The 144,179-nt window shown below is 43.2% G+C and overlaps 1 long non-coding RNA gene and 1 pseudogene across 1 annotated transcript; both read left to right on the top strand.

The window, feature by feature from the left end:
* Window positions 1-63,612: 63,612 nt before the first annotated feature.
* Window positions 63,613-143,786, top strand: LOC147456812 (uncharacterized). Its single transcript, XR_015188266.1, has 3 exons — window positions 63,613-63,888; window positions 63,998-64,092; window positions 143,297-143,786. It is a non-coding gene; the product is annotated as an uncharacterized LOC147456812 (long non-coding RNA).
* On the top strand, window positions 96,283-97,372 carry LOC147456813 (DEAD-box ATP-dependent RNA helicase 20-like; annotated as a pseudogene).
* Window positions 143,787-144,179: the final 393 nt, after the last annotated feature.

Below are 144,179 nucleotides of genomic sequence, written 5' to 3'. Positions count from 1 at the left end.
TGATACCAACATGCAGAGTTCAAACATGAGTTTGCACTCCTCACTACTAAAATCCTCAATAGTTCAAAAATCAATTTTGGTAGCAAGGAGTGCGAACTCATGTTTGAGCTATGCATGCTTGTGGGTAGACGATTTCCCAACAAGAAAAGAGAAGATGTGCCACTTCAATTTGTTGCTTTCCACGTATCTTAAGGTGAAAATACTTCTAATGTAACATTTAATGGTCTAGTAACTTGTGTGTAGCGGAAAATAGCATGAACATAGTGAGCATTTCATTAGAATAGCTTCCTAATGAGAATAACAAGAGTGCTTGGGTAAAGAGAGCAACAAAAAGAATAACACCTAGTTAGATAGCATGAACAATACTTCAAAAGAGAGAGAAATTAAGCAATTGACAACATTTGAGGACCGGGTTTGCATGCAGCCGGTCCCCCCTCCACGGTCCCCCCTCCAAAAGGCTTTGTATTATGGTTTCCCCCATCAAGAGAGACATTTTACAATACAATTCTTTGTGTTCCTTCAATACTAGCTAGTGCAATGAAGATGGAAACTTCATGCACTAAGAAAAACACTTATCAAACACAACATCAATTCCCTCACGGTCTCAGACGCAAGACCTCACACACCTTCGAAGATGGTGAGAGCTAGCGGGGTATGAGAGTAGATTGAGAGGAAGAAGGAGTATTCTTATGAGAAAGATGTACATCTCGTATGTACATAATCACTCATATTAGCATAGATTAGCTTAGTAATTAGCATGGTAGAGGAAATGAGCATGCATTAAAGCTTGGCTCTTGGTTGGATTTGCATCACAAAGCCAAGAGTTCTCGGTGTAGGCATCCCTTCGCACAAGCTTGGAGTAGGTGGTAAGCTTTCCATTAAAGCTTGAGAAGAAGAGAGAGTCTTCTTTGCTTCACACATGAGATTGTGTGAGTGTGTGTGTGATAATGCCTTGCAAAAATTAGCCCGCTCTCTCTCTTGGTCGACCCCCCTTGCTAAATGCTCATGCTACAGCTCTATTGGACCTCCTCAGGCCTAGCCAATGGAAATTAAGCAGCATAAGTGATAGCCTTCTGACATGTGTCCCCTTTTTCCATTTTGTGAGAGCTTTAGGTGATTAATAAATGCAACTAGGCTCTCATTGGACCCCTTTGCCTCCTGGCCAATAGGAATCAGGCAAGCCATTGGGCTGCTGAATGCTCATTGGTCCCCTTGGGAGACTGTCCCCAATAGTCTTCTAGAGAGCTTAATTCTTATTGGTTCTTTTATTAAGTGTTTTAAATTGATTAAACTAGATTTACTCTAGCCTAATTCTCATTGGTCCACCTCCATGGCCATCCAATAGGATTTGAGTACACCTTGTGGACATCTGGCCTAGGGAGCTGACATGTGTCCCTCTTTCCTCTTACAAATGAAGCTTGTGAGTGTGTTTGGCTCTTTCTCTCTCATCCCCTACTTCTTGGGCTCGCCCCCTCCTATGTAGGGCTTGACAAATACTTTTTGGGACACACACAAAGCATCCAATTCCCCTAATGTTTGACCTTTGGACACAACCTTTGAATTTTGGAACCTTAGCATTTTGGAATTCTTAATGGGTTGAACCTTAGGGTATTTTGAGCCCATTGTTACACATAGCTCTTTTGCAGATGGATCCCCCTTTGGATCCCTATTTTCCCTCCTTTGGATCCCTACTGTGGCCGGTCTGCTAGCTTAACTAATATTCTAGCCTTTTCTCCCCTGGCACTTCCCCATATTAAATGATCAGTTTAACATGAGAAAATCATTTAGGAGAATTAGATATTGATTATTATGACATTACCTCTCTCTTGAAATCATAGTCGTCCTCGACTATGGGATAGAGAAGATAAAGCATATTCGTTAGTCCTTTTTCTAGCAGGTAGAGGATCCCTATGTTACCCTACAACATCGTTCCAGAATGAATGGCTAGTCCATTTGGCGCTTGAGAGCCTAAGCTACCGCAAGCATGTATGCACATTAGTCCTATCAATCTTCCATAGTAGAGTGACAGGCTCTACTTGGTGTTTGGGAGACGTCGTCCCCGCAAACTGGATCTAAGCATGCATACTACTTCGTTTTGTGCACAATAAAGAAAAAGAGAGTCTTGTAAGACAAAAACTTTATTCATTTTAAACATTTGTACATTTGCTTACTCTAGGGAAGCATTGTAAGCATTGACAAGTTTTAGGTTATCCTTAATTGTATGCCTTGCATCCATCTAGCATCTTCAAAAGGATAATTCTTAAAGTTAATAAGATATCGTCGGATAGTCTTACCGCCTCTTAGTACCTTGTCTTCATGTCAAAGAATGGACTCGGGTTGCAGTACCTCTTCTTGGTCCTTGATCTCCGGTGGGTCTTCAATAGAAGGTTTTTGGGGTGGCTCTCCTTTGTAAGGCTTCAATAGGCTCACATGGAAATCATTATGTATGAACCAATGGTTGGGCAACTTGAGTTGATAGGCCATCTCATTGATTGGCCTAAGAATTTGGAAGGGACCATAGTACCTTTTTGCTAACTTAGCATAGTACTTTTTGATGTCCTGTAGGATTCTTGCTTGTCGTGTGCCTTAATCGAGCCTTGGGAAATTTGAGTAAGACCCAATCATTTTCTTTTAAGGCTTGGCTCTTCTGTGCTTGTCAGCAGTAGCCTTTTGCCTTTGGTGTGAGATAGAGATAGCATCCTTAATCTTTTGGAAAGATTTGTAGGTCTCGGCTATACTCATCTGCAGCAAAGATCTTCCCGTGTACCTTAAGTAGTAAGGGACTTTTTGATCTTCCTTCAATTACCTCAAAACGTGCTTTTCCCGTGGAAGTATGTACAGTGTTATTGTAGGCATACTCCACTAAGGGTAAGTACTTCTCCCATTGGGATCTTTGATCTACTTCCGTTACATAGGTTTTTAGTAGATCAAGAATTGTTGGGTTAGCTATTTCACTTTGGCCATCCGTTTGCGGATGATAGGCCGAAAAAAAGTTTAGCCTTGTTCCTAAATTCTCAAATAGACCCTTCCAGAAATCACAGGTCATTCTAGGATCTCTATCCGACACTATGGACATTGGCAAGCCATGCTACTTAAAGATTTGTGAATTGAAGAGGGTTGCCATTTGATGGGCTTTGATAGTCTTTTTGACAGGTATAAAATGAGCTTGTTTACTGAACTTGTCTACTATCATCCATATTACCGTATTCCCATGGATAGACTTAGGAAATCCAAAGATAAAATCCATGGATATGCTCTCCCATGGTGAATTAGGGATTGAGAGGGAAGCAATCCAAGTTGCTTCCCTCTACTTCGTCTTTTGGCATACCACACATTTAGAAACATATGCTTGTATGTTTTCTTTCATGGTAGGCCAATAGAAATATGTTTTAATCCCCTTTAGGGTAGACTGAATCCCTCTATGCCCTGCATAAGGAGGAACATGAGATTCATACATTACTTTCTCACGTAGTGAGCTACTAACGCATAGTCTATTGCCGTAGAGAAGATAATCATCTTGTAAAGTAAATGGTTCCTCTTTCTTTCCTAGTGCAAGGGCTTAAATCACATCTCTAAAATTGGGATCAATAGCATACTCATCTATCATAGAAGATAGATCATTGTGAGTTGCTATGGAAACCGCATTCACTCTCGGTCGTCTTGAGAGTGCATCGGCTACTTGATTATGCTTGCCAGCAATGTGAGCAATATGAAAATGAAATTGCGAAAGGAAATTTTCCCAGCTCATTTGTTTGTCGAAGAGCTTGGTCTGCGTCATGAAATACTTAAGACTTTGGTGATCCATTCGCAGAATGAAAGGAGTCCCCAATAAATAGTGCTTCCATGAGTCTAAGGCATGTAGAACTGCAAGGAGTTCCTTTTCATATATGCCTAGAGCTTGCTCAGCAGGGTCGAGCCTTTGACTTTCATAGCCTATAGTGTGGCCTTTTTGAAGCAAAACATCTCGAAGGCAATCACCACAAGCATCACATTGGACCTCAAATGGCTTTGAGAGATCCAATAGTGTAAGCACAGGTTGAGAGATAAGCTTTTCGTTAAGCTTTATGAAAGCATTGTTCTCCTTGGTAGACCATGTGGACCTAACTTTTTTCTTTGTTAGATCATGTAATGATCCTGCAATTAGTGAGAACTTTTCTATGAAGCGTCTATAGTATGCGTACATACCTATAAAGCTTCTTAACTCATGAAAATTCCTGGTTTAAACCATCCTTTTATTACCTCTAACTTAGATGGATCCATTTGGATGCCATCTTGAAAGATAATGTGACTTGAATATTGAATCTCTTGTAAGAAAAAATCACTTTTCTTTTGATTAACATAAAGTTTATTCTCTCTTAGAACTTCAAATATTACCTGGAGGTGTTGCTTGTGTTTGTCTAATGAATTAGAGTAGATGATGATATCATCAAACAACACTCTAGTAAAGGTTTGGTGAGGCCTGAATAGCTTCTCCATCAAGTGGTTGAATGTGGCTGGTGCATTGGTCAAGCCAAAAGGCATGACGATGTATTTGTAAAGACCAAACGTAGTGCGATATGTGGTCTTTACAATGTCTTGATCAACTATCCTTATTTGATGATAGCCACTTTTTAGGTCAATCCTACTGAAGTAGGTGGACCCTTGTAGCTTATCAAATAGGTCTTCTACCCATGGAACGGGAAACCTATTTTTGATAGTGATCCTATTTAGTGCTCTATAGTTGACACACATACGATATGTGCCATCTTTCTTTTGCACTAGTAGCACAGGAGAACAAAATGGAGATGAGCTAGGCCTAACTATGCCCTTCTCAACTAACTCATGTACTTGCCACATAATCTCCTCTTGTTGAGCTTGAGAAACTCTATAAGGAGGTTTGTTAGGCGGTGAACTTCCTGGAAGAAGTTCAATTGCATGGTCATCATCCTCGTTTAGGAGGTAGCTCACAAGGGATGTCGTCATTAAAGACATCTTGAAACCCCTTGAGAAAATTGAATAACTCTAATTCCTTTTGGTTGTGTATATTTTCTTTTGCTAAAACATTAGGTTCATTTTGAGAATCTTTAACAAAAATCATGTACACGGAAATAGAGCTCTTTATTGACTTGTTCAAAGCTTGTCTATGTACAATGGGTATAGTGTTACCCATTTCCTTAGCATCTATATACATATCTTTTTCCGTGAACTTAAAGGAGATTCTCCTTTTAGGGAATTTAACATTGGCAGCCATGCGATCAAACCATGGTGCCCCTAGGATTACATCCTCATGCTTGAGAGGAGAGATAAAGAAGTCCTCTTTGTCCACATAGTTTTGGACATGGAGCCTCAATTTCCCGATTACGGGAGTGACTGAAGCTTCTTGCCCCTTGAAAGCACTATCAGCGGGTAGGACATCTCCCATCTCGTAGGCTTGTATGCCTAGCTTGGTGGCCAAGTCTATAGATATAAAATTGTGAGTAGAACCAGGGTCAAAGAGAATAAAAGCATCATGTTCTCTTCCCTTTCTCCAAGCATGGCATAGAGGAGATCATTTGTGGTGAATTTCCTCCTCTTGGATTTCGACCAAGGTAGCTCTAGGAGGCTCACGGCGGGTGTTCTTTTGGGGACAAGCGCGGTACGCATGCCCTTGCTCGCCGCACTTGAAACAACAGTTATCCTTGCGATATGCTCAAGCTCTTTAGGAGAGAGTTTATTTTTGCCTTTATAAACTCCCTTCTCTTTAGCTTTGTTGGGGTTGCCCTTAGGAGACTTTTGGACATTGTCCTTCCCCTTAGGCTCATTGGAACCCTTGTTTTTCATGGGCTTAGAATTCTTTTAGCCCCCGTTTGGAAATTAATTTGAGAGACCACCATAGTATGGTGTATAACCGCCAATATGGTGCGTGGGCTTTGGGAGTTGACATACTCCGCCATTTCTTCAATTAAGGTCGCACAAAATTGTTGCTTTTGCTCTCCAAAATCCAACTTTTTGAAGACAGTGGCATTGAGTTGTAGGTCCCAAAACTTTTCTACATATTTGTGAATGGATTCGTAAGGAGACAGCTTTAAGCTTCGCCATTCGGTGAGTACTTTGTCTTTTGGCATCGATGGCCAAAAGCTGCTTCATAATGGAAGCTCTTAAAGCTTTCCATGTTGGTGGAGCTTCATCTTTGGCCCGTAGGCTAGACCACCATTGCTTGGCGGACTTTTGAATGTGCATAGCTACATGGTGTAGCTTAGAGGACTACGTGAAGCCCTCATCTCCAAACGCCGCATCGAATTGTTGGATAAAGGCCAAGACTTTGTCCGTAGCACCAAAAGTGCCATCGTAGGTAAGGAAAGAGATGCTCTTCCTTCCCTCTTTGAACTTCTTGAGCTTGGATGACCTCTTCCACGCGGCATAGGATTTCCTATGGCCTCCTCTTTGTTGGTTCAAAGGTTGCACCATCACTTTCTTCAGAAGATGAAGAATTTGAGGAAGATGGAGAAGAGGGTGACCTCTTTCTCACCTTTTTCTTGCCTTGATCTTCATTATCTTCACCATCACTTTCATAAGAGGAAGAGGATGAAGAAGATGGAGAAGAGGGTGTGGAGAAGTATGCACTGGTCTTCTCCGTTTTGAAGGCGATAAAGAGCGTTTAGCCCGCCGTCTTTGTGGAGCCATCTCCGTCGAGGTGGTGGGAGACTCGGTTCTTTCTCATTCCTTTGGTGGAGGCTCTTGAATTCTCCTATTAGAAGGAGATGCGTCATCAAGGAGAAAATTTTTGAGCCCTTCATATGGATCCTCTTCTTCTTCCCGAATTGGAGAGAGACCTATTTTGGAAGTCTCGCAAGGAGGCTTCTTAGGTGCTCTCTCGTCATGGTGGGGAGCTTGGAGAATCCCATGAGCACGAAGCTGCCATTGCACTTCACTTTGGAGGGATGGATTGCCCATGGCTTGTTGAAGCCTAGAAACAAGATAGTTAACAAGCATTGGAGCATCATTAGTAGCTTGCTCATTAGCAAAATCAAAGTTATCAACATTAATTTCACTCTCTTTACTATTGTCAGCTATTCTAACAACTTTTAGGTGTAAACTTTTTAGGTGTACTTTGGCACTTCAAGCCCTAGTTGCTACTCCTCTTTACCCCTTTAGAAAAATCACTCAAGCTACTGTACCCGTTTCTCGAATACCACTAATTGCAAGTAATAGAAGAGAGGGTCGTTCAACACCAAAACAGCACCGTCTCCTGTCAAGCTTCTAATAGCTCAATAGTGGTTAAGCCATAGGCAAGCCCCGTAGGACTCCACTATTAAGACCATAGCTCTCGACGGTGATGCCCCATTAACTGCACAAAGGCAGGCGCACTACAAGGCTGAAAAATCCCCTATTCTACTTACTCACATCCAATTAATAGTACCAACCATTTATAGCTAGCTTGAGGACCTCCCTTCTTGAGCAAGAGAAGAGAAACCTTGTGCTCTGATACCAATGTAACATTTAATGGTCTAGTAACTTGTGTGTAGCGGAAAATAGCATGAACATAGTGAGCATTTCATTAGAATAGCTTCCTAATGAGAATAACAAGAGTGCTTGGGTGAAGAGAGCAACAAAAAGCATAACACCTAGTTAGATAGCATGAACATTACTTCAAAAGAGAGAGAAATTAAGCATTTGACAACATTTGAGGACCGGATTTGCATGCAGCCGGTCCCCCCTCCAAAAGGCTTTGTATTATGGTTTCCCCCATCAAGAGAGACATTTTACAATACAATTCTTTGTGTTCCTTCAATACTAGCTAGTGCAATGAAGATGGAAACTTCATGCACTAAGCAAAACACTTATCAAACACAACATCAATTCCCTCACGGTCTCAGACCCGAGACCTCACACACCTTCGAAGATGGTGAGAGCTAGCGGGGTATGAGAGTAGATTGAGAGGAAGAAGGAGACCTACTTCTTGGGCTCGCCCCCTCCTATGTAGGGCTTGACAAAGAATTTTTGGGACACACAAAGAGCATCCAATTCCCCTAATGATTGACCTTTGGACACAACCTTTGAATTTTGGAACCTTAGCATTTTGGAAGTCTTAATGGGTTGAACCTTAGGGTCTTTTGAGCCCGTTGTTGCACATATATCTTTTGCAGATGGCCCCCCCTTTGGATCCCTATTTTCCCTCCTTTGGATCCCTACTGTGGTCGGTCTGCTAGCTTAACCAACATTCTAGCTTTTTCTCCCCTAGCACTTCCCCATATTAAATGATCAGTTTAACATGAGAAAATCATTTAGGAGATATTGATTATTATGACATCTAGTAATTATTGCAGGGTATACCTTATTGATGGGTCTACTACTATGATGAGCAGGCACATGATTAACCAATCATTAGGAGAAAAAGACAAGGGAAATTCATTATTTCTAGCTATTCATTATTACGACTTGTTTCTTACTGCAATGAATAATCATGATGACAGTATGATACCTTCTGGCCTTGTTTTCTTGTTGAGTTGGTCGGGTTCCACCTCATAATAAATAGACTCGCTTACTACGCTAAAGGTGGCTTGTCAGCCATTTACCCCCTTTATGCAATACTACCTTGATTCACATATGATAAGGTAGATATGGATAGCCTTTGCAGAGCATTGTTTGCTTTGAAACAGAGGATTTCTCAATTGAAAGATTATTATTATACATCACCTTCGAAAGTTGATAAGAGGCTTCCATCCTTTGCAAGAAAAGAATGCTACAACATCTTAGAAAAGAACGTTGCAGGCAAGAAGCTTCTCTTTGTCGTAGAGAAGAAGTAGTCTCAAGAATGCCGGTTGTTTAAGTTTTGCAAGAGATATGGGAAGGAAGTCCATACGTTATGGGCACAAGTTGACCTGGCTCCCAAGATATTTAGCTGTGAAGAATTTGCGGGGGACTAGTTTGCTATTGAGATTGAGTACCACCGATCTACAACACCTTGCTCTGCAGATCCGTCCATCAATGGTGCTACATGTCTGGATTGGAGCCAGCTACTGAAAGTGCTTTTTGAAGGGCATTAGAGCAGAATAAATTATTTTCACATGGGGACATGCGGGCTCCAAACATCATGGTGGATATTTAAAGCATGGCCAACATACAAGCCCCTGGTGGCCAAATTGCTCAAAATCCCTTTTTCCCTTCTTTGAGTGCAACATCATGAACTACTACTTGAGAGGGACCTACTTGCATAGCCGACACATCTTTGCCCCCAATTGCACCTAGCTAGGCATACAAATTACTCCCTCATGGTAGCTTGTAGTAATCATTAATGTGGGAATTTTAGTGGGAATGTGCCAAGATTTTATTATGTATATATACTACTATCAAGATTTGCATCACTCAAACATTTGATACTTTCATGATCATGCATGATGGTTGCTACAATCTAGAACTTGAAACCTTCATGGACACAAAATGATGAATGGTATTCTCTCTTTACATCTTTTCTATAGTACTACAATTATTGAGAAAACACTTAATGGTATGTCATTGCCCATAAAGAGAATGATAATCCCTCAATTGACAACAGCCTGAGGTAAGCAAGGGAAAACCATGTGTCATTATTAGCATTGGGAGGACATGCAAGCTGAGCCTCAAGCTATTTTGATCATTGAAAAGGTTTGTTTTGGTTTGTAACAAATGAAGTGATGTAGTTTCTCTGCTTCGTACTTTGTGTTGTCTTTTGGCACAAAACAAGAAAGAAAGGGCCAAATGATACTAACTTTGTATAGCATGCATCATTAATATCAGCTTCCTTGCAACCTTCCTCTTCCTCTCAGTCATTACATAGGTTTTCAAAATTGAGCCTTTAATGATCTTTGTGTGGAGCTACACATACAGGGAAATGCATGCTAGTAGTTGATAGAATGTTTTGGGGCAATCTATCATTGCCTACAACTCAAGCAACAAGACAGCTTGTCTATCACTCATTTCTACACATGAAGAAAAGGCCTTGTTTAATATCGACATACATTTCCACTCATGCTAGAAGAGAAATCCCAATGAAGGATCAACTTTCAGTACCAAGCAATGACTAGATTGAGAGACTGACATAAATACATGGACTGGAATAATCCAAATTTGAAATGCTTTATCCAGAGATGGTCTTCAAAATAAGCTACTTCATTGTTAGCTAGATGAGAAAGTGGTGCATGCATATGAGAAAGGTATCTCATGCCTTTCAACTTGCCCAATACCTCTAATCAATGCTTTAAGATTCTCTAGAGCAAGAACTTTGTGAATAACCTCCACTTGATAGGGATCAATTTCCAAGACTTTTGTATAAATAATGGCGTCTAAGAATGCTCTACTTTCTACTATTATGGGCAATTTGGCCTCATTGACATTATGTATTTTCTAATTTGGCATTAATCGAGGAATTAGATAACAAAAATTTCCTAATTTTTCAAAATATTCATTGGTTGTAATCTTCTTTGATCAACAATCTTTACTTGAAATGAAACTGATGATAACTTAAGTGAGAGAGTCCCCCACCTTACCACACCTTCCTCAATTTTATGCCTACGTACTGCATATAGTGGGCACCTTGAAATCCACATCTTTTGATGGTATCTCATCCATCAATATGGTTCCCATGTGCTTGTTGGATTGTTGATGATGTTGCCCTTACATGTACTTCTCAAATATCATTTCTCAAAAATTGGCCCGAGCGGTCCACCCTTAAATTTTTAAGTGTAGCACTTGAGTTCAAAAGGATGGTGATTTTAATCCAAAAAAGTTAAGAGATTTAAGATGTATAGAAGGGGTTTCAAAAATGCATTTTGAAAAATCATCTACAAGTTTGAGGGGTCATTCAATTCATGAAAACATGGAAGTGGTGAGGGTTTATTATAATACCTCTTGAACACATGTCATATAACAACTTTCCTATAGTAGATCTCTCAAGGAAATTGATGACAAATTTTAGTAACTCATTGAGCTTAATGTGAACATTATCTTGCAACAACGCGTCTATCACATTGTCCTCTTGTTTCTTATTCTCAATTTTGTTGTTGCTTCTCTGATTTAAACTCCTCCTGTACAAATTTGAGTTCCTCTTCATGTGTTTTCATTAGTTTAGTGTGTTTTTGGCTCACATTATCACATGCCCTTGGCTAATCCACCCATTGAATTGGTCATTTATTTTTAGATCTTGTTATTGTCATGACTAATACTATCTCATGCCCCTCATTTATTTCCTCTATCATCATACATAGAGAGAAATCACATTTTCTTTCCAAGGTGCATTCAATGTTGAATGCCCATCCCTCTGTTGGAAACTTCTCATTTGACTAGCAATGAAACTTGTTCCAAAATCCTACAATTCAACCAAGACCACATTGCTCTATGTGGCATGGTTTCCCCATGTCTAAAGAAAACCTAGGACTCTTATTCTGAGACCTATACCTAACCAAAGGCATGTCCCCTCTTCTCTATGCTTACATCAAGGCTCACAATCTGGGCTTAATTATGCCTAAGTGTACTTCAAAGATTTCCCTCTCTTTCCATTTTCTTGACTCTCACACATTTCCATCTGTGTTGCCTCCATGCCCTAGCCAGATTGTTACCACCTTGGATTGATATTTTTGTTGGTTCAAGAGCTATGCTATGATGTCCCCAACAACGGCACCACTATTGGGGATGGTAAGACTAAGCTAAAGGAGATTCTTTACTTGGAATGAGTGATTTAGGTCTAGATTTATCTCTTGTTTTCACTAGCGTTTCACTAAATTTCTACTAATCCAACAAAAATGAGTGATCTACACATTGATATCTACCTAGTTAGAGGCTTGCCAAACACTTTCTTGCATCTCAAAATTTGATTGGAATGAGTGATTTCTCATGGTCGCATCATGGTGATTTTTGCCTAAAAAATCAATACACACTTTTGTCTCGGAAAAAAGGAGGTGTTTAAAAACACCATTGATGTGACTAATAAGCTGCAACCTATGAATTGATTACACCAAATTTGTATGGGTTGTACACAAAAATTACTAGCAACTCATTTTATAAAAATATGGTCTTTATCTCATGTACAACAAAGTACTAAGTATAAGGAGTATTGTATCTTCAAGATAGAGGGTGTTCAACAAACACCATTTTTGTAGCCCTATCAATTGTCAACAATATTTTGCTAGTTTTCATCACCTTAAAAGACAAGTACTAAGCATCAAGAAATTAGATTAGTATTGTTACTTAAATGAGAGATGTCTCCTCACAACAGGATGCACTAAATCCAAAAATTAATGATTTTTGAAGCTATTTCTTGAATGAGATTTTTTCTTTTCTTTGAAAGATGTTAGTAGCTAATCAAACCATTGTTCCTCTTTGAAAGAGATATTTGATTTAATATGAGAAGAAACTCTTCTAATTTATGACATTATAATAACAAATATTTATTTAAACACACTTTGGAATGATAACAAAAAAATCAATTGAATAATTTCACTCCAACTCATTTGATAGGATTTAGAATAAAGAGTTTCCTAATATGAACTTGTCAAAAACAAGTGAGTTCTCCAAATGTGTTTTGAGTACTTGGATAAAGTCTCAACTAGAGTCAACAAAGGATGATGAAATGATTGTGCGTTTGAAGGATGAACATAGAATTCCCATGATGCAACAACGAACTTGTAGAAATGCGTACTACACATGGTGCAAGGTTTTACAATTAGAAAAAGATAATTATCTACAAATTATACATTATAAAATGGACCAAGAAAACATTGTGTGTAAACTCAAAAGACCATATGAATGCATAGCAATTTCAAGTATCATTAACTAGTATGATAATGCATGGACATGGTCATGGGATGTATGGTCAACTTTCAGATCCCAAAAAAAGATTGTGTGTGAACTCAAAAGACCATATGAATGCATAGCAATTTCAAGTATCATTAACAAGTACGATAATGCATGGACATGGTCATGGGATGTATGGTCAACTTTCAGATCCCAATGCTACAATTGGTTCCCTGAATTATGATTATGGAATTTGGAAAGAACTAGAAAACCATGGACTAGGAGATTTATGCCATGACAGTACGTCACATAGTGACGTAACATTATTCACACATTGAATTCAAGGACGGCTCTAGACCACCAAAATAGAATGAAGCATGAGCGTGAGAGAAATGCATCAACAATAACACCATCATTGGCTATTTGAAGGATATAATGAAGAGATTGAAAACTTATAATCAGCCTCCTCTCAATGTTTTATGGATACCATACCCACGCTTGCATTTTGGAAACTGCATGACAATATTTTGCTACAACTAGATAATTGTGCAAGAGAGAATAAGTATCAATATTTAATTGTGTACTTATCCTTGCTAATATGCCTAGAAAATTATAGAAAAGTCCTTAAAAATGAGAATGTGTAGGGGATGCTTTTGAAAAATCCAGAGGGGATTAAGGGTGGTTGTAGCAGCTAGCAAGTGGTAGCAAAGAAAAGAGGTAGATATTTTCAGCACATCTCTCTCTCTCTCTCTCTCTCTCTCTCTCTCTCAAGTTGTGCAAAGGCAATGGGTAGTTGCTTGCAAAAGGTGTTTTCAAAGCCATGCATTTGGGATTCTTAATGGTGGGTCATATACATGAGGACATAGATGCAATGTTTAGCAGGTTCTTAGAGAGATTGCAAACATGAATTACATTCACTTTTATTTGATGCAAAATTTCCAAAAATGTGAAAGCTCAGTTTCGACACCATTTTTAAGGACACGGGTTCTTGAGTCCAAATCCTGAAATGGTATATCTGTGATGGGAAAGATGCTCTAGTTGGACATTCTAAACCACTTCAATTTGGTTCCTATACAAACACAAGGTAAAATCCCAATAATGTAATACAAAATTCACCCCAAATCACTTGATTTGATGCTAAGAGAGTCAAGAATTGCGTTGTGGAAAAAGGACGATCAAGGGAAACCAAAATTGCCAACATGCTACCAAGATGTGGTACCTATAACAGACTATGTGAGGGATAGTCCACTAGCTAATCACGGGATGAAGACATACCTTGATTTCTGGAAAAGATGCTCTCTATCAAAGGGAAAAGTCCATGATTCTACAAAATACATGGATCCAGTTATTATATATGGGCAAAATATATTTAGTGAGCTTGAACAAATGTTTGAGGATAAATCAAATGGGCATCCAACTGGTTGGACACGTAGCCGGACACCACATTTGTACTCTATTAGTTTTTCGAGCTAGTGTAGTAATACTCTGCGTAAATCCTAATTCCAGAGTAGCAGTCAATTCCCTGAGTCGTAATGCTGTCATGACATTTGTAAAAGTCCATGTAAACTGGCCACTGGCCATTCAGAATGCCCTAGGTATAAATGTGAATAACCTTAATGTGAAAGGAGGCTTATCTTTAGAAGAAGAAAGGAGCTCTGTTGTAGGTACGCTCAAGCTACGAGCCGCTCCATCTTGTAATCGACACAACTAATGAATGGGTAATCAAATTTCAGTTTTGAAACTTGCTTTGTGTTCCTCTTTCTTTGCTCTTTAATTCAAGTGTAAGCATTGTCAATTTTGTTGAGGTTCATGACTACATGTCTATGAGCTGTAAATGCAGATTTGAGTGCTTAAATCATTGTTAATAGTCGTTTTGACTATAGGAGAGTGTTCTTAGACCATAGGACGACAGTTCTCGATAGTTCTGTTGCAATTTTTAGGACCTTTTTCATGATGGATCGTGATTTTTATACCTTGTTGGATTGTGACCAGATTTGCTAGGATAGTGCCCCTAGGTGTCCTAGACCTTCTCCTAAAGTTTCGTTGCATTTTGAGTCCGTTCAAGTGCCGAAATGGCGTGATGACCTAGAGCTGTGAGAAAGGACATAGGCAAATTTCCCTGATCATTGAGTGTTGGTTTGATTGTAGAGTTGTTGCGTTTGCTTGTTTAGGTTCACTTCTTGAGATTGACGATCTCAAAGAGTCTCCCTGCCCCATCCGAGACACTTTCCTTAAGTATTGACATTATGTTAGTGCCAAAAAGCTATGCTGCAAACGTCCGTCGTGGCAACCCGCTAACATTGGCGCCGCTGCCGTGGATATGATCCTTAGATGGTGAGTGACCTAGTGCATATTTAGAGCGTTCTTTTTCTAAGATTTGTCTCTCCATTCCATTAACACCTTAGCAGTGAAGAAGCTAGACACGGGGTTTAGTGCTTGGTAGAGTCTAGAAGTCAGGGTTTAGTGCTTGGTAGAGTCTAGAAGTCGAGGACTTGCTGGATCTATTCTTGAGAAGTAAAGAGGATTGTGAGTGAGATAGCCAAAAGCATTTCATTCTCCGATTTTCTCTTTGCTTTCAGAGGGTTGTTCCATTTTCTGTTTCGACTTTATTTTGTACCGTCTTGTTTGTTTTTATTTCATGATTTATTTTAGTACTTAGGAGTAGGGTAAGTAGAAACTACCACCATCAAATTTGGGCTAAAAGATTGAGAGAAAAAAGGGCGAAAACCATATTTTGGCCAAAATGACCATAACTCTGAAATTCTGAAAATTTGATGGTAGAGACCTCAAAAGTGATCCAAATTCAAAATTTTGTGGATCAAGGGCATCAACATACTCTCTAGAATCAATCTGGAAAGTTTGGCAAGAATCTGTGGAGGAACATAGATCGCGATCCATGTACCTCAAAAAACCATTTTTGGTAAAAAGTAACCAGTTACAGTGAGCATCAGTGGGAAACTGCTCTGATCAAGTTTGCTTAAAAGAAAAACTCAAAAATCACATCAGAATTGGTTGTTAGGGCAAAAACAGGACTTCAGACACAAAAATGGCCAAATCTTGAGATTTTGGGATCCAAATTCAAAAAGGGATGAGATTTGGCTTCTACAGGGCATAGAGAACCTGTAGAACAAAATTCATAAAAAAATGTTGCCAAACATGGATCGCGATCCATGTACCTTTTTAACATTTGGGGCTAATATTTGACAAGTACATCCTTGATAACTAGTGAAACAACTTTGCCAAAAGGGACCATGTCAAAAAATTGAAAAAAGTTGGTCAAAATAGCCAAATACAGAAACTAGTCAAAAACCACAGGACAGACAGAAAAACTCACTTTTGATTAGAAAAAAGTTGGCCAAATTCAAAAATATTTGGGGAAGAGTATCACGATAACATGGACTACAAGCTGACCAAGTCTCATGTCAAATTGATGTCAAACATGGATCGCGATCCATGTACTTCATGAAAAATTTTGAAATTTTTGGCTGAGATTTGAGCAGTATGTAGCTAAGACATAGACAAACACTTTTCCCAAAGGAACCATATGCAAAAAACTTGTAAAAAGTGGTCAAAAGAGCCAAAAACAGTTCATTGTCAAAACTACCACAACAGACAGTAGAAGTCAGTTTTGGTTGGGCAAAATTGATCCAAATTCAAAAAGATTTGTGGAGCAAGCTACAAACATCATAAGCTATTAGCACACCAAAAATTCAGATCCAAAAGTGGTGGAACATGGATCACGATCCATGTACCTATGAATTTTTTTTGGAAAAAACCTTTTCCAGCCTGTAGTAGAGACCATTGTGAACAAAAGTCCCCAAAGAATTTTTGTCAAAAAAGTTCAAAAAGTGGGTGAAAGAGCTAAAAACAATGCAAAAAAGAAAACCCTAAAATAGACCTAGGGATTGACTTTTGCTTGACCTAAAGTGGTCCAAATTATACAAAAACCATATAGCAGGGATCACGAGACCAAGGACAAGCTGTGTGCCAAGTTTCAGTACCTTCTGACACATAGGTACATGGATCGCGATCCATGTTCCTTTGTCACAGACTGATACCAAACTTGCACCATAGCTAGAGGACATCACCAGGAGTCTAGTGGTCTTTTCAAAAGTGAATTTGGATACCAAAAACCAAACCAAAAGTCCAAAACTGCCAAGTACTCTGTGCCAGTGCCAGATCTGACCTAAATTTCAATCCAGAGGTCCATTTTCAAAAAAATTGATACCATAGGACCTACTAGTCATGCTGATTCTGATGATACCAAAAAAAGTCAATTTGGGCTCCAAACATGGATCGCGATCCATGTACCCATAGTGACAGCTTGAGTTGAAACTTTCCAGATCAGCAGTGCATACACAAGGAAACATATCCCCAAGTCCAGTTTTGGAAAAAAAATTAGCAAATTTGGGTAAAAAGGGAACAAAATAGGTGATATACTGAAAACCACAATGCAGACCTTGTATTGACCATTTGGCCTGTCAAAACAAGTCCAAATCCAAAAAGATTTGAGATTTAGCTTGTGGACATAGAGTGCAATAAGCTGCCAAGAGATCAAGTCCAGATGTGGTTGAACATGGATCGCGATCCATGTACCTCAACCTCAGAATTTGATGAAAATTGGTATATAGCTTGCATATGACCTTGTCTACACATAGTCAAAATTTGGAGAAAAAAATTTTGACACAGGAACATGGATCGCGATCCATGTACCTCTCAACATAATGGGGGTATCTGAATTGATGATCTTGTAGACATACTTGAGTACATTCCAAATCTCAAGTTTGAGCTAAAAATACCTTCGGGAGGCCAAGATACAAGCCAAAGTTCTTGTGTTCTGGTCCTAGAACTCTTTTGAGTGCTGTTTTAAGTGCAGTTCACTAAAAGTGCTCTAACTTTTGATAGACAACTCCAAATTGAGTCAGGTATAGCTAGGAAGAAAGCTTTCGGGCAACATCATTTTTCTAGGTTTCCTAAATCCAAACTTTTAGGGTACCCCAAGACCAGTTTCCAGAAACCAAAAAAGTCACAAATTTTTGACTTTTCAAAGACCTCATCAAGGGCAAAAGGGGATAGGTTGCACTAAACCAAAGTGGGATTGTCAAGGACTATCTTGAGACTTTTGAGTGAGCCTTAACCATGACAAATCATTCACCACCAGGGTTTTCTACTCCACTCAAAGACATGAAAACGTCGCAATGCCTTCACAAGGGGATTGGGAGAATACCTAAAGGAGAGGCATCCTCTAATCAACAAACTGAACGTGAGATTCATCAAAGCCAATAAATCCATGAGAGTGCATACAGATTACACACATGATGGCTTATATAGATTCACAAATGGAATCCATACATCTTCTACAGATGTGTAGAGCCCTATGCTAGAGATCTGACCACCCATAAGAACCTCTATGCATTCACGTATACAGATGCCAACGAAGTGCAAGTTTTGATGGTAGATAAGTATGGACATGAGTACAAACTTGCTGATCCAATTGACTTAAAATGATACACATACAAGGGTACTCCGATCTCTACTTAATTCCAGCTAAAAAAAATGCTAGAGTACACATTAGAGAGGACTCCACCAGGATTTTCTCCAAGACGAGAGGAGCAAACGAGAGATATTTTTCCAAGAGACCACGAATTGGTTAGACTGGTGACTGAACCACAATGATTAATACCATATCAAGTGGCTCAATGTGTCAAAACAAAATACGATGGGACAGGGGATCCATATGCCCATGTCTCGCTCTTCAAACAAGTTTTGAGAGCTGAACAGATTGCGGATTTCCATACTCAGTATGAGGGATTTGGGTTGACATTGGAAGGAATAGCCTTGAGTTGGTTCCAGCCACTAAATAGAGATGATTTTCTAAACATAGCACAACTCTCACAAGAGTTTGTAGAGGAGTTCTCAAAAAGGGGAATCAAACATAACACAATGTCCCAAATCTACGCTTTCAAATAAAAAGCGAATGAAAGAGTGAAGGAAGCTTTGCTTCGCTTCAAACAATACATTGATAGATGTCCCGTGAGAGAGTTACCGTACGATGATAGATTATCAGTTCTCTTCATAGAGGGCTTGAGGAATGAAACTCTCAAAAAGGACCTACATTTGAAAGGATGCACGACTTTTGTGCGAGTCACTAGAGAAGCTCTTTATCTAGTTGACAATTGCAAGGCCTACGGAGAGGTGAGTGAAGATACAGACAACACGATTAGTAGTATCTCATCTACGAAGAGAAAATCAACAACAAAGATAGATGTTCAAACTCCTTGGGAACCAATCATTGACCAAGTGGTCGAGGGGGTGATTAGAAGAATAAACGAAGGCTACCAACAAAACCTAGATGTACGATTGCCTCAATTGACGATATGTAGTACTTGTGGAGGGGATCATCCCACTCCATTGTGTAACACTCAACCAAAGCCACAACGTGTGCTAGGGCAACAACCACCTGTTTTGAAAGATGGTAGCTTAGTACTCAACTACACGCAACCAACGTATATGCCGCAACCCATGAGAAACCAGTACTCCGGTGTGAATACGCTCATGTTCATAGCCAATCATCAGAAGTATGGTTCAAAGAACATCCTCACAAGGCAAGAACAACCATTAGCTGGATCACCAGCTGTGAAACAAGAAGGTCCATGCTATGAGTGTGGAGGTGATCATTGGGCATGAAGTTGTCCAAACAAGGGTCCACAAATGGAATTATTTGTATTTTGTGAATGTTGTGGTATAGACCATGTACGCCAACACTGTGCTAAAAATCCAGACTACAAAGGGAAAGCAACAATGAATGTTGTAGGCGTGATGCCTTCTTCCATCGGATCCGAGGTAGAACCCGCCATTACTTTAAACATGATGACTGGAGCTCAAGCTTAAGAAGCTGCCAAAAACAAACCAATTGAAAAAGCCACATTACCTGTTCAAACAGAATTTGAGAACAAACCGGTGAGAAGCTTTGAAAGAAGATCATGGAAAGGCAGACGAGAAAAAATGAAATTGAAGAGGCTGAAGGAGAAAGCGGCTTTGGAAACTAAACTGAATCAAACAAGAGAGCAACTTGAACAAGAGCAAGAAAGGAACAAAAACACAAAGGGACCTAAAGAGTCAAAGACTAACTCGGGAGGTTCAGTCTTGGTCGACAAAGTGGTTGAACCTTTGGATGCGATCTTGAAAGCTTATGAAGCTATGTTCAAGTTGGTGCTTCATCAAAAGATAGAGGTTCCTCAACATCACATAAGCTAGACACAACCAAAGCATAACAATCTTATGCATAAGATGCATGGAAAAAACTTGAATGAGTACGACTAGACAAAGGTGCATCCGATTTACTGTCATGCAAATTATGCACCATCCATGTTGGCATAACTCTACCCTTCTCATTCTCATCCCTTTCCTCATCAAGTACATCATGTACATATGCATCATTAATAGAAAGATCTACAACATTTTGAGATACCCCCATAAGCTGTACATTTGCCTCATTGGATATCACATTCGAAATTCCACCACTGAAAAGAGGCAACAGTGTCATAAATGTCCTATGATCTTACATTACTATTTTTAGTACATGACAGCAAGGGTTGAACAGAATCTTCCACAAACAAAGCATCCCATGAGACCAAGATACACTTTGTTTGAGGATGATACAACCTATAACCTTTGCTTTCAGCACTATAACAAAAAAAATACATTTGACAGCCTTACCATCCAATTTTTTGCTTTGCATTTGTGGCATCAAAGCATATGCCAAACAACCAAAAACATGCATGTGCTCAATAGAAGGCTTTCTATCATGCCATGCTTCATATGGATTCATAGGATGTAAGCTTCTGTAGGACACTTGTTAAGTAAATAAGTGTCACACATGCTAGCCTCATGCCAAAATGAATGCTGCAAAGCTTGACATTTGACCATACATCATGCCATTTCCGTAAGAGACCTGTTTTTTCTCTCAACAACACCATTTTGATGAGGTATATACGGCACTTTATATTGGTGTTTTATCCCATGACTAGCCAAAAATTAAATACATGAGACATATATTCCCTCCCTTGATTGGAATGGAGGGGTGCCTATAGTACATTTTGAGACATTTTCAGCCATAGCCAGAAATTTCTTGAAGCATATAAACACTTCGGACTTAGCTTTAAGCGGATACACCCATTCATGCCTGGAGTAATCATCAATGAAAGTCACAAAGTAAAGGTAATTGCCCAAGGATGGAGTTTGCATGGGCCCACAAACTTCACTATGCATAAGCTTCAACCTGTATGTGTCCCTAGCTGAACCATCCTTCTTCATGAAGATTCTTCTTCATCCCAAGTACATACAATGCATCAACAAGTGTGAAAGAACTGCCATTTGCAGTAATAAGCACAATCTTTCCAACTCCCTCAACTGAATAAGACACATTGTTGGCACAAGTGACAGTATTCCCATGAGGGACAGACTCAAGAGAGGTAAACAAATCATGATGTGAGGTAATGTGCTTTGTTGCACCACCATCAAAATACCACACATGTGAATCTGCAACAACTAACATGCATGCATCATGGACATCAGGGTCATAAGTACACTCTACACTAAAAGCCAATTTTGTATCAACATCAGCATCACAATCTCCTTTTGCAGAAGACTCTACAATAGTTGCACTTGTATTGGACCCTATAGTTGATCCAGCCTCTTTCTTCTTAGTGTCTTTTGCCTTCAATTTTGGACACTGCTTGATCAACTGATCGTTAGCTTTACAATAATTGCAATAATGCATCTTCTTTTTGCCCTTATCACCAGTATTCCCAGATGAAGTGCTGCCAGCAGAAGCATTAGGAACAGAGGATTTTCTACTCGGAGAAGCATTAGGAACAGAGGATTTTCCACCCGCAGAAACATCATGAGAAATGGTTACATTGTTGTTACCACCTTTTCTTTTAGCAACAATAAAATCATGTTTAACTACACGTTGTTTAGCCCTCTTTTTTTTGGAAAGTGACTCTTGCAACAATAATGTGCATAATGCATCAAACTTAACAACTTTAGGATTTCCTTGGGTCGTAAGTCTCCAAGTACTATCAAAAGTCTAGTGAGAATTTGGCAAAGCATCAAGAACATTCTGCACAAGGGAACTGTCATAAATGACTTTGCTTGAAGAAATAATTTACTAATTTATATCCTTGACACTAGCAAGGAAAGTGTCCATTTCATCTTCCTCATGCATAATCTTTGACACCAACTCTTTATGCAGCAATACAATTTTTGTCTCATTGCAACTTGCATAAAGACCAGCCAAAATATCCCAAGCTTGTTTTGCAAATTTTGCTGAATGAGTGTGAGTAATAGTGCGCTTCACAGACAATGCGATCAATTCACTAGCCTACGCATCTCTTACATCCCAACCAGCTTTCTCGGCCGTAGGCAAAACAACTATGGCATCAACAATCCTACCACCAAAACCTGGAACATCCTCAACATCGCCTACATCCTCAGAACCAGGACGTACATCAATGTCCTACACAATATTCTAGACACCCTTTGACACACAAGGACATGTTGCATCATGTAAGCCCACATAGGGTAATTGTCCCCATCTAATCTATCCTCAGCAACAAACATTTTGAACACATCTGTGTTGTTGTCAGCCATGGAAAATGTTGCATTGATGTGAAAAATACCCAAAAAGAGGAGAAACAAAGCGGGAACAACACATGCTATATAGTAAAACCCGTAGAAGACTATAAGGGACATATTATGCAAAAAACGGCACTAACAAAAAATTTGCACAAAATGACAAAATAGCCTGCGGAGTATTTCTTGTAGTGGAGACGATGACTAAAATGAGCCCGAATCAAAAATCTGTGTAGACGAAGCTCTACAAGCAATCCCAAAGTATTTGTCGACCTGTTTGCCAAAGCTCACAGAAATCAGAGAAAGTGAGCAAGTGTGTGCTCGAGATACTAGCGATTGTGCCCGAGAGGATGCAACCTGCTTTGATACCAATTGTTGGAATTAGGGTTGCAAGAAACACACATAGGTTGGAGAAGAAGAAGGAAGCTCAAGGCACACAATAGAGAGTGCATTACTTAGTTTGCAATGGAAAGATAAGATAGCCCTAGAGTGATGGGAATATGTATATATACTGCACGAGGAAAAAAACCTCCTAGTGAGGGAAAAAATGCCCCAACAGTCCTAAGTGTGTTCACACACATCACTACCACATGTATATGGTAACAGCTGTTAGCATACAGGCTCAAAGACATCTTGTATCTACTATGATAACCATAGTAGCATGTAGTTGACATGAAACCCACTATTCCACATGAGGAGAAAGCACATTTAGGTGCTAGAACTTAATCAAAGACATGGTCTTGGCTGGTGACATTGACCTTAGGTACATGAAGACAAATGAGCATTTTGCAGACATCTTCAGAAATGCCCTTGGAGCGAAGAAGCTAAGGCTGTTTTAAGCTATGCTTGAGTGTGTGATATGGCATTAAGCTTGAGGGGGATTTTTTTGAGATATCAAGCTTATCACATGGTATGCATGGATGATTATCACTTACATTTATCACTTGGATGAGGTAGCATACATAAGGATCATTGTCAATGGTATTAGAAATGATCTTCACTGATATGGTTTACCAATTGAGGATGATGGACACTTTTCCTCCCACCTTGCTTACTAATGGTTTCACACTGAAAGTTGTACATAGTCTCTTGTTATAAATTTATCACTTATGTTAGAATATGTGCATGTGTGTGTACATACACGTGCTCAGTAAAGTGCAAAACTAGAGTATAGCTATACAAAAAGGATATTATCTTACAAAGGATTTTCAAGCTGCATGTATTGCCTCTCTAACCAATAAATCTTAAACTTTTCATAAAAAGTAATATGTGCTTTAACAAGTGAGAATTAACATATTGTCTTTGCTATTATTGCAAAGTTCAAAAGTAGCTATGTTTGTATTGGAAGATGGACACTCATGATGGGCACCTAGATTATTTGGACTCACAATCTTGAGTGTGGAGTGATCTTCCACTAGTTATCCTTAAAGATCCCACTAGACTCACAAAATATGTCTTGCTTTGTGCGTAATAGAAGCCCAAATTTAAACTAAATCACGTGTTTAAGAATTCTCAAGTGTAATTAGCCCAATATGAGTTAAGCTTTGTAGTGTCAATTGCTATATGCTAATTTTTATATTTATTTGTAAGCTTGAAAATAAATTTAACCATCAAGTGGGCCATCCAAATGCATATCCTTAACTTTGATACAATTGTATAGTTGTTAAAATTGTCGCTATACCACCACAATATGTGCAATTAGTTGCATGGTTTATACCTGCATTTCTACGTGCTCATAGTCATCGGACCATAGCCACTGGACCATAGCCACAAATGTGACGAATAATAACCGGTCAATATTTTCAAAGGTGCAACCTGTCCTATTTGTAGAGTCTCTTGTTAGTTTTGGCTCCATCATACTACTAAGGACTCATTCTCATAGTGCAACATTGAGAGATCGGGTGATTTGATATAATAAAGTGGCTCATATATGAAGATTGAGGCCTTAAAAGGTATTAAATACATTGGAGTTCATGGAATTGTATGTGAGACTCACAAACGACATTTGTGTTGCATGGGGTGGTATCTTCACAACCTCGTTTTATTTGTGACTTGCATATGAGATGCTATGTACATCAAATTTATGTGTTATTTGTTGCAATCTAAACTTTGATGCTATTTTTAGATTGTGTTTTTCAAAGTTCTCAAGTGTAATTAGCTCATTGTGCGTTAAGCTTTGTAGTGCCAATTTCTATATGCTAGTTTTTATATTTATTTGTAAGCTTGAAAATACGAATAAGCATCCAGTGGTACATCCAAATGCATATCCTTGACTTTTATACAGTTGTATAGTTGTTAAAATTTAATTGTACCACCACAATATGTGCAATTAGTTGTTGTTTAGGCTAGAACTTGGGGGTTTATTATTTTGAAATATGTATGAGCCATAGTCTATTTTGGTGACTTTTCACATCTTGAGAAGTAGAAGGTCGTTTTTGGTTTTCATGTGAATAAAAATATACAGTTATGTAGTGTAGAGATGATTAGCGGATTTACTATGCATCCATGGTGGAATTAGGAATGCAAGATGCAGTTTGTCAAATCATCTATCTTATTCTCTGCATTCTTCTCTATCTCATTCTTTGTGTATTCCTTGCTCTGAGTGCAAATCAAGTGCAACAATGTTCACTTTGAAGTGTGTCTGTCTCTGAAACAATGTATGTGCACTAAGTGAAATTTGCATGTTTGTCAGGGTAGAAGTCAGGCTGGTCTGCCAGGATTTGTGTGTAGAAACTGCTAGGAAGAAGTCACCATTATACATACGGGTGTTCATGGTCGAATTCACTTTCTTTTGTGAGAGGGATGAGTGCTAAGATGATGTCGAGTAGCAATTATGATGATAGTTACAATGGCAGTTATGTTTTTTGGTAGTCAGATACAAAATGCTAGCAATTTGTGGAGAATTCACAATAGTTTTCACATCCATATCTCACAAGGTTGGTTGTAAGGCAAAGAGGTTTGCAACAGCAAGAGGATGAACAACATGTAGAAGGAAATGAAGGTAGTGAAGACAGTGGAATGCAAACTGAAGGATTGGAAGAAGAGTCACAGCCAAGCGCCAAAAATTTAGAGGGTGTGGAGCAATATGGAGGAATTTTAATGAACCTGAGGATCATGGCCAATTAGATCCGGGTTTTGTAGGAGGAGTTGTATTGCAGCAATTGTTTTTGGCAAGAAGAAGATTGTAGTATGTCCCTTTGGGCATTGGAGGAGCTCTACGAACACAACCGACATCAATGGTATCATCATTGACATCATTCTCAGCAGAGTATTTATCCCCAAATGCGCTAAGGAATATGGAAATGGTGGCTAGAGCGGATTTGAGTATCAAGTTTGGGACTTTCTTTGGGAAGTCTAAACAGGACCCGATTTCCATGTAGCTCAATTTGAGACAAGGTGGCGGGCAAAAGGATTTGACGGAGTATATGACACACAAGCCAAGATGCGGCAGTTCAAAGTGACACTTGAGGGAAGAGCCATGCAATGGTTGAGTAATTTTGATGTAGCTCATTTTGCAAATTATATAGCATTAAGAAGTGCATTTTTTAATAGATTTTGGGAAGATAAAACTCCAAATGATTTGCTCACTAACGTCAAAGGGATTAAGATGTTTGTGGAGAATTACACTCAGAAGTTTAATCAATATTTGAATAGGCTTACAAATGCAGAGAGGACTACTGATGAAATGTTAGATGGATATTATATGAATGGGTTGTGGAAAGAGCTGCGGAATGTAATCACAGATGTAGATGTTGAAGTTGGTATGGATGCTTTAGTACATACTGCAACAAGAGTAGAAAAGAGGTTTAGGGTGATAAACCCAGGTTCCTCTAAAAGGAGTTCAAAGGAAACGATGATGAAGAAAAGGAAGGGGACAAGAATAAAAGATCTATGCATGACAACAGTGATGACGATTCTAATTTTGATACCAATTCCAATTTTAATTCAAATTTAGGTTCTGATTCAGAAGACAGCAGTGATTTTGGTTCTGATTCAAATTTAGATTCAAGGAAAGAGAATAAGAAGAGGAAACATAAGAATAAGTTTAAGAAGAAGACTAAAGGAAAGTCTAAAGGAAGTACAATAGAAAAGATGGTGGAAAACAAGTTGGAGCTGGGTGTTAAGCAGGAGTCACCTAGCAAGTAAATTCATCATGACATTTGTGATAAGGGTGGCCACCTAACAACCAATTTTTGGTATAATCCAAATTTTTGGGGACCAATCCCAGAGAGATTCAACAAAAGATTCAGCAAAATTTAGCACAAGCAAGTGGAGTGTTTCTGGATGCTGCAAGACAGCAGAAGATGCTCAATAATCAAGATGGCAGAGGCAGCAACCGTTTCCAGGGTGGAGACAACCTTTAATCAAAATAAACCATTTAGGGGGAATTTTAATCAAGGATGTCAACCAAGCTTTGGTGGATTTCAAAATTTTAGACCCTGTGGAGGAAATTGGAATCCACAACAAGGTTGGCAACAATAGTAAGGATGGCAAACAACCACCAAGTTGGAATTAGTAAGGATGGCATCCACAAGGATGGAATCAACAATCACCAAATGAGAAATTGCCACAATTGCCTGCACCATCAGTGCAGCAAGCTGAAGCAAAGGACGTACCTCAAAGTAATTAGCCTGATGTTGAAGGTGTTCAGGATCATGGGGTGAATCAAGTGTCAGTGGCCGACATGTGATTGTTCAAGATGTAGGTTGGATGAGCTGGATGTATTAGCAGTGACACGCTCTAAAGCAAAGCTTTAACCACCTTTGAACTAGGAGAAACAAAAAGATGTCAGAGATGAAGGAGCTGAAGAAGTTGAGAAGTCAAAACAAGATGAGATGACTTCCAAGAGGAAGCCAAAGTAGTTGACAAAAATGGAGAGTTTTGAACTAGCATCAAGAGCATTGTCCAAAGAATTGTTGAATACTCCTATGTAGTTTACATCAAATCAATTGCGTTCATTGGTTCCAATTTTTAGGGATAAGTTTTATTCTATCATTAGGATGAGCAAAGTTTCAGAGATTCCAAATGCATTGAAAGAGCACGTTGGAAGTTATGAGATTAGTCTTGATGATGTTGATTTTACTATACCAATTGTGAAGCTTGAGTTAGATGGCCATATTGTTTTGGATGTCATGTTGGATAGAGGATCTGGAGTAAATATTTTGTCAGAAACTGAATTCCTAAAGATGACAAATGTGAAGTTACAGCCTGTACCTTTCCAAGTAAGGATGGCGGATCAGCGGAGAGTGCAACCAATTGCGATGCTGAGAATTCAAAATCTCAAAGTGCATGGATTACGTTTCCAAGTAAACTTTGTGGTTTTGAAGATGCAAGATTCAATGTTGTTAGGAAGACCTCATTCTTTTCTCAGTCTTACTTAACCTTTGCTGATTTGAACCACGGTCTTCCTCCAAGTAAACTTTGTGGTTTTGAAGATGCAGAGGACCAGTTTGTTGATTGAGGTTCAGGATAAATAAGTTGAGGATTTTATAGTGCAGAAAGGAATGTGAAGGGAAGGCAATAGAGCTGATTGTAGATGCGGATGCAAAGCAGGAGTCCGTGGAATGTCGAACTCTTATGTGGGAAGCTACAAAAGTTTTCGAGGATTGAAACTCTATTTTTGAAATATTTAGATCTTTGATGTGGATCAGAAATGTTCAGTCTAACTCTCAAGATGTTTTTGATGTGAAGAAAGTTGGTGATCAAATTGACTACTTGGCAGATTTGGGTTCAAATTTATTTGACAAAAGGCGTTTTGATAGCATTCAACTTGGAGGATGTCAAGTGAAAATATTTGAAGGATATGGAGCAGGTTTTACAAGTCCAATTACGTCAAAACACGCGTGAAGGACCAAATCAAATTCAAGGAGGAAGTATGAGGCGGAATTTTCTAGTGTTCCAAAAGTCTTGTTTGATTTGTGATAGATATTTTTCTATGGCCGGGCCATGGAGTAGACCAAGACCAAGAAAAACCTAGCAAACAAACGAGCTCAAGCAATATGCTACTCTCAATCCCAAAACAAGGAGCCTAGACAATGTAAGTGCGACTAAATCATCTGCCAAAACATGTATCAAATTCTCTCTCTCTCTAACCCACTCAATGCTCGGGCTGCATATATTCACTCAGACTCGAGAACAGAATCATGAAGACACTTATGTGTTTATTATGAATATGGAGAGAGAGAGAGAGAGAGAGAGAGAGAGAGAGAGAGAGAGAGAGAGACTGCAAGTGTTCATGTTTATGTGTTTTTATCAATCAACATAAATTTACATCCAACGTTATGAGAAAAAGAAGAAACTTATCCATGGCTCGGCTTTGTTGTCACATCTCCCCAAGGGCTTCTTCACGCCAGCTTCAAGATGGTATCTTTTCGTTATCTAAATTTTGTAGATTTGCTCATTGCGGCCCCTTCAAATGTCCAGCTTCTTCTCCTCTCTCTCTCTCTCTCTCTCTCTCTCTCTCTCTCTCACACACACACACACACACACACACACACCAAAATTTCTCCCTCACAACTCTCCCTTTGATTCCAACAAGGAGCACGACAATAGATCGCTCTCTTGATCCCTCTCTGGATCCAACCTAAAAACAAGAGCTTTGCTCTCTGTATTCTCTCAATCACAACCCCTTTGTAGCAAGAGCTTCTCTCGCTCACTTTCGGTAGCCTACAAGGAGCCTCTCTCTTTTTTTTCACTCACGGCCTCCTCCTCCCTATGGGAGAGCCCCCTTAAATCAATTCTATGAATAGAAAGTTGTTCTTTTTATTCATTTCCACCTTTTCGATTCCATGCAGCAAAACCAGGGTGCCATCATTTCCTCCTGGCTTGGCACCTAAATGGCGAGAGAGAATCTCTCTCCCGCTCTCTCTCTTTGTCAACAAAGGGAGAGCCCTCTCAGGCACTCTCTCTCCCTCTTCAATTCTATGCAAAGAGTCTCTCTTTTGTCATTCTCGACACAGCCCACAGACACTTTACCTCTCTCTCTCTCTCTCTCTCTCTCTCTCTCTCTCTCTCTCTCTCTCTCTCTCTCTCTCTCTCTCTCTCTCTCTCTCTCTCTCTCTCTCTCTCTCTCAACTTGCAACAAGAGAAAATCACTCTCTCTCTTTCCATTGCTCTTGCAAAGAGGCTCTGTCTCAATCCTCCTCACTCGCCGCAGCAAACCCACAGGGACTTGTCCCCCTTCTCACTTGAGATTGGCCCGCAACCCACAAGGGCTCCTCTCCCTTTCTTCCTCGCTATGCAGGTCCCGATGCAACCCCGATTCTCTCTCCTTGATTTCACACACAGAGACAATCTCGCACTCTCTCTCTCTCTCTCTCTCTCTCTCTCTCTCTCTCTCTCTCTCTCTCTCTCTCTCTCTCTCTCTCTCTCTCTCTCTCTCTCTCTCTTCGAGTTCTTATGGAAGCGTCTCAATTGATAGGAAAAAAGTTGTATTGTTGCTTTGTGGATTTCAAGAAAGCTTTTGACATGGTACCGCGAGCAAATCTTTGGAGATATACGCAAAGCCTTCAAGTGCCGAGAGAATTTATGCATGCAATCTTTCGCATCTACCAAAAAGTGATATGTCGACTACGTATGGGAGATGGAATTTCAGAATTTTTTGCAAGCACCATTGGTGTCAAACAAGGATGCCCACTTTCCCCAACCCTCTTTGGGCTACTCATTGATGAATTGGAAAGCATGGTTCTTGATTTTATGCAACAAGCAGGCATAGAAGAGGTTAAGATCGGAAATGCGGTGATCATGCTTTTGCTTTATGCCGATGATGTAGTGCTCTTGGCACATACCTTAGAAGATGCACAAAAGCGTATCGGTGTCTTGGAATGCTTTTGCCTACATAGCGGGTTGATCGTGAATGGATCCAAAACCAAGGTTATGCTTGTAAAGACCCTCAATGATGAAAATCCATGCATTGTATACAACAATGAGCAACTTGAAGTGGTAGATAGCTTCAAGTACCTTGGCCTTGAGGTTCCATCCAATCATAGATGGAAGGATTGCACAATGCGTCGCTTGGAAGCCGGAAAGAGGGCTTATTATGCATTTGAGAACATGTGCAATGCTGGAGAGATCAAGTGTTGGGCTCTCAAAAAGTACCTCTTTGACACATTGGTGACACCGGTGCTTCTTTATGGAGTGGAGGTGTGGGGTGGTAGCATCGGGAAGTCTACTTGGAAAGAGTTTGAGAATGTCCAAAAGCGTTTTCTCACCAACTTTCTCCAAGTCAAAACACAAACACCCTACATGCTCTTACTTCTTGAGTCCGGATCGCTTCCCATTGAGGTCTTGGGCATGCAAAGGGTTATGAAGTACGTGCTTAAGACACAACGTAGCCCTTTGTATCGACTTCCTAGAATCGCATGTGAAGCAATTCAAAAGGTCCAACAGACATGCAAGAGCAAAATACTAAGTTCGGGGTGGATGCTTGACATCAAGAAATGGTTTGGAAGATGGGATGCATGTCACTTGGTCAAGGATGCGTCGATTGACTCCCAAGTTAATGAGTCCTTCTTACAATGCCAATGTATCACGGCTTGGGAGAAATCCAGAGGTTCTCGCTTCAGCCATTACACCACACACATTGCCCCAAACTACAAATCTCTCTTCTTCTTTGAACCCGGTAACCGAACCCATCCCTACATCCTTGAGCCCATCCCATTGAGTGCGATCCGCACCATTGCCTCTGTTCGTCTTAGCTCCCATTCTCTATGCTGTGAGACAGGACGTTGGGGCACTGGCGAGGAGTCTCATCGACTTTGCACCTTATGCCCTCGTCAAGTGCGAGGGAGTGAGTACCACACACTACTTGAGTGCTCAGCTTTTGACCACATGAGGTCCTCTTTTCCCCATATATTTAGCCATGCGCTCTCCCTACATACCTTCCTCTCCCAACCACGATGTGGACTCACTATTGTCACGCTCATTTCAGCCATTTTTTAGCATCGAGAGTCACTTATGACCTCCACTCACACCACGTGACATGTTCATTTGGTCCCATAGGTCATATTTAACATCCGAAGACGATAATAGAACTCTCTCTCTCTCTCTCTCTCTCTCTCTCTCTCTCTCTCTCTCTCTCTCTCTCTCTCTCTCTCTCTCTCTCTCTCTCTCTCCCCCCCCCCCCCCCCCCCCCCTAATTACTCTCGGCAGCAAGCCCACAAGGGCTCCCTCCTGATTTGCAGCAAAGCTGAGTCTTCTCTCTCTCTGGTTCAATTTACAGCAGGGCCTCGTATGCTATCTCTTTCCTTGTTCACAGCAGGGCAAAGCCCTCGTATGAACTCCATATCTTTTTTTCTGAATTGAAATAGATAACTAAGGTCTCTCTCTCGGCTCAATGAAGAACACACACACACACACACGCAAACACAGTGTATGCTCTAAATTGGAAATGCTCACAGCTTGCTTCACTAGCAGCCGACAAGGCACAAATGGAACCCCATCTCCCTCTTCTCTCTCACGAGCAAACACGAGCCCCCAAAGGCATCCCTTCATTTTATTTTATTTTGTTATCATGCCTGCTCTAAAAACTCCAACCTTATAACTTTGTAAATGGAATGAGCACTTGAAATCAAAATGTAAACTACAAGAATCATTTTGGTATTTCATGTTGATCCTTGTCGCGACCATCATTTGCGATCCTTGTGTAAACTTTGAGTTTCTCGAGCACTGTAAAAATAACCAGCCTTCCTCGACAAGGATTGAGAACGGCATCTCAAACAATCACAATATTGACAGTGATAATGCTAATGCAAACAAATGCAACACAGTGGCGGTGACAAAAATGCGTATGCATGCCGTGGTGCAATGATGCGGGGATATAAAGATAGCCCTCGCTCTCGGAAAAAAAGTACAACAGTGGTGTCCTGCGCCGCCAGCTAGTGTGAACCCAGAATTTTTGGTTAGACTGGCGCCTTATCCATTGGGCATAGCTAAAAGATATCAAGGAAAAATAGACAAAAACCATTCAATTACAAGATGATATAGGCAAATAGAACAACCTCCCCCTTGGCATGATAATGATGACCTGACTTGGCACTCCTAATGATCCATGATGACTCCTCAATGACCTCAAGTGGGGCCCTCTCAATGACCTAAAACACTCAGGTTTATAGAGTTTACAGAGGGATTTATAGGCGCTTGGGTCCAAGTTTACATGCACGTACTACGGTGGTGGCAATGAGTGGTGGTCAACCAATATAAGTTTCTCATATAAAAGCATATCCCAAAAAATTTTGGCAAGATGCGATATAATGCAAATCTTCTTCTGAAGTGGAAAAGAAAAAAAAAACTCCATTGATGCAGGCTCTTCACTAGAACACCTAAATGCTGCAAGCTGGTCCCACCGGGCGTGCCACTGATAGATATTTTTCTATGGCCACGCCATGGAGCAGACCAAGACCAAGAAAAACCTAGCAAACAAAGAGCTCAAGCAATATGCTACGCTCACTCCCAACACAAGGAGCCTAGACAATGTCCGTGCGGCTAAATCATCTGCCAAAACATGTATCAAATTCTCTCTCTCTCTAACCCACTCAATGCTCGGGCTGCATATACTCGCTCAGACTCGAGAACAGAATCATGAAGACACTTATGTGTTTATTATGAATATGGAGAGAGACACACAGAGAGAGAGAGAGAGAGAGAGAGAGAGAGAGAGAGACTGCAAGTGTTCATGTTTATGTGTTTTTATCAATCAACATAAATTTACATCCAATGTTATGAGAAAAAGAAGAAACTTATCCATGGCTCGGCTTCGTTGTCACATCTCCCCAAGGGCTTCTTCACGCCAGCTTCAAGATGGTATCTTTTCGTTATCTAAATTTTGTAGATTTGCTCATTGCGGCCCCTTCAAATGGTCAGCTTCTTCTCCTCTCTCTCTCTCTCTCTCTCTCTCTCTCTCTCTCTCTCTCTCTCTCTCTCTCTCACCAAAATTTCTCCCTCACAACTCTCCCTTTGATTCCAACAAGGAGCATGACAATAGATTTCTCTCTTGATCCCTCTCTAGATCCAACCTAAAAACAAGAGCTTTGATCTCTCTATTCTCTCGATCACAACCCCTTTGTAGCAAGAGCTTCTCTCGCTCACTTTCAGCAGCCTACAAGGAGCCTCTCTCTTTTTTTCTCACTCACAGCCTCCTCCTCCCTATGGGAGAGCCCCCTTAAAATTCTATGAACAAAAAGTTGTTCTTTTTATTCATTTCCACCTTTTTGATTCCATGCAGCCCAAAACCAGGGCACCGTCATTTCCTCCTGGCTCGGCACCTAAATGGTGAGAGAGAATCTCTCTCCCGCTCTCTCTCTTCGTCAACAAAGGGAGATCCCTCTCAGGCACTCTCTCTCCCTCTTCAATTATATGCAAAGAGTCTCTTTTGTCATTCTCGACACAGCCCACAGAGACTTTACCTCTCTCTCTCTCTCTCTCTCTCTCTCTCTCTCTCTCTCTCTCTCTCTCTCTCTCTCTCTCTCTCTCTCTCTCTCTCTCTCTCTCTCTCTCTCTCTCTCTCTCTCTCTCTCTCTCTCTCTCTCTCTCTCTCAACTTGCAGTAAGAGCAAATCTCTCTCTCATTCCATTGCTCTCACAAAGAGGCTCTCTCTCAATCCTCCTCACTCGCGACAGCAAACCCATAGGGACTTGTCCCCCTTCTCACTTGAGATTGGCCTACAACCCACGAGGGCTCCTCTCCCTTTCTTCCTCGCTATGCAGGTTCGGATGCAACCCCAATTCTCTCTCCTTGATTTCACACAGAGAGACAAAATCTCTCTCTCTCTCTCTCTCTCTCTCTCTCTCTCTCTCTCTCTCTCTCTCTCTCTCTCTCTCTCTCTCTCTCTCTCTCTCTCTCTCTCCTCTCCCCCCCCCCCCCCCCCCCCCCCCCCCCCCTAATTACTCTCGGCAGCAAGCCCACAAGGGCTCCCTCCTGATTTGCAGCAAAGCTGAGTCTTCTCTCTCTGGTTCAATTTACAGCAGGGCCTCGTATGCTATCTCTTTCCTTGTTCACAGCAGGGCAAAGCCCTCGTATGAACTCCATATCTTTTTTTCTGAATTGAAATAGATAACCAAGGTCTCTCTCTCGGCTCAATGAAGAACACACACACACACACACGCAAACACAGTGTATGCTCTAAATTGGAAATGCTCACAGCTTGCTTCACTAGCAGCCGACAAGGCACAAATGGAACCCCATCTCCCTCTTCTCTCTCACGAGCAAACACGAGCCCCCAAAGGCATCCCTTCATTTTATTTTATTTTGTTATCATGCCTGCTCTAAAAACTCCAACCTTATAACTTTGTAAATGGAATGAGCACTTGAAATCAAAATGTAAACTACAAGAATCATTTTGGTATTTCATGTTGATCCTTGTCGCGACCATCATTTGCGATCCTTGTGTAAACTTTGAGTTTCTCGAGCACTGCAAAAATAACCAGCCTTCCTCGACAAGGATTGAGAACGGCATCTCAAACAATCACAATATTGACAGTGATAATGCTAATGCAAACAAATGCAACACAGTGGCGGTGACAAAAATGCGTATGCATGCCGTGGTGCAATGATGCGGGGATATAAAGATAGCCCTCACTCTCGGAAAAAAAGTACAACAATTTGACAATCAAGTTTCTTTCATTAGGCTTGACAAGGGAGTATGGTTTGATTCTTAAAATGTGGAGAAAGCATTTTTTCAATGACAAGGTAGGAAGTTAGATAAGCAAAAAGTTAGCAGTGTGATAGATCGATCAGAAATCAGTGGAGGATTCTGTTGCAAATGGAAAGTCAGAGGATTTGAAAATTTTCAAAGAGGATGATCTTTTAATGACATTTATGCTTTTTTTTTTTAATCTTTTCAAGATTCTTTTTCTATCTATAAGTTTACAGATCAAGGGATTGTGGGTCTGAGATCAGCCTTTGGCTCTAGTCACCGAGCTGTGCCAAATGTTTAGGCTAGACCTTGGGGGTTTATGATTTTGACATATGTATGAGCCGTAGTCTATTTTGGTGACTTTTTACATCTTGATAAGTAGAAGGTTGTATTTGGTTTTCATGTGAAGAACAATATACAGTTATGTAGTGTAGAGATGATTAGTGGATTTATTGTGCATCTATGGCAAAAAATTGAATGCAAGACACAATTTGTCAGCTCATCTGTCTTCTTCTCTATCTGGTTCTCTGTGTATTCCTTGCTCTGAGTGCAAATCAAGTGCAACAATGTTTAATTTGAAGTGTGTGTGTCTCTCAAACAATGTATGTGCAGTAGGTGGGATTTGCATGTTTGTCAAGGTAGAAGTCAGGATGGTCTGCCAGGATTTGTGTGTAGAAAATGCTTGGAAAAAGTCAGCATTATACAATTGCACGGTTTATACTAGCATTTATACGTGCTCATAGTCATTGGACCATAGCCACAAATGTGACGATGCATAATAATCATTGTCAATATTTTCAAAGGTTCTAATTGTCTTATTTGTAGAGTATCTTGTTAGTTTTTGGCTCCATCATACTACTAAGGACTCATTCTCATAGTGCTACATTGAGAGATCATGCGATTTGATATAATAAAGTGGCTCATATATAAGGATTGAGGGCCTAAGAAGGTATTAAATACATTAAAGTTCATGGAATTGTATGTGAGACTCGCAGAAAACATTTGTGTTGCATGGGGTGGTATCTTCACAACCTCATTAAATGTATACCAAATATATTTCCCTTATGAAAGCAGAAAAAGTTCTTGAGAAGAGCTTTCTGCTCAAAATGTTCTCTCTTGGAACACGTTGATTATAGGATATGCCCACATTAGGGCTTTTTGGGGGTCTTCTTGGGCCCTTTTATTTGGATGTTTAGTGAAATGGTTGAAGTGCTAATCTAGCTTTGACCAAGCTAATGGGCTAGGCCTGAAAATGTATTTCTTTTTATACAAAAAATAAATATAGGCCAAAAGGAGATCTAATCATTAGATCCACTCACCTAGGGAAAGAATATAATCTTAAGTACCTGGAGGTGGCCTTGTGGTTGCTAGTATTGTCCCACATTCCCCCCTATGGATCCTATTACATATCTCACCTAGTAGATTTGAAATTCTCATTACTTCCCTCCCCCCCTTTTGGAAATTGGAGGTGTTGCAGATCTCTCTCTTTCTCTCTACACCCCCTCTCTAAAACAAGTTTAGTGGGTTATACACGAGTAATGGCTTATTTTTGTCTCTTTGGAAGCCATAGCATGCAGATCTCGAGACTCTAGCTCCCTCACCCTCTCTCTCATGCAAGAGATCACCATATCCCTTTTCCCTCTACTGTCTAGTGGTATAGATCTACACATCCTTGCAAGCTCAAGCTCACACTCTATCTCCACCCTCAACTACACATCCATCTGCATTCTAAAGCTCCATAGCCAAGCACAACAAAATAAAGATCCATCTCCATCCCCATATCCAACTATATCATAATCTCCATCTCCATCTTCATGTCCATCTCCAACTCTATCACAATCTCCATCTCCATCTCCATTTTCATACCTTGATACAATGGCTTTGCAAGACATCACTAAAAAACCTTCAAAGTTTTGCTTGCATGTGGACTTGGATGAGGAGTATGCAACTATGCGTAGTAATTGATATAGAGGATATATTCCCATGGATGTGCTACGATTGCAAGGGGCAAAATCCATTGATCTTTGGACGAATGGAATCATCTACCCCCTTGATCCACAGATTGGTGCACCTCCACCGTTTTACACTTCACATAGGTCATATGCTTCTTGGATGATGGCTTCGATGGATTTTTAGGGTATTGTCAGAGGCTCCATTCTCTTTGTTTGCAAGAACTAAGGATGCAAAATGAAGTTCAACACAACCTAAATACGCTTCAAGAGTCAAGCTTGAAGGAAAAGAAACAACTCATGGCATCTTTTATGGGAGAAAAGGAACAAGTGGTAGTGCGAATCAAGGACTTAATAAAGCAGGTTGTAGAAGATAAGGAAAAGTTTGATGAGGGTGTAGAAAGCATTGATCGAACTATGGACAATTATGTTCGCCTTTGGTATTCAACTCAAAACACTCGATGGCATGTTGATCACTTCACTCACCTACCCATGGGATACAACTCAAGACGACGAAAGCGCAAGCCTATGGGGATCCTTTCCAAATTTGGAGGTGTTGCAAGAGACGTCTATGACAAATAAGGTAATTGTAGCATTTGAAGTAACCAACTTTTGCTGCTACTATTTGTTAATTGATTCCATCTTCTTTGCAAAGCAAGGATTGTGCAAAAACAATACTAGGTTGCAACGGTACGGAGGATTTAATGCAGGCCTCTATCCTTCAACACATTGTTCATGAGAAGGATGTCATCAACATGATATCTAATCTTGAGAATTTTATGTTGTGCCAAATTGTTCAAAAAAATTTGTTAAAGGACCTCCACGACATTATCAGGCCTATTGATATGCTTATGGTTTGTGACTCAGCAGGTGTCAGTGATAAGGGATACAAAGCATTGTGTACTTGCATCACAAGACATCTACGTAGCAAGGGAATCACATGGTTTATACTTCCAGCATCGTACATCATGGCTATGGAAAGAAAATTGGAAAACAAATATCTTCCCACATTTCTAAGTGGCTACAAGTGGGTTGATGATGACAATGTCTTCATCAGATTTTTTTGTCTACAACAAGTTTAACAATGTCTACATTAAGATAGAAGCACTACAACGAGCTCTGATTCAATATTATGATCTTAGGATAGAGGAGACCAATGGAAATGCTATTTTTGTACTCAAACTAAATGAATGTCAAGTTGTAAAAGGCCAAAGATTGGAGCGTACAACCCTCATCCTCATGAGCAGGGCATTGATGAGAAAGGACAATGATCATTGGCATTGGCCAAAGCATACAAGCAACGTCAAGAGGAAATTCCATGTGATGCAAGGATACTCCTCGTTCAAAAAAAAATCATCAAAATCATTGACAGAGTGTGTGCAAAGGCAACACAAAAGGACAAGGGAGCGGCTTCTATTACTACAAAGAAAAAGCGATTGGAGGCAGAATGAGCAAAGAAAATCGAAGAAGCTAGAAGACTAGCGAAACAAAGGGAAGAGGCCAAAAAGCATGCTGCTACAAGTGGCAAGAAAATAGGATAAGGTAGTGGCCATGTTGGGGCAAATGGGAAGACAATTCCTAAGCGCAAAGACCCCCCAACATTTAGATGAAACAAGGCAAGCATTTGAAGAACGGCAGAAAAAGTACCACCACGATACTCCTGCATGGACATGTACAGAGCAGCCTCCACCACCCCCACCAATCCAAAAGAAGCGTAGGTGGAGGCATGGTTCTTGTGCTCTCTGTGAGATACAAGAATATTAAAAGAGCACAAAGCCAATAAATCCCAAGGCACCATTTACAAGGCTAGTAAAAGACATTATGTTTCAATACCTCGCACCATCAACACCCTGTCAACAGAGTGCAATCGGCTCCCTTACGAGCACTACAACAAGGTGCAAAAGACATTTTGGTTTCTCTTGTTCAAAATTTAGTGTTGGCCATGGTGCATGCCAATACGGTTACAATAAAACCCAAAGATATGTCGTTAGCAATGCAACTACGTGGCGATGATTTCCTCCATCCCCACTAATTAGGAAAGCCTTTGTAATAGGGAATTCAAAGTCTCACATAAGATGTAACTTTTTACAAATCAATGAAAAAGCGCGTCTTGTGGTTTTATTATGTATTGATTTAATTTTTTAAGTAAACTTTAATGGTGTTGGTGCAATGAAGATAACATTTTTATCATTGTATACATGCGGTGTAGTCTTGTAATAATCATGATGATCAAGATAATGTGTCCAAATCAAATCCAAGGTCAAAAGGCCGAGGATCAAAATACGTTGCTAACACCACCAAGAATTAATAGGCCACCAAAAAGTGCCCCTAGTGGCAGGTTGGGACCCAGGGGAGCCCATTGAGCGATACCCGAGATGCAAGCCAGCCCGCTTTCGGGGGCTTGTGCTCCATGGGATGACGAGCCCCCCGAAGAGGGCTTCTGGCCAGCTTGCATCCAGGGTATCACCCAATGGGATCCCCCGGGCCCCCACCTGCCACTAGGGCCCTTTTTGAAGGCCTTGATATGCACCAACTAGAACTTAAGTGCTAGTGATGCCTCTTGCTAAGCAGACAACATCTCCTTCTTGGGATTGGTTTAATAAGATGCTTGGACTAGGCAGCCTCCACCACCCCCACCAATTCAAAAGATGCATAGTTGGAGGCCTAGCACTTGTGCTCTCCATGAGACACGGAAATATCAAAAGTGCATAGAGCCAATAATTCCCAAGGCACCATTTACAAGGCTAGTAAAAGAAATTATTGATCAATACTCTGGCAGCATTAATAGAGTGCAATCGGTTGCCTTAGGAGCACTACAGCAAGGTGCGAAAGACATTTTGGTTTCTCTTTTTCATGTTTTGATTTAATATTTTAAGTAAATTTCAATGGTGTTGGTTCAATGAAGATAACATTCTTATCATCGTATACATGCAGTGTAGTCTTGTAAGAATCATGATGCTCGAGATAATGCATCTGAATCAAATCCAAGCTCAAAAGTCCGAGTCAAGATACATTGCTAATGCCAAGCAAGAATTAATAAGGCTGCCAAAATGTTCTCCTATGGGCAGGTGGGTGCCCAAGGTAGCCCATTTGTGCGATAGGTCAAGCATGCCAAAGTTTCCCTCTGGAGCACAAACCCCCCGGAACTGAATTCTGGCCGGCTCGCACCTTAGGTATCACATAATGGGCTACCCCGGGGCCCCACCTACCCTGAGGGGCACTTTTTGGCAGCCTTGATATGCACGGACCAAAACTGGGCTGCTAAAACTTGACCCTAGGGCAAGGTGGGGGCTCGAGGAAGCCCATTGGGCGATACTAGGGGTACAAGCCATCCAGAAGGCCCGCTCTGAAGGGCTTTTTCTCCCTGGGATAAATTTTGGCTATTTGACCCGGTCAAATAGCCAAAAGTCGCCCTGTGGAGCATAAGCCCCTCGGAGCATCCTTTTGGCTAGCTTGCACCCCCAGTATTGCCCAATAGGGTTGCCCTAGCCCCCACCTTGCCCTAGGAGCACCTTTTAGCGGCCCAACTCTAGTCGATGGTAGACACCATAGCCCCCAGTCAATTGATGCTCTCCCACCCTCCCGCCTGATGCAATCGATGTTTTAGTGCAGCGAGTGAGCCTACCCTGCACTTGACTTTGCCACAAGTCTATCGTTTTCCCACCTCGATCTGTCACCTTGCAATGCACTCCTATGCACATATACACTCCCTCGTCCCATCCGAGCACACAAGAAAAAGTGCATACTTACACACCCCTTTGTCATGTTAATTTAAGACAAATATACCACGCTACTTAACACAAGAAAAAGTGCATACTTACACACCCCTTTGTCATGTTAATTTAAGACAAATATACTACTTAACACGAAAAAAACTCAATTGGTACACACTTGTAACTCAATTACTACATGCTTAAAAACATTTAGCGATGGTAAAGACCAAATTAGAACCGCAATCGAACTTACAATAAGCAATTGAATAAAGCATTGTTACACAATAAGTGATAACATGTGAAGATTTTGTAGAAAGGCGTTGGGAGATGGGGAGACCGGTTGCTTAGACAAATTAACAATTTCTCATCGACTTCACCATCAACATGCACATTCTCTCCAAAATTCAAGTATACACACACATACCTAAACTATCATAGCGCGCACACACATACACACACACACACACACACACACACACACAAGAGAATAGATTGACAAGGACAGAGTGTAAGAGAATGTAAGAGGGATTGTAAGGGATGTAGACATAATCAAGATGTACACATCACAACATAACATAGTATATGAGAGAGGGAAGGGGACAACTTAGAGCATCTACATAAGAAATGCCTAAAGATTGTAGCCCCAAACTCCATGGCACCTCTTGTGGAGTTTGGTATTTGACTTGTTGATGCAAAAATTTGAAGGCCCCTCTTTTACACTTAGTTCCACTTTAGTTATGAGTGGAACACGTTACTTATTGCATGACCCTCTTAGGGTGAGTTCTCACTATCCTGATTACAAAGCAGCCATAGTGGCTTATTGATAGAAGATCTAAAACATTGTGCAAAAGTAAAATGATCGAGAGGATTATTATTTTTTGGCGCGCCTCCTTCTCAACTCCAAAAATTCCAATCTACAAATCATTATGTACTCACTATTAGTAAAATCAAATAAACAACACATAATTAACCATTAAGCCAGCTATCTTAATTGTAGTTAACCACATACAACAAGAGGGTGTCGAGTCTTGTAACATCCCTCCCACCAGGGATAGCAATTGTCCTCAATTTCTCAGTAGAGAATCAATTAGACCGTGAGTGATGGAAAGTGTGGAGAAGGTCTGGGAAGTTGCGAAAAAACTTTTCAGGCATCCATTTGGCATCCTCTCTAGGGTGGCCTTTGAAGGTCAAAAGATAGCGGTTATAAACCATGTCAGTGCGTGTGGTGGTGGTCTCATGATCAACTATTTGTGCAGAGACGAGTTGTTCTTCTTGGTCCACAAGTGAAGGTGGATCCTCATAAATGTGATGTGTAGGTAGGGGTCCTCTGAAAGGTCTTAAAAGACTAATGTGGAATGCATTTTGAATGTACCAATGTAAAGGTAAGTCTAAACAAAATGAAACATCATTGATCATAATAGAAATTTTGAATGGACTGTAAAAATGAGGAGCAAATTTAACAAAAACATTAGTATCAACACTTTTGATCATTTGTTTTTCAATGCAAAGCATAACATACTCACCTTCCTTAAATTGATGTGCCTTGCAGTGCTAGTTAGCATGCTTAGTGTAAAGTTTTTGTGAGTGTTTAATGGCAGAATGCACACTTGCATAAACATCATGAAAATTAGAAGTAAAATCATCAATGACAGACACAAAATTAGAAAGACGTGAAGCAAGATTAGACAGGGAATGACCATACACAATTTCAAATCGAGATTTACTTGTGGCAGTGTGAGTGGTGTTGTTATATGCAAATTGTAGAATATACAGGTAATCATCCCATTTCGCAGGTTTGAGAAGAAACATAATCTTTTAGTAAGTCAATGATAGTGTGATAAGTGACTTCGGTTTGAACATTAGATCAGGATGGAATGTAAAAGAAAAATCAAGTGTAGTTCCAAGATTTTCAAAAACAGTAGTGCAAAAGGCATTACAAAATTTGGAATCTCGATCAGATTTTATGACTTTAGGCAAACCATGATGTGGAAAGATAACTTTAAGAAACAGAAGTGCAGCTTGATGTGCTATGCGTATCTTCTTACAAGGAATGAAGTATGCTTGTTTAGAAAAACGATTAATTATAGTCCAAATCACATCATACTTGTGAACAATTAGTGAAAATCCAGTAACAAAATCCATTGAAATATGTTCCCAAGGTCTTTCAGGAATGGAGAGATGTGTAACAATCCTAATTTCTTACCTATGGCTTCTTTTATCTTTTGACAAATCAAACAAGTTAAAACATACTATTTAACATAAGTTTTCATAGTAGGCCAATAGAAATCACGACATAAGTTTTGAAAAGTAGCAGCAAATCCTCTATGTCCAGCATAGGGTGGTTTGTGCAACTCTTCAATGATTAAGGTACAAAAAATTTTAGTTACATACAATTTTTGCTTGAAATAAAGAAAATTTTCTTGAATAGTGCATTTCAAACTTGTGTGCATAGAATTGCAATCATAGGCAACCATGTGGTTTTGAAATCATCATCTTGTGCGTAAGTGTCAAGCATTGAATCAAATGAAGTACCCGTAATGGTTGATAAATTATTAAGAGAGGGTCTTTGACTCAAAGCATCAGCTACAACATTCTCCTTACTAGGTTGGTATAGGTGGGTATTGAATGTTGGTTGAAAACTTTGAATGAAGGCAACCCACTTAATATGTATATTATCTATTAAGGGTTCAAACAGTAAGTCCTTGATACTTTGATGATCAGTTTCATGATTATATCAGCACCCATTAATAGTGTTTCCAAGTTTTCAAGGCATGTACAACAACAGTCAACTCTTTCGCATATATACTTATTTTTTCCTTAAAAGGTTTAAATTAATGACTTTTAAATGTGAGTGGATGGTTATCTTGCATAAGAACTGCACATTAATACCTTTCCCACTAGAATCAATGACTATGACAAACAATGGTCTATCAAAATCAGGCAATTGCAGTACCAGTGCATTTATCAAAGCATTCTTGAGTGCACCAAAGGAAATTTCTTGTAAATCAGACCATACATAAGGAGAATTTTCTTTAACAAGAGAGTAAGTTAATGAGATTTGTAAGCAAAGTTACGTACAAACTTCCTGTAATAACTACATAGACCAAGAACATAAGGAAGTTCATTCAAATTTTTGGGTTTAGGCCATGACTGAATGGCTTCAATTTTCTTAGGGTCTACATGTGTTCCCTTACCCGAAACAATGTGTCCCAAATATTCAATTTGAGATTGAAAAAGTAAACTCTTTTCAGGATTTAAATACAAGTGGTTGTGTGTAAGCAGATCAAATACACATGTTAAGTGCTCTTTATGTTCTTGTTCTGGTTTATTGAATACAAGAATGTCGTCAAAGAATACAATCACAAAATCTTGATGGACAATGAAAATTCTATTCATCATGCGTGTGAATGTGGCTGGTGCATTTGTTAAACCAAATGGCATGACAAGAAATTCATAATGTCCCATTTGTGTTGTGAAAGCAGTTTGGTAGACATCTTGGTCAAACATTTTGACTTGGTGCTACCCTGATTTGAGATCAATTTTGCTAAAGATGTTTGCCCCTTTCAGTTTGTCTAGGATGAAAGCATGTTAACGTGACGCGATTTTTGTGCTAGTTAGCATTTTCAAGTTAGCACATCTTTAAAAAGTTGGGCGTCCAGTAAAACTTTTACAAATAATATCAAACCTTGTCGGAGGTTGTACATTTGGATTTCCTGTTTCAAGAGCTTTCTATCGATATATCATATGTCATAGATCTTGGAGATGTAGCTCATGTTATTGTACTAGTTAGCATATGTCAAAAATGTGCTAGTTAGCATTGTCCGGGACATGAAAAAGTGTGACACGTTTGCTACCTTATATAATATCTATTTTGTGGCCTTCTGGACATGAAGGTGGAATTCCTGGTGATTGTTCATGCATGAAACAATTCTTAAATTGTGAAAGAAAATCGAAATGTGAGGAGTTATGTGGAGTTGCAGTGTCAATAGAGATTTGATTTACTAGCACCAGATATGTTTTCCCCTGCTTTCAAATTTCTCTTTTGGCTTGAGTCTGAGAGATAAGTGGAAATTTTAAATGTGCTAGTGTTTCTTGAATGGAGAAATTTTGATTATTATGAGTGAAAGACATGGGACGTGTTTTATAATTAATAAATGGGTCAAATTCATGGCGGAATGGCATTCCCAAAATCATGTCAAGACCATCCAATGGTGCTACCAGAATTGTACGTGCTTAGTTTGCTACTGTCAAAGTTAGGAGAGAAATAAGCTCTCTTGTTATGGTTAGTGTTAGTAGTTAGTTCAATGTGAGAGGGTTGTCCACCTTTCTTCTTCTCTGTATTAAGGGCCAAATTAATAGCCTTTGCCAATGAATCCGGTTCAAACATATCTACCTTAGCACCAATTTGTAGTGCTAAGCCAAATATATACTTAAGCTTCAATTTTATGTGACTGACATGTTTGATAGCTTGCAATTGAATTAAACAATTTCAAAAACGATCAGTGTAGCCCTGTACATCTTTATTTTGACCCTGTTGAATTAAATCCCATTGACGTCGTGCTTTAGCTTTATACTATGTGGGCAAAAATTAACATAAAAGCAAATTTTTGAACGCATGCCATGTACGTGGTCTTTTACCATGTTGTTTGGTGGTGTTCCACCACAATGCAACGCTACTGATGAAATGATTTGATGCACACTTTACCATTTCACACTCGGGAAAGTCTTCATCATGAAAATAGTCATCTATCTGACTAACCCATGCTAAAAATGTTTTAGCATCTTTAGTACCATCAAAATCCTTGAAAGTGAAGGCTTTTCTGCTAATTTTGTTTTTCTTGGATGCCGATGCAAATTCTATGCATGTCAAAATGCAATAATATATCTTCAAGCTCTTGTCTTCACACACGTTCATAAGTGAGAGATTGTTGTAGATTAGCGAGTTGCTTAGCAATTGTGAGTGGTTGTGGAAGATATGCCTTGATTGCATGATTTTTCTTTCTTTCTCTTTTTTTTATATTATTATTTTTTCTCTTTTTTAATTATTTTTAAATAAAGGGTTGTGCCTATATATGTATATGATGATATGCAAGATAATGCTAAGAAATAAAAATAAAGGGATAATAAAAAATAAATGGGTACTTAGCTTGACGGTTTGTGATGGCATCCAATCAAAATATATGGTGCACCAAGTTTGGTTGAGAACAATGAGTAATTGAGCGGTTAGTCTGTAGATCAATTGAATTTTCGTCGATGTCCAATCTCTCGTGTCCCAAAAGCAATGGCAATTAGTCAATTCAAAAGCTTTTAGTTATGGTAATCTTTAATACAGCTTTGATAGTTTGCATTACGGTTTCTGAATTTTTGATTTGCTTCAAAGAAGAAATGACGCTTCTTATTGACGGGAGTAATTGATGATGGCTTGTTCGAGCAGTTTTGGATCGGTTATTGGGGATTGCGATCTAGATAAAAGGTTAAGTAGTGTCAATCCACCATGGGTAGGCAATGGTCTTAGCATTTGGTGGCAACCGAGAAACTTCAAAGGTGGTTGCAAAATATTTGGATGATGGCATTCAATGATTTAATGCTTGCTCGCGATGACCAATCGAAGATGTTGAAAGGGGGGGAGAACGGCTCTTAAAAGTGGTGGCCTTAATTACTCAAGGGCGACCAAGCAATTGCAAGTTAAATTAAGCCCCACCTTTTTATTGTGTGTGGACACTAGTCATGGATGGCAACGAATTGACAGAGGCCGATGACAACACGCATAGTGGAGGTTGATGGCGGCTTTTTGTGGAGTTTCTCGGCCTACGTGCATGAAGACAAAAATGCTCTCAAGGCCAAGGCGTCCAGGTTGATGCAAATTTTGTAGGGTTAGATGATGATCCACTTCAAAGCAGAAGTGTGTGTAAGCCTCAACTCCCACGAATTGGAACCCGAGCTTGTCCAATTGGCAGTTTTCAGAATAAAATGGCCATGTGTGGACTCGATTTTCAAGCAAAAGAATTTAATCCTTATTCCGATTTCATAAATTCCTTAGATCTCCTTCCTCATATCACTATGCCGATTTCACCCTTCATAATCGCCTTTTGAGTGCTACGATGTTGGATTCTTAATCATCATTTTCTTCAATATCTCGATCTCTCGCCTTCACAATCCACAAGAATTACCTGTTAATTTAAATGTGGATCTTGGCGTACTGAATCTCGATGTTGCTTAAGCAAAATTAATTGGTCAATTTACCGATTAATTGCTTGATTGGTAAACTCGATGCTGTAGGTTCGTAGTTTGCTCCTTAAAATTTGAAATCGGTTGCAAATTAATTTGCCAATTCGAGAATTCCTTCAAAATTTGAAATCCCAAGCCAAGTAACTCAAACTAAAGCTTTGATACGACTGCTGGGAGATGGGGAGACCGGTTCTTAGACAAATCAACAATTCCTCATAGACTTCACCATCAACATGTCACCTTCTCTCCCAGATTTAAGTACACACACACACACACACACCTAGACTATGATAGCGCGTGTGCGCGTGCGCACACACACACACATTGGTACTTGTCTTTATGTTTATGGTTTTAAAAAAACTAAACTACCCCCTATTGCTGTCATCTTGGCTATAAAAAATGGCTTTCCTAAGATACACTATGTTGGTATCCACTGTGGGAAGGAACCCCTATAGGGTTATGATGGTTAGAAGTCCTTAGCTGACGTAGTAAACAATTATGTCTTACTCTTTAACTAGGCCTCACCTACCCTGCCTTGGGCGCAATGGCTGCTCTGCTGTGACGGACCGCATCAGAGGCGGCTACAATATTTGGCTTCGCCAGAGGGAGTAGCACTTGTCCTACTCAGTGTGTGGGGTAATAACAATTCTGTGCGCCAGTCACCATGAGTGATCGTGATCTACCTTCTCCTATTTAAAAAGGTGAGGACGCATTCTGCCCCTCACTTAGCCTTTTGTATGTTTTTACTTACATAAAAGGTTAGGACTGTGTGTGTTTACTCGCTTCTGTACCAATCATGGAGCTTGCTACTCAACCAACACGTGATGGCTACTATTCACTAAGCTTGGAAATCATGGTTTTTCTATTTTTTTAACTTGTCTTAGGATATTGAAAACAACCTGGCTTATTGGTTTGAATACGTTGTCGCTTAACCTTGTAAGGACCACTATGTGGTTGGCTTTGCTCGACACTAAGAGGCACTATTGTGGAACCTTGATCCACGTCGCTTAGTCTGGTAAGGCCCACTATGTGGGTTGGCTATGCTTGACATTATGTGGTAATGCTTGAATGGTTTAACACTCTTGGGGAAAAACTATGAACCTGCAACAACTGGTTTTTGGTTGCTCTGCATAAACTATTTATTTGATTGATTAAAGTTATTGGGGGACGTTATAGTGATTGCTACCGCTTGGCTTGACATTACAATACTCTATTGATTCTATGCATGGTCACATGGCATATTGCTGATGCATACTGTTCAAAAAAATGTCTTGATGGGGGGGTGTACCCCGGGTGTTTATTGGTTTTAGACTTGTTATTGGCACTAGTTATTTTCTCTAAAATTGACACAGGTCATGCAAAATACTGGCTGCATATTGATGTTGGATTTTGGTACTAGTTGTTTGGGATTTTTTTGGGGGTATGCCCCGGTTGCATAAATGCTGACGCTGGACTTGTTTATTACTGGTTATTTTAATGAGGTGATACAATACATTTCTTTTGCATTCACATGGTTAGGTATATTTTGAAAAAAGCCTATAAAGGCATCTATTCCTTTTTTGGTGTGACATTCGGTCTGGCTGGGTACCGCGTTTACTTTAAGGATTCTTTGCCACTTGGAGATGTATAATTAATGTAAGTGACATACAAACTTGTGAAGTTTGGATTCCATGAACCCTAAATGGGCATAAACTATCTATGTCCTAAATAAGCAAAAACAAGTTTGATATTCTTGAACTATTAATGGAATGTTTTCTTAGGCTTCTTTACTTTGAAAAAAACCAAGAGGAATTGCAGCTTTATTGATCTGGCAAAGAGAAAACTCAAAAGACTAATAAAGATGTTGATGGTGGGATGAAACACTTTGATTAGAAGTGGTTATGGCCTTCTAATCAGAATAGTATTTATGATAAAATATAAACTTTGGGATAATAAAACTTTTTTTAATATATATAGAACACATAAATACTTTGGGCTAATCTTGTAAGTTTTTAAAAAGTTGTAAGATGGACATGGATAACAATTGGTATAGTCCATTAATACCTATAAAACACATCCAAGGCTAATGTATTTGTTGTCTTGTTTGGATGGATGCAGGCAAGGACTCTATTTTATCTTGGAAGTTTTTTTGTCTTAAAGCCATTGTCTACACATGATTACACTTATACCTACTGCTGGGGGAGTACTTCTGATATTTGTATACTAGAATGATGCTTCATTCTTATAAGCATTGTACAAAGATGATTCTAGACTGAGTTGTTTTTGTACTTATCATTTCTCTTTCTCTGGAGCCAGCTGTCTTTTGAATGTAAAAGCTCAATTATGTCTTATTATTTATGTTAAAACAGCCACACACACACACACACACACACACACAAGAGAATAGATTGAAAAAGACAGAGTGTAAGAGGGATTGTAAGGGATGTAGACATAAACAGGAAGTACATAGCACAACATAACATAGTATATGAGAGAGGGAAGGGGAAAATATAGGGCATCTACACAAGAACGGCGAAAAGATTGTATCCCCAAACTCTACGGCACCTCTTGTGGACTTTGGTATTTAATTTTTGATTTACTTGTTGGTGCAAAAATTTGGAGGCCCCTCTTTTACGCTTAGTTCCAGTTTAGTTATGAGTGGAACACATTACTTATTGCATGACCCTCTTAGGGTGAGTTCTCACTATCCTACTTACAAAACAGCCATAGTGGCTTATTGATAGAAGATCTAAAACTCTATGAAAAAGTAAAATGACCGAGAGGATTATTATTTGCTGGCGCCTCCTTCTCAACTCTTAAAATTCAAATCTACAAATCAGCATGCACTCACTATTAGTAAAATCAAATAGACTTTACATAATTAACCATTAAGCCAGCTATCCCAATTGCAGTTAACCACATACAACAGGAGGGTGCCGAGTCTGGTAACAAAAGGGCTAAGGTAGTCTCTTCACGAGCTCATTGAATGACTCAATATTTAGGCTTTTTACAGATGGCTGTCTACCAATGCGAGATGCAATCTCTTTGGCATGCGTGATACCTTGCCCAAGAGTTAGGCCACAATATCCTAGTAAAGATCCAACACTCTTGTTGCCAAAGCTAAAGAGTACGGCTTCCCTATTTTCAAGTATACATTCGTGTGCATTTTGAGCTATGGGATTTTTTGCGAGAATGGCACTAAGTTCCCTACACTTGAAAAGTTCAGCATGTGCATCATTTGAATAGTCATTGTGGATGACCTAGACCATGTTAGCATTGAAGCTTTGGAGGTAGTTTCACAATGAACCGTCTTTCCCTCTAGATTGCGTGTGTGAGCTAACTTTTTGTTGTGCAAATAGGTCCATTTCTTTTGCGGTCTACAAAAAGATCAATTGTGATGAGAGGCAAACACAAAAAAAAAAATCGCCAATGTGAAGGGAAGTTTTGCACATTACCTCAATTGCATTGATAAGGGCTTGATTAGCAGGAGCCATTCTTACTAGTGGAGTGCAAGGGACAATTGCACGTGCTTGGAGATGGATAGAGCAAATTAGCAATGGAGAAGATGAGAGAAGCTCAAAAACAAGAAAGTGACTTTAGAATGTGTCTTGCAAGTCACTTATAAAGGAGAAAATTTTAAAAAGGACCCTTTTTGTAAAATTCCAGAGGTAACACAAATTTATACGTTCTCTTCCGCAGATAACTCAGAGCTATGCTGCATAGTGTTGCAGTCCAAAAACCACAATTATAAACACCTCAACTCCACCACCCACCACAACTCTAAAGTCACTCGACACTTCTAAAATTGAAAATTAGACATTCCCAAATCACAAAATTAAACAAAATTGTATCGTATTATTATGAGAGTATTACATTGCAACTACAATTGTTTGCTTGATATGGATATATCTAGGGAAGGGAATGATCTTACAAAAAAAAGCCTCTTCTTTCTCTTACACAGAGAGTTTCCATTGATTACAAATAAGTAGTACATCTTGAGCTCAAACCTTAGCACCAAGTTCTCCCTACGATTTTCCATATTCCAATTAGCATTGACAGATGTGCCATTCACCTCACATCTGCTTCCACCATCAATAAGGGAATATAATCGAGATTTTCTGCTTGGCAATGTGGTATTTGATGATTATTTTCTCTATCACAACCATGCACTTTACAGTATCCCTATTGTGTTGAACAATCTTTGAGTCCCAAGCAGATGGAAGGAAGGCATTCATTGTTGTTCCACCCTTAGCAATCCACATGGTAGGCATCCTATGAACATCGTCTACCTTGAAAAAAAAACAAAAAGATGCAGAGGCATAAAAGATCTTAGTGTTGCTTGATGTGACCCGTACGTGCACTTCATTGCATTGAAGATTTTGCTTTCAATCCACCGCCTAGTTAATACAATACAAGTATTATCGGGTGTTGGCCAATCATCGTCCACCATCAAAGTTGGTGGACTAAGTTTTTTCAAGGTCTCATAGCCATTCCTTGTCGTTGGGACTACATACTCTGCATCAAAGAAGAAGATGGACCCTTCTGCAAGCTCAGACACAATGCATCTGGAATATAACAATGAGCCGAACTCAAAGTCATGAGCCTCAAAACTTATAGAGAGCGTCTCTAGAGGCTCCCATTCCATAAATGCTGACGGAAAAATATCTGCAAAATCCAAGCACCAATGCCCACACATTTTCATCATTAGAGACTTCATACGAAAGCATAGCGTTTGCTAGAAACAACACTATAAATACTTACAATTAGCTGGAAAGCTCTTGCGATCAGCATCCTTGATTCGTAGATGAGAAGCTTTGTAGAAATGTTGTATCTTCACTTGCTTGCTTCTATCAGCCGCCTGCTTCATCTTTAATAACGACCCTTCCAAAAAATGGTGGGACTTCAGTTTGATGAATTGCCAAGAGACTTTGTGGGCTCCCTTTGTGCTTGGCCGCATTGTCACCCACATACCTATCACAAAGCTTGTGGCTACCCAATTTCCATTGTCTTCTTGCTCGTTGCTGCAACATAATGAGTCTACCCTTGAACAAGATCTATGACTCATGGTATCCAAGCTTCTTGCACTGTGCAAGTTGAAGATCCCTTAGCCCTAAAACTTTGCAAGTTGAAGGTTCCTAAACCCTAAAGCTTTTTAAGTTAAGGCTCCCTAACCCTAAACCTTAGCAAACTAAAGGTCCCTAAACCCTAAGCTTGGGTAGTTGACGCTACTAAGCTCTATAAGATGTATATGAGCCCCCAAGATGAGAGTGAAGAATGGGTGCAAGTATGAGAGGAGTGCCTCCAGGAAGGGGCAAATGGATTGTACTACAGACTCTCTATAGCAAAAAAGGAGCCAAAACTCAGAACTAAGCTTGGGAGAGAAGGGGAAGGTAGATTGAAGAGAGAGGATGCCACTAAGGTACTCTTCCAATAGGAGAGAGTGAAAACAAGGATTTTTTATTCTAAAGAGAGGAGAGGTCAGATTTGGTATGTAGAGAGAGAAGAAGTGAGTGGAGGGAGGGAAAAGTAGACTTGCATGCCAAATTAATGATGAGGGGGTATTTTTGGGCCTAGCCGACTTTTTGAGGGTGGCACATTTATACCAGCTAGCACAATTTAGAATAAAAAAATAGGCCCAAATCGTTTCTTTTTGAAAAATTTTCAATCTTGTAGTCCATTTAGAAAAAAAAAAGCCTAGACTCCAAGTTTGACCCCTAAAAATTAAGGACAGACATACCCAACATTTATGTCCACATGGGTTCCTCCTATTGCTCCACTAGTTAATCATAGTAATTAGGCTTGGGGCAGATTAAAGGGTCCAAGAAGACCCCAAAAAAGTCCTAATGACATGGGTATGACATGTTGTTTTTCATTAGATGCAAAGGGAAGGCCTCTCTCTAGATATAATCATCTATGCTCGCACCTTAACGGCATGTGGCCTTACACAAGATGTTGACATGGATGAGAGAATTTTCAATGAGATTGCTTGCTAGGGAATATTGGAGAAAGGTTTTGTTCTTGCATGTAGCTGATTTGGTATGTATGCCTAATGTGGTGTCCTCATAAAGAACAAAAAGTCCTTGATTGTGCGTGTCTCTTTCAACCAGCATGTTGGTTGCAAGAGACGACATACTACAGAGGATGCAACATGTTGGTTGAAGAGACGACATACTTGTCATTAAATCTAATATCTAACCAACCCAAATGATTTTCTCATATTAAATTGATCATTTGATGTGGGATAATAAACGGAAACAAGGGTTATAATATAAACATGTGCTTACGGATCTATCTCAACATGGGGCCAATGGTAAAGGGGTCCAAATGAGAGATGGTTTGTCAAATACCAAGGTTAACTAATGGAGCTTGAAAGACCTTAGGGCTAGCTTCATTAAAGGCCTCCAATGGTTAGTGTTAAAAGTCCTTTGACCTTAGGCAAGCTAGGGCAGAGCTTAAGGTGGAAACCCAACCTAAGCTTGAGGTGCTTGTCGTGCTTGATGACTAAGGTACTTGAGGTGCTTGTCATACTTAATGAGGAAGGTGCTTGAGAAGCTTCCCATGCATGGGGGGTAAGGTGCTTGAGTCAAAAAGAGACCCTATAAACTTAATGAGGAAGGTGCTTGAGAAGCTTCCCATGCATGGGGGGGTAAGGTGCTCGAGTCAAAAAGAGACCCTACAAACTTAAAGAGGAAGGTGCTTGAGAAGCTTCCTATGCATGAAAGTCCCAAGGTTAGGGGAATCTTTGACTTAACCTTCCACTCACCCAAAGGGGCACCCCTTTTCTCAAAGGGCACATGGGACACTGGTCATACTCTCCCTATGATTAACCACCTGGTGTGTTTGAATGCTATTGGCTGGGATAAAGAGGGGTCCAATGAGCTTCTAGTTCCATACAACAAATATCTAGATATTTCAAGCTCTCTCTCTCTCTCTCTCTCTCTCTCTCTCTCTAAGGGGTAAGGAGGATACTTGTCCAAAGACTACCCATGTAGGGGGAGAGGGGCCCAATGAGCTTGAAACATGTGTAAAAGCTACAACTCACCCCAAGAAAGCAAGGGGGGTGCTAGGGGGATATACACAACACACACACACACTCGTTTTGTGGATTCATTCTCACTTGGTGAAAGTTGAGGAACTCCACCTCCTTCTCCAAGCTTGTGAGAAGTGAGAGCCTACACTGACACTCTTGGCTATGGAATGCAAATCCAACCAAGGGTCATGCTTCAATGCTTAAGCTTTCCATCTTCTCCATCTTCATTACTATGCTACTATGTATGCTAGCAAGAAGAGTGATGATAAGTGAGGAACGATTTCTTTCTCCTAGGAATGTTTCTTCTTCCTCTTCCCTATCCTTATTCCCCGCTAGCTCTCTCCACCTTCAAAGGTGTTTGAGGCCTTAGGACTGAGGCTTGGGATAGTTAATGATTTCTACAAAGTTTATGTTATGCTTGTGATGCATGAAGATTTACATCTTCATTGCATCACTAAGTCACAAGGAACACAAAGATTGTATTGTACCAAGTCTCTCTTGATGGGAGAAACTATAATACAAATGCCTATTGGAGGGGGGACGGGATCCATATGAATCCGGTCCTCAACTATTGTCATGTTCTTAAACTCTCTCTCTGGCAAAATTATTGTTCATGCCAAGTTAACTAAGTACCATGTTTATGTTGCTACCATGAGTTAAATTCACCCGCTATGCTCACAAAGTAATCTCACGAAAGTGCTTCACCTAATTTCCTAATTCCGCTACTTTCAAAGTTCCTAGGCCATTTCCATTACATTGATATCAGAGCATTTGGTTTCTCTTTTCTTGCTTAAGAAGAGAGGTCCTTAAGTAGCCTACTAATGGTTGTTTTTGTTAATTATATTAGGGTAAGTGGGGTTGGGATCTATTATCGTTTTTGTTGAGGCCACTATGTGGGATATGGTGCACATCTTGGGAGCTTTGGTCTTAATAATGGAGTATTTCTATACTTGCCTACAGCTTTACCATTACAAAGACATGGAAAACTCTACGAGTTTCCATCATGAAGCAATTCCTTGCAAGCGATGCAAAGGAAAAAGTGCTCACCAAATGGTGGAGTTTGAGACTTCTCTCTCATGAATCTATCCACAAATATGTGGACAAGTTTTGGGATTTACATCTCAAGGCTACTGTCTTTCAAAAGATAGACTTTGCTAAGCAAAAAAATTTGTGCGGGATTACCTGAAGAGATGGTTGAGTATGTCAACTCTCAACGGCCTGGTTCTATTAGCGAAGTAATCCACCATACCATGGTTGCTTCATGCATCAATTTTCAACAAGGGGATAGATGGAATGTCAAGCCCATGGAAAGTAAAGACAAAAGTGAACTTAATGCCCAAAATTCTTTCCAAGGCCATTCCAACAACAACAACAACAATCGGTCCAAGGAGAAATAATTTTACAAAGGTAAAAATAAACTCTCTCCTGAAGAGCTTGAAACTTTTCCCAAGGATCACGTTTTAAGTGTGGGGAGCAAGGACATGGTTATCGTTCTTTCCCCAAAAGAAATGCTCGCAATGAGACTCCTAGAGCTTCCACTATCAAAGCTCCAAAAGAGGATGCTCATTGCAAAGGATCACCTCTCTCCTATGCTTGGGGAAAGGTAAGGGAGCATGATGCCTTCATCTTGTTTGACCCTGGTTCTACTCACAACTTCATATTGATGGAGTTGGCCACCAAGTTGGGCATTCAAGCTTTTGAGATGGGAGATGCTGTAACTACCGATGCCGCTTTTAAGGGACAGCAAGCCTCTGTTACTCCCTTGATTGGGAAGTTGAGGCTTCATGTCCAAAGCTATGTCGACAAAGAAGACTTCTTTATCTCTCCTCTTTAGCATGAGGATGTTATCCAAGGGGTACCATGGTTCAACCACATGGCTGCCAACATGGAGTTCCCTGAAAGGAGAATCTACTTCACCTACAGGGGAAAGAATATGTATATAGATGCTAATGAGTCTGGTCATACTATACCACTTGTAAATCCTCTTGCCCTTGATAAATCAATGAAGAGCTCAGTTTTTGTGTACATGATTTTTGTAAAAGGCCCAAATGTTTCATCAAAGGTGAATGGTAGGAATCAAGAAGAGTTAAATATGTCTAACTTTCTAAAAGGATTCCAAGATGTGTTCATTGATGATATCCCTATGGACTTACCTCCAAAACGAGGGGATGATGACCATCAAATTGAGCTCCTATCAGGAAGCTCACCGCCTAACAAACCTTCTTATCGAGTTTCACAAGCTCAATAAGAGAAAATCATGAGGCAAGTACAAGAATTGGTAGACAAAGGGATGGTGAGGCCTAGCTCCTCTCCCTTTTGTTCTCCGGTCCTTTTAGTGCAAAAGAAAGATGGTACATACCGCATGTGTGTGGACTATTGGGCACTAAACCATATCACTATCAAAAACAGATTTCCCGTACCTCAGGTAGAAGATCTGTTTGATAAGCTACAAGGCTCTACCTACTTCAGTAGGATTGATCTTAAAAGTGGCTACCATCAAAATAAGGATAGTGAGTGAAGATATCCTAAAGACTGCGTTCGTACAACATTTGGCCTTTATGAATATCTAGTCATGCCTTTTGGCTTGACTAATGCACCAACTACATTCAATCGATTAATGGAGAAAATTTTTAGACCCTACCGCAAATTCACTGTGATGATATCATCATCTACTCCAATTCCTTGGAGGAACACAAGCAACATCTCCAAGTGATTTTCAAGCATTAAGGGAGAATAAGCTTTTTCTCAATAAAAAGAAAAGCGAATTTTTCCTTCAAGAGATTCAATACTTAGGTCGTATTTATCTCTCAAGATGGTATCCGTATGGATCCATCAAAGTTGGAGGAAGTTGGAGGTAAGAAAAGCATGGCCTAATCCAAGGAATCTACATGAGCTTAGAAGCTTTATTGGTATGTGTGTATACTATAGACGCTTCATAGAAAAATTCTCTCAGATACCAGGACCATTACATGACTTAACAAAGAAAAACGTTAAGTATTCATGGAATGCTAAGGAGCAAAGTGCTTTTGACAAGCTCAAAGAGAAGCTTACCTCCCAACCAGTCCTTATGCTTCCGGATCTCTCAAAGCCATTTGAGGTCCAATGTGATGCTTTTGGTGATTGCCTTGGACCAGTCTTGCTTCAAGAAGAGCATGCCATAACATATGAGAGTCGAAGGCTCAACACGGATGAACGGGTTTTAGGCGTTTATGAGAAAGAGTTGTTAGCTGTTCTACATGTCCTAGACACATGGAAGCACTATCTATTGGGAACTCCATTCATTTTACGAACAGACCATCAAGGTCTCAAGTACTTCATGACGCAAACAAAGCTTTCCGACAAAGAAATGAGGTGGGTAAATTTTCTTTCACAATTTAATTTCCACATTGCTCACATGCTGGTAAGCACAATCAAGTGGCTGCTACACTTTCACGATGACCAAAAGTTAATGCTATGTCAATAGCAACTCACAATGATCTATCTTATATGATAGATGAGTATGCTACTGACCCTGACTTTAAAGACATCATGTCAGCCCTTGCTTTGGGGAAGAAAGAGGAACCATTCACCTTGTAGGATGGTTATCTTCTCCATGAAAATAGGCTATGTGTTACCCACTCCCTTTGTGAGAAAGTCATGTATGAATCCCATGCTCCTCCCTATGCGGGGCATAGATACATTCAACCTACTCTTCGAGGAGTAGAGACGTACTTTTATTGGACTACCATGAAAGTGGACATACAAGAGTATGTTTCAAAATGTGTGGTATGCCAAAAGACCAAGTATGATAGACGGCAACAACCTGGATTACTCCAGCCATTGCCAATCCCTAATTCACCATGGGAGAGTATATCCATGGATTTTATCTTTGGATTACCCAAGTCTATCCATGGGAATACGGGAATATGGAAAATAGTCAACAAGTTTAGCAAGCAAGCACACTTTATTCCTGTCAAGAAGACTATTAAGGCACACCAAATGGAAACTCTCTTCATATCCTAGATTTTCAAACACCATGGATTGCCAACATCCATCGTATCAGATAGAGATCCTAGAATGACCAGTAATTTTTGGAAAGGTCTCTTCAGAAATCTAGGTACAAGATTGAATTTCTCTTCGGCCTCACCCACAAACGGATGGCCAAAGTGAGATAGCCAATCTTACGATTGTTGATCTACTAAAGACCTATGTTACAGAAGTAGATCAACGCTCACAATGGAAAAAGTACTTACCTCTTGTAGAGCATGCGTATAATAACACCATCCATACTTCTACGGGAAAAGCACCTTTTGAAATCATAGAGGGAAGACCTAAAAGTCCCTTGCTACTTAAAGTACATGGGAAGATCTTCGTTGCAGATGAGTATAGCCGTGGCTTGCAAGTACTTTTCAAAAGATTAAGGAGGTTATATCCATCTCCCAACTAAGGCAAAAAGCTGTTGTTGACAAGCACAGAAGGGCCTTAACGTTCAAAGAAAATGATTGGGTCTTACTTAAGTTACCTAAGGCTCGATTGAGGCAAACGATGAGCAAAAATCCTACGGGCCATCAAAAGTATTATGCTAAACTAGCAAAAAGATACTATGGTCCTTTTCAAAATTTGAAGCCAATCAATGAGGTGGATTATCATCTCAAGTTGCCTAACCATTGGCTCATACACAATGATTTTCATGTGAGCCTACTTAAGACCTATGAAGGAGAGCCTCCAAATGAACCAATTATTGAAGACCCTCCTGAAATCAAAGACCAAAAAGAGGTGCTACAACCCGAAGCCCCGACCTAAGCTTGAGATGCTTGTCGTGCTTGATAACTAAGGTGCGTGCTTGATGACTAAGGTGCTTGAGGTGCTTGTCGTGCTTGATGAATAAGGTGCGTGCTTGATGACTAAGGTGCTTGAGGTGCTTGTCATGCTTGATGACTAAGGTACTTGAGGTGCTTGTCATACTTAATGAGGAAGGTGCTTGAGAAGCTTCCCATGCATGGGGGGTAGGGTGCTTGAATAAAAAAGAGACCCTACAAACTTAATGAGGAAGGTGCTTGAGAAGCTTCCCATGCATGGGGGGGTAAGGTGCTCGAGTCAAAAAGAGACCCTACAAACTTAAAGAGGAAGGTGCTTGAGAAGATTCCTATGCATGAAAGTCCCAAAGTTAGGGGAATCTTTGACTTAACCTTCCACTCACCCAAAGGGGCACCCCTTTTCTCAAAGGGCACATGGGACACATGTCATACTCTCCCTATGATTAACCACCTGGTGTGCTTGAATGCTATTGGCTGGGCTAAAGAGGGGTCCAATGAGCTTCTAGTTCCATACAACAAATATCTAGATATTTTCAAGCTCTCTCTCTCAAAGGGGTAAGAAGGATACTTGTCCAAATACTACCCATGTAGGGGGGAGAGGGACTCAATGAGCTTGAAACATGTGTAAAAGCTACAACTCACCCCAAGCAAGCAAGGGGGGTGCTGGGGGGATATACACAACACACACACACACACTCGTTTTGTGGATTCATTCTCACTTGGTGAAAGTTGAGGAACTCCACCTCCTTCTCCAAGCTTGTGAGAAGTGAGAGCCTACACCAACACTCTTGGCTATGGAATGCAAATCCAACCAAGGGTCATGCTTCAATGCTTAAGCTTGCCATCTTCTCCATCTCCATTACTATGCTATTATTTATGCTAGTAAGAAGAGTGATGATAAGTGAGGAACTATTTATTTCTCCTAGGAATTTTTCTTCTTCCTCTTCCCTATCCTCATTCCCCGCTAGCTCTCTCCACCTTCGAAGGTGTTTGAGGCCTTGGGACCGAGGCTTGGGATAGTTAATGCTTTCTACAGAGTTTATGTTATGCTTGTGATGCATGAAGCTTTCCATCTTCATTGCATCACCTAAGTCACAAGGAACACAAAGATTGTATTGTACCAAGTCTCTCTTGATGGGAGAAACTATAATACAAATGCCTATTGGAGGGGGGACCGGATCCATATGAATCCGGTCCTCAACTATTGTTATGTTCTCTAAACTCTCTCTCTTGCAAAAGTATTGTTCATGCCAAGTTAACTAAGTACCATGTTTATGTTGCTACCATCAATTAAGTTCACCTGCTATTCTCACAAAGTAATCTCACAAAAGTGCTTCACCTAATTTCCTAATTTCACTACTCTCAAAGTTCATAGGCCATTTCCATTACATACTAGAGAGGATGCAATGTGTTGGTTGAAGGAGATGACCAACATGGATGTGGCAACAAAGTTTTGGGCTATTTTAGCCAAGTGACAAGTGAAGGCCTTTCTCCAAATACAAGCACCTACTCTTGCACCTTGAAAAGTCTATGGATATATGCAAGACCTTCAGATGCGTAAATAATTCATGATGAGATCACTAGTTAGAGGCTATTTGAAAAATGTCACGAGAATTGATTTTTGACCTTATAAAAGTAATTTCCATCTTAGTTTGGCCATTTAAGTGCTGAAAAAATAAAAGAGAACAAGTGAAGTTAATTAAAGTGCTTATAGACCAACTCACCCAAAGACTTGGGACGAAAGGAGAGAAGTATATAAAAGAGCAATGATAATTGTTGTTTAGTTACCTTGATCAAACGCACAAGTCAAGAAAGGATGAATCTATCTTGAGCAGCCTTGATCAAAGGTATAAGACGAAGGAGTTTACCTAAAGTAATTATAAGAGTCTAAAAAGAGAAACTTAGTTGTATTAATTTAAAAAAATAAAAAAATTACTCATTATGCTCCAAGAATGAAGTGTGGGAAGCCTTACAAGATAACGTTAGAATTCACCAAGTTAATCTAAATATAGCAAGTTTTAAAACTAGCTTTGTGGTACCTCCAAAGCATCGTTTTAAGGTTTTGCATAAGTGCAGTTGTAAAAGCCTAAGGGTGAGCTTAATGTTTACCATAGTTTGTCCTAATCTAGTAGGTCTTAAATCAACAAGTAGGCTCTAGCTCGATGAAAAGGGAAAAGTGGAAACACACCCAACACACACACTCACACACACACCCAAAATGCCTCCCTATAGATCAAGGCATTCACAACACACCAATCCCAAATGACATAATTCTTAAAAAAACACACCACTGGATACACTCAAACCAGCGCACACAACCTTGTGATGATTAAAACTCACACATAACCCTTGATGCTTCAATCTTAGATCCCGTGACACACAAAACCTCGCCCTTGTGTACTATGCACACCACACATGGTCAGAGGATCAAACACACACACCAATACACGTAGAGGAATGGAGGAGAAAGGGGAAGGGGGGGGGGGGGGGGGGGGGAGATAGCACAATGGGAGCAATGGAGTTTTGAATTCCCTTCAAACATACAAGAGATGCACACTGCCCTCATCTATGGTCTCTCCTCTTTTCTCATGGGCAAAAAGTTGTCAAAATGTGTAGGAAAAGGTTCCTTTATGGGGACATGTGTTATTTATTTAGCGATCACTTTTTCACCAAACACATGTTGGAGTTTCCTTGGATTTTTACTGCATGGGCAGCTGCATGGACGCCCCCCTTAGGAATCCAACCACATGCACTAGTCCCAATTTAGAATTCTGAATTCTTCTCATAAAAAAGGGGTAGACCCCACGCGTACCTACAATATGAAATCACCCCAAACAGGGCACGAATAGTCGTTATGGACATTGTTGGGAACTGCGGCTATGGAGGATGCAAGCGGTGGGGAGCCATGGCGTGGAGGAGATGGATGCAGCAGAACGAGAGAGAGAGAGAGAGAGAGAGAGAGAGAGAGAGAGAGAGAGAGAGAGAGAGAGAGAGAGAGAGAGAGAGAGAGAGAGAGAGAGAGAGAACAAAACAACACGCTATTATTGTATTACCATAAAACCTTACATATATATGTAGAGACTTACCATGCAAAGTCCACTTTGCACTAATGTTATCTGCATGCCACAAAGCCATATTCCCATGGGCATGACACATGAGCTGAACCCGGGCTTGAATACCCAACAAACCCCCCCCCCCCCCCCCCCCTCAAGCCCAAACTACTGACAATGGACTCGAGACAGACAAAGCACGGCAGAGTTCATTCACCTGAAACTATGAGTAGAAGCTCCCCCCCCCCCCCCCCGGACTATAGCATAGGTGTGTGTGTGTGTGTACTTCCCTCAAACAACCATCAACGTAAGACATACAAGAGCCCGACCAAACAACAAAGGGTTGTCTTACCACTTTATTTTCGTGGCAGTGTCTATAACCCATACAAAAGTTTGGCATGACAGTAAATAGCATGACAGTAGCCGACTATCGAGAGGCTAAAACAAGGCTTTGAAATTGATATTGACAACATACCAAATTGAAATAAACCTATGACACTGAACATGTAAAATCGATTGTTGATGGACCAAATTCTTGAAAACAATTTTTTTTTGTGCTTGTGGTTGTTGATGTATCTGGTTCTTGCATGTCATAAACCTAGCTTGAAGCAAAACCATTGAATAATCACCTTTGTCTTTCTTTCTCGACAAGCTTCGATTTTTGGAGTCGTTCTCATGCTTTTCTTTAGCATCACCATCCAAGGCCAGATGGTTGCCGAGTTGATCAAATTCAACATCAATATTCTTTGTAGGTTCAACAATCTTGCAAAATTGCCAATTTGCTTCTTTGGTTGTGTCCGTGAATCCTTAATGAAACTAGAAGTATTTTGATATGCAACCTGTCCTTAAGCAACGTTTTGATAAACTCCTACAAAGGGCGTTTCAATATGCAACTTGCAGAGGTGTTGGCAACCACCTAATGGTGCTCCTAGTTGCTCCTTCCTGCCTAGGATTTGCTTGGCAGCGTTTCAAAACGCCCAAGCTACCCGCCTGCTGATGCCTTTGCCTGCGCTGATCATCACCTTGTCAGGGGCAGCGTTTCGAGATGCTGCTTGAAGTGCCTTGTCTGCCTGCGTCTGGTCTCTGTCCACAGCCTCTTGAGAGGTGCTACCACCCTGCAGTGTTTCAATATGTTGCTGCGACTGCCCTGCCTTGCTAGTGCTAGGAATACCAAGCCTGTGGTTCTGATACCATGTGTTGGGAACTGCGGCTATGGAGGATGCAGGCGGTGGGGAGCCATGGCGTGGAGGAGATGCAACAGAGAGAGAGAGAGAGAGAGAGAGAGAGAGAGAGAGAGAGAGAGAGAGAGAAGAACAAAACAACACGCTATTATTGTATAAAACCTTACATATATATGTAGAGACTTACCATGCAAACTCCACTTTGCATTAATGTTATCTGCGTGCCACAAAACCATATTCCCATAGACATGACACACGAGGTCCGAGCTTGAATACCCAACAGACATGATGTGTTTCAAAATTTTTACATAGGAAAGTTTGGATTTGATGTGTTCATAATTCACGAATGGGGATTTTTGGACATAGTTTGATCTACAATTTAATTTTCTATGAAGCAAATGGTGCTCAAGATGACATTCTTCTCAAGTGACATGTTGATAATAGTAAATCCCCACGTGAAAACTGTTGCTATAGTGTCCATAGTAGCTTCTTCATCGACTTATGTCCACTTCAAATGAATAGCTCAGTACATTCTTAACCCCAAAAAGTATCATTTTTCCGAGGTTCTGACTTCAAAGTTCAAATTCAACTTCAGGCTAAAGCACGTGTTAAATTCGGCGCAATAACTTCACGCGATCATTGCAGTGCATGCATGCACGGTCTCTCATCCTACTCTCAGTCCCGAGTCTCGACTCTCGGGGATGAAATTGTGAACCTCCCCCTCCCCGGCCGAAATTAAACCAAACTTCTCTCTATGGCGAGTTCCGCCTGCGTGTTAACTATTTCTTTCTTGCTTGCGTTGAGCTCCGGTTTAGAAAGCTTACTCAACTTCGCAGCCTATTTGCAGAGGCGGTAGCTGCAGCTTAAACTAACCAGGATTGAAAAGTTTGATTAGCCAAAGAAAGGGGCTCGGCAGCTGAATCCGTGGGTGTTATGGTATCTCGCGTGAGGGGCGCACTTTGCAAAGTTGTAAGCCATGTCTGTCTATATAATTAGTGTAATGCCATTATTAATTCGTGTTTAAGTTTGTTCCAATGGGGTTGTTCTTTGAATATTGCCTTTCCTTTTGATTCATCAGCTTCCGCTTAAATTCTTGATCTGTCAATACCAAGCACTAGCTGTTGAACCTGCAATGCATCGCAACAGTACCCACGGCTTAAACATGATTGGAAGGTGAGGAATATTTTTCCTCACTCGGGATTGGCTACCATTGGTTCATCTTGCATTTAATTTATTGTGGGACTGCAAAATCATATGCCATTCATGATGAGTGTTATCTTGGATTGTTTTGGACTTTTGCCTTACTGCAACGCAAATCCATATGGTTATCCGATTGAAAGCTTTGCCTTTAAACTTTCTATTCTGGTGTCTTTCTTGCTTGAGCTGAGAGTGTATGGAAAAAGTATCATCAAGGGGCAAAGAAAAATCACCCCTTGAATGTTGTCAAACAGTAGTTTAAACATGCAATATTTATGATTATAAGTTTACTTTCCCATTAAAAGTTGCAAACCACACTAGAGAATAGAAATGCAGGCAACGCTCTTATCAAATTTTCTAACCCATGTCAAAGTCTCGCATAAGATCCCATGCCTCCAAGATGCATGCATAGGTGATTGTGGATGTAAAAAAGCCTCGGATCTGCATCCTTTGAAAATTGCGTAGTATAGAGCTTCATGGAGATGTCCTTGTTGGGAATAGCTTGCAATTAGTGGGCTCCAAAAGATCACACTACAGGGCAGGAAGCTTGGTGATTGTTTGAGTTTCAGGGTACACTACATGTAATCTACATGCCAACTGAAGCATTTTCAAGATCACACTACAAGGCTCCTAGGAAGCTCAGTGATTATTTGAGTTTGCCTCGAGACGTTGTATTTCGGCATCTCTCTTGGTTGCAGCTGAGTGTATAGAAAAATTATCTCATCAAGGAGTCGAGGAAAATCACTCCTTGAAAGTTGTCAAACAATAGTTTAAACTTTGAACTTGAAATATTTATGATTTGAAGTTAGGAATTTCCATTAGCACAAACCTTTAAAGGGATAAATGAGAAGAAATGAGTAGACTATCTTTAGACCTAGTAAACCATACTAGGGAATGTGACTCGCATGGTCGCCTCAATAAGAGCGACCTTCATTGGAAGGTTGAAATTGGCTTAAAACAATTAAAATCTTATAATTTTCTTGGGACTAACACAAGCTTGTTGCTTAGGACTAGGGTTGAAGTGCAAATTGTGACACATGCATATGAATATGTTCACCTCTTGCATAATGTCACATGCATTCAAGATCTTAGCATATGTTAAGACTCCTTCTAGAAAGAATTTTTTGCTTGCATTCTGTGGCAACAACTATAGCTTGCTCATACTAAGTTCACATTTAGACTCTTGTTGGGTATATTTGGTAACAACTTCATTCCAAGAGATGCATCTCTTACTTGAAGCTCATCAAGCAGTCGCCCTTTTTGAGGGATACTACGTTTGTCATACATGTACGTCCTTTCCTTAAAGATTTGTTGTCAGCAATGTTCTTATTATGTTTCTCACCCGTATCAATTTCTTGCACATAGGGGCCCATGCCTCCAAGATGCAAGCATATATGATTGCAATGTAAATATATCTTGTGGAAATTACGTGCTATAGAGCTTCATGGTGGATATGTCCTTGCTAGGCATATCTTGAACACACTCCAAAAGATGACATTATAGAGCAGGAAGCTTGGTGATATTGTTTGAGTTACATGATTCACCACATTCGGTCTACATGCCAACCAAAGAATTTCCTAGAATTTTGTATCTCTTAACCTCGGTTTGGTAACCTAATATGACAAAAGTGTCCTTAGAGTGTTTGGAAAGAAATCCAATACTCCTAGTAGAGGTGTTATTTTTTGTGAATGGTTACTTTAACTTGAAGCTAAAAGACCTTTTAATGGTAAAAATAAGCAACCTTTGAAATTCTCCACTAGTTGGGCTTGATAGACTACTGCATTTTAGCAAAACCAACAAATTCTCTAGGTCAATCCTATACTAAAAATTTCTAGACTACACCTATTTTTCGCACGAACTCAAATAAGTTCCTCAAAATTATGATTGTTGAAGCCTCATGATTTTTATGGTAAAATTGTCCTTTACTCAATAGTTATGATCCGTTCATATATATACATACGTGTGTGTGTGTGTGTGTGTGTGTATATATATATATATATATATATATATATATATATATATATATATATATATATATATATATATATATATATATATATATAGAGAGAGAGAGAGAGAGAGAGAGAGAGAGAGCTTTGTAATCTGAGCTTTGTCCTAGAGTACGAGTCAAGGAGAGAAAATATGGAATTATCCCACATGTATTGGTGCAAGGTTGTAAAGCTACTTAAAGCTCATTTCATGAATAAACAAGATCATTCCTTTTTGCATTACATCTCCCTTGTTTATGGTGAGCTTGTGATGGCTTAGCAAATACTCAAGATCGTGTTTATGAGTCAAGTTAATTGATCTTGGAACCTAATTCACTTGAGTGATAATCTAGTCAAAACACACACTTGTGTGTACGATGTTTCTCTTTCATCCACCCTAGCTAGCATGATTCCATTCCCATCAAGTGGTATCAGAGCACTGGTATGCTAGCTAGGATTTCTATTATGAATTTGTGTGTTAGTACGATTAGCATTCCTTAGTCATCACTAGTTAGATCCATTAGGTTTTCTCTTCTATTGAATATCGCATGTCTAATAAGTATTCCATTGGCTAGCATGAACATGTTCTTGAGTTAAAGACTCTTGGGTCACTACTCACTGAAGGCTAATTGAAATCTTAATTAGCATTAGAGTCCATCAATTTGTCATTAGGAACTTGCATTTGCATTCAATAGTTGCTCCTTATTTTAACAAAATTGGCATTTGCAATTGGTCTGTGCATAGCCCGTCTCGAGAGCTTTCAATTAAGTCCGTATCCATAAATTTTGAGCTAGCTCTAAAAAAATGTGTGGGTGTGTGGCCCTAAAAGAGCATTCAATGCTCACCACACCCTTCTGAGAAAACAGGTTCAAATAGCCTCAAAGTCAACTTTGCACGGGGTGGGAACACCTTGTTCTTAGGGTTTTCTGACCACCCCTTTGTGAGGGGACACACACAACTCGGCCACACTAATGGGCGTCCACGAGGCGGACTCTAGGAGCCTCCCAAAACTGCCTTGAAGTCCCTCATCAAGTCCAACCTGTCGAGAACCGGTTGCTTAAGGCTTCATCACTGTCCGATGGTGCATTCGGTCACTGCTTACCACAATCTGCAGACTGACCCAGTCGCGATCGACGCACCTAAGAACCTTATCATCCGGCAGTGGATCTCTATTGGCCGTAAGCCGCTCTGAAACCCATTTTGTGTCTGTCCATATTGGGCCCTCCTTCCTGCGTCGTGCGGCTTTGAAACCCCAAGCTCGTGTCTGCCACAAGGTAGGAGTCTCTTCCCGCGGCCCAATACACCTTACTTAAGGGACCTCTCTCAAAACTTGCAAATCGACTCCGCCTCAAGAGAGTTCTCGTCCCACGGGGTAGCACCACTAAGATAGCTTGGACTAGCTTGGTCTCAGTTTTATATATCTGTTTGAGGGGAGGTTTTGAGTCTCTTGGATTAGAGATAGTTTGTCTCTTGGATTGGAGATGTTCTCCTGGATTGGAGGTGTTCTTTTTTGCTCCTTGATTGGAGTGTGCAGAGCTACTTAAAGCTCACTTCATGAATAAACAAGATCATTCCTTTTTGCATTACATCTCTCTTGTTTATGGCGAGCTTGTGATGGCTTAGCAAATACTCAAGATCGTGTTTATGAGTCCAAGTTAATTGATCTTGGAACCTAATTCGCTCGAGTGATAATCTAGCCAACACACACTCACTTGTGTGCACGATGTTTCTCTTTATCTACCCTAGCTAGCATGATCCCATTCCCATCAAGCTCCTTTGTACACATGTCTAAGCTAAGTGTTAAGAGAGAATGACCTTGCTTCACATGGATGAAAATAGCCAGAGCTTCTTTGCTCGTCATATGCGTGCAAAATGATGGAAGCATTAAGAGTCGAGTCCTCCCATGTTCTTAACATGTTGGTTAAAAGAAGAGATTCTATAACAGCTATCACTAATGAGAGGGGGAACATAGTAAGAGACCAGAATGCTATGGCTTCATGCTCGACCACCTTAGTCAAATTATTGGGCAGCCGAAAGATTGCTCTTAGGGGGTCAAGGAGGCTAGAGCCCTTCTGCTTGGTACTGTCAAATGTGATGTACTTTCTACTGAAGCAAAAGCATTGGAGAGGCTAATCTCTATCGAGGATCTTAAAATCTTTATAGCGCAGCTAGCAAACAGGACTCTACTGGAGGGGCAATTAGATGTCGGTCTCAAAAAGTTGGTTTGTTGCTCTTGAAGCACTGGCAATCTGTCTCCATGATGATAGTTGCGTACATGACCATTGCCAAGGTGATTGCTTTAAGGTTGGCTCCAACCTTGAGCAAAATCATCACCCCCACCAACGTGGATTCATGAAAGGAATGATAACATCTTGGCTGCCATGGTCGGCATTGAGTATGCTTCTTTCACTAAGCAAGAATGTATTCTCCTTCAACTTGACCTAAATAAGGCTTATGATAGGATCTCTTTACATTGCACTGTCATGAAGGCTTTGGGTTTTGGATCCAAAATGTGTGCGATAGTTTACACGCTCGGGGAAGGAAGCTACTCTGAGATTTTCTTTAACAACAGGATAGTGAGAAATTTTTGAGTTTAAGAGATCGATCAAGCAAGGATGTCCCCTTATCCCGTTGCTCTTTGCAATTTGCTCTCTCTCTCTCTCTCTCTCTCTCTCTTTGTGGTGACCTCGCTCGAGGATAGTGCAACAAAAGGGGAAATTCAAGTCTGTCACTTCTTGGAGGTAATTAATTGCTTGCAAAGCTGTTTGCAGACGATTCTTTGCTCTTTCTTAAAGCCATGTCAGAAATGCTAAGAAGAGTCCTCGAGATTGTCCAACTATTTGCTACTGCTTTCGGCTCAATGTGTAATATTGAGAAATCAAGATTGATCTTTCTTAGAAAGTGACTCAGAAGACCTCGTAGAATGGTAAGGGGAAGTTATTGGTAAGGGCATTGTGTTTAGGCACCTAGGCGCTCCACTTGGGGTTAGCATTACAGATAAGCAAAGATTCGGCTGGTTCTTGAGCAAGATCAATAGTAAAATGAGAAGATGGGATTTTGTGCTCCTCCTATTCTATATTAGTCATTGTGATGAATGCTTTCACGATTTCTTACATTTCATTTATATCTCCGCTTCTAAAACTGAGGAAATCCAATTGGAAAGAATTTTTGAAGCCTATCAAACAGTGCTTGTGGAAAAGCAACCCTAAAGACACAACCCTTTGCCGATGGGGGAGATGAGAATGGGAAGCGAGACCAAAGAATCAAGGCAGCATTGGGATTATTGACCCCTTGGTGCATGCAGAAGCCTTGTGTGCCAAACTAATTGTCTCATTGACGGACCAAAAACAAGAATGGGCTATCATGGCATGGGGTATGATAAACGAAGCAAAGTTTGTCTCAAAAGGGGGCACATGGAAGGGGAGGCTATAGTGCATGACAAGATTTTGGTGCCTCTTTGGACATTCCTTAAGCTTAGCGGTTGCACAGGGGAACTAGCACGAAAGTGCAATAGAGCAGCAGCTTCAAACCTGGAATGGGGAGAGAATTTCACATACTTCAGGGACTCCTCTCTCAATGGGTCCCCGTGGATCTCCAAACTTGGAAGGGGTTCCTTGAACCTTTTTTGGAGGGAAGTTATACGTCAGGTAAGCAACAAAGGAATTTCTAAACTTTCTCATCTTTGGGATGAGAGAAGCTTATGTTGGAAGAATGTGGAGCTTGTAGTGTTGCAATATAATCTAGATTTGTACGAAAGGCTTCTGATTAGTAGACTCTTGGAAGTGCTATCATCCTCACCTTTATCCGTCTCCGGGTTAGAAATAGATTTGAAATGTTGGCATTGGTTGAAAGATGTTCTCGGTCCTCAAGCCATGTTATCTATAATGAGTTGGTATACAAAGCAAATTGGTTTGCCCTACTCACCAAAATTTGGTAGAAAAATTGGTCAGAAGAGCATTGGCAAAAGAGTGTTAACGCCATTTGGGAGATTAAATGGCTTAAATACATGGAGATATTCAGTTGAAAGGTGCTTTGGGAAACCATGCCTACTAGGATTAAGGTTTGTGTTAGAGAGATCGGCATCGACTGTAACAGACTTGGACACTCCAAGTCGAGATTCTAATGCGACACCCCAAGAATTTACTTCAAAATAGTTCATAGTTCACAATTGATTCGACACTAGCCCGGCGGAGTTTCATGCCTAGAGATATTGGTCCCAAAGACTGGCGCCCCTTTCGGTATTTCTTTTTGTATTAGTCTGCAACTCAAAGTACAAGGGAGTGGTCGAGACTCACTCTTAGACTCTGCGTCCAGAGCTCTGAGAAGTGAGAGCCCAAGCCACTATTTAATAGGTTTACAAGGGATGCTAAAAGCAAAGCCCAAAAGCTTCAAAATTAAAAGCCTTGCTAAAATAAAGCATCTTCAAATTTTCCTCTCACAAGCTTTGCTTGTAAAAATTAAAGCAATTAAAAACTCTCTCTCTCTCTCTCTCTCTCTCTCTCTCTCTCTCCTTGCATAGAATTCTAGCCTACGTAAAAAGTTGCCAGGATTTTCGTACGCCAATCTGCCACGTCAGCAGCCAAAAAAATCTGTTATAGATCGCAGGATCCGTACGGCAGTGCCACGTCAGCATGCTGCGCAATTTCCAATGTCGTATTTTAGCCAGACTACATTCCATGCCGAGAGAGGATGTGTGTGTACTGGGCAGCCACGTCACCAGTGTGTGACATCTCCCTCTTGAAAGCATTGTAATCGCCCTTGATTACGCCTGCAAAACAGACAGAAGCCATAAACTATCTTAGCAGATATTGACTGTTAGTACCGACGCACTAGGAACATACATCTAGCACATGTACCAATCGACAGTCACATCACATGAATCACAGGACATCACTTGACATCACATGACAAATCAAATTGAACATTCATTCGGATCTCAGACCATGATTTATCGCCAATGCAATTAGCAATCGCATCTAGATCCCCTCAGGACCTCATAAATTCCCGATTGACTAATCTCTATTGCAACCATGTCTATGGAGATCATTCAGACCAAAATGTTGCAGTCATTTTGTCAATCAATTCTTGCACTTAAACAAGTCAAGAACAAATTAGTATCATATTATCGGGAATTCCAGTTCATAAAGTCATAAAGTCATACAACAGAATATTGTCAGCTCTCAGTATCCTTGAAGGTCAAAGAGACATCAGTGACTCTAGTATAAAAAATCGAGGCATCTCTTGACAAAAGAGCGGAGTAACTCTCCTCTTGTGCATACCCATTGCACCAGATATTCGACCAAGCTGAATTTGGGATTCCATTTCGAATAGACTATGCTAAACCAAAAGCTTCAAGGTAAAGTTTCACAATCTGAGGAGTATCTGCTAGGTCCTCCTCCTCCATTCATTTCGCATCCAATGCAAGATAGTTCTTAAATTTAACCAAGAACCGCCTTAGCAATTTATCCTTAATCTTTCTGTCTTTATGTGTCGATATCTGTTCTAGAACAAGGATCTCTTCGTTTTCTTCCACGTCGGGTTGCTCATCAGGCTCACCATCTTCCAACACATGACCTTTAAAAGACTTTAGGAGACTCACATGAAAAGAATTGTGAATCCTTCAAGTGTCGGGCAGCTTAGTCGGAAGGAGATATCATTTATCTTTTCGGAGATACGGAAAGGTTCATAGTATCGTATACTAAGCTTTGGAAAAAGCCTCTTCTTTCCCTTTTTCTTTCTTAGGCGTGCCTTCTCAAAACGTAAGAGCACCCAATTTCAATTCGCGACGATGGCGATCTGTTGCCTTTTTCTGTCTTGCTTGAGATTTTTGCAAAGCCTCGAGGACCTTGGAAAAATCCGTATCCAAGTCGCACGTGTACTCATCGGATTCAAAAATCTTATCTTTCGTGCTTAGGAAGGGTTGAACCTTCGTAGCATCTTCAATAATCTCAAATGGTGCCTTCCCCATCGAAGAGTGTATCGTGTTGTTGTAGGAAAATTCCACCAAAAGTAAATACTTTTTCCATTGAGTCTTCTGATCCGAGACGTAAGACTTCAATAGATCTAGTACCACTGAATTGGCAATCTCACATTGCCCGTCAGTCTGGAGGTGGGAAGATAAGGAGAACTGCAACCGCGTGCCAATATTCTCCCAAATAGCCTTCCAAAACAAACTCTTGAATATGGGGTCCCTGTTAGAGACAATCGTCTTGGACATGCTATGTAATCTGAACATTTGGGCCACAAACAATCTCGCTAAGTGATCCGGCTTGATTGTTTTCTTCACTGGAATGAAATGAGTTTGCTTGCTAAATCTGTCAATAACAATCCAAATACCATCGTGACCACTCTGTGTTCTAGGGGGATCAAAAATGAAATCCATTGCAGTACTTTCCCAAGGACGGGTGGGTATGGGCAAAGGCTGTAACAATCCCTCTGCTTTATGCCTGTCAAACTTGACCTTCTAGCATACCAAGCAACTGTGCACAAACTCGTCCACATCCTTCTTGAGTCTCTGTCAAAAGAAGTATCTCTCTACCCCTTTTAAGGTGGTAGCAATGCCGCGATGACCCGTAAAAGGTGGATAGTGACATTCGGTCATAACCTTTTTCCTCAACGGTTGTGTAATGCACAACATGGTTTTCCTCAAGTAGCAATCCCGAATGGAATATCCCGCTACTCTCTCCCCATTCCGTATCCGTCTGAAAATGTCTGCAATATCTGTATCTGTGGCATACTGATCGACCATATCCTCTAAGCTCCTATGATGTATCGCGGAAATAGCTAGAACCAATGGCTTTCAAGACAAAGCATCTGCCACCAAATTCTTCTGTCCCTGCACATGGACAATCTAGAAGTGAAACTGTGACAAGATATTCGCCACCGTATATGATTTTCCGATAGCTGCTTTTGTGACAAGAAGTAGCGTAAACTCTGATGGTCTGTAAAAACAGTAAAATCCGCTCCGAGTAGATAATGTCGTTGTTACCATATACATGTGGTAGTGATGTGTGTGAACACACTAGGACCGCTTGGGCAGTTTTTCCCTCTTTAGGAGGTTTTTTCCCTCATGCATTGTATATACGTCCATCACTCTAGGGCTATCTATCTTTCCATTGCACACTAAGTAACACTCTCTCTATTGTGTGCCTTGAGCTTCCTTCGTCTTCTCCAAGCTGTGTGCGTTTCTCTACAACCTTGATTCCAACAATTGGTATCAGAGCGGGTTGCGTCCTCTCGGGCCTAGTCGCCAGCAGCTCCAGCACACGCCTGCTCACTTTCTCTGATTTCAGTGAGGTTTGGCGAGCGTTCGTAGGTCGATAAATATAACGGGAGTACTCATAGAGCCTAGTCTGCTTAGATTTTTGATTCGGGTTCATTTCGGCCTCCGTTTTCCACTACAGGCCTGTCTGCACATGCAATTTTGTCATTTTGTGCAAAATTGTCAGTGTCGTTTTCTGCATAACAGGTGCCTTACAATCTTCTACGGTTTGTGCCATATAGCACGTGTTGTTCCCGCTTCGTTTCTCCTCTTTTCGGGCAGTTTTTAAATCAGGTGCATCATTTACCATGACTGACAACAACATAGATGTGTTCAAGATGTTTGCTGTTGAGGACAGATTGGATGGGGACAATTACCCTATGTGGGCTTACCTGATGCAATATGTTCTTGTATCAAAGGGCATTTGGAATATTGTGCAGGGCATTGATGTACGTCCTGATTCTGAGGATGTAGGCGATGTTGAGGATGTTGCAGGTCTTGCTGCAAGGATTGTTGCTGTTAGAGTTGTTTTGCTTACGTCAAAACAAGCTCGTTGGGATGTAAAGGATGCGTAGGCTCATGCGTTGTCTGTAAAGCGCACCATTACTCCTCACATTTGTTCAACAAAATCTGCAAAACAGACTCGCGGGATATTCTAGCAGGTCTTTATGCAAGCCGCAATGAGGCTAAAATTGCTTTGCTGCGTAAAGAGCTGGAATCGAAGATTATGCATGAGGAAGATGATATGGACACTTTCCTTGTTGGTGTCAAGGATATCAATGAGCAACTTATTTCTGCAGGTTAAGTTATTTTAGACAGTTCCCTTGTGCAGATTGTTCTTGATGTCTTACCAGATTCTTACCAGACTTTTGCTAGTACTTGGAGACTTATGACCCAAGGAAATCCTGAAGTTGTCAAGTTTGATGTATTATGCACATTGCTGTTACAAGAGTCACTTTATAGAAAAAACAAGACTAGGCAACATGCAGTTGAACATACTATTATTGCTTCTCAAAGAAAGGGTGGTAACAACAGTGCAGCCACTTCTTATGGTTTTGTTGTGAGTGGCAAAATTTTTGTTCCTAATGCTTTTGTTGGCGGCAAGTAGTTGGAGTTCATCTAAGTTCGTGAATACCATTCCATTTGCTTTGGACTACGTTCACAATATCCTTGTTGCGCTTCTTTTTCTCTCCTCAAAAAATTGATGGCTTTGGTATTTTTTAAACTAGTTATATACCTCTTTTTGAGAGAGAAGGAGCAATCCCTCCAAATTGGAACCTTGTTCCTACAAACCAAGGGTGTTTATTCCAAAAAACAGACATGGGTGTTTACTTCTTATGGTTCTGTTGCGAGTGGCAAAAATTCTGTTCCTAATGCTTTTGCTGGCGGCAAGTAGTTGGAGTTCATCTAAGTTCGTGAATACCATTCCATTTGCTTTGGACTACGTTCACAATATCCTTGTTGCGCTTCTTTTTCTCTCCTCAAAAAATTGATGGCTTTGGTATTTTTTAAACTAGTTATATACCTCTTTTTGAGAGAGAAGGAGAAACCCCTTCAGATTGGAACCTTGTTCCTACAAACCAAGGGTGTTTATTCCAAAAAACAGACATGGGTGTTTACACATCCCAAAATTCATGTATATCAAGTATTTCTATGCTATCTTTCGAGCCAATTACTGTGTCGGCACCCTCCATTACAGTGGCCAATTGCGAGGCAAGAGGAGACGGAAGTGTTGTAGTGGTTTTGAAATTGAAACTATGATGCATGTCGATATCTGAATCCATGGCGTAACGTACTGTGCGAGAAAAAAAGATGAATACCTTGTTTCAAAAATCGCTCGGCAAAAGTAAAGAGTGCCTATAGATGAGCAATTGCAACAGAAAGTCGAAATTTGAATCCATGGCATAATGTGCTATGCGAGTAGAAAAGATGAATGCTTGTTTCAAAAACCGCTCAACGAAACTACAGAGTATCCGCATATGAGTAACCGAAGAAGATCAATTAGCCTTACTAGATCGAAGCCATGAATTTAAAGTAAATTGCTGATGCTTGATGACAAATGTCAAAAATCACTCTTCACCAAAAAAAGCTTGCCGAATATCCTTGAAAAGTCATAGTAGTTGATCTTTCCAATTTTGATCGACAACAATCCTTAAATTCCGATGCAGCAAGAAGATCTTCCTTGCTATGTTTGGTCATTGTGAAGTTGTGAAAATACGGTGTCAAAATATAGACTTGCGATCGACAAGTTTCTCAATTTTTTGCAGCTCAAAAATTTTTACTTGCAACTCGAAAATTTTTACAGTGCGGCGTATAGGGTTGGGTGTCGGTTCCCGTTTCTTGCAAAGCTAAGAATCTCTACACAACACTGACTATGGAGGTGTGCACCTTGGGGGTTTAGTTTTTCCCCTTGGAGGTCCACCCTTTGAAAAGAGCTTCAAAAAAATGATGGCGCAGAGCTTGAAGGAGAGAGAAAGAGCTTTGCGTGTTCATTTGCCTCTCAAAATGAAAATGAGCCGCATGCACACACACACACACACACACACACACAGAGAGAGAGAGAGAGAGAGAGAGAGAGAGAGAGAGAGAGAGAGAGAGATTTGACTTTGCCCTCCTCTCTCCCTCCACGGTGCTCCTCGATTGAATCCTCCTCTGTCTTCTTCACAGTTGGCATGCACATGCAAGCCCCAAATAGACCACATCCCTTTTTTTTCTAAAAATAGCTATGGTACCACTGTGAAGCCTTGGGATCTGAGAACCTACTCTCCTCCTAGCCTCATACCCCTTTTATAGGCAACCCTCGAGCTTGGTTTCAAACTTGACCCTTGGCCTTACATGGGTGGTCACACGCGGTTTATGTCGTCGAGTGGCCAATATGCACAAATCAACTTCCAACTGTAGTAGCTCGATGGGTGACTAGCCACTGGAACATGGTGACTCTCCTTGACTGTCAATTCTCCCATAGGTATACCCAACAGCCTACCAAAAACTCTGATGTGAGACTCTCTTGCCAATGATTCGCTTCAGCAGGTCAAGCCTCTCTTCGCGCTATCAGGATGCAATGTTCCAGCCATGTTGTGTGCTGGCCAACCCGCGAGGGACTGACACAAAAGGAGAAGCCTGCATCAAAAGTCTCGTTCTTAGGTAGAGTTATCTCTCTTGAGCCAAATGGTTCATTGCAAAAGCACTGCCAAGAAATCTTCGAGCTGTTGAATAGTGCCTTGTTCCTGAATCGGTGGTGGAATATGAGAGACAAGGTTGAGGGGCTAGTGGGGGAGATGGGTGGGGGAGCGGAGCAGTGGAGTTGATAGGTAGGGGTAGGGAGGAGTTGGTGGTAGTGAGGTTGAGGTAGGAGATTGCTCAGGTTTATCATGCTGTGGGGGGTCAAACCGGTTTCATGTAGGAACCCAATGCTGTTGGCCTGACGTAGGTGATTGAGAGGGGGGCTTGCATGATGGCGAACTTGTTCCTAACGACAAGGACTATGTACTGGTTGACTAAAGAAGTGCTAGCTTGTGTACCTTGGATCTTTGTCTGTTGTGTTGAACCAAGCCTTGAAAAGTTGATTCTGTGGCACGCGTCGTGTCCTCTTGCGAGGACATGCCTTTGCAAGATGTCCCATCTATCTATATATGAAGCATTTTTTTGAATACTCCACGCTCTGGTGGAACCAGCCACCACTCACCCTAAGTAGGACTACCTTTGGGAGAGTGTGGGTGTTCCGAACTAGAACACGTACTATAGGTAAACCTATTGCCTTGGCAGCGACTGAAGCCAACATGCACGGGGTCTCCAAGACTGTCCCAATCTCGGTTTGATAGAAGCAAGAGGTACTCTCTCCTTATGTCGGGAAAGTAGATTGAAACGAGCAAATTTGCTTCCGCGACAAGAATGGTGGGCTTTGCATAGTCGAGCGAGGGGGCTTCGTTTGAGCACCTTTGAAGTAGGGCAAGAGACTCCATCCGTGTTTGAAGTCGAACATGGGGACACCGATGTCGAGGGTGATGTTGCTATCACACAAGTAAGGCTATCTGATTCTCTCATCCGTTGAATGAGGTAAATTGTCTAGAAAATAGCCTTGACAAGCATGGGCGGAGTGGCTAATTTTTCTCTAATTATGTCGTGTGGTATTCAGGGATTGTTGTGAAAGAGGTGTTAAATCATACATAAATATGGTCTCTCAATTTGTGTTCATGAGGTGATTGATAGTCCATGGCCCATAGTGCTGTAGCATACATAGCTGGGGTGACCAAAGTGTCGAAGAGCCACCCCTTGGTGCAGACTTCGGAAGTTGTGCTTGATGACATCTCCTCTCGAGGATAGCCAACATTGAATATTCTTTGGTGAGTTTGTCTGTAGCTGCCTTTGTCATGGTGAAGTGCCCGCCTGGTCTGGCAAAGATGACTCTCAAGTATACATAAGACTCCACTACCTCCACCTATAGATTTTAGTTGGAGCAATAAATATTGTTGCACACTTGACTTATCGTGGAAGTATGAAAGATCATGACCTTGGTTTTCCAAAGATTCACTGTGAGCCCTTTGTGTGTGCAAAAGTCATCAAGAGCCTCGAGATGTTGTTGTATTCAATTGAGAGATCAAAATAATGTCGTCAAGATAAAGCATGATATGCATTGGGGTGCCTTCAAGATTTGCACCCTCTCCACTATCTTGTAGTATGTAATTTGAGACTCTTCAACGTAGATCTTGGAAGGGAGAGAAATGAAATGAAATGATATATTGACGTCTCCAAAAGGCCAAAATGACCTATGAGACGAAGTTGTTACAACATAGTGAATCTGATACCATGTACGGATGCAAAAATGAATCTAAAACAAAATACAACTACTACAAGTTGGGACTGTATTGATGTGCCAACTAATACAAAATTTACAGAAGGTGTAGTACAATGGAAGAAGGGGGGAAAATGGCGAGGATCCATCCTCATTTGTACTTTGGACACCGATAAAATATGGCTGGAATCCTCTGCTAGAGTCTCCGTCGAAGATATGTAGCTCCTCTTCTCACTCGTGGTCCTCTGGATCTCCCTAATTCCAGTGCTCGGTCTATGATAGTGCCAATAGTGGTAGTGTGAGTGCAGATAGAGATTTGCAATGGTGGATGCTCTTCTGGCTGCTCCTCTAGTGTAAAGAAATCTGTAATCTGTCTCTGCGACTGCCTCTCTCCAACTCTCCTCAGTAAAGTTTCTCTATGCTTGTGTAACTCAAGTAGATACAATCCAAGACATCTTTGATCCTCATAATTCATGACCCTAGATAGAGGCTTGAACCCCTCTTTGAATAGACAATGGAAACGGCCTCGTATCTTATAGTACAATGTGCAATGTCATATGTAATGTAGCTCTGTCTGTGGCTCTAGATGACATAAGCGGAATATCCTGCTATCTGTTGGTATCCCTTTGAATCTACCAATCTCAATCTAGAGCTGATGTGAGGATGTGAGTATCTGACCAATGGCACAACGCAGACCATGAGATAGGTGTGTGTCCATATAGCTGGATCGAATCACAAACCCAACTCCTGTGAGGTGGAGAAGATGCTCTCTATAGAAAGCCATCTTCGTGCCCAACTCTTGTGCCGGCTCTATCCATGTCCTCCTGGTGTCAAGCTGAATCAGGTCCTGAAAAATGAGTATTAATCTCCACCCCTATTAGAGACATCAAGGGCGCTTGAAGAGAGTACTGGAAAGGAGGTAGCCTGTCCATGGTGAAGCCATGTGTCTGAAACCATGATGTCATCTGTGCATACCAGCATGATGTGTCCCCCTATAGAGCTAACTGTCTGGAAGACTCAAGGGCCAATCTAACATATTTGTCTCTAGTAGTATCCGATAGGCTGTGTACAAAGGAGACTGATTTGGTAAGCGCCTCAATCTCCATAGGGGAGGCAGCTAGCTCCGCTTGAATGATATCGTGTGGTACGGAGGCCTTGGCTCTAATCAATCGAGAGATCATAGATACCAAGGGCCTCTCCATACTTTTTTGACCATCTTGGCCTACAGAAGGTCCCCAAACTTGCACCCCATACAATATAGCTGAGGCTACCAAAGTATCAAAGAGCCATAACTTTGTCTGAGGTTCCTGGAACTGAACCTGCAAACACATCCTCTCCAAGCCTCCCAAAGCCGTATAAGCTCTAGTCAGTCTAGTCTTTGCTGCTTTCCTCAAAGAAAATTGCGGCCTAGTGAAGACTACACCGAGGTAAGTGTATGTATGTGTATACTCCACAATCTCCTGATCATATGTGAAAGTAGGTGCTGATCTTCTGATCCATTGCGGTGTGGTGTTAAACACCATAATCTTGGTTTTACCAAGGTTAGACAATCCACTATCCTTTGCAAAACTATGTAGTGCATCCAAATGTCGTTGCATACCCTCTGGTGAATCAGAGATCAATAAATTTCATCAGAATATAACAAAAGTGGAATCCACGTCCCTGCCAGTTGGGCACCTCCATCACCCTCTCTGTCAATGTAATCAAACACCTCATCAACATACATATGAAATAGAGTAGGAGACAATGGAAAGTCTTGTTTCACCCCGAGAGAGAGAGAGAGAGAGAGAGAGAGAGAGAGAGAGAGAGAGAGAGAGAGAGAGAGAGAGAGAGAGAGAGAGAGAGATAAATGAAATGAAATTAAATGTTATATTAACGTCTTCAAAAGGCCAAAGTGACCTATGAGACCCAAAAGTTACAATGTGGTGGATCTGATACAAAGTCCGAGTAACAAAAGTAACAAAATGAAATGAAAATGACAATGATAATATGACAAAATGACTAAATGAGTACTATGGAATCCTAAACTCCAAGGTGTGAACTAATCAGCTAGCTGGGATAGCTAAAATCACAAGAGATCTAGCATCGGTCTCGCTGGCGGATCTCATCAATCTCCTCCATGGTCAGTAGTCTGACCGGGCGTCGTGCATGTCGGGCCAAAGTGATCCGAATCCTCTGATGCAGCCTCCGTTGGTGCTGTGTAGTCCTCCGCAGTCGCGGGCGTCTGGATCTCCCCAGCTCAGCTCAGTCGCCTGATCGATCAGTGTGCCTCTGGCGTGAGGCGGCGAGCTCTGCTGTGATAGTAACTTCTCCGGGTGTAGAGAGAGAGAGAGAGAGAGAGAGAGAGAGAGAGAGAGAGAGAGAGAGAGAGAGAGAGAGAGAGAAATCAAATGAAATGTAATATTAACGTCTTCAAAAGGCCAAAATGACCTATGAGACCAAAAGGTTACATGTGGTGAATCTAATACCAAGTGTTGCTGGATCTCTCTCATTGTGCCCCTCTTCAAGAAGTTCTCTCTGTCTTTGCGAATCTCCAGTAAGTATAATCCAAGGCATCTCTGCTCCTGGTATCTCATGACTCTAGAAAGTGGCCCAAAATCCTCTTTGAATAGACAGTGAAAGCGGCCTCGTATCTCATAGTATAGTGGGCAGTGACATGTAATTTAGCTCTGTCTCTGGCTCTATCTGGAACACCTGACAAATCCTGGACTCAATGGGTACTTAGAGAGAGAGAGAGAGAGAGAGAGAGAGAGAGAGAGAGAGAGAGAGAGAGAGAGAGTTCTATTGTCGTCCTCGGAGGTCAAATATGACCTACGGGACCAAATGAACATGTCACGTGGTGTCAGTGGAGATCATAAGTGACTCGATGCTCAAAAATGGTTGAAATGAGCGTCGCAATAGAGAGTCCACATCGCGGTTGGGAGAGGAAGGTATGTAGGGAGAGCTCATGGCTCAATATATGGGGAATATATAGCTGAGCACGTAAGTCGTGTGTGGTACTCACTCTCTCGCACTTGACGAGGGCATAAGGTGCAAAGTCGATGAGACTCCTTGCCAGTGTCCCAACGTCCTGTCTCGCAGCGTAGAGAATGGGAGCTAAGACGAATGGAGGCAATGGTGCGGATCGCACTCAATGGGATGGGCTCAAGGATGAAGGGATGGGTTCGGTTACCACGTTCGGAGAAGAATAAAGATTTGTAGTTTGGGGCAATGTGTGTGGTGTAATGGCTGAAGCAAGAACCTCCGGATTTCTCCCAAGCCGTGATACATTGGTGTTGTAAGAAGGCCTCATTAACTTGGGAGTCGATCGATGCATCCTTGACAAAGTGACATGCATCCCATCTTCCAAACCATTTCTTGATGTCAAGCATCCACCCCGAACATAGTATTTTGCTCTTGCATGTCTTTTGGACCTTTTGAATTGCTTCATATGCGATTCTAGGAACTCGATACAAAGGGCAACAAAGGGTTGATCTCTATCCATATCCAAGCGAGCATAAAAGTTGGAGTCATAGTGAGAAATGTAGTAACCAATCCCAAACATGACTTGACCATTGGGTGGGTTGATTTTCAACCATAAGTAGCATTTATACTTATCTTCTTTGACAATGGAAACATCTTTCAAACCCTTTTTGATCATACATGCTATGTCTCCTTGGCCTCTATGTTACTTTGCGTTTTTGGTCCACATCAAAGAATGCACATCATATTTGTCAAATCCAAGAATTCGTTGCGCATCATGGTTCCATGTTTCGACAAGAAGTATCACATCGGAGTCATTGGTAAGCTCATTAATGCCAATTCCCGCATTCCATGGATAGCCGTTACAATTCCAAAAAGCTTATTCGCAAGCGTGAGTTGGTCTCATAGATCATGTCTCCCTATTTGTTGGGTGGACTTGTATCCTACTCAAGTGACTTTTCTTCTTGGGATGACACCTTGACCTTGTTGGTTCTTTCCTCATATGCTTTGCAACGTACATTTTGTTGCATAAGAGTGCGATCCTCATATACATTACAAACTGTTCCTTTGAGGTAGATCCAACTATTGTCAAGGATGATCTTTCTCTTTACCTCATCAGCCATGGTACATACAGTAGGTCTTTCTCCTGAGCGAGGGACTCCTTGTTTTCCAACTCGATGTGCACCATAAGCCATGATTCTAGACATGCCAAAGTATGTAGCAAAAAACTCTTCAATAGCAATCGCAAGAGATTGAGGTGTTTCCATGCTTTCTTCCTTGATTCCACGAATGACGATGTTCTTTGAGCGTTTTTGCCGTTCTTGCAATTCTTGAGTGTCCATATTCTCTACATTCTTTGCTTGGATAACGGCTTGCGTGATAGGAGATGTAGAAACCACATTATCCTTACATATATCAGCCCAGGATTTGGATGCATTTCTCATTTCACATAGATCATGTCGTATTGCATCTATCATTTCGTCTCTGAATACATGATCACTCTCAACTTTGCTCAAGCGCTCTTTCAATACATTCATGTCTACAAGAGAGCGTTTACATTCTTGAACTTCATTCTCAAGATGCACCAAGCATGTTTGCATTTGAAGAAGCTTCTTGAGGTGCTCCACAAAAATAATTCTTAAAAGTGTGCCATTCTCCATTGCAAGTGCGCGCAACTCTTGACCTTTCTTGTTGACAGTTTTTTGTAATGAGATGAAGTAAGCCATGATCATTGCTTCTGTTGCTGAAGACGATGTGGTTGGATTAGCATCCAAATTCCTTGGAGATTTTGCATCATTCTCCATGGCGAGTGTGGATTTTCCACCCTTGCGAGTTTTATCCGACATTGCGTTCAAGTCGACAACAAAAACACAAAGTTTTGATAGTTTTTTCAATTCTGAGATGCTGTTACAGCAAAGCCTTCCTGCTCAGAGAGAGAGAGAGAGAGAGAGAGAGAGAGAGAGAGAGAGAGAGAGAGAGAGAGAGATGGGGAAAGATGCAAACCTATATGCTGGGGTAAATACAAACATGAGATTCTATCCTATCTCTAGCTCCATTGAGTCCCATAGTTAGGATGTAATACATAATGCATGGGCGGATAGGGTGTGAAAAATCGGCGTAAGATGGCGGTTGGATCTCCAAAAGCTCGAATGCATCACTCCTCCAAAGATCTATAGTAGTGCTCCTCGATCTCCTGAATCTCTCTCTTGCGTAGGCGAGGTGCCCTACGTCCATGGGTACGTGGGCGTCTGTGAGCTCGGACCTCCTCAGCCTACTGTGGAGTCACTCCTCTTTGGATGGTCGGAGGTGATGGTGTTGTTGTGAGTTGTGTCTGACGCTCATTTCTCACACCTGATGCCGCCTGGAGGAGGGAGTCCCCATGCTGTTGTGACTCTATGAGGAAGCGGCTGAACTGCCATTGGTCTCTGGACTCAAAAATCTGATGTAGGGTGGGCTGATCTGCAAACAAGGTCGGATATCTGCCTCTAATCTCCTCATATGCTCTACATCTGCATACATAATGCTCCTCGCTCTCTGCTCTTGGAACATGTGCAGCTATCCCTGCCTCAATCTCTACCTGGTGTGATGATACTCTGAGCTGTCCAATGGCGACCCGTGCTCTATGTGGCATGTAGACATCCATGTATCTCGGTCTCTTGATGAACCCATCTGCTAGAATGGTCAGGAAGTGGTCTCTGTAGTACTGTCTCTTCGTAGGAAGACTCTCTGGGTGTGATCCATGTCTCCCTGATGTATAGCTGCTAGAGATCTTGTCAGAGAACTCGATTCCTCTCGGTGTGTGAGGGGAGTCAAGACCATACTGAAAAGGAGGCAGATCCGTGATGTCCAAGCCATGGGATGTAAACCACTCTATGACCTGTGAGTACCATGCCCTCATGTCCCCCTCCTGATGCAGCTGTATCGATGCCTCAAAAGCTCTGCGGGTGAGTTTGTCTGGTGGGAGCTGTCGCATGCGCTGGATGAAACAAAGCGTCTGAAAGAGGGCCTCTACTAGCATTGGAGGTGCAGCTAGCTCTGCTCTGATGATGTCATGTGGTACTGAGGGTTTGCTGTGGAGCAAACGAGAGATTATGATGATCTGTGGGTGCTCTATCTGTGACCGTAGAAATGCTGATAGCCTTGGTGTCCATACTGTTGCATACATCATGGCAGGTGTGACTAGAGTGTCAAAAAACCACCCCTTGGTGTGAGGCTCCTGGAAGTGGGCCTGATGGCATCTACGCTCCAAGGTGGCCAGCGTTGCATATCCTTGTGTAAGCTGGTCTCGGGTTGCCTGGGCCATGGAAAATTTGCGAGTGGTGCCAGTGAAAGTCACCCCTAGGTATACATATGAATCAACCACATCGACCTGCCCGCCTGCTGCTGTGAGTACTCCTTTGCTCCGAACTATCCTGGAGGTGTGGAAGATCATGACCTTGGTCTTGCCAAGGTTCACAGTGAGCTCTCGATGTGTGCAGAAATCATCCAAGGCTCGTAGGTGGCTCTGTAGTCCCTCCTGTGTCTCAAAAACTAGAATGATATCAACATAGAGCATAATATGGACTGGTATACCTGCTAAGTCTGATCCCGCTCCGCCTGCTTGTAGAATGTAATCTAATATCTCGTCGATGTAGATGCCAAATAGAGTAGGGGAGAGGGGGCATCCTTGCTTCACCCCAATGGTGCTAGCAATGGAATCCGATAGTCCACTTGGGCATCGCACTCTACCAAAGACCTGTGCATACAAAGAATGAATGGCCCATATCATCTTAGATGATATCTGTAGCTCCCGAAGGCACTAAAAGAGTCTCTCTAGGGATAGTGTCAAAAGCCTTGCGGAAATCCACAAAGCAGCAGTAGAGTCTCCTCTTCCGTGCTTTCGCTCCATCGATCAGGCAGTGAAGCACGAAGATGTGGTCAATAGTCGAGAAAGTGCGTCGAAAGCTTGCCTGCCCTGGTGCACGTATCCTTGATGCATCTGCATGTGTCCTAAGCTCTGCCTCAAGAACTGCTCCGTACAATTTGGCCAACGTGTGACCAATCATGATAGCCTTGTAGTTCCCTGGGTCTAAGGTGTCGCCAAACTTGTGGATAGGCACGATGGTGTGCATAGTCCACTCCTCTGGTAATCCCTCAACCAAAGCGCGGTCGAAGAGACGTGCTATCAAGGGGGAGAGAGTGTCTGCTGCATATATTAGGTGCTCGCTCTGTAGTCCAATGTGATCTGCTGAGCGGCCATACTAAAGGCGTCGGATGGCACTCTCTACCATGTTAGATGTGAAGAAAGTCAAGGTGGTAGGTCGAGGATCAGATGGTGCTGGGATCAGTGGTTGCCCAGGTATCTGGTATATGCGCTCGGCATAATCATGCCAGACCTTGGGGTCCTCTAAGGGGGTGGTGGGGTGTGGCTCTCTCAGAATCCTCCATGTTGTGATGCAGTCTGTACTCATGACAAGGTGGTATAACTCAAGCTCTTGCGCGTCCTCGAAGGCCCGTCGTTTACGGCGTGTGATGGCCTTCATCTGTCGCTTGACCTCGCTCTCCGTGATCTTCTCTAAGGCTCATTGAGCCCGTAGAAGAGGGTGGGGGTCGGCCACTATCGGTAGTGTGTGGAAAGCAGTTGAGGGCTGAGGTGTGTAAGACTGCGGAGAGCTAGCTAGTGAGTGTAGAGAGCGGTGTGTCTGGATTGAGGGTGTAGATCCCCTCATATACATGTGATGAGTAAACTTTGGCTAGCTATGTGTGAAGTGTATAGTGGTGTGTGGAGTCGATGTAGGTGGTGTATGTGGGATGGGTGAGCCAGTGAGAGATAGGGCGAGATGCGTGTGCTCAGCCCCATTGGGTAGTGGTGGGATGGTGAGAGATGTGACCAAATGGGTTGCCTGGCTGAAGCTGATGATGTAATCAACTGTGCTACCTCCACTGGCAACTGATGGTGGTATACAAGTCAGGCTGCCGGATGATGGCCATTGCGCCATCCCGTTATAAATAACGAGACGGTGTTGTGATCCCAAGCGAAGTAAGTGTCTCCCATATGGTGTGGGTGTGGTGGTATCTCTAGAGATCCTCTCTGCCCTTGTGTCCTCCATGGTGGAGAGTAGCTTTGGGTCGTCAAAGTCGTAAATATCACAGAGAGAGAGAGAGAGAGAGAGAGAGAGAGAGAGAGAGAGAGAGAGAGAGAGAGAGAGAGAGAGAGAGAGATGAAATGAAATGAAATGTTATATTAACGTCTTCAAAAAGCCAAAATGACCTATGAGATCAATCTGTTACAAAATGGTGAATCTAATACCATGTCTGGGTACAAAAGAAATAGAACAAAGATACTACTACTAGAATCCATCCTCATCTGCACTCTGGATGTCGAGAGAGTATGGCTCGAATCCTCTGCAGCAGTCTCCGTCGATGTTGTGTAGCCCCTCTCCTCAATCTTGACCGTTTGGTTCTCCGTAACTCTAGTACTCGGTCGATGAGAGTGCCGATAGTGGTTGAATGAGTGTGGGTCGAGCTCTGTAGTGATGGCTGCTCCCCTTGCTTTCCCATATCTAGTGAAAAGAAATCTGTAATGTGTCCCTCGGATTGTCTCTCTCTATCTCTCCCCAGTAAAGTGTCTCTATATTTGTGTAACTCAAGGAGGGAGAGAGAGAGATGAAATGAAATGTTATATTAATGTCTTCAAAAGGCCAAAAAGACCTATGAGACCAAAAAAGTTACAATTGGTGAATCTGATATCATGTCTGAGTATGGAAATTACAAAGAACTGAGCCTTAAACACTAAGGAAATGAATCTGAAGCTGATTCGGAATTGAGACGAGATAAGAGGGGGGGGGGGGGGGGGGGGGGTGGTGGTTTGGGTGGGTTCAAATGAAATCTCTCATTGGTCGCTGCCGAATCTCATCAACCTCCTCCATGATCAGTACTCTGCTTGGGCGCCTTGCATGTCGAGCTAGAGTGATCTGTATCTTCTATTGCAGTCTTCGTCGATGGTGGGAGCCCCCCCGAGGTCGCGGGCGTTTGGATCTGCCTAGCTCAGTGGATTGGTCAAGCAACGTACCTCTAGTGTGGGCTGCAGAGGGCGAGTTGGGAGTCGCTCAAGAGTCGGGATCGCACCAGCAAGCCAGGGCGATGCTTTTCATGCAACCTTTTCGCGATTTGATGCAAGTCGACAGCCTTCTCTAACCTGTGTAAGGGGCTGTACCCGCGTGCTGATTCGAACCGAGAACCAAAGCTTTGCTACCATTTGATAGGTTGCAAGTCTATGGAGGATGCAGTCGAGGGGTTGCCATGGCTAGCGTGCAGCAGAAAGAATTGAAAGAGAGAGAGAGAGAGAGAGAGAGAGAGAGAGAGAGAGAGAGAGAGAGAGAGAGAGAGAGAGACAGAGACGCCTTTTGATTTGATTGATAGATGATAAAAACAAAACATGACCTTACATATAAAGGCAAAGAATTGCCATGCAAACTTTACTCTAACTGATGGTCTATAGCTGCATGTCTCGTGACTTGTTCTTACGGGCTTAGACACTAACTGAATCTGGGCTTGCATACCCAAAAATCTACCCACGAGGTCGTCATTTCTTTTTGTTATTCCTCACCTTCATTGATGGCCCACACTTGTTCTTTAATCGTGTTAAGCTCTTCAATTATTGAGGGTTGAAGCTCTCCCTCTTTGAGGACATTTTGAGACCGCACCTCTGCAAGCTCTTTCTTGAGTAGTGCTATTTCTTCATCTTGGGCCTTCACACGCTCCTCAAGTGTATGTATTGTGCTTTCTTGTGCCGACACGTGCTCGTCGAGTACGTCAATAGTACCTAGGAGATGGTGATTGATCTTGTTGGACTCGCTCATTTCTTCTTTGCATTTTTGAATGGAATTCTCCATAGGGTCATCCTTGCCGCCAAAATGACCTGTTTCAACGTGTCGAAGCTGAAGATTCTTATTGAAATGATACTCTAGCTGCTCCAGAGTTTCCATGTTTGTGGGAGAGAGAGAGAGAGAGAGAGAGAGAGAGAGAGATTGATTTTATTATCGTCCTTGGAGGTCAAATATGACTTATGGGACCAAAGTTACATGTGATGTAGTATGTGTATGGCTGATGAGTGACTCCCGATGCTCCAGAATTGTGGTGATGAGAGTCGCAATGGAGAGCCCACACTCTGGTTGAGAGAGGAAAGTGTGTAGGTCTATGTCATGGCTAAAAATGTGAGCGAAGCAAGTTCGGATGTGACCAAAAGTGTAAGGTGCAGTGGAAGTGAATGTTGATATTGCTCAAGATGAGTGCTCCATATTGTGCTCAAGGGTTCCTTTTACTTACGGAAGGGAGAGCCTTCCGTTCCTTTAGAGAGAGAGTGCAATGATCACAAACAAAGTGAATGCTACTGTGAATCAAAGTGTTGAGACTGAGAGAAAGAGAGAGAGAAGAATAGGACACCATATGGTTCTCAAACCCTCCTCCAAGGGCCCCCCTCTCTATGGCGAGAGGTCTATGTTATAGATTGCACAAATTTGGTACAATGGTCTAGATGCAATGGACTTGCCGACGATGTCGACAACAATGACGACAACGACGAGGACGGGCTGAAAACTGAAAACGCTAGGGCTGAAATGCTGAAATCTGCAAACTGCTGACTTTCTGCTGAACTCTGACACTGTGTCGGCGAGGATGGCGACGGCGATGACGAAGACTTGACGACGATGCGCTAAAAACGCAGATGCTGAAAACTGAAAACAGCGGGCTGAAACTGTAAACGTTGGCTGACTCGATTGTACGGCTAGGATCTGCTGCGGGTAGGTGAGATCTGCAAGGCTAGGGGTTGGATCTGCAATGGCTAAATGCTGAAAACTGAAAACGCTGATGTTCTTGGATGATTTGGCGTCGTGAAACTGCAAAACACTATGCTTGATCTGTTGTAGAAAACGCCAGAAAATGGTGGTTTGATACGCTACAAAAAACGCCAAGTGGATCTTGTTGGCTGAAAATGCTAGGGCTCTCTGCAGGTCTTGCTGAGAAGGTGCACCACAAGTTGCTAGAACTTTTTTTGCTTCTTCTGCTAAAATTGGGCATTCCCTGTCTGCTTATATAGCTGTTGGAAGCTGTGTCGAGCAGTCTTCCCAACAGCCCACGACCTTGTAATTGGTAAATTAAAATAATAAAAATGCTAAAATGGCTGGAAAATGTACTTGGTCTCACAAGATGTTGTGTTTAAAGAAGATTATGTTCAGCCCTTGTTATCATGTACTAGAGACAGTAATGTAAGCTCATAGATCAGCCTATTTATGATGTAGATGTACATGATGTGGAAAGGGTTGAGAATGACCAGGCTAGAGGTATGCCAAAATGGTTGGCGTATACTTGACAGAAAATTGGATGCACCTTTGTCTAGTTGTACTTGTTTAGGTTTTCGCCATGCATCTTATGTATCAGATTGCTATGCTTTGACTGTTTCTAGCTTATGTGATGTAGAGGAACCTCTGTCTTTTGATAAAGCACAAAATTTTGAAAATTGGATGGTTGCCATGCAATCAGAATATGCACTTATAAAAAATGACACGTGGACTTAATGTGATTTTCCTTCTAGCAAAAAGGCCATGGGTACGATGTGGGTTTACAAGTTGAAATGTAAGCCGAATGGTGAAATTGATCGCTATAAGGCTTGACTTGTTGCAAAAGGTTATATACAACAGAAAGGCATAGATTATGAAGAGACTTTTTCTCCCACTTGTCATATGACTACTGTGTGTGTTCTATGTGCATTGGCAGCTCATTTTGGATGGAATGTACATCAATCAAATATTGTTATTGCTTTCTTGAATGGTGACATATTTGAGAAAGTCTATGTAACGCAGCCTCACCCTTTTGTCATTAAAGGGCAAGAAGATAAAGTGTGCAAATGTAAGTGTCACGTGCACATCTAACCCTATGCGTATGTGGACAAGCTATCCCAGTTCTAGGGTTCAGGTTAGCCTAGGAAGGGTCTCGCACCCTTGTGAGCCTCAGTGCAGGCCGTGTATGTCCAGGCACTTAGAATAGTTGCATACCCTCTGATTGCACACAGCAAGATCATTAGCATAACATTCAGTACCCATCATGAGCATTTTCCAGAGCATAGAACCCCTTTTTTCAAAATACGCATATTTCACTTATTTATTAATAAGTGGCTTTTGTTGGAAAACTAACTTTGGGAATTTGCTAAAAGAACTATAAAAGAAACCCATTGAGAACGATCAACATTCACATCCGTTGCACCTTAAATTGGCATTAGAGCTCTTTGATAGTGTTCTGTATCACTCAAGGAAAGAACCACATAATTTTCTTTGCTTGTTGCGGTCGCACGTAACCCAAGTTCACTTGGGCGTGTTGATCCCTAATCGTGTTTTCAAAGAGTGGCAGCTAAACCAAGAAAGAAGGGCTTGTCCAGCCTCCCCTTGTTCCTCTTTTCACTCATTGAGAGCGGCCCGTGCACTTAGCGGCCGGCCAATCGACATGAGGTGGAAAAAAGAAACTTTGGTTTGAGCGCAAGGCCGACGAGGGGAGCGCCCGTAGGGAAGAGTTGAGCTCGGCTAAGACAAAAGCCTTCTCAAACACCGATTGCAAGCTAAGAATACAAGTATACCAAGAACCCAAGAAGAACCAAAGAACCCAAAGAACCCAAATAGAACCAAGAACCCAAGGAGCCTATCCCAAATCTTTTTTCCTAAATAAATCTTTGAGTCCCGACCATGGCTTTTTGTTGAGTTGATTTTTGGTGTTATTTAGTTATTTTTTGAGATTTTCTTGAGAAAAACAGAAAAAAAAACCAATAATCCCGATGAAGGAAAGATTGAAGAGATGCTTGAGTAGTACAAAAAGAAAAAGGCACAGGAAAAATGACGAGACTTCATGAGGTATTTCTCAAAAGCCACATGCACAAGGCCATAATGTTAGCACAAGGCCATAATGTTAGAGGTAAGATGTCACGTGACACATCCCAACCCTATGTGTCCGTGGACAAGCTACACCACAACAGGGTTCAGTCAGTTCCGTCAAGTTAGATTAGCAGTGATCTGGCACTTTTGTGAGTCTATTCGTAGACCGTGCATGCCCAGTGACTTAGCATAGATGCATATCCTCCGGTTGCACACAGCATGATCATCGGAATTCCCATCAGAATCCATTAGCATCAGTTAGGGGAATTTTCCAGTGCATTTAGCCTATTTTCCTATTTATTGGTTATTTTCACTTATTATTTTTAAGTGACTTTCCAACAAAAGTAGGTAGGGCAATTTTGTTAAGTTTGTATATAAGCAAACTAGAGCTAGCACTATTTGGCAGAAGAGGTAGCAGGAGCACCTTGCTCAACAGGCAACTTCTCAGCAAGACCAACCCCCGCGACTACTCTGGCGTTTTCTCCACAGAAGACCTAGCGTTTTTGCATCAAATCAGCCTTGGCGATTTGTGCATAGCAGATCAGCCCCGGCGTCATCACGACATAGCAGATCAGCCTAGCGTTTTTGCATTTGCAGAACCACGGCGACAGAAGGACCAATTTCAGCCCCTGGCGTTTTTGGATTTCAACAGCAAATTAAGACCGGCATTATTTACGTAAAGTGTAGCAGATTCAGCCTGTAAAGACCATCAGTTTTCAGCCCTAAGAAACCTCATTTTTCAGCCAAGAAAACGCAGCCAAAACAGTCATTTTCAGCCACCGAAACAATCCCGAAATTCAGCGATTAGAAGATCTCAGATTTCAGCCATCGTCGTCGTCGTCATCGGCATAGACCAAGTTGCATAGTCCATTGCATTCGCATTGTACACCTTTGTGCAATCAAGTAGACGAATCTCGCCGACGAGAGTGGGGCCTTCGGAGGAGGGTTTTACAACCTCTCGGGTGTCGTATCTCTTCTCTCTCCTTCTCTCAGTCTCATTCACTTGCACGCACAATCCACTGACCTTGTTCGTGACCACAGCACTGTACAAGACGGAAAGCTCTCTCTTTCCCTAAAGAACTAAAAGGAACCTTGAGCAATAAAGATCACTAATCTTGAGAAAATACAACATTCATTCCGTTGCACCTAACATTGGTATCAGAGCTTTGGAAGTGTTCTGCATTACTCAAGGAAAGAACCACAATAATTTTTTTTGCTTGTTGCGATCGCACGTACCCAAGTTTACTTGGGCGTGGCGATTCCTAATCATGTTTTGTTGAAGAGTGACAGGAATCCCAAGAAAGAAGGGCTTGTCCAGCCTCCCCTTATATCTCTTTTCACTCATTGAGAGCGGACCGTGCACTTAGCGGCCGGCCAATCGACGTGAGGTGGGAAAACGCAACCTTGGTGTGAGCGCAAGGCCGCCAAGGGGTGCGCCGGCAGAAAAGGGTAGAACTCGGGTGAAGAGAAGATCCTTCTCGAACGCGATTTGCAAGCGAAAGAAAACCTCAAGAACCCCAAGACCCTCAAGACTCAAGAACCTCAAGAACCCAAGATTCTCACGAATCAAGGACCTCAAGAACCCAAGTTCCTCGTGAACTTAAGAACCCAAGACCCCCAAGAACCCACAAGAACCCACGACTTCAGAATGGTCATCACTCGAAGCGAAATGGATACTTCGCTTGGAGGTGATGATCATGAGAGAGGCGAAGAAGAATTTTTCACACCAGGAGGTTTTTCCGACCCTCCCCCTTCACCATCTACGACAAAAAAGATTGCACTAACTTCTATGGAGGAGTTGGAACAAGAAAGAGAAGCAGTCAGAAAAGCCTACGAAGAAGACATGGCTGCCATCGAGCGCAAGTACCAAGAAAGAATGGCAGCCATAGCGCGCAAGAGCAAAGCAAGACAAGCAGATTTTGATCGCGAGATCAAAGCACAAAAAGAAAAGAGCGACCAACACATGAAAGAGTTCTTGCGACTCTTTTCTATTGTGCAGGCGCGGTTCGCACAAGATCAGGAAAAGGAGACTCTCTCAGTCTCTACTTCTCCAAAGCATGACACACAGGATTTGCATGATTGTGTGAAGCATGATGATCATTTGATTGCCAATGATTTGCATAATGATAAGCATGATGATTTGAGTGATCAAGATGTGATTTCTCACAAGCATGATGATTTACATGATCAAGATGTGATTTCTCACAAGCATGATGAGTTGCATGAAGATGATGTGATTGTTCACAAGGCTGATGTGTTAGTTGATGCTTTTGCTAGCGAAGCTAACCTCGTTGTAGATTCGAGCAGTCACGAAGATCCGATCTTGGCTTTCGAGTCGAGGTCCAAAGAACCCCCACAGGACGATTCGATCATTCAGGAAGAACCGATCTTGGCTCTTGAGCCTTGGTCCAAAGAACCATCACAGGAAGTATTATGTGTTCACATGATTGATACGCACACATTGTTCGAGTGTTTCAATCGTGAAGGTTTCCTGTATTTTAGTCAGCATCGCTATGTGATCCATTTTATTAGGCATGACATATTGTATGTTGAGCACGTCTCTCATGGATGAGCACGAATGTATGCGGATTGTGCATGAAAAGTTGAAAAGTTTGTATGTCAGGAAGTCTCTTCCGTGGCATGACACAGTCTCCGAACGAGCACATGATTGTATGAGCACCAAGCATGGGCATTTCCATTGTGATTTGCCACAGTTGATTGATTTCGATCAAACCGAAAAGATTCAACCTCATTGTTTGCATGTGTTTGATGAACGGGTTGTTACTCCGTCTATTAGTTCATCTACATTGCATACACAGTCTTTAGAGAAGACAAGATTGTTTTCCTTCACTTTACATGGAATGGGTATGTTCATGGTTTTGTGTTGGAGATTGTTTCAGGAATTTTCAGCCATGGAGATTCTTGAAGACGAAAGAAGCAGATCTCTAGACGAAGTTGAAGCAAGGAAGGAGATTCAAAAGACTTCGTGTCGCTTTCGGCGTGGCCCAAAGAAGCAAGCGTTGTAGACCTTTATGAAGTTCAAGTATCGCTCGACCCACACAGCAGAGTGGGCCGACGAAGAGTCCCTTCCAGGATTCCGGATGCTGTTGGTGATCTCCCTCGACGCCATACAGTTCGATACCAGTACCTCACTTTGAAAAGGAGGGGATGCCACGTGACACATCCCAACCCTATGTGTCCGTGGACAAGCTACACCACAACAGGGTTCAGTCAGTTCCGTCAAGTTAGATTAGCAGTGATCTGGCACTTTTGTGAGTCTATTCGTAGACCGTGCATGCCCAGTGACTTAGCATAGATGCATATCCTCCGGTTGCACACAGCATGATCATCGGAATTCCCATCAGAATCCATTAGCATAAGTTAGGGGAATTTTCCAGTGCATTTAGCCTATTTTCCTATTTATTGGTTATTTTCACTTATTATTTTTAAGTGACTTTCCAACAAAAGTAGGTAGGGCAATTTTGTTAAGTTTGTATATAAGAAAACTAGAGCTAACACTATTTGGCAGAAGAGGCAGCAGGAGCACCTTGCTCAACAGGCAACTTCTCAGCAAGACCAACCCCGCGACTACTCTGGCGTTTTCTCCATAGAAGACCTAGCGTTTTTGCATTAGATCAGCTCCGGCGTCATCACGACACAGCAGATCAGCCTAGTGTGTTTGCATTTGCAGAACCCGGGCGACGGAAGGACCTATTTCAGTCCCTGGTGTTTCTGGATTTCAACAGCAAATTAAGACCGGCATTATTCACCTAAAGTGTAGCAGATTCACCCCTAAAGACCATCAATTTTCAGCCCTAAGAAACCTCATTTTTTAGCCAAGAAAACGCCAGCCAAAAAAGTCATTTTCAGCCACCGAAACAGTCCCGAAATTCAGCGATTAGAAGATCTCAGATTTCAGCCATCGTCGTCGTCGTCACCGTCGTCGTCATCGGCATAGACCAAGTTGCATAGTCCATTGCATTCGCATTGTACACCTTTGTGCAATCAAGTAGACCACTCTCGCCGACGAGAGTGGGGCCTTTGGAGGAGGGTTTTACAACCTCTCGGGTGTCGTATCTCTTCTCTCTCCTTCTCTCAGTCTCATTCACTTGCTCGCACGATCCACTCACCTTGTTCGTGACCACAACACTCTACAAGACGGAAAGCTCTCTCTTTCCCTAAAGAACTAAAAGGAACCTTGAGCAATAAAGATCACTAATCTTGAGAAAATACAACATTCATTCCGCTGCACCTAACATAAGAAAAGAATGCTGATCAGTCTTCAACGACAATATGAGGCCAAAAATGATTGAGAATGGTCATAAAACTCTGGGATGGCCTACAAGGACAAAGAAAGTTGGTGATACGGCTAAGCGAAAGCACCCATTAAGTGTAAAGTTTCCTATCATATACTTCACGCGACTACAAGGCCGTGTACAAGAAGTAGATCTTTATATTGAAAATCTTCTATCTTATATGTGACTTAATGAATCCTAACAAACAAAAGGGACTAATTTTACTGACAAAAAAAAGAAAAAAAAAACCGTCAAAGGCAGAGCCATCTATGGAGGATGGGGTGAGGGAAAAGGTGTGGCCCTTTTTGGTTCGACAAAATCTGACTTTGGTTTTTCTGTTGGAGGTTGGGGAGAGTAGAAGCCTGACAAAAGAGAAACTTTTCCGCTCGAACAAAGAGGGACGGACTTTGATGCTGTTGATATCTCTCCATAGAGCTTTGACGGCCTTCGCGTATTTAAGAATAACTTTTAGGGAAAATTACCAAAATATCCCTCTAATTTGTGAAAATTCCCAATATATCCCTCAAATTAAAAAAATTCCCAAAATAACCTTGTATCTATTTGCGTTGGATCTTCAAGATTTTCTAATCTTTATTCTTGTTTGATAATTGAGATCGGTTTTTAAGTGCTTAGCATGTAATTTTTTGCAAATTACCTCCAAAGAAAAGGCAATTACGTCTAAAAATATTGAAAAAATTCATCTCCAAAGCCTACATAACCAACTCAAATTTTAGTTTTAGCATCCTGTATGGTAGACAATCACTCTTCTTATGAAAAGCTACAAATGTTTTTGTTTTTGGAGGAATTTACTCTCACAACTACGGGTATTTTGGGAATGTTGGAAAATTTGAAGGGCATTTTGGAAATTTATGACAAATTATGGGGGTATTTTGGGAATTTTTGAAATTTGAGAGGTATTTTCGGAATTTCCACAAATTAGAGGGGTATTTTGGTAATTTTTCCTAACTTTTATGTGAAACATCCCAGTGTGCTATCCATGACAGCGAAAAGATGTGGCTGCCTACCAAAAAAAAAACAAAAACGAGAGTTATAGTGGGGGTAATGCCATTCCCAAGCCTAGTTGCTCCTTCGAGGAGGCTTCCTTTCTTGATTATGTTCCTGGAGGTATCCTTAGAGCTGGTTTCAAAGAACCAACGTCAATCCAAGCACAGGGCTAGCCAATGGCTTTGAAACAAAGGTACCTTATTGGGCTTGCAATGACCGGGTCATAGAAAACACTTGCATGCCTATTACTAGCCATTGTTTATGTCAATGCATAGCCTGCACTGTCACCAGGTGATGGTCCGATTGTTCTCATCTTCGCACCCACTAGAGATCTGGCCATCCAAATACAACGAGAGGCAACAAAGTTTGGGGCTTCATCGAAGATTAAGAGTACATGTGTTTACGAAGGTGTACCAAAGGGACCGCTGATAAGGGATCTTCAAAAAGGTGCGGAGATAGTCATAGCCACATCTGGCCGCTTGATTGATATGCTCAATGGTAGACAAACCAACCTTCGCAAGGTTACATATCTTGTCCTTGATGAGGTGGGTCGAATGCTGGACATGGTTTTGAACCTCAAATCAGAAAAATTATCTCCCAGATTAGGCCTGACAGACAGAATTTGTATTGGAGTGCAACTTGGCCTAAGGAAGTTAAAGGTTTATCTAGACAATTTCTACAAAATCCTTACAAAGTTGTCATTGGTTCACAAGATCTGAAAGCCAATCATTCAATTTATAGATTATAGAAGTTGTTTCTGAGAATGAGATATACTCAAAATTGGCAGATTTACTGGAGCATGTCATGGATGGAAGTAAAGTGACCATATTTATGGAAACAAAAAGAGGTTGTGATCAAGTTACTAGACAACTTTGAATGGATGGATTTTCAGCTTTATCTATCCATGGTGATAAGAGTCAAGCTGAACGAGATTGGGTTCTTTCTGAGTTTAACTTTGGCAATAGTCCTATAATGACAAAACGGATGTTGCAGCTCGGGGCTTGGATGTGAAGGACATAAAGTTCGTCATCAATTATGATTTTCATGGGTCATAGTTCTTGTTGTGGTTTGACAAAAGCAAAAACAACAACAAAGACCGCACCAACATTGACAATCAGGCCATGTCAGAGACGACATGAATTCGGAGGGGAGGAGTGTTGACCCATGGGTCAACAGTACGGCATAACTCAATTTCCGTACAAAGTCCTATATTTTGAGAGTTATGAAATGATGCGTATTATGCATCATTTGTAATGAGTAGCTATTCTAGTTGCAGAGTCGAGGTACAATGGCACTTCCAAATTGTAAATACAAAGCCATTTGATCCATTGAACTCCATTTTTGGTATAACCTATGGTAGCCTTAGTATATAAGGTACCTAGGTCATTTTGTAAGGAGAAATTTATCTTAATCAAGGTTTTGTGTTGCGATCGATTGTGTGTGAGAGATAAAGAGAGAGAGCTTGAGCTTCATCCCGATGCTACTTCTTGCTCGTTCATCACATTAGAGATTCGATTGCACCATTGCGATAGGCTCGGAGAGAGCTATGCAACAACGCCAAGCATTCCACGCGAAACGGATCACACGCGCTAATGCATCTATTGTGGTCGTAAGTGTATCAAACAAAGTCTGTTTTCTGCGTGCAAGTAGTTGTTAGAATCGTGGTGACATAAGCTACACATAGGTACTCATAGATTTCAATTTCGGGCACTGTCGAATTTTTGCTTTGTCTTCATTGCAGATGGGCTTGGAGTACGGATTTTGAGTGTAGAGGCTTTGGGATAGGTGTATCCTAGGGAGGGGATGGTGTTCCTCAAGTTTCGTACGATTCTGGTATGATTTGGTGAGTTGCCTTTTGTTTGTGTGTATGTGGGTTGAAGGTGTATTCTTGATTTTGGTTTAGTTGGCCTTCCAGAGTGTTGTATGTGTGGGATGGTCTCAGCCTGATAAGCTATAGTGAATGCCTCCGTGCGCCTATCGTGTCATCTGTGACCTCGATTGACATTATGTTGATCTAGGTATTGTTGCATGCACTTTATAGGTGGTGTGATTCGCTCCCGCAACAAAGCTTTAAATTATAAACTAACCCTATCGTCCCTGAACAAAGAAAAAGTAATTTCTCGCCAATAGTAATTTTTTAAAGCTTTAAATTATAGATTTACCCTATTGTCCCTCAACAAACAAAAAGTAATTTGGGTAGAGTAGAGCTGACGGATGATAGATAGAGGGTTAGTTTATAAATTCAACATTGTTCAAGGCTTTACAATTATATCTTAAATTTATAATTTATGTGCCAAGAGCCAACCTACCTCTCTTCTCTCAGATATTGATGGTGCCTTCATGGAAGCAGTAGAGGACTTGCAGAAGCTTAAGATACGAGAGCAAGCACTGATCAAAAGAGAGAAGCCTACAACAGAGACTATCTTGAAAAACACCTTTCAGCAAGTGTCATTGTACGACATGCTTCGACTTGATGCAAATTTTTGAAGTGACACCCTTTCCATCATTCAATCTCCGTATCCTGGTGCAAGGTCTAGTGGCGGGCACCTACCAGTGCAGCCCTTAGAGTCCTAAATGATATCCCATCCCGCTGCTCCCTTCAATGATTATAGAAGCTGTCGTCTCACCGTGTCCGTCTTGGGGCGGCAATTCTCAGGAGTGATAGTGGATGGTGGATCTAACATCAACTAGATGCCCAAGTTCACTATGTTAGCGGAAACCGGCCCATGGGGCGATAGGCTATGGTTGACACCCGAAATTATTTACTTTACTTTAGACACAAAGAGAGAGAGAGCACTTTGAAAAACGAATGTGCGATGGGAATTAACACCCAAGTACACACACGGGTCGGAAGCTAGAATTTCCCGAGTAGACGTCGACAACCTGTAGGCCCCAAAATTGTCGTCCCTTGCGGTATTTCTTTATACTTTGAGAGGGTAAATTACAAAGTAGAGTCCTCGGAATTCTTTACCTGTATCCAGCTAGATACCACTTGTGTTGGCCAAATTGCGGCAGCATAACAGTCCCAAAACTTGCGCGAAACCTATTCCCCTGCTGGAACTCACTTCTACTGGCATAAACCCTTTGATTCCTGCCCAAAAACAATAAATTCAGCAGCATGTATTTACTGGTTTTTGCCCTGTTTTCAGTCCCAAACAGTCTCCGAATTGTCCTCTATCAGTGGGACATTATTCCCAATGGTTCTCACGTCCGTATGGCTGAAAAACAGTGAGATTACAATGCATACACAACATTGAAACGCACCTGTTTGGTGAGGTTATGAACCTCATTTGTGCCTGCTTTGGAGTAGCAATTAGCTACTCCTGTTCCTGCTCAAGGAGGCTCGTGCCTCAGCACAAAAGCATGAAACCACACAGCTGTACATCAGTCAAATGAAGAGCCCTCTTGTGGAGCTCATATAACTGCACGTAGGGGAGAGAGAGAGCAGTGTGTAGTGTGCAGGGCATCACTCCTAGCACCACACTGTACATAGTGGAAAGAAAGCACTCCAAAGCTCTTAACCTGTGACAAATTGCAAAATGAGGCCTCTCCCAACTTAAAAACCAGCGTCCATTTTTCTGTATGAAGAAAGTACACAGGAAAGTGCCACTTGGCACATTCACAAGCATTTTCCCGTTTCGGGGTTGCCACCTAAAAATCTTTCGACTAGTTGCCCAATTGACTTCGCGGTAGAGTTGTAAAATGTTCCCCTTGTCATTCCGAAGGTAATGACGCGAACACATTTCACGGCCCAAAATAGCAGTTCCCTAATTTTTAGGAGATGCTTCCATTGGGCTCCCACTTGTCTTCTGACCATCTATCCAAAAGTGCAATGTGGCCCAACTGTCGGATACTTTCTGCTGGTGATCCCACCTTGACTTTATGCCTTTATTGAGTTTACTTCCTAGTATCCACCAACTTGCCAAGTGCGACGGGGGAACCTACATGACTTGGAATTGGGCCTAGACATCATGACTTGGAATTGGGCCTAGACATCCTCTTACTACACGAATTCCAGTGCCGACCAACTTTCCGTCTGTCGGTGAAACTACCGTTCACATTGGCCATACAATGTTGACCATTTGCAACTTCAAAAAGAGGGTCTCAAAAATAAAACAAAAACCATTGGAAAGAAACCAACAACGAAGGTTAGCAGTGGCCTTGTCGTCGTGACATAGTTAACAGTTGCCACGTCCTCGTGAAATACCCCCCTCTTGAAATTGCAAAGGTCCTCGATTGCATACCATAAATACACGCCATTGATGATCTTGCGTTATTAGCACTCTTTTACCATCGCATGTATCGGCAAGAAAGGTCGTAATACATAGATACAAATGAATTAATGAGGCCTTCATACTTTTGTCATTTCCATCTATTACACCGACTTCATCTATACATTTGATGTGGTAGCCCTTCATTACCCCTCCTTTGCACACATTGGGTTGGGGCATAAGTAGGTTGTAACCTAAAGGCTTCAAGGTAAAGTTGCAATACATTTGGTGACTTTGACAGTTCATGCTCTTCCATCCACTTTGCATGCATAGGTGGATAGTTCTTGAACTTCACTAAATAGCATCTTGCAACTTGTCCTTCAACTTTTTTGTCCTTATGTACCAAAACTTTCTCAGGTATCACGATCTCATCAAGTTCCTCAACTTTTGGTTGATCCTCATCTGGCATATCTTCTGGCACATCACCCACGAAAGGTCTTAGAAGACTCACGTGAAACGCATTATGAATCTTCCACGCGTTAGGCAATTTCAGCCTGTAAGCCACATCGTTGATCTTGTCAAGCACTTGAAAAGGCCCATAGTAACGCATACTGAGCTTAGGAAACAACCGTTCCTTGCTCTTCATCTTCTTTAACCTTGCCTTTTTGAACCTTAAGAGAACCCAATCACCAAGTGATAACAGGAATTCACGATGATGACGATCAACAGCCTTTTCCTGCTTTGCCCGAGTCTTCACGAAGGCAACTTTAATTTTCTTATACATTTCATCCATGTTCTCAACCTATCGATCTGCCTCAAAGATCTTGTCCTTTGTATGCAAAATTGGAGGATTTTTTTTTCCGCCTTCAACAATCTCAAAAGGTGCTTTGCCAGTCGACGACTGCACCGTATTATTGTACACATACTCAAGCATAGGCAAATATTGTTCCCACTTGCCTTTATTATCTAACACATAGCATTTCAGCCGATCTAAGACAATAGAATTAGCCTCTTTTGACTGTCCATGAGTTTGCGGATGAAACGAGGATGAGAACTTGAGCGTAGTGCCCATGTTCTCAAACAATCCTGTCCAAAACAAATCGGTCAAGCGAGGATCACGATCACTGAAAATCGGTTGTGGCATACTATGGTACTTAAAGACATTTGTATATGAACAAGCGTGCCATCTGATCAGATTTTATCTTCTTCTTGATAGGGATAAAATGGGCCTGCTTGCTGAACTTGCAGATAATGTTCAATATACCATCATTTCTTGTTGGTGTTCTTGGAAGATCAAAGATAAAGTCCATAGCAATGCTTTCCCATGGCTTATCCGGAATCGGCAGTGGTTGCAGCAACCCTGGTGCCTTTTACCTGTCAAACTTGACCTTTTGGCAAATCAGGCATGCTTGCACAAAGGCAACCATATCTCTCCTCAAGATAGGCCAATAGAAGAATGTCTTTACCACTTTAACTATCGCATCAATACCACGGTGCCTTGCATACGGTGGGACATGTCTCTCTTCCATGACCTTATGTCACAATGGCCTAGTGACACAAAGTCTGCCATGCATCATCATAAAACAATCTCTGAGGAGGTAGTGCTCATGATGTTGCCCCTCTTGCAGTTGTTCAAAGATCCTTGCAAAATCTTCATCAGTAGCATATTGTTCCTTCATGTCATCTAACTCATGATGATAAGGAATTGACACAGCTGAAATTTGTGGCTTCCTTGATAGCGCATCAGCCACAACAAACAATGTTTGCCCATCGCATATGCTTTTCGGATAGCTTTGACTGTGTCAAGAAGTATCGCAAGGTCTGATGATTTGTTTGGACAACAAAATCAACACCTAAGAGGTAGTGCTTCCAGCTAGAAAGTGCATGAATCACAGCCAAGAGCTCTTTCTCATAGACTTGCATAGTCCTCTCTGGCCTTTGCAAAATTCGGCTTTCATAAGCTAATATCCGTCTGTCATAATAACTAATATCTAATTCTCCTAAATGATTTATCATGTTAAATTGATCATTTAATATGGGGAAGTGCCAGGGGAGAAAAAGCTAGAATATTGGTTAAGCTGGCAGACCGGCTACAATAGCGATCCAACGGAGGGAAAATAGGGATCCAAAGGGGGGGCCATCTACAAAAGAGCAAGGTGCAATAATGGGCTTAAAAGACCCTAAGGTTCAGCCCAGTAAGACTTCCAAAATGCTAAGGTTCCAAAATTCAAAGGTTGTGTCCAAAGGTCAAAAGCCCGGGGAAATTGGATGCTTTGTGTGCGTCCCAAAAAGTCTTTCACAAGCCCGACAAAGGAGGGGGCGAGCCCAAGAAGTTGGGGATGAGAGAGAAACTCTCTCTCTCTCACACACACACACACACACAAGCTCCCTTTACACAAAGGGAATGAGGGACACATGTCAGCTCCCTAGCTCTGATGCCCACAAGGTATACGCAAATCCTATTGGATGGCCTTGGAGATGGACCAATGAGAATTAGGCTACAGTAAATCTAGTTTAATTGATTTAAAAACACTCAATAAAAGAACCAATAAGAATTAATCTCTCTAGAAGACTATTGGACAGTTTCCCAAGGGGTCCAATGGCTTGCCTGATTCCTATTGGGCAGGAGACAAAAGGGTCCAATGAGAGTTTAGTTGCATTAATTAATTAGCAAAAGCTCTCACAAAATGGGAAAGGGGGACACATGTCAGAAGGCTATCACTTATGCTGCTTAATTTCCATTGGCTAAGCTTGGGGAGGTCCAATAGGGCGTGAGCATGAGCAAATAGCAAGAGGGGTCTACCAAGAGAGAGAGGGGGCTGATTTTTCAAAGGCATTATCACTTACATATTCACACAATCTCATGTGTGGAGCAAGAAGACTCTCTCTCTCCTTCTCAAGCTTTAATGAAAAGCTTACCACCTACTCCAAGCTTGTGAGAAAGGAGGCCTACACCAACAACTCTTGGCTTTGTGATGCAAATCCAACCAAGAGCCAAGCTTCAATGCATGCTCATCTCCTCTACCATGCTAATTACTAAACTAAGCTATGCTAATATGAGTGATTATGTGAGGAGATGTACGTCTTTCTCGTAAGAATACTCCTTCCTCTCAATCTACTCTTATACCCCGCTAGCTCTCACCATCTTCGAAGGTGTGTGAGGTGTTGGGTCTCAGCCCGTGAGGGAATTGATGTTGTGTTTGATCAGTGTTTTGCTGAGTGCATGAAGTTTCCATCTTCATTGCACTAGCTAGTATTGAAGGAACACAAAGGATTGTATTGTAAAACGTCTCTCTTGATGGGAGAAACCATAATACAAAGCCTTTTGGAGGGGGGACAGACTCCATGTAAATCTGGTCCTCAACTGTTGTCAATAGCTTAATTTCTCTCTCTTTTGAAGTATTGTTCATGCTATTTAACTAGGTGTTATACTTTTTGTTGCTCTCTCCACCCAAGCACTCTTGTTATTCTCATTAGGAATCTGTTCTAATGAAATGCTCACTATGTTCATGCTATTTTCCGCTACACACAAGTTACTAGCCATTAAATGTTACACCGTCCATCTTGCATTAGCACTGCTCCGATGCTACTGCCACATGTGTCACACTGGACCACAAATGACTTCCTAAGATCTGGCAAAACAATTATTGGATCTGAAGTCAACTTTTCCTTTAAGAGACTAAAAGTTAAAATCTCTTTTTGGGTCCATCTGAAAGTGACCTCTTTCTTTTGCAAAGCGTGAAGAGGTGATGCTATCTTTGCAAAATTCCTGATAAACCTTCTATAGTAGGAACACAATCCCAAGAAGCCCATCGTGCACAATCTTTAAGTCTGGCCATGTCTTAATAGCTTCGACTTTTGCCTGATCCATTCTGACACCATCCTCTGAGACTATGTGGCCAAGAAAGTAGATCTCTTCCAGGAAGAATTCATTTTTCTTAGGATTGACAAGTAGCCTGTGAACTGCGCAGCTCTTCGAGCACAATGGTCAAGTGACGCCTATGCTCCTCTTCATTCTTCGAATAGACTTTCATGTCATCGAAGAACGTCCCAACAAACTGTTAATGCGAGCCATCATTCTATTGAACGTGGCAAGAGCATTTGTTAGCCCAAACGGCATCACTAGAAACTCATAAAGACCAAATCTCGTTCTAAACGCAGTCTTGTGTACATCCTCTGGCCTTATACAAATTTGATGGTAGCCACTCTTAAGGTCTATCCTACTGAAAATTGCAGCATTCTCTAAACGATTGAGAATATCATCAGTTCTAGGGATAGGAAACCTATTCTTGATGGTATTTTTATTCAACGCACGGTAATCAATACACATGCGCCATGAGCCATCCTTTTTCTGCACTAGGAGCACTGGGGAGCAAAAGGGTGAAGAACTAGGCTGAATCAGCCCCTTTTCTAATAACTCCTCAACTTGGCCCATAATCTCTTTCTGTTGCGCCGCGCTAACCCTGCAGGGAGGTCTATTTGGTGCGCTACACCCTAGCACCAAATCTATCCGATGGTCTTCAGGTCTCTCTGGCGGTAATTGCGACGGTAATGAATAAAAAAAACAGTTACTAAACTCTCGTAAAAATGTTGACCTTTCTTTATCTAACACAGATAAATTGGACTAACAATTATATGAGACATCACGTGCAAAAATCAAGTACACGGAAAGATGATTCTTTATTACAGAAGTGATAGCAGAAGCAGATACAATAGGGACAATAGGGACAGACTCCCCTTGGAGCTTTACATCCAAAACATGAGTTTTGCCCCTATGTTGAAGGGTGATCGTCTTGCTGAAGGCATCCAGCACGCCATGCACTCTGAACATCCACTGAATTCCGAGTAGCGCATGGCACCCTTCCAATGGCATGATATAGAACTATTCTGTGTCCACATACGATTGAATATGAAGATGCAGCTTTCTAATAATGGGAGTAACACACTCTGAGTAGCCAGGACATGCCAACCTTGCCTTTGCTGTGTACCCCATCTCTTCATCTCTGATGTGCAGCTTCATAGCTAACTCTGGTGAGATAAAGTTTGCTTTTGTACCTGGATCAAAGAAGATGAGTGCCGTCTGATCTCTAACTTTACCCCATGCTCTGCATAACTCGCTGGCATCTTTACTGGGCCTATCACCCACGATATCTGGCACCAAACCTGTCGTGGGTTTAGGCTTCTTTCCTTTCTGGTCCTCTTTATCATCTGAGTCAGCTGTTTTTTTCCTTTGTGGACAATTGGTAGCAAAGTGACTAGGCTGCTCGCATATAAAGCATTTGCTTTCAGCCATTAGGACCTTCTTTTCCTCGAGCGACTTGCGCACAAAAGGATTCCTTTTCTGTTTCTTTGCCTACGCTCCAAAAGTCCCGGCTGAATCCTTGTCTTTGGTGGCCTTTTCTGACCCCTGTGACGCTTCAGGAGCCGGTTTCACAAAGGGCTTCTTCTCTGAGTTTTTCTTTCGCTGCCCTCCTTTCTCGTTGCTCGGAAACCCACTATCCTTTCCTTTCAACAAGGCAAGACCAGTGTTAGCAACTTCCATAAGCTGAGTAACGGTAGCCACTTTGTTCTTGGTACAATAGTCCCGAAGCCCTTTAGGCAACCCACAACAATACTTCTCTATCTGCTCTGTCAATGGCACAAATTTGTAGGAGGTCACTGAGAGTAACGCTTTACAAAACCTCCGATTGTACTCCAGCAAGCTCTTGCATGTAGCCGAAGTAAGCTGGTGCCAATCTATGATGACGTCGGCTTCCAATTCATTTGACAGCCAAGCAGATGCAAACATTTCCTTGAAGTAGACCCAAGTGGCGGGTCCCTGTCCTTGTATTAACAATATCGTCCACCATGTAAGCGCATTGTCCTTCAAGAAAGTGGTAGCTTCCTGACCTTAGAGGCCTCTATAAAATTCCCTCCTGCATTAGCTGTATCAAATTCCTGGAGGAAAGTGAGAGCCTTTGCTTTATCCTTGAAGCCACTAAAAGTGCTAAATTTTGCTTTAGAGCTGCACCACCTTCTTTGTAAGCTTTCGGCTTTTCCAGTGCCCCGAAGTTGTGATAAGAAATGGTCTGCAACATGGGCACTGTAGTAGGCATCATCGGCACATCTTGGCCATTAACATTTTGCGTTAGAAGTGCAATATCTGGCTGTTGTCTAGAAAAACCAGCCATGCCGAAATAACCTTGTGGCACCCCAAACTGGCCCTGGTTGCACTGAAAACCTTGCTGCATGCCGATGCTACCATACATGGGGTTTGGCATCATGCCTTGCATACCCCTAAACAGTGTTCCTGGCATATACGGCTGACTTCCAAGCGCATAACCAGCCATGCTCTGGAACACGGATCCACCCCCAAAATACCCAGGATGTACCTTGGGTGGTGGAAAAACTGGGTGCATTGCTTGATAACCAGTTCCGTGTCCATTCAAAACAGCATGCGGGCTCTGGAAGGTGGCGGGCTGAACTGGCATAACTTGTGGAATAGGCGTTCTAACCACCTGTTCAAGGACAGGAGGAACCTGTTTTGGAGCCCCTAACTCCGCAACATGCGAGTGTTCCCTATCCTGTTGAGTCGCATGAAGTACTTGGGCTTGAGCCTCAACAAGCTCTATTCGCAGTGTAGGTTGCCTATTTTGCTGTTGCACTGGTAGTGCTTGCAAGAACTCCATAAACCTTGGATTTTGCACCAGTTGCAAAAAGACATTCACCGCGGCAACTAATTGAGTCGTGAACGCATCATCCTCAAGTTGCCAAGTCATAAAGCCTTGTACTACTGGAGGGACATTCACATCAACAGGAGGTACAGTCTGACGTGGCCGTGAGCTCTCGCCAATCTCGAAGACCATAGGAGTTTGATGCCTCTCCTTCGAAGAGGAACCCTCTTCCATAATGCCCTTCCCTTTGTTGGCCATAGTGTAATCCCGCGTTCCTGTACTCTGTGTCTTTACCCAAAACAACCGAGGCTCACTTCTTGAGGAAAAAGTAATTGTATCCCGACAACGGAACCTTGAAACCGGCCCATGGGGCGGTAGGCTTTGGCTTTCACCCGAAATTCTTTACTTTACATTACACACACACACACACACACACACACACACACACACACACACACACACACACACACACACACACACACACACACACACACACACACAGAGTACTTTGCAAAGGGAACCTGCGATGGGAATTAACACCTAAGTACACACACGGGTCAGAAGCTAGAATGCCCCGAGTAGATGCCGACAACCTGTAGGCCCCAAAATTGGCGCCCCTTTTGGTATTTCTTTATACTTTGAGAGGGTAAATTACAAAGTAGAGTCCTCTGAATTCTTTACCTGTATCCAGCTAGATACCACGTGTGTTGGCCAAATTTCGGCAGCATAACAGCCCCAAAACTTGCACGAAACCTATTCCCTTGTTGGAACTCACTTCTACTGGCATAAACCCGTTGATTCCTGCCGAAAAATAATAAATTCAGCAGCTGTATTTACTGGTTTTTGCCCTGTTTTCAGCCCTAAATAGTCCCCGAATTGTCCTCTGTCAGTGGGGCACTATTCCCAATGGTTCTGGCGTCTTATGGCTGCAAAACAGTCAAATTACAGCGCATACACAGCACTGAAAACGCACCTGTTTGGTGAGGTTATGAGTCATGACCCTCACTGGTGCCTGCTTTGGAGTAGCAATTAGCTACTCCTGTTCCTGCTCAAGGAGGCTCTTGCCTCAGCACAAAAGCATGAAACCACAGAGCTGTACATGAGTCAAATGAAGAGCCCTCTTGTGGGGGCATCACATAACTGCACGTAGGGGAGAGAAAGAGCAATGTGTAGAGTGTAGGGCATCACTCCTAAGACCACACTGTACATAGAGTGGAAAGAAAGCACTCCATAGCTCTTAACCTGTGACAAATTGCAAATGAGACCTCTCCCAGCTTAAAAATCAGCGTCCATTTTTCTGTATGAGGCAAGTACACAGGAAAGTGCCACTTGGCACATTCACAAGCATTTTCCCGTTTTGGGGTTGTCGCCTAAAAATCTCCCGACTTGTTGCCCAGTTGACTTCGCGACAGAGTTTTGAAATGTTCCCCTTGTCAGTCCGAAGGTAATGACGCGAACTCATTTCACGGCCCAAAATAGCAATTCCCTAATGCTTCCCTTGGGATCCCACTGGTCTTTTGACCATCTATCCTCATTGGGGCCGCATCCAAAAGTGCAATGTGGCCCAACTGTCGGATACTTTCTGTTGGTGATCCCACCTTGACTTTATGCCTTTATTGAGTTCGCTTCCTAGTATCCACCAACTTGCTAAGTGCGACGAAGAAACCTACATGACCTGGGACTAGGCCTAGACATCCTCTTACTATACGAATTCCAGTGCCGACCAACTTCCTGTTTGCGGGTGCAACTACCGTTCACATTGGCCATACAATGTCCGATCATTTGCAACTTCAAAAAGAGTGTCTCAAAAATAAAACAAAAATCATTGGAAAGAAATCAATAACTAAGGTTAGCAGTTGCCACATTCTCGTGATGTAGTTAACAGTTGCCACATGCTCGTGACATTAGCTCTAGGTCTACAGTCTACTCTCCTTGCTCCCTTCACAGTTACATTGGTCGACCCGCAGACAGTCTACTTAGTGGGCATAGTGGACACAATGCCTCTGCAGGTACAAGACTTCACATTTAACTTGGATTTTGTTGTGGCTCGTCTTCCCCAGGTTGAGGGAGGATTTCCCTTGCTCATCGGTAGACCATAGCTATGACATACTAAAGCATTGCATGATTGGCGAAATGATGCAATGTGGATACATATTCATGGCTCCCCGATGCAACCCATTCGCTTAGGAGGCATGGATCCCATTGTGCAGCAAGTTTCTTTGTCAATGGAAACCAACCTTGAACAAGAACAAGTGACTACATCTGAAGGGTCAGACGAAGATCTGCTAGAGTACCAAGTCTACGCCTTGTTATGAACTATCTATTCAACCTTTGCTTGAGGTCATAGCCTTTTGCTGTGTTCCTACCGCAACTGAGCCTAATGAGCCACTTAAGGCAACAACTAGCATAGAAGTCACATAAGTTGATTGCTCAGTTGGCCCTTTACTAAAAGCATTTCACACTGGGTAAGCTCGCAAAGGAGCGTAGTAGGAGGACCGTTGCCATTATAACTCAAGTGGTATCTGCTACGTTCGCATTGTTTTTGTATCTATTGCTTTTGTCTGTTGTTTCCTACCCATCCCCTATCCACCTCCCACACCCCTTTCCCCTCGCCCCTACTCACCCACTCTTCCCTTCTCGCCTCTATATAGCCCCCCCCCCCTCGGCCCCTACCTAGTTCCCCCTCGCCCTACCCACCCCTTTCCCCCTTTGCCCCTACCTAGTTCCCCCTCTCCCTTACCCACCCACCCTCCCCTCTCGCCTCTATCTAGCCCCCGCCCCTCACCCCCCTACCCACCCCCTGCCCACCTGGCCTTGCCCCTTGCCCCCCCTACCCACTTGGTCTCACCTTCGTCCCCCTGCCCAGCCTCGCCCCCCCTTACCCACTCCTCGTTTCTCTCCCTTACCTTTCTCTGTGTTCGCCTGCTTCTCCTACCTTCGGAGGTCCCTTTCGTCCACACAGTATCGATTCCTACTCTAGTTTGTGTGTGTTGGGTGTAGTCCGTCTCTATCTCTCACGCACTCACCTACTTCCTCCCTCGCCTTCGCTCATTCGCTCTCTCTCTCTCTCTCTCTCTCTCTCTCTCTCTCTCTCTCTCTCACACACACACACACACACACACACTTTTTTTTGTAAATCGATTTGATTAATTTACTAGTGGGAAACCTCAAGGCGAGGAAAACCCACTGAAAGAGTCATATACAAGGGGAAGAACACATAACTACTAAGCTGTATGGAGTAGCTAAAAACATTCATAGGAAAGCTAATGCATCTCTGAGGTGATATCACCAACTTCCAAAGCAAACCGTAACGATTGCCTAAGAGAAAGGTTGAAGAGAGGGAATGGGCCTACATGAGTACGATGGAACATGTAAGCATTACACTGACTCCACAAAGTCGAGTAAGCCTAGTATCTGAGCCACATAAAGAAGACCGCAAAATGCTGCAGTGACGGTGAAAAAATGCGAAACGCCCAGAACCTTTTGTGAAAGACAACCCCAGGAAAATGGAGCCGCATAGAGGCCGACACACGACGAAGGAAGTCTCTAGTAACGCCGCAATCCCATAGCAAGTGACAATTGTCCTCTTATGTAGTCGAGCAACGAACGCAAGAAGAAGGACGAATATGACGCGCCCCAAGAAAAGTGCCGACCAGAAGCACTCCAAGCAAACAGTGCCAAAGGAACAGCGTTCTTTCAAAGGCAAATGGATTTTCCACAAGGCAGATAGGCGCCTTCTCCACCAGAGATCAGTTTTGTGCATCAAGCCATGGTTCAGGTAGAAGAAGGGCGTAAATTACAATGACCATCAAGCCATGGTTCAGGTAGAAGAAGGGCGTAAATTCGACCTGCAGAAATGTTTCGAAAAGGCGTTTCCCGAAGGGCCCAATCAAACATGCAGTCACCGGTGGACTTGGCTGCTCGCTACTGCTGCTCGCCCCCCCCCCCCCCCCTTTTGCTGTTGCGCCATCGCTCTCCTCCCCCCCCCCTCCCTCCCCCCGTTGCCCCTTCGCTGCCCCCCCACCCCCTTCAGCCCCTGCGCACTCCCTCTCAACCCTCCCGTTGCCCCCCCCTATCTGCGCGCGCTGCCCCAACTGTTGCCGCAGCCCGCTGCCCCCCCTTGTCTGCGCGCTGCCCCTTAGCTGCCGTAGCCCGCTGCCCTCCTCTCGCTCTGCCTTCCCCGCTCCATCCCCCCGCTCGCTGCTGCTTGTGCACCCGCACATTGCACAACTGCCCTCTTCGCCCTCGCTGTCTCCTCATCACCCCCCTCCCCCCCCCCCCCCCCAACCACCCATCCTCTTCACTCCCGAAGGCCCTCTGCACCCGGCTCGGCAGCACTTTCTCTTCGGAAAAGTGCCTGGCTGACTTGTTTGCAGGTTTCTTCTTCGCCGCCCGCTTCTTCGACTCAGCAGTAGACACAGATGGAGGCTCCAGCTTCACCTCAGAGGGACTCGCCTGAAGCCCCCTCGCCCGACCCCGCTGAGCCCACCATTCGACTTGCTCTTACGCCGGCAGAGCAAGCGAGCCTTGCCACAGAGGTAGAACGCTTGCAGGCGACTTTTGTCATCTGCAAGGTTCTCGGCACTCGTCCCAGCAGAGGAGAGCTGCGAGACCTTCTCCAGGCCCGCCTCCTCGCAGAGGTGGGCAAGATCTTGGATGTCCAGATTCTCGGACGGGGGTACTACCAGATTGAGTTCGAGACTTTCGAGATGGCCTCCAAGGTCATAGCTATGAGTCCATTGGCCATCCGAGCCTTCACATGACTGGAGGTTCTCATTTCAGTCAGGGCTTGCTCAGAGACTTTCCTAGCCCTGTTCTTCGAGCTTCAGGGTGGGGGACGATTACAGAGAGTTGCAGTAGAGGCCCCGCAGGTAGCAGAGTGTTGTTTCCAGAGGATCCGAGTTGTGGGCATCTGTGGGAGGACTTGCCTCATAGACCCTGACCCAGCAGCTCTTGAGACAGGACACTGGAGGCTATGGGCTTGGGAGTGCTGTCCACTGGCACGAGTACAGTGGGATCCTTGTGAGTGGCTATGGAGGGACCCATTCTCTTCTGCAGACCGCCCAGGAGTCCCTTTCTTTCAGTACACTGTTCGGCTTGGACGTCATATACTTGCAGCATAGAGAGAGGCCCGCCCCGCTGCAGCACGTCATTGGCAGGAGGAGGGTCTCACAGTTGAGTTCTTGGCAGCTTTTTGGCAGAGGCTGTGGGACTCCAGACAGCCGAGGCGCGTCACCTTGTTCCAGTGGTTGGTTGCACACAGAGCCAGAGCAGTAGGGAGCTGGCTTGTACATAGTGGTCTCTCGGCCGCATGTACAGCTTGTGACCAGTTGGTGGAGAGTCAGCGACACTGTCTTTGGGACTGCCCCTCGGCCCAGCAGGTGTGGCTACGAGTTCTTCGGTTGATGCCTGCCCTCTCCACGGCTCGACAGTACACTTGGGGGGATGGCGGCTTGGTCCACCCTCACGGGCCCGGCACTTCAGTTTGAGCTATCTTCCACCAACAGGATGATAGTGATACAGGGGGGTCGACCTACACTCCAGCCTGCTACAGACCTTACTCCACAGGAGTGGAGCAGTGAGAGAGCGGAGTGTTGGGAGCTCATCAGCGGCCTAGCTCTCTGGTTCATCTGGCGGGCCCGTTGTTTCTGCATCTTTGAGGCTCGCCCTGTACCACCAGCGGAGACTGTTCGTGACTTTTGAGGGACTACAGGGTTTATGCAAATATAGGAGCCAGAAGTTTCTTGAAATGTAGAGGATGCATGAAGACGTTAGGGTGGGTTCACATCGGGCGGCGGAAGGAATTTGAAAATCTTGTAAACCAACAAGAAAGTGCCATGTGGACCTTGTTGTTCACATAGGGCGGCGGAAAAGTGAGATGGAGAGTACCACATCGTGGAAGAGAAAAAAGGGATTTGTTCTGACCCCCCCCCCCCCCCCCCCCCCCCCCCCCCCCCCCCCCCCGGAAGGTCTTTCTTCCACCCTCCACCTTGGCAAAAAGTGACATGTTGGCACCAATCACATTAAAGTAAATCTCCCGCCCTTTTGTCCCACTTGCCTCCTCCTCTTTCTTCCGCCGTCGCCCGGCGTTCACATAAGACAATGGTAGAAAATTGCCTCACATTTTCCTCCGCCAGCAATGTGAACACATGGCCGGTGGAAGAGAACATTTCAAGCTTTTCCACCTGGAATAGCTCATAAAGTGTCTTGTTTTCCGTCGCCTCGATGTGAACCCAGCCTTAATCAATGTATGTGCCTTCATCGAACTATTCCCTGTGATGCATGTGAGAGCATTGTCGGAGATGCCACTCACTTGCAACTTATATCTAAGATGGTGTCCGTTTTCTCAGCGTTTTCTGACTAATGGTTAGTTCTATTGCACTCCCGGGTTACTCTGATTTTGCTGATTTCAATGTCTCGATCTTGGCAACTAATGTCTCGGACGGATGCCCAGGTTTTTGAAGACTGCATGAAGTCTGTAGTACAGTGCCACAAAAGCTTTGAAAGCCTCTGAGCCATCTGTGGGCCTATGTAAGCCTAGAAGTCAAGGGACTTCCGATCGCTCGATGGGAGATAAAACATCGCTTTGCATGTTTCAATGACCACATTGTTGGTGTCAAATGGCTTGTTTATTGCTCTAATTTTGTTCAAGTGGACAATAGATTATCTTTAGAATGGGATGCGAATCAATCATAAAATTTTGCTCGTGCTCCTCCTTCATAACAACATTATTTGATCAAGATTTTAAAACTTGGTTTTTGTGGGTTTTGGATTTTTAGAGCTTCATGAAATGAGCAATTTGTTCTTCTCTCAAATAGAGCACTTCCATCTTTGGTGAGGGTGCATTAGAAGGCATCAATTGGGATTCCTTGAGTCAATTTAACAAGAGAAAAAAAGCGATAATCACGAGGCCTGCAATGGGGAGAGAGAGAGAGAGAGAGAGAGAGAGAGAGAGAGAGAGAGAGAGAGAGAGAGACTCAATATTGATGATCAAACTATGAGATCGAGCCTTGGGTAAGTTCACAGATGTAGCTTGAGAGAAGCACGAAGGAGAGAAAACCTCTTTGCAATGAATATCTTTTATGTGCTTAGCCAATAAAAAATTATGCATTTTTAACAAGTGATAAATCACGAGCCCTACCAGACGAGACTATAGTAAAACTTACGAAAAATTGTCAAAATACTCCTCTTATTTGTGAAAATTCTTGAAGTACCCTTCAAATTCCCAAAATATGCTACTTAAATATTGAGTGCATAACCATTACCTGCAATAGGGTTACATCTATAAAATACTTGCCCCAAAAAAGTAGTGTCGTGGGGTTTGCTGCAACCCTTTACCCACACTTCTTGATGTGAAGGCCTATAGAGCTTGTATTGTTATCCCCCTCAAAATAGCCCATCCATCCCAAGCCTACAAGAGGCAAACAAGCACGGCATTAGAGCGTTGGTTTAGTTGGGTGTGATGTATCCTAGATTCAGTGTCTCCTTGAGTATGGTCATATCAATGCGATTGGCCATTTAATTAAATCGCGGAACAATTCCTGCGTAGGTTCTAACTTCTAGGCTACGCATATTAAAATTGAAACCGAGATAGATTGCCGGATTAAAGCACAGACACGGGGGGAGGGGGGGGGGGGGAGAGAGAGAGAGAGAGAGAGAGAGAGAGAGAGAGAGAGAGAGAGAGAGAGAGAGAGAGAGAGAGAGTTGTCGAATACTTGTGTTACGCAGGGTGAGAGTCGAGGGCGATCAAAGTGAAGAGCGTAGCAATGTCCATAGCATTCTGTTTAGCTTTTAGGCGAAGAGTGCATAGAATGCGGAGATTCTGAGGTGTCTTTTATAAATTGACACACGTGTTCATGTGAGACTCCAGAGAGATACACACACACACACACTCAGAGTGAGAGATAGACGACAGTTCTATAAAGAGTGAGTGCATCTCTCTTCTTATTGCTGCTGCCCCTGGCTTGTAAGAAGAAACCAGAAAAAAGAGAAGGATGAAGGGGACTTTTAAGCAGGGAAAAAGAAAGGCAATCAGAAAATTGATCGCCCGGGTATAGCAAGCCTATTACTCCGTAATACTACCCTAATTTATTACCGCAGTGCAGGGGCACCGATTTACGTGTGGATCAGAGACCATATCACTGGTATAGGGTGGTTATATAGGATCTGGAGAGTCAGCAAAGTAGTAATTAGCAGGCAGCTCTGGCCCAGGCCTAGGCCCAGGTCCCTCCTTTCTAGAAATGGAGACTGCGAGACCATAACCTAGAAGTCGAAGGCACGAAGGCAGTTGCCCCATGATCCATTGGCGTACTACTCCTGCTTATATAACAATTAGGTTATAGGTATTGCCTGTTATAAAATCTGCAAGGCTCAGCCCTTGAGTGAATCGTCATGAAGTATGCTCGCAGAGTGTAAGATCGAGGTCAGCACCTGCACAACAGTATAGACGCGAGTCTGATCCAGCTGCACAATAGTATAGACGTGAGTCTGATCCAGCTCTTGCTCATGCTTTGCACACGTCCCCCGGTTGCATGCCGACTATAGATACAAGAAGCACCTCATGCAATGGTGCAAACTACTCAACACGAGAGAGAGCACCGTGCACCTCAACACGAGATTAAAGATTAAAGATTTTCCTCTCTAGTCGGAAACAGTCTGTCCCCCCTCCTCGGGACTAACTGCCGCCCCTCTCCATCATTTGCTCGAGTCTCGACACGAGAAAAGAGGAGCCAGACTCTATTTCCGAGCACATTCGATATAATCTTGGAAAATATCTTATCTCGATATCTTTTGTCACCCAATCACTGCCACTAGTAACCTTCTCATGAGTGCTCACTACATCACTAACAAATCAAACATTTTCATCCTTTATTTTAATTTTTAAAATACATAAGATTTTTCACTAACAAAGAGGGAACACATCACTATCACTATGGCCTTAGCCCTTTTTTTTTATACCAAGTAAGCGTTTGCATTAATTAGAGGGACAAAAGGTTTCAATTGTTCACCCAAGGAAGGGGTAAATAGGGAATATACAGCGGCTTTTGTGAAGTAACAACCTTGATACACAGGGACGGGGTAAATAGAGGGAGTACAGGGCTTTTGCGCAAAACCAGTAAGGTACCCCTTTTGCCAAAATAATTACAAAAACCTTCAAAAAGGAGCCATCCTTTCATCTAAGAGGGCACGGTGAAGACTTTAGAGCCAATCGTTCTCGTCCAACAACCTATTGGCGAAATTCAAAGCTTCTTCATACTTAATTGCCAACTCCACCACTTCATCCTTGATTTCCTGCACCCAATTATGAAGGATATTCAGTGAGTTGTTGTCATTTAGCATGCCTTGCAGGTTGTCGGCATTCCTTGCATACATCTCAAGAGAGTCTCTCAGGACGGCCACTAGATGTCGGTAAATCCTCATTTGCTCGAGCTTGAGGTTGGCATCCTGCATAGAGCACCCGGCAAACAAAGTTTTCACACTGGGATCTTGAAAGTTAGGAACAAAGATGAAAGAATTTCTAAGTTTCCAAATAATCCACAAGATCCCGGCTCTAAATCTATTCCAGAAATCAGCCAGCAGGCCCACCGAGTCTCCTAGAAGCAATTGTTTCCAATCCATGTGGTGACCTAGGGTATTGACAAGCGGGGCTAGAATGTGGAGGTTGGTATGGCAGTTGAGAAAGAGATGGGGGACATCTTCCACTGTCCGTTTGCACCTACTGCACTTCCCATCGCTCTGGTTTGCTTTTTAGCTTCTGGTCCCAATCCACAGGGCTTTGTGGAGGATGAGCCACAGTAGGATAGCCTGTTTGGGTTGAATGCTTTTATTCCAGATTGATTGGAACTTGAAGATCCATTGACTCTTGTCCAGCTACAGCCGCCACCTTCTGTTGAGGGTGACGTGGAGGGGAGGGACCGGATCATAAGTGAAATCAGGAGGGTTCTTGAGCGCAAATCCCTCCATTCCATCTAATGCATTTAGCTGAAGGAGAGACATCGGCTTCAAAAATCCGTTGGAACCCCCGAGGGAACTGTTGGATTCTAGTCTCCAGTAATTGGATTTCCCAGGGTTGGAGAAGGCCTGTCGAGATAAGTTGTTCATTGGTGAGCCATGAGTGATTGGTTTTGCACCAAAGGTCCTCCCACACTTTAAAACCTTTGAAGTGAATTCTCCTGGCAGTTCTGGCTTGTTGGTTAGTGACTTGGGGGATAGGGTCCCTGGTCCACCAAATGGATTCCTCCTTTTTGATACCCTGGTCCTTTATGTGCTCCTGGCTGAAGCCCAACCTGTGCCTACCTCTCTCCCAAGCTTGCCACACGGATTTGAGGAGAGCAGACCCAATGGGGGTAATCTCTTGGGTTCCAAAAAACATTGTGATCCACGGGAGCTGGCTCCAGAGTCTTTGCCCTTTGATGTGGAAACGCTTGAGGTGTCTGAACAGAAGGCAGGCCCATTCGACTTTTGGTTGTTCCAAAGCTTTGATGACTGTTTTGATAGCGAGCTTGACCGCCCAGGCACATACATTTCTTACTCCCAATCCTCCCAATTTCTTGGGCAAGATGTATATATCCCACTTGACTTTTGCTGCCCCCTTTTGAAGGGGTCCCCTGCCCACAAGAAGTTCCTGCAGATTTTGCTGATTTCCTTAAGATGGGAATCCGGGGGTCTCCAACAGATGAGGAAGTAGAGAATGTAGGCCGTAATGAAGTGGTTGATAACCAACACTCTTCCAGCAAGGTTGCTTTGAAAACCTTGCCACCTGTTCAGTTTCCCTCTGAACTTTTCAAGTACCCAGTCCCATCTTTGTTTCATAGAGACCCCAAATCCAAAGGGGATGCCCAGGAGCTTGAAAATTTGCCCTTCTGGGATGGCTTTACATCCCTGTTCAGCCATGTAGTTAGGGATGGGACAGATAAAGGCCTTGACTCCAGTTTTTGAATGGTTCACTTTGGAGCCAGAAGCAAGGCAAAAGATGGTGATGGCTCTCCATAAGTTTTTGAGAGACAAGTCATCATCTTTTACCAATCCATTCGTGTCATCTGCAAATTGAGACAGGCATTGTTGTTTTCCAAAATTAGGGAGGGTGACCCCCTCATCAATTATCAGTCATCCAGTCCTTGACTAGACAGCTCAACCCATCCCTTGCAACAACAAAAAGGAGTGGCGCCAGGGGGCAACCTTGTCTGATTGACCTGTTGAGGCTAAAAGCTTCAGAAAGTAGTCCATTGATGACCACCTTGGCATGGGCATTCCCGAACAGGGTTCTAACAAAGCTAACCAGATTAGCCCCGAATCCCATGTAGCTCAAACTATCTAGGGTGAAAGACCACTCCAGTCTGTCATACGCCTTGTCATAATCAACTTTGACAAAGACAAAGTCTTGGTTGGTTTCTTCTGCATGTTCAACTCCTTCGCACATCAAGATGACTGCCTCTAAGATCCTCCTCCCTTTTATAAACCCCCTTTGTTCTTCATTGATCCACTTGGAGAGGTGAGTGGTTAATCTGTTGGCAATGGCTTTGGCGAAGATTTTGTACACCGTTGTCAGCATGGTCAGAGGTCTCCAATTGTTGAGTTCCTCCTTAGGACCTCTTTTGTGGAGCAACTTGATCACACTTGTGTTTATGAGGTTGGGTAGGGCTTGTAACTTCACGGACTCTTCCCAGACTCTGTTAAGAAATGGAGTGAGAAGCTTTTGGAAGCATTGAAAGAACTCAGCAGGCAGTCCATCTAGACCGGGGGTCTTCTTATGTTTGAACCCTTCGATAGTCATGTTGAGGTCAGCTAAGCTCAACGGGTAGTCAATTAATGCCTGGTCTTCCCGCGGGATAACCTTTTTTCTGAACTTCAAGATGATCTCCCTGCTGGTGATGACTTCTCCGATAAGAACTTCCTTTGGACTAAACAGCTTCTCGAAGTGGAGCCTAACAATCTCCAAGTTCTGCGAGTCATTGGTGGATTTCCCTTGTTCGGAGTTGAGAAGGGGAACAATATCTCTAGAGTTCTTTTTCCTGAGGCTTCTGAACATCTCTTTGGAAGGCCTATCAGCTTTACCTGCCCACCACTCCTTGAAGAAGAGCTTGGTATGTTGAAGGGCCTTGTCCTCCTCATCTCTTAGCTGACTTCTGAGGGAGGAGATTCTGCGTTGAATGAGAGCAGTCACCGGCTGGGAGTTCTCCAGTTGCCCCAATTCTGCATACATTTTCTCTGTCCTTTCCCTCCTAGCTTGAGTGACTTCTTTTCTGGTGGCAATGAGAAAATGTTGAGTATCTTTTACAGCCTTGTTCTAGTTCTTTGCCGGGGTGTCTTTGCTTGCGAAATCTCTGGACCAGATTTCTGACATTTTAATCTGAACCTTATGGAGAGCAAACAGGTGGGGATCTGTGTGAACCCGTTGTTTCTAATTTTGGAAGTCTTGTCATCACAAGTGATTACCATCGGGTAGTGGTCTGAGGCACATGTGGTGAATTTTGGTTTAGACTTGACCACCCTGTTGAATAGGTTGGCTGTTGCGAGGGAGAAGTAGCACCTGTCCAATCTAGCATTCCTAGCCATATCCCCCTTGTTGTAGTTCTGCCAGGTGAAGCAGCCCTCTATGCCTGAATCCCAAAGGTCATGCTTCCCTTTGCAGGTTTCCCATTTGGCTTTCTCGATGCCTTGGAGAGTTTGCCCCTTCTTGAGAAATCTATCCTCCCTAGACTCAACCATGTTGAAGTCCCCAAGGAGAATAATCGGCCCTTGAATGCCCTTGAACGACGGATATTTCCTCCCAAACCAGCGCCCTGTTGGATGCCGTCCCTCCAGTGTAGACAGAAACCAGTTCACAGTTGAACGGGGATGGAAGGAAGACAAAGCACCAAAACGGATGACCTCTGTGGGAGGAGATCCCTTCAGAAAGTTGCTTCTTAATTCCAATGGTTGTTCCTATAGCCCCCTGGCGTGGGAAGATGACAACCATCTCAACTTAGGGTGGACTTCCTTAAGCCTTCTGAGGAGATCATCCCCTTCAACTTTGATTTCCTGTAACGCGCAGATGTCCCAATTTGGCTCTCTGAGCCAGTTGTTGATCTTCCTAGTTTTGTTGGGGTCGGTGATCCCCTTAACGTTCCAGGAGATGAGCTTCATCTATTGGTTTTTTTTTTTCCTTGCTTTGTAGGACCGTAGTAGGAGTCCTTGCTACTGAATCATGAGTTCTTTTGTTGAGCTTCTTGGTTTCCATAGGCACTGTGAGAAGATCAACTTCCTGCAAGAGAGGTTGAGTGGCTTGGTTAAGATCCAGAACTTTGTTTCTTACTTCTATTTGCATGCGGCCATCTTCCTCTCAAGCGCCCTCGACATTCTCCTTTGGCGTGGCCCTTATATACTCCGCCTCGGTTTCCGACTCCGACTTGGGGATGTCAGATTCAATCCAGTTAGGAATATCCGCTAGCAGGGAAAACCTATTTTGATTCCTTGGCCTACTAGCGCCTCCTCTGGAGTCCCTCGGGACCTTGCTAGAGGGGGGTGCGGGAGGAGCCGGGGAAGCTTTGGGTTTCTGAATGGGGTTCTCCTTGGACCCCTCCTTGTTAGAGGAGGGAGATTTGCTGGGGGCCTACGTCGTAGGAGCTTTACCAAGGCAGTTTATGACGAAGCGACCTTTTTCCCCACAACTGAAACACGCGTTTGGAAGATACTTGTACACAATGGGTTGATCCAAACAGTCGCCTTCATCCGTGGCTATGGTCATTGAATCGGGTAGAGGCTTAGAAAGGTCCATTTCAATGAGCATCTGGGGATGCCAAGAAGGGTTGAAGTCCCTTTGGGGCTTTCCACCCAGCACCTTACCTAGCCTACCACCGATTTGCCTGAGGTGGTGTTGAAAGTGAAGCGGGAGATTGGGTAACTCCTCCCAAACGGGGTAGTTCTCTGAGGCAGATTTATCCGGGTTGAAGTTGCGCGACCACTTGAACATGCAGATTGGCGAGGATCTGAGCACCCAATGCCCCGAGCTCAGGATTTCGAAGGCCATCTTCGGGGTTTTGAACATGAAAAGGTAATGGTTTTTGGGTAGAGCTTGTATGCTTTCAACCTCACACCCTCTGTTGCCCCATTGGTTCCTGACCCACGCTCTCAGAACTTCGACAGGTGGGCGTGGCCCCGCCACCAAGCCGATAAGCGCCATGTTTTCTAGGTCTTTTTCTACCTTTCTTACTTACGCAGCGGGAAGGATAACCATAGGCTTACCTCTAGAATCAGCTCCCTCGCTGTGTCGGTGGTGAATACATGGGGTACCGTATGGGGAGGGCCAATGGGGGACCTCAAGAGCAGGGCCAGAACTCGGGCTTGCTGTCTCTGCAGGAGGACCCTTTGAGGTGGCATCCCCGTTCTTCCAAGCCTCTTGAATCTGAGGTGAGGCCTTGGGGGAGATTTTGAAAGACTTGCTACGTGAACAGGCTAGAAGGGCATTCTTGGAAAGCAGGGCCAAGATTTTGGCTTAACAAAGATCTGTGCGGTAGCGCGTTAGAAGGAAATCTACACACACTTTTGACAGGTTCTCAATTACTCGCCCTCCCTCATCTTCCCCTCCCAACTCTGCGCCTATTTGTGGCACACTCTCAGCTAACTGCCGTTTCCTTATATGGGTGCGCAACGTAACCTTCATAGCTTGCATGCCGTTTTAACCCTCCCATCATTGCTTGGAAAGCTTGTACGTATTGTGAAGGATAAATTGTAAAGTCCTCATCCTAGCTCTATCGCATGCGAGCAACAGACGGATCCTCCAAGAGCTTCATCGGATCAAAGCAATGCACTTGGAGACATCCGTATATTATAGGCAAGGCAGTAATGCAAAACCACACATCCTTGATGATAGAGCTCTGACATCATATGACTGAGAGAGAAAAAAAAGACCCACCTGATTTGAGAAAAAACATCAACTTAATTTTCCTTCACTTTTTGGCTTGCCCAAAGGGCTAAGGTCATAGTGATGTGTTCCCTTTTTGTTAGTGAAAAACCTTATGTATTTTAAAAATTAAAATAAACGATAAAAATGTTTGATTGGTTAGTGATGTAGTGAGCACTCATGAGAAGGTTACTAGTGGTAGTGCGTGGGTGACAAAAGATATCGAGATAAGATATTTTTCAAGATTATATTGAATGTGCTCGGAAATAGAGTCTCGCTCGAGCAAATGATGGAGGGGGGTAGCAATTAGTCCCGAGGAGGGGGGACATACAGTACGCCTTCAGCTACTGCTCCTGCTCTTGCTCTTGCTCATGCTTTGCACACGTTCCCCGACTGCATGTCGACGATAGACACAAGAAGCACCTCATGAAATGGTGCAAACTACTCAAGACGAGAGAGAGCACCGTGCACCTCAACACGAGATTAAAGATTAAAGATTTTCCTCTCTAGTGGGAAACAGTCTGTCCCCCCGCCTCGAGATTAACTGCTGTCCCCCTCCATCATTTGGTCGAGTCTCGACACGAGAAAAGAGGAGCCAGACTCTATTTCCGAGCACATTCAATATAATCTTGAAAAATATCTTATCTCGATATCTTTTGTCACCCACTCACTGCCACTAGTAACCTTCTCATGAGTGCTCACTACATCACTAACCAATAAAACATTTTCATCCTTTATTGTAATTTTTAAAATACATAAGATTTTTCACTAACAAAAAGGAAACACATCACTATGTCCTTATCCCTTTTGGTAGGCCAAAAAGTGAAGGAAAATCAAGTTGAAGTTTTTTCTCAAAACAGGTGGGTTTTTTTTTCCTCTCTCAGTCATATGATGTCAAAGCTCTATCATCAAGGATGTGTGGTTTTGCAGTACTACCTTGCCCATAATATACCTAGGGTTGTCTCCAAGTGGTGCATTGCTTGGCTCTGGTGAAGCTCTTGGAGGATCCGTTTGTTCCTCGCATGCGATAGAGCTAGGATGAGGACTTTGCAATTTATCCTTCACAATACGTACAGGCTTTGCAAGAAATGATGAGGGTTAAAAAGGCATGCAAGCTATGAAGGTTGCGTTGCGCACCCATATAAGGAAACGGTAGTTAGCTGAGAGTGCGCCAAGAGTAGGCGCAGAGTTGGGAGGGAAAGATGAAGGAGGGCGAGTAATTGAGAACGTGTCAAAAGTGTGTGCAGAGTTCGTTCTAACCCGCTGCCGCATAGATCTTTGTTAAGCCAGAATCTTGGCCTTGCTTTCCAAGAATGCACGTCTAGCCTGTTCATGCAGCAACTCTTTCAAAATCTCCCCCAAGGTCTCGCCGAGCAGATTCAGGAGGCTTGGAAGAACGGGGATGCCACCTCAAAGGGTCCTCCCGCAGAGACAGCAAGCCCGAGTTTTGGCCCTGCTCTTGAGGCTCCCCATTGGCCCTCCCCAGATGGTATCCTGGGTATTCACCATCGACACAGCGAGCAAATGGTTGTTGACGACGAAGGATCTGATTCTAGAGGTAAGCCTCTGATTATCCTTCCCGCTGCGTAAGTAAGAAAGGTAGAAAAAGACCTGGAAAACAGGGCGCTTATCGGCTTGGTGGCGGGGCCACGCCCACCTGTCGAAGTTCTGAGAGCGTGGGTCAGGAACCAATGGGGCAACAAGGGGTGTGAGGTTGAAAGCATACAAGATCTACCCAAAAACCATTACCTTTTCATGTTCAAAACCCCGGAGATGGCCTTCAAAATCTTGAGCTCGGGGCATTGGGTGCTCAGATCCTCGCCAATCTGCCAATTCAAGTGGTCCTGTAACTTCAACCCGGATAAATCTTCCTTAGAGAACTACCCCGTGTGGGTGGAGTTACCTAATCTCCCGCTTCACTTTCAACACCACCTCAGGCATATCGATGGTAGGCTAGGTAAGGTTCTGGGTGGAAAGCCCCAAAGGGACTTCAACCCTTCTTGGCATCCCTAGATGCTCATTGAAATGGACCTTTCTAAGCCTCTACCCGATTCAATGACCATAGCCACGGATGAAGGCGACTGTTTGGATCAACCCATTGTGTACTGTTTGGATCAACCCATTGTGTACAAGTATCTTCCAAACGCGTGTTTCAGTTGTGAGGGAACAGGTCACTTCGACAGAAATTGCCCTGCTAAAGCTTCTCTAACGTCAACCCCCAACAAATCTCCCTCCTCTTACAAGGAGTGGTCCAAGCAGAACCCCATTCAGAAACCCGAAGCTTCCCCGGCTGCTCCCGCACCCCCCCTAGCAAAAGGAGCTAGACTCTATTTCTGAGCACATTCAATATAATCTTGGAAAATATCTTTTTTTTTTTTTCGAGAAAAAGATCCTTCTATTAGTTAATGAAAGTTGCCCATAGGGCTACATCCACCTCTGCAAGAGAGGGCTACAACAAACATGATGGGGAGACTCTCCCAATGAAAAAACAACATATATACAATGGGGCTAAATCAAGAGATGGGAGGAGGGAAAAGCCACACAGGTGGACAGTAGTGCCATCTGAGCACCCCTTGGACCATGGAGTAAAACGGCCCAGGGCGCCAGAGACGAAGGAAAGCCTCGCGGTGCTCCCGCATGCGGTCGGAGCTGCCCTGTAGTCCCTCAAGCTGTCCTTTGAGAGTATGTATCAGCTTTAGCCAAAATTCACGAACAGTCTCTGCTCGTGGTACAAGGCGAGCCTCAAAGATGCGGAAACAACGGGCCCGCCAGATGAACCAGAGAGCTAGGCCGCTGATGAGCTCCCAACACTCCGCTCTCTCACTGCTCCACTCCTGTGGAGTAAGGTCTGTAGCAGGTTGGAGTGTAGGTCGACCCCCCTGCATCACTATCATCGTGCTGGTCGAAGATAGCTTAAACTGAAGTGCCGGGCCCGTGAGGGTGGACCAAGCCGCCGCCCCCCAAGTGTACTGTCGAGCCGTGGAGAGGGCAGGCATCAGCCAAAGAACTCGTAGCCACACCTGCTGGGCCGAGGGACAGTCCCAAAGACAGTGTCGCTGACTCTCCACCAACTGGTCACAGGTTGTACATGCGGCTGAGAGACCACTATGTACAAGCCAGCTCCCTACTGCTCTGGCTCTGTGTGCAACCAACCACTGGAACAAGGTGACGCGCCTCGGCTGTCTGGAGTCCCACAGCCTCTGCCAAAAAGCTGCCAAGAACTCAACAGTGAGACCCTCCTCCAGCCAATGACGTGTTGCAGCGGGGCGGGCCTCTCTCTATGCTGCAAGTATATGACGTCCAAGCCGAACAGTGTACTGAAAGAAAGGGACTCCTAGGCGGTCTGCAGAAGAGAATGGGTCCCTCCATAGCCACTCACAAGGATCCCACTGTACTCGTGCCAGTGGACAGCACTCCCAAGCCCATAGCCTCCAGTGTCCTGTCTCAAGAGCTGCTGGGTCAGGGTCTATGACGCAAGTCCTCCCACAGATTCCCACAACTCGGATCCTCTGGAAACAACACTCTGCTACCTGCGGGGCCTCTACTGCAACTCTCTGTAATCGTCCCCCACCCTGAAGCTCGAAGAACAGGGCTCGGACAGTCTCTGAGAAAGCTCTGACTGAAATGAGAACCTCCAGTCGTGTGAAGGCTCCCATCCACCGGGTGCTACTGGCTCGAGAGGCGTGAGCCAATCAGCTGGAACTGACTCTGAGATGTCCTGACACATGCTCTGAACCCCTCTCATGCCCTGTAGCTGGACAACCTGCACCTCCTCTGACAAACCTGTGAACTCTAGCCAGTCACCTAGAGAGCGTGCAGGACTTGCTGCCAAGGGACCCCAAGAAACTTGAGGCCTACTCTCAACCAAGTGGCCTCTTTGAGTGCTTACCATGGGGTTCCAGACGAGGGGCTGCCGTAGGCGCTCCTCCGTGCACGTCGGTTGTCGCTGCTCTAGGCCACGCCGCAATAGCTGCCAAGAACGAAGCAAACTCACAGCGAATCGGTCCTCCAGTCTCCTGCTCAAACCAACTCGGCGCAACTCTATAAAGATCCATCTGGTCGAAGGTTGCCAAGGGCCTCCTGACTGAGGCACCTTGGCACGAAGCCTCTGCAACAAGAACTCCTTCCAGGGCTCCTCGCCTGGAAGAAGTCCTCTGACGACGAACTTCCCAAGAAGGGTTCTGCTCTGCTGTGCTGGATCAATGATCCCAAGCCCTCCCTGAGAACAAGGAAGTGTGATGACCGACCAAGCCACCTTGGCTCGGGCAATCTGAGTGTCGCGACCTGACCAAAGGAAGTTCCTGATCAGCCTCTCTACCTGGCTGATGCAAGAACTCGAGAAGATCCAGCAAGAAGTGATGTACCACATAGTCGCCAACAGCACCTAGTTGGCAACTACTACTCTACCAGCCAGTGAAAGTCGTGCTGAGCTCCAATGTAACAGCTTCCTCCTGATGGACAGGAGAAGAGGAGCAATCTGCTGCTTGGGGGACAAATCCAAACCAACGTGACAACCCAAGTACCGAACTGCAGTCCCTGGAGGAATCCACCTGAAACCCTCTCCTGGCATCCAATCTGGCACAGGAGCACTACCAACTGAGAAAGCCACTGTCTTTCTCCAGCTGATCAGTGCGCTCGATGCACAGCAGAAGGTCTCCAAAGCCTGCCCACATCTGTGTAAATTGGCCTCCTGGCCCTCTAAGTACAAGGCTGAGTCGTCGGCAAACTCAGCGTCCAGAAGCTCATCTCCCCATATAGGGAGTGCTAAGCCCCTCAAACCAACCTGCTGTGACACCAAAAATCTGCTCATCGCCTCCGCATAGAACAGAAAGAGAAAGGGGGCAAGAGGACAACCCTGTCTGAACGATCGTGTGAGCATGAAGTGCTCACCTCTACCTCCTGCCAAAAGCACCTGACTGTGGGCCTGTCTGTACAAAGCTAACACCCCTCTGATCCAAGCCTATGAGAAGCCCATCCTGCGTAGCGTGCCCTCTAGAAAGTCCCAGTCAACTCTGTCGTATGCCTTCTCAAAATCGAGAAGAAGAATCACAAGGTCCTCCCCACGGAGCCGTGCAAGGACAAAAGTGTGTGCAGAGTTCCTTCTTCTTTTCCTTGCCTCATCTGGCTTGTTGCCTCTTTCCATTCTTGTCACATGGAACCTCCGCACCAGCGATGTGCGTTTGAACCCTTCAACCACCTTCATTTCAGCAGGTATTTCTGAAAGGCCGTTGCAGGCGGTTCTATTATTTTGCTTGCATCTATTCGCCCTCCCCCATTGTCCCCTCTCAGTAGGTGAGAGAGCACACGAAGACTGTAGATGGAGATGATGGAGGGCACTGACATAAGAGAGTACCTTTCAAGCAAAACAAACAGAATGAAAGGAATAAACATCGTCACTGCCTAATCATATGAGACGTTGCCCCTTAAATTACTAATTTTCTTCCCTAAGATTGTCGCTAAGCTCTTCTCCTTCCAACTATATAAACTTTTCATTGGGTGTGACCTCAATCAATCCTCTAAGAAAAGCTATGGACTAGTGTAAGACTCCTCTATTTTATGTTACTCTTGTTCTATGCGAGTTTTTTGGCTTGCTATCGAGGGGCTATATATTTGTATTCCCTTCGGATCATCTTTATCTGGCATTTCCTCGTAGGGAAAGTTAAGACTTATCAAGACCTTCAATACGCAGAGGTAAAACTATCTTGACATTTTTGAAGGGATCAAAGACGGCAACAATGACATTTATTTCAGCAAGAGTGTGCGCGTATGTCGCATGTGTCAATGCAAGGAACTTGCCGATACACCGTGTGCGAGCCACAAATGGCTCCAAGCACACAACAAGCCTGAACTAGTAAGCTCAAAGAAGGCGATGGTGTGTCACTCACCGTGCCGTCGTCGCAATCTCGATCGCACACACACTCTCTCTCTCTCACGTATACACACACACACACAAGGAGATGAAGAAGAAGAAGATGGAGATGGAGCAAGAGGACAAATGAGAGAATGAGTGAATTTTAGGTTTAGTTGACTTTTATATGAGCTCACCCCATTCACACTTGGGCGTCCATTCTTAGCAAACTAATCCCTTGAATGTTCCAATTAGAGTGCGCCTCTCATTTGCGATCACTCTTACCCTTTTCCTATTGGACCGACAAGCCCGGTACCTGACTCTACCAAGTAAATAATACAACGTCCGTTGTAGGTGATAGGGTGTCCGTGAGCCATGAGGGTTAACATGCCCCCCTTCCTGATGTAGATTCCGTCCTCGAAAGCTATTGAGTTGAAGCTCGTTCGTCGAGGTGGAAGAGTAGTTGAGATGAATGTCCTTAGCCTTCTTCAGTCACTGCAAAATCAAACAACATTGGCACAGTAATTGTATTCTCATATAGAATTAAAAAGTATATGCAGTTGTAGGCAAACAATGTGATTGGTAACAGAATTTTAAACCATTTGTCAGCAATAAACATTAAATTGCAATATAATCAAATGCATAAACAGATGTAAAGGTAAAAAATTTAACAAGTCTGGGGTCGCTAATTTAACGGTCGAAAGGCACTAGAGATCGACTATTAATACCATGGGTAAGCTTCTTAATTTTCTCTGGTCAATTAAGTTGTTTAATCGCGAGAGCCAAGTATTTCATGTTCGAGGGCTGACTAGAGGTTATACCTAGAAGACCTTGTAGTTAAGCTACGATAAAAGGAATTTCTCATGAAATCATCGCCTGATTGATTACCTTTTCTTTGACCCCCCAAAGTCTTTTCACAGTGATTCAATTTTGATGTGTGTGCTTATTTTGTATGCCTTGGGTTTTTTGCTTTTCAAGGAAAAGCGTCCACACTGGGAAACCCTAGGGCTCTAGTACCATAGGCGATACATGTGAGTGAAGTACCCAATCAAGCTGAGATTTCTCTTCCAGCTTAAGATTTTACAATGTGGCACTGTGATTTTTTGTTTGTTCATTTTCAGCATTTTAATTTTGTAACTTGGGGGGTCATATAACACTGATACACCTCCCCAAGCTCATCACACAAGTAAACTCCCTTTATAATACTTAAGCTAAAGGTCAATAGGGTCAAGCCCACTAGAAAGCCCTAGTACATTTCACACAATGCTGCCTAAATCGGATTAAGAACCTAAGTAACCATTGATTATTAGGAAGGCATTCCCCATGGTATTAAGAGAAGGTCTCTAACACCTAGCTTGGTCAAACTAGCTTAGTCGGTCTGCTTGATTTTTAAACGTAGACAAGTGATTATGACAAAAAATTACATTGAATTTAATGTTTGGTACTAAGCAAATGCGATGAATATTATGCTACCAATCACAATTAAAGCAGACAAACATGGATGCGAAAAGGATAAGGGGCAATGCTAATGGACAAGAAACACCTGTTTGTGTTGATGGTCGCGCTTGATCTGAAGTGTGAACGAGAGAAATATTCCATGAAGGTCCAAATCCTAACCACAGCAACACGTTCCTGTACACACTAAGAAACACAAAGAATACCTCTAAGAGGCACATCAGTGGGAAAAAGGAACTTTGCTAATCACTCAAATCTAAAACAAAAACACTCCTATCGTACTAACTCTATCTACCCTCCATCACTCGAGTGATGAGGATCAAAGGTGTTTATGACATAGGTTTCTGCTTCAGTGTACCGGATGTGAATGTGTCGGTCTGGTCAATGTTTTCACTTTTATTGTGCATACTCGTTTGCTAATTGCTCTTGCTCTTTATTTTTAAATTTTTTTGTGAGTATAAGGCTTTATATGTAGATTCCCTAAGATTGGGAGATTGAGAGGTCAGGGAGGAAGGTTGAGAGGGGAGCAAGTGAATGATGGATGTCAGCAAACACTCCCCCCTTCCTTGGGTAGATCATACCGTTTGAAATGTGGTCACCCTTTGAAACCAATTGTTCCAGTTGGTAATAGGTGAGGATTTTTGCCAGTAGTTTTCTATTACCTTAGGTGGCTCATCGAGTTGCAAGGGTGGTAAGATACTCTCCCAGGATCGAACTTGAAGTGGTTCATCAGGTGATTCTTGAACACTAGGAGGTGTGGATTCCTTTGTAGCTTTATGGAGGTCCACTATTGTAGGTGGAGGCTGTGGAGAAGCTTTTACCTCTATGGATGCATTACATGAGGAGCTACAAGCTTCATGGGACTCCCTCCTTCCTGAGATAGGTGGAACAAATTGTCCTTTCTTTGGTACCCAAACTAGCTCTGGAGCGGGTGTGTAGCATTCTGTGATTTTTTTCTTTCCATGATCGTCAATTCGTTTTGGAGCTACGGGATTGGGCTTACATGGGTCAGGTGACAAGTAAGAATACAATCTACGCTTTGGCACCCAGATTTGATCATTTCCTTCATAGTAGCCTTGGACTTCCAATAGTTTTTTGAAAATCCACCGCCACGTTTCTTTACATTTCTTGGAGCATATGTGACGTCTCTTACAAGGCCTCTGTTTTTTAGCACTAGCTATGGTCGGTAAAGAAGCTTTAGGGACCCACTTGTATATTTTCTTTGTTATATGAGGATGAGTCCTGTTTGAAGCTATATACATTGCTTGTAGCATATTTAAGGGCACGGGCATTTCATCCCCCTCAGGTGTTACCCAGGTCGTCCCCCTGTTTTCCCAAGTGTCTGTGGTTGCTGCTAGGTGGACCCAATCCACATTGTCCGACTCAGTCATCCCAGGTTGTACATCCATATAAGGAGAATCTTCCCCAACATCAGTGTCCGCTTTACACGTGTAACAATACTGCAATGGGGCCGAGTGAACTGTGGTGTCAGATCTATGATCAATTATAAACCTGTTTCCTAGAGGATGTGCTCGACCCGTCACAAGATCTACTTGAATGACAGAATCTTGGAACTGCAAGTAGACATGGTTTTTAGATCAGTCATGCACCATTTTCGCTTCCCTCATGAAAGGACGTCTTAAGATCATCTCCGATGCCATAGTGTGTTTGGAGAAATCCATAACGATAAAGGTAATCCTTATTTTATGTCCAAAGACCTTGATCTTGAGATCTTCTAGCATCCCAATAGGTTTAACAATAGACCCATTTGCCATCTTCACTACTATGGTTGTGGTCGCAAGGTGAGGTCTTCCCATAATTTCCCAGCAATTTTTAGTCACAATGCTAACCCCAGCGCCACCATCAAGGATTCCCTTCACAGTTAATTCCTTAGTAGTGATTGGTATAGTTGCATTAGATTCATCACCCTCAAAGTATTGTCCCAACTTGTTAACGGGTATTTCTATAACAAGGTTCTCATCTAGGTTGGGTTGTGGATCTATGTATTCCTCCTCTATTGGCATCTCCCCAGCTCCATCCATCTGTGCAAATTGTGGTAGCCCAAACTTCAGTTCTCCATTGAGGAGGGCTCGAAGAGCTGAGACTAGCTCAGGGTCTTTATATAGTTTGGACATGATGGTGGTTCTAACTTCTGAAGACATGAAATCCATCAATTTGGCAATGTTTAACGGCACCTTTTGGCCTTGAGTCCCTTGACGTGGGGAAGATGGGATCTCCATTTCTTCGATAGGATCAGGTAGTCCCTCTGTAAACATTCTTTCCATCAAGAAGTGAGTATGTCCACTTTTCGATGACTTTAAGTCACTTTCTTCTTGGATGACACTAGGTATGTCCAAGGGTCTATGGACTTGGTGAGGTTGTTGTTGCGTAGGGAACACGGTGTCTGTAATCTGGATCTTCCTAGGTGCTGGTTCTAGATCCCTTTGGGTATCTTCTACCAAACTCCTTAATTGCTTGACTCGCTCAATCTTCTCTGTAGGGTTTGGGTAAGTTCCTATCTTCTTTTTGAATCCTGGCCATTGTGGCTCATGAAGATCTTCCTTGTTGGTTTCTATCTTAGTGGTTGTTTTGGTCTCCATGGTGTCTGTTGAATCAGAATCCTCTTCGTGTCATTCATATATACGAGGTCGTCACCAGTCCCTATGTTGGTCTTTGAACTGGGGTCTGACTTCGTTGCTTTCTGCGATCTCTTTCTTCGTGTTTTCTTCTTTTTCTGAGATTGGGCAATTGATGTCGTGTCTCTTTTCTCAAGAATATAATTTTGTTTTTGGAGCATCGATCGTGTGAGTACGTTTACTGGTACCACAGGTGTACTTGGTGATGGCTCCTCGGTAACTTCAATCAAGTATAATGGCGTGATCTTCGGTGCATTTGGATTATTTGGACATTGGGCAATCAAATGATATATGCCACATCGATTACACATGAGTATCGGCTTTGTAGATGTGCTTGCTTGATTGGTTTGCATTAGTGTGGCGTTCTTTTGTAGCCTAATAGGACACTCGGCTACACGATGTGGACCTCCACACTCATAGCATTGAAGAGGTGGTCTCTTGGCAGTGTAATTGATATTTTGGCCTCTTGCCGCAAGAGCAGCTACTTGATATACATGTTTGACTTGTCCCCAATAGTCCTCCATGTAGTATTGTGGACTTTCTTCAAGCACATCCATCCCATAGGCGATATTAGGATCTATATCTTCCTCATAGCCTTCCAAACAAGAAATAGATGACTCACAACCCACTTGATTCACAGAAGTGATTCTCGGATGTGGTGGTTGCGGTCCTAGCATTGGAGGTGGTAAAGGTGTTGTTTAAACAACATTTTGGGCCCTAGGGACCATGTGTTGTGATGTTTGTTCAAGAGGTGGGGTCGGCATCAATGCAGGCACTCGAGGTGTGTGTCCATGCTAAGGTTGGTCTATTGGCCATCGCGCGCTTAAATACTATGCAATCCTTAGCTTGATGACCATACCATCCACATGCATTGCAGTTTCCATTGAATTTTACTCTAAAAGTAGGGCATTCACTGGTACTATGCGGTCCATAGCATACTGAGCACCATTGCTGCTCCCTTCTTGGATACATATGATTTTTTTGCGGAGCACGATTGTCTCTAAGACTCTCTTGAATAGCCTTGGTGAGATTTGTTAAAGTCATCTCCTATATCTTTGGCTCCTTAGCAATAGGCTTTAGAGTCATTGATTGATGCCCTGATGCTTGCGAGCTAATAGATTTAGGCTCAACAGACACTCTTTCTCCTTGAATCATTAAATTATCCTCCAATTGGATCGCATTGGTGGTGACTGCTTCCCAAGTGGTGATACCTCTAATGACTAGGCCATTGTAGATATCCTCATGTCGTAATCCCCTAATGAATCTATCAAGCAATTGGTTATTGTTGAAGTGCTTATTTGGATTACATCGAGAATTCAAATGCTTCAAGCGACTTATAAAGTCTCTCACCGACTCTCCTTCCTCTCGTTGGGCTTTCTGGAGCTGAGAGGCGACACCCCAAAGTACTCCCTCTCGTATGTATTCTTTTAAGAACAGTCTCCTAAGAGCAGGGTAATTCGTTTTTTCTTCCACCCTTAGGGTTTTATACCAATCCCATGCCTTTCCACTTAAGGTTAGGCTTAAAGCATTGCTCTTATGTAGGTCATTGTGTTCTCCTAGAGAATCGCATATTTGTTCAAACACTTTGATATGCTTTCTCACATCCTCGTCCCCACTAAATTTTTGTGTGAGCTTGGCTATTTGGACTGCCTTACCTCTAGGCTCTCTATCAGGCGCGTTACGCATATTCTCAGCAATAGATCGACCAATAGCTTGAGCAAATGTTTCCAAGTCACCTAAATGAGCAGGCACCGTGGGTGAAGGCGCTCCAGAGACTACATGTGGAGTAGGTATTGGCATTGGGCTTGGCGCATAGGAACCCCTTGGGTTCCACGTTGGGTACGATGTTGTGCCATGTGGTGGTCCATAGTTCATATGGGTGGCCCTAGGCATAGCAGACGTCGGATGTGACATGCTAATGCTAGCCGGTATAGTCCCATAGAAATAAGAACTTGTGTATTGTGGTTGTGGAGCATAGGTAGTTGAAATAATAGGAGGGGTAGGGACTACATGAGTGTGATGATCCATAGGTGCATACGATTGATACACACTTGTAGGTATTGTTGCAAGTATTGAGCTACCATGTAGTGGTGCTTTACTAACAAATGAGGTCCATGGCGTGTTTCTCTTCATGCCTATCATTGGGGTAGGCATGGTAGCTGCGGTGTCATCAAGGGAAAGATGAGCTAGACTTAGAAAGGTGAAGCTATCACTTGTGGGCTCAGATTGCGTTGAGACCCTTGGAGAAATAACATATGGAGGATCCATCGGACTTATCGAGGGAGTCTCCATTTGCGATAAGGTAGGTTGTTTAGCCTTTCCTGTATCCAAGAATCTCATGAGACCCGCTGAAGGCATGTTGATCCCTTTGTTCTGTCTCTCTAACTCAATGACCCTATGGATGACTTCACAAACTCTTTGTTGTTGATCCTCCACACTAGTAGCGCCCATTGTGGATTGTAGGACCTCTAACCAACCCACGTGATAGGTGTGATTTGTGTATAGGTCGGTCAGAGTTTCCATTTGTAGTTCGTACTCCCAGTTCTCATTTAAGAACACTCCATCTAGGATTGAGGTGCTAGGGGTGTCCTTTGAGGTAGATGAAATGTTGCTTTCTAGGGGTTGGTCCTTAGTGGTTGCTAAGTCTGGAGCACTTGATTGCTCTCCTAGCAAAGATATTGACATAGACCCTTTCGATTGTAACTCTCTTCGTTGCTCCGCCTTGCGTAAGCTTTGAATTTCCTTTTCCCTCGCTGCAAGGATATATCGCTCAACCTCTTGCACTTCGGCAAGGCTTCTACCATCGGGTAATATGACCTCGTAGGGAAATAACTCTGAAGAGTCAAGAGGTGCAGTGAATGAAGTATTCACGTGCACATTCTCTAACGATATAGGGTCTACGTTTCGCACGAATGGAGAATTTACTTCCCCACCCCCCTCATTTACATCATTAGCTCTATGTTCGGAGCGAGTGGCTCTACTAAAGGTTTCCTTCAAGCGGCTAAGCACACTCGGCCCGGACCGAGGGTCCATGGCATGCATGTCTTGGCTCGAGCTATCGGGATTAGGCATTGGGAAACCCTCCATGACGTCGTAGTCAGAGAAAGAGTCACTAGCCGCTATGTTCGGGTCTTGGTTTATATTACCTTGGGTCCCCGTCGAGGGTCCAGAACCTAAAGTAGGTGGATATTGAGAACTCGAGTAAGTCGAATTCTCTCTAGTTGCTCCGTCTCTAGCACACGACCAGAGCGCAGATGCATGTACCTTTGGCACCCTACAAACGTCGGCGAATAACCTCGAAGGTTAACCGCTTACCTTTTTTAAGCGTCCGTTTTCACTCGTTTTTTACTTTTTTAATGTTTGATTTTTTTGATTAAAGTGTGTGATAGCTCGAAATGAGCATATCACTTAAAGGGTCGCTGTGTGCTTTACAACACAAGTTTCGGGCATCTGAAGTTCCGTTGGTCCTCAAAGAATCGATTTTTAGCTACGTGTGAAGCTAAAATTCGTTTTTTTAAAAGGTGGCCTAGGCCTAGGCCTAGGCCTGAGCGTGAGCTTGGGCTTGGGTCTGGGAGATATTCTCGATCCCGGTCCTACCTTTAAAATTTGTTATTTTTTTAAATTTTTAAAAAAAATAAAGGATAAGGTTGCCGCGGCCTGCACGAGAGCACACACACACTCTGTCTACCTACTTCTAACTAATACACCTACTCTTACACACTAACACTCTCTATTAGCTCTCATAGATCTACTTCCTACTTACTGTATACACAGAAAACTAACTATTTTAATACACAGAGAATAAACACAGTACCTTTGAAAACTCCATTAACAAAGAAAACTAACAACTTGCTCAATTATTCTTACAAAACTGTTCAAGGCATCCATTCACATGACCCCCCAGTTGACATGGCGGTTTTGCAAAATTTATCTAGAAATCCTTTGATGAAATGGCTAAAATATAGCTACCTAATTTACATCTTTTGAGCCACCAACGGAGCGCTCTCTATTGTTGTTCCATCGCTGCCCCCCTTCCCCCCCCCCCCCCTCGCTGCTGCCTCCCGTCCCCCGCCTGCCCTTGCGCGCATCTGCCCTGCCCAGCCCGCCCGCCCGCATGCATCAGCCCAGCCCAGCCCGCCCTGCCTGCCCTTGCGCGCAGCAGCCCGCTGCCCTCACCTCGCGCTGCCCCCTTCTCGCGCCGCCATCCCCCTCCCCTCCTCGCTGTTGCCTCCCGTCCCCCGCCTGCCTTTGCGCGCATCTGCCCAGCCCAGGCCGCCTCGCCTGCCCTTGCGCGCAGCAGCCCGTTGCCCTCACCTCGCGTTGCCCCCCAGCCCGTCCGCTGCCCCCTTCTCGCGCCGCCATCCCCTGCCCCCCCCCCCCCCCCCCCCCCCCCCCCCCCCCCCCCCTCCCCCTCGCGTCTTCGTCATTCCCGAAGGTTCCTGCACTTGGCTCTGCAACACTGTTTCTTCGGACAGTGCTCGGCGTGCTCGGTTGCAGAGTCTCTTCACCGTCCGCTTCTTCGCCACAGCAGTAGGCACAGATGGAGGCTCCAGCTCCGCCACAGAGGGACTCATCCGAAGCCCCCTCGCCCGACCCTGCTGAGCCCACCATTCGACTTTCTCTATCGTCGACAGAGCAAGCGAGCCTAGCCGCTGAGGTTGAGCGTTTGCAGGCGACTTCGGTCATTTGCAAAATTCTCGGCACCCGTCCTAGCAGAGGAGAGCTGCGAGACCTTCTCCAGGCCCGCCTTCTCACAGAGGTGGGCAAGATCTTGGATGTCCAGATTCTCGGACGGGGGTACTACCAGATCGAGTTCGAGACCTCCGAGATGGCTTCCAAGGTCATAGCTATGAGTCCACTGGCCATCCAAGCATCACGCGCCCACTTTCGACAATGGCGACATGGTTTTGACCCGACTTCGGATGTGCTAGTAGAGGAGGCAGACATCCCCATCTCAGTCTGCTTTCCAGGTCTACGGAGGGAGTACCTACCACTTCTCTCCAGGATTGGGTCCGTCATCTGGACTGTCCTGGAGTCACCTCGTACGGCACCATCAGTAGCCGCCAAGGCGGCTGGCATCCCCTCAGTTCGAGTTTTGGTCAGAGATACCCACACGCTCCCGAAGGTCATCTTTCTGCCTCGGGTGAGTGGGGGTTGGTTTAGACAGAGTGTGGAGTACTCGGGTCTCCCGAACCAGTGCTTCATTTACAGACAGATGGGCCACCTAGTCAAGGCATGTCCACGGAGGAGGCCATGACTTGAGCCTCAGCCCCAGCCTGCCAAGGCTGGGCCGCAGCCACAGCCAGCGGCACAACGCACAGATTCAGAGCCACCCTCTGAGCCTGGGGCTCAAGCGGAGGAGGGGTGGCACCAAGCCCGTGGCCGTCGACGCCAGGGGCCACAGCGACAGCCTGGCACTCAGAGTGGCCCTCAGGTGCCTACTCAGCAGCAGTGGGTTCCCATGGGGAACCGCTTTGGTCCTCTTGAGCAGGAGGAGCCCCCTACGCCAGTCTACACCTCCGCTTCACCCTCGCCAGCCGCCCCCCCCTTCTGAGTTCCCCTCCTCCTCCTCATCCTCCCTCCGCCCTTTGCTCTCGTCCACTCCCCACCTCGTTCCTCTACCTCTGTCGCCCCCCCCCCCCCCCCCCAAGCTCCTTCTTTCCCCCCCTCCTGCTCCAGTTCCACAGTCTACTTAAGAGACTGGTCCCTCGCCGGTGGCTAGGAGATCTCTTGGCAGCGCCTTTGCCACGAGTCGCCTAGCGAGGAGGGTCAGCCCTTCTTGCGGCCCCCTTTGCAGATTCAGACATCTTCCCTTGCAGCTATCCCTCGTGGTCTTACGAGCATTGACCTCCGACGCCGCTGGGATTTCTTCGACTATGGGTTCACTCGCTTTCTTGAGGATTCCGCAGCAGACCACGAGGCAGCCTGCTTCAGGGTCCATGCTTTGTTCCGCGCCGCTAGGGGGACAGAGGCCTTGGACTCGGCAGTTGGTTTCTCCTTCCCCCTCTGTGGTAGGACCGAGACAGAGTGGTCCCTCGACTTAGTGGTGGGATGGTTGCATACACAAGTTCTCCAGTTCTCTCACCACATGGGAGAACTTGGAGTTACAGATTTGCTGCAGACTTTGTGGCCACTGGCCAAGTTTGCGGTGACACCCCCAGACTTAGCAGGATGTAGGCACATTGTGGTGTACTTTTTTGCTGATATGCAGTGTTTGCCTTGCTATGTATACATTCATGAGGACTCCTGGACAGAGGAGGTTGCTTTACGCACGGCTCGCTCTGCTTCGGCTTGGGCTAGGCACTCACTGCAGTCTCGCCTGTCTAGAGGACGCTCGGATGCAGATTACTCCCCATCCAAGCCAGCCTCGAAGATAGCCCGTCTTGTTCTCTCTCGCTCCCCATGAGGATCGTCTCGTAGAACGTGCAGGGACTAGGTGGGCCCCAGTTTCAGCGACAGCGGGGCCGATTGCGTCAGGAGATTCAGCGTTGCCTTGTGGGAGGAGAGATTGATCTCCTTGTGCTTCAGGAGCACCATCTATCTGAGAGCCTTATTCGGCGATGTGGTCAGATTTTGCGTGGACGATATGATACCTTTTGGTCAGCTGCTTTTGGACCTGGAGGCATCCAGGGTGGGGTATGTATGACTATTGCGGACTCATTGCAGCAGACTATTGTGGGCAGAGGGATTATTGTGCCATGCAGGGCTCAGTGGATTACTATGCAGGTTAAGGGTGGCCTTGTGGGCTTCCTGACCATCTATGCGTCCAATGTGGCGAGTGCTCGTGCAGAGTTTTGGTCACAGATTGTTGAGTCTTTGCCACAGGCTGACCATTGGTGTGTAGGAGGGGACTTCAACATGTTGGAGGACCCTTTTGACAGGATTGGGGACAGCCATGCTATTGTGCATGGAGTCGAGTTAGCAGCTTGGAAGAGGTTGTGTATGACTTTGAGGGTCTCGGATACATGGAAGCACTCTGGCTTTTTGAGGCCTCCAGAGAGTCTTGCCTTCTCTAGATCGGACCGCAGAGTGGGAGGAGTGAATCTATCGCGGATAGATCGCTCCCTCTCCACAGCCCGACAGTACAGTTAGGGGGCAGCGGCTTGGTCCACCCTCACGGGCCCGGCACTTCAGTTTGAGCTATCTTCCACCAGCAGGATGATAGTGATGCAGGGGGGGCGACCCACACTCCAGCCTGGTACAGAGCTTACTCCACAGGAGTGGTGCAGTGAGAGAGAGGAGTGTTGGGAGCTCATCAGTGGCCTGACACTTTGGTTCATCTGGCGGGCCCGCTGTTTCCGCATCTTTGAGGCTCGCCTTGTGCCACCAGCAGAGACTGTTCGTGACTTTTGGCTATAGCTGATCCATACTCTCAGAGGACAGCTTGAGGGACTACAGGGTAGCTCCGACCGCATGCGGGAGCGTCGCAAGGCTTTCCTTTAAATATGGCGCCCTCGGCCTTTCTACACCACAGTCGAGGGGGTGCTCATGACACTACTGTCCACATGTGTGGCTCTTCCCTCCTCCAATCTCTTGATTTAGACTCATTGTATATATGCTGTTTTTGCATTGGGAGAGTCTCCCCATCATGCTTGTTGTAGCCCTCTCTTGCAAAGGTTGATATAGCCCTATGGGCAATTTTCATTAACTAATAGAAGGATCTTTTTCTCGGAAAAAAAAGAAAAGAAAACTAACAACTTTAATACACAGAGAATAAACACAGTACCTTTGAAAACTCCATTAACAAAAAAAAATACACAGTACAACACCAAATCCCTCTTCTCAACACACATCCTCCTTGCTTACCTTTCCTACAATAGAAATTACACCACGGAGAAGCACAGAGTGCTACTCGAGCTTAATGTATGGCATTCCCAAGCAACGACGCCAAAAATGTGCGCGTATGTCGCACGTGTCAATGCAAGGAACTTGCCGATACACCGTGTGCGAGCCACAAATGGCTCCAAGCACACAACAAGCCTAAACTAGTAAGCTCAAAGAAGGCGATGGTGTGTCACTCACCTCTCTACACTTGCTTCGTGGAGGATTCCTCGTCGCGAAGGAGGAGGAGTTGCCGCTTCGCCGCGCTCAACCGCTTCGCCGCTGCCGTGCCGTCGTCCCAATGCTCGATCGCACACTCTCTCTCTCTCTCTCTCTCTCTCTCTCTCTCTCTCTCTCTCTCTCACGCATACACACACACACAAGGAGATGAAGAAGAAGAAGATGGAGCAAGAGCACTCTTCTATTGCACAAATGAGAGAATGAGTGAATTTTAGGTTTAGTTGACTTTTATATGAGCTCATCCCATTCACACTTGGGCGCCCATGCTTAGCCAACTAATCCCTTGAATGTTCCAGTTAGAGTGCGCCTCTCATCGGCGATCACTTTTACCCTTTTCCTATTGGACCGACAAGCCCGGTACCTGACTCTACCAAGTAAATAATACAACGTCCGTTGTAGGTGATAGGGTGTCCGTGAGAGGTGAGGGTTAACAAAGAGCGTGCTTTTGAGTGTGTGTTTTGGTGGATCTGGCTCATCTTATCTTGCATTTCTTGCATTCCTTGCCGCTGTTGTTATGACGGAAGTGCTGTGGATGTTGCTATGACTCGGGTATTCCTATTTTGCAACGCAACAGCCCGAGTAGGATAGTCAGCTAAGCATACCCTTGTCACGAGCTTGTTGCAGCAGCTACAAGAGACCATTTGAACCTCCTAGGCCCATCAGGAACTCAGAGTTGGCCAAGGTCTTAACACGATAGTTTCATGCAAGCCCATCCAAAGACAGGTTCTTGTGTACTAGCTTGCTTTTGTTTACACGTTTGAACTTGGAACGATTAGACTATCATTGGAGTGGACACACATTCAAGCAACATGCCACTCTAAAGGCCAAGGACTTTAGTCGTGACTTGTCGATCACAATTTTCCTCAATCATTGCCTGAGCATAAGCTTTTACATCATGCTTGTAGAAAAATCTAATGTGGCATGAAAAAGTCAAGGCCGAGCAAGACTTTGAGATGATTGCAACGTTGTATTTTGAACGTACGTGATGTTATCGTACATCTCAAATTTTTTAAGTTCATTTAGTACCGCACATCCTCGTAAGCATGCATTGCTAGAGATGGGCAACAACAGCCCTGAGGCCCTATATACGTTCTGAGATTGTCAATGCCACCAAATTTCTATGGGTTGATGGCAAAAGCAATTCCTTGAGTGGGTCCATCTCTCCAGGGTTTGGGCCCCATGTGAATGCCTGGAAATTGCCTCCATGGTCAAGTGTTTGCATGCATACAAATTCAGGGCAGTGGTTGTAGAGAATTGGAGACTTTATTGCAGTTTGCAGGTGTAACTCCAGAAGCTCTCACCCCAACTCCATTGATGAATTCGTGTAACTCCTCTAGACTCTACACAGGGGACCTCTTAAATGATGATCCAGACCTCAGTAGCATATAGGTACTGGAGCTCTCCTACAACAGACTGGGGGGCAGCATACCCAAAGAGATTAGTTATCTCACTGCCCTAATAATTTTGTGCCGCGTGCCATCCCTGCGATTCTTATCCATATCAGAACCATAGGAGTTCTGGTCCTCCCCTATAAGAAGCTTGAAGGAGGCCTTTGGCCACTTGCCAATTGCTCCTTTCTAAGCCTTCCAGCCTGCTTTTGAGCGTGAAAGGCAGAGACGGGGAGGGAGGCATGGCCCGCGACGCTGACAACCAATCATCTACTTCCTGCTTTGCTGAGAAACAAATGAAATGCTTTGTTTCAATTGTGTGCTGCCGTCCCTCGTGAACTGTGGTAGTGGAGGCACACAGATCATAGAGAAGGATTGCCACCGCCCTCGTCTGAACTCAGCCTTAGTGTGAGTATAGGGAAGGTGGAAGCTAAAATGATAGGCTGCATAGAGATGAGGGGATGAAATGGAGGCTGACATGGCAACACCAGAAGCAAATTGCATGCAGGTCAGCTCGAGGGCTTTGATTTCTACATCATGTGTGGCCGCTCCGTATAATCCACAGGGACATTAAGTCCAGCAACCTGTTGCTTGACAAAAATCTTGAGACTAAGAGTGTCTGACTGTGGCCTTGCAAGGCTAATAAATGCACTGGACATTTACCAGAGTGTGAGCACATTAGCAGGGACACTTGGCCATGTGCCTCCAGAGGACTAGAAAAGCTTTAGGTGGACTTTCAAAGGGGACATCTACTCATTTGGGGGTGATCTTGCTAGAGCTCCTCACTGGGAAGTGACCTACAGACGACGAATTTTTCAAGGACACAAATCTGGTAGGGATGTATATCTGAGGCACTAGATCGTTGGCTTCTGCAAGCAGATCATGGGGACAATCAATGTGAAATCCTGCAGTGCTGGCAGATCGCATGATTGTGTTCGAGACATTCCTTCCAAGTGACCAGAATCCGACTGGTAGTCTCTACGGTCAAGGGAGTTACTGTTACAGTGTGATGATCATGGAGGAGGCAACAATGCAGGAACTCAAATTTACATCCAACAAAGTAGGGTTAACTTTTTTTTTTTTTTTTTTTTTTGACACACCAGAGGGCCCACAGGGGGAGGTGCTTATCCCTTCCAAATATTAGCCATGTTACACGGTCTAGCAATGGCCAGGTGTGATGTACCGTCGGGAAAGAGCACGCGCAGGCATCACCATGGCCACCTAATTGATGCAGCAAGTGTTAAGAACGACGGAGAGAACTCATGGCAATGAGCTAGGAACCTCCTCCTCGGGTGACCCACCCCGGGAGGAGGATGCACTCAAGTGTCCAAGGGCAAGAGCCCTAGCAACGTGAACACCAGGTGAGCACAAGGTGTTCCTCACTACCTTAAGTTTGAGAAATCTGGCTAGGTCAAATACAGACAGTTAACAAGGAAGAATATTAAAGCGGTGCTTTTTGTATGGCCAGTGTTCGGAAAAAATGTGTCTCAGCTTAATATTGTGTCGTTTCCAATTTCCAAAATTCCGGTTGAGCGCAAGGGGAAAAGGCGCCCCAAAATAGAGAAAAATAGTGTAAAAACCTAAAAAAGTAACCTAATTTTCCAAATTTTCCTCTTGGCGAATTCAAGGAAATGCATTTTGTATGTTTGGGAAAATGATTTTTCCCGAGCACTGTGTATGGCAAAGCTGAAAAACATATGCAGTTTGTTAAGGACACTTGTAAAACAAGATATGCTTTATAGGCGTTAAATTACAGAAAAGAGAACCTTGCAGGCTAGTTTTTGCTTGATTCATTGTTGCTGATGTCATCTGTTGCCAATCCTGACAAGGTTCTTTGTCTTTGCAGGTATTGTTGTATGGTTGTCAGTAGCAGGACCATGATATCTCATCACGTCCTTGGCTTAAGTGGATGCATAGAATCATTGTCATAGGCCAAGCCCTTTCTTGGTGGCATGTCCACCCCTGCAATGCCAAGCAGCTTTTCAGGCACGAGAATGTCATATCTATCTCGTGTTATGTATTGAGCCTGCATGCTTCTAGATTCTGGTGGTTTTGAGTGCCATGCATCACCATGTCACCATTAAAGATTAAATGTAACATCTTGCATTACAATAATGGTTTGTAGATGCCAGACAGTCTTTGCTCAATGCCCTAAACCAAAAATGATATGTAGATGGGAAGTGGACCCTAAAGCTTGCAATCCTCATCGCAAGAGGTTCGAGATCGAGTGATACTTGGGGCGGGACTCACTAAAATGCCCTATGAATATGCTAGGAATGCATCTGTTGCTATGGCAAGACCAAACAAACAAAAAGGGTGGCAACTATAGATAGTGCCAGTAAAGGAATTTCCTATTTGCGCAAGTCAATGCACATAATTTCTAGAGAATAGGTCTGCAATTTCAAACTTGATTCTTACATTCCACTTAAAACACGCATTTGCCTTTTGAGATAAGAACCTTTAAAAAACACTTTCAAATCTACAATGAGCATTTGGTCTGGAGCCTTTTTATGAAACAAAAATAGCACCAAAGTTCAGATTGCAACAAATAACACATATTTGATGTACATAGCATCTCATGTGTAAGTCACAAAATGAGGTTGTGAAGATACCACCCCATGCAGTACAAATGTCGTCTTCGAGTCTCACATACAATTCCATGAACTTTAATGTATTTAATACCTTTTTAGGTCCCCCAATCCATATATATGAGCCACTTTATTATATCA

The sequence above is a fragment of the Adiantum capillus-veneris genome, chromosome 5 (genome assembly GCF_014529385.1).
Source record: "Adiantum capillus-veneris isolate H3 chromosome 5, ASM1452938v2, whole genome shotgun sequence".
In the NCBI taxonomy this organism is placed as follows: domain Eukaryota; kingdom Viridiplantae; phylum Streptophyta; class Polypodiopsida; order Polypodiales; family Pteridaceae; genus Adiantum; species Adiantum capillus-veneris.
The sequence above is the reverse complement of the archived record's forward strand: the minus strand, read 5'-3'. Positions and strand labels throughout refer to the sequence as shown.